Source organism: Pristiophorus japonicus, chromosome 15, assembly GCF_044704955.1.
Source record: "Pristiophorus japonicus isolate sPriJap1 chromosome 15, sPriJap1.hap1, whole genome shotgun sequence".
NCBI classification, from domain to species: Eukaryota; Metazoa; Chordata; class Chondrichthyes; family Pristiophoridae; genus Pristiophorus; species Pristiophorus japonicus.
Genome location: NC_091991.1, coordinates 84,264,704 through 84,408,882, shown reverse-complemented (window position 1 = coordinate 84,408,882; position 144,179 = coordinate 84,264,704). Strand labels below are relative to the sequence as shown.

At 47.0% G+C, this 144,179-nt stretch overlaps 1 protein-coding gene across 1 annotated transcript; it reads left to right on the top strand.

The window, feature by feature from the left end:
- Positions 1-34,620: 34,620 nt before the first annotated feature.
- Positions 34,621-124,657, top strand: LOC139280885 (platelet binding protein GspB-like). Its single transcript, XM_070900671.1, has 3 exons — positions 34,621-34,699; positions 110,003-116,256; positions 124,138-124,657. The coding sequence occupies exon 2, from the start codon at positions 110,077-110,079 to the stop codon at positions 116,215-116,217; it is 6,141 nt and encodes a 2,046-aa protein (XP_070756772.1). The 5' UTR covers positions 34,621-34,699; positions 110,003-110,076; the 3' UTR covers positions 116,218-116,256; positions 124,138-124,657.
- Positions 124,658-144,179: the final 19,522 nt, after the last annotated feature.

The window sequence follows — 144,179 nt, the reverse complement described above, 5'->3', positions numbered from 1 at the left end:
GTGGTGTCAGGCAAGTCGAGGTAAGAATGTTTCTCCTTGTACTTGCGGGGGATGTAACGTCTGGTCCTCCTCATCTGTCTGTCACGTCTTACATTAGGCACATAATGCTGTGGAGCGTACCTTCGGCGATCTCGTGTCTGCTGCAAGTAATTGGTCAGCAAGAGAGGGTGAGAAAGGACAGGCCCCATTGCAGTAGCTCTCTGTTTTCCACCGACAAACAAACAAGGAATGTCCCGATGAACACACCTCTTCAGTTCCAATCGGTCACAGGACGGTCAAGCTGTTTTTACAGATGTTCGCATCAACTCCAACGACCTCCAGAGTACATCCGAACTCCACCGAGGTTGAAGCACAGCAGCCTTTTAAAGGACGCGACATGTGATCTAGACCATGGTGTCCATAATGCTGTGATTAGTTCCGGTTAGTTCCACTTTTTGTGGGCGGTTTTTTGGGCGAGCGACATTGTGGGCGATATGTGTGCAAGGTGGTGAAAGTGACGCTGGGCGATCTCATGGCCGCTAGTTTCGGTAAATATGCTCTTTATGATTAAAAAAAAGTGGCCGGGCGTTAATATTGAATCTCGGCGTTAAATCCGTGCGGAAAGTAACGCTGGGAGTTGATTTTGCCCATTCTGCTGATTCCGCCCAAAAAAAGTGGGCGGGCGGTAATATTTTTTCTCGGCGTTAAGCACACGGGGAAAGTAACGCTCGGTGATAAGTTTCCAAAAAATTCCTGCCAGTTTTCATTTTGTGCCAAAATGGGCGATATATGGGCGTTATATGTCATTTCAGCGGTAAAATGGACATTAAGTGGATGTTAAGCAGGCAAAAAAAGTGGAGGTTCTAGCCCCTTGTGTGTAAAACTGTGTCCTGACCTCACTCCTGAATGGCCTATCTCTGATTTTAAGGTTATGCCCCATTGTTCTGGAATCCCCCACCAGAGGAAATAGCTTTTTCATATCTCCCCTATCAAATTCTTCGATCACTTTAAACACCCCGATTACATCACTTCTCAATCAAGGAAATAGAAACCAAGGCGCCGATTATGTGGGCATTAGCAGGCGGGTCGGGTGGTGAAATGTTTTTTTTTGATAGTGGGTCAGGAACATGCTGTTGACCCGCCACAATGCGCCTTACCCAATGTCGTGTCTGTCAGCACTGAGCAGACCCAGTGACAGGCCACCCAATTAAAATCATTAGCATCTAGTTGACAGGTCATTAACAGGCTTTTTCTAACTTACCTTTTGACTTTAACTGCATGATCACGGGAACCACGCTGTTCGGGGACCACGGCTGTCAACCTGAGGCGGGAGTCCAGTGGCCATTGCTCCACCTTCAAATGTACAGTAAAAGCTCCCACCTGACAGATCATCAGGAAGAAAGCTCTCGACCGCAGGAAGATATCGATGAACTGGTCAGCTGGACAAAAAAGTGGCAAATGGAATTCAATCTGGAAAAGTGTGACGTAATGCATTTGGGGTGGGGCAACTAGGCAAGGGAATACACAATAAATGGGAGGATACTGAGAGGTGTGGAGGAACAGAGGGAACTTGGAGTACATGTCCATAGATCCTTAAAGGTAGCAGGACAGGTCAATAAGGTAGTTAAAAAGACACACGGAATGCTTTCCTTTATTAGCTGAGGCATAGAATACAAGAGTAGGGAAGTTATGCTAGAACTGTATAAAACACTATTTCGGTCACAGCTTGAGTACTGCGTGCAGTTCTGGTCACCACATTACAGGAAGGATGTGATTGCACTAGAAAGGGTGCAGAGGAGATTTATGAGGATGTTGCCAGGACTGGAAAACTTTAGCTATGAGGAAAGATTGGATAGGGTGGGTTTGTTTTCCTTGGAACAGAGGAGGCTGAGGGGAGATTTAATTGAGGTGTATAAAATGATGTGGCGCCTAGATAGAGTAGATAGGAATGACCTATTTCCTTTAGCAAAAAGGTCAATATTCAGAGGGCATAGATTTAAAGTAGTTGGTAGAAGGATTAGAGGGGAGATGAGGAAAAATGTCTTTATCCAGAGTATGCTGAGAGCCTGGAACTCACAGCCTGAAAGGGTGGTAGAAGCAGAAACTCTCATCACATTTAAAAAGTATTTGGTTGTGCATTTAAAGAGCTGTAATCTACAGGGCTACGGACCTAGTTCTGGAAGGTGGGATTTGTTTGGGTAGCTCTTTTTCAACCAGCATGGACATCTTCTGTGTTGTAATTTTTCTATGATTATATGATCACTTTCCTCAGGCACAAGCTGTTTCTCAGTCCATTTCCAGCACAGATTCTACAGGCTTTCCACTCTTCATCCACTCTCACCTCATTGGAAGAACTCTCTCACCATTGACAGATCGCTTCTGTCATCTCTACTTCACCTGCCATCTATTCCATCAACATGGATGCTCTTTATACTGTTTCACCGTGGTCCTTATACTCCCACCACGATCAGCCCCAACATCAGCAGCACCAGGCACACCGGCAGCACCAACAACAACACCAACCTTCTCCACAATCACCTGATGCTGCACTAGACACAGGGCATCAGCACCTGAACACATTGCTGACTGGGAGGCCAGGGATGGCCTCACCATGGCCACATTTACTTCTCATGACGCTGTACACTCTGGCTGCCACATGATGCGCCAGGTTGGCACCACTCCACACTAGCTCCATAAAGTATCCCTACAATGTCCAACCCATTCCTTTCACACTCATCGCCATTGGCCGGGGGGGGGGGGGGGGCAGGGGGGCAGGGGGTAACGTTATGTCTCACCATTCAGTGCAACTCATAAAGCCATTTCCAAAGGTGCACATAAATCTATCCAAGAAGGCAAAGTGTTGAAAATAAAGATTTCAATGTTTGACAGCACACTAACAGAAACTTTACATGAACATTGGATAGAACACCTAGGTAGCTAGCCTTGTGTGTTGTTAATTATTATGCTTGCAGTAGGATGAAGGTGAGTGTGAGGGGTGGACAGTGAGATGGGATGTGATCATGTAGATAGAGAGGGATGGGTGGAGGTGCAAGGTAAGTTGGTGTGAGTAAGAATGTGCAGGAGTAGGGTAGGGAAGGGAGAGCGATGGGGATGTGATGGGAGGCACAGGAGGATGAGGTTGAGTGTGTATTAACATTTCGGGATCTATTGAGATCATTGAAAGGTTTGTGGCACTGCAGCCTGGCCCTCCTGATGATATCCCTTGTCCTCCTGTGCAATGTGCAACCAGCCTGTGTTGTTCTTCTGGGAAGGGAAGAGGACTTCCCTGCATGCTGTGTCTCCCTCCATAAGCACATGGAGGGAGTCATGGGAGAGCCTGGGTGCAGCCCTGTGCCTCTGTGCAGTGTTTGTTAGTGTTTGCAGCACCTCAATGTTGTAGAACACTGACAGCACAACTGTCAAAAGTAAGGAAATCGTCTCAAGATGCGTCATGAATTATGTCACCAGATCTGCACCCCCTAATTGGGCTGGTAACAAGCTGGGCAGGCTTAACAAGCCCCATTAAGGTCAGTTAATTTTCCAGAGTGGATCGCTGGGCGCGACCCGCTCCAGGGACAGTGACAGATGGGGAGTTTGACTGGGGCGGTACACCTGTCACACTGTAACACAGGTGTCCTAAGGCGAGCTCAGGGAGGACAGAAACCTCCCGTGGAGCAGAAGGGCAGTGGGGCCGTGACCTTCCACCAGCATTGCTCACCCTGGACCTACCGAGGTGGGAAAAAGAAAGAATTGGATTTATATAGCGCTTTTTACAACCACTGGATGTGACTGGTGTAGTAATTATCAGCTGCCATTATAGACAAAGAGGGAAAAAAAATTGTCTCTAATGGCAGCTGGTCATTACTATGCCATTCACACCCTATCCAGATTAACCTTTTTCTAACCTCTATCATTACCATTTCAATTCAGCCCATCATCCCTTTTGTCTCTCTAATCTCTCCTGCCTTCCACCCTATCACAGACCTTCCCTTTTGTTCTTTCTTCCCTTCCCCCTTTCAGCCCTTAAGAATCTATTCTTTTCGAACTTTCGGCATTTCTGACAAAGGATCGTCGACCCACAACGTTAACTCTGTTTTTCTCTCCACAGCTGCTGCCTGACCCACTGAGATTTCCCAGCATTATCTGTTTTTATTATAGTATAAATCAGCCAAACGCCGCAAAAAACAAAAGACACACGATGACGCAACTTCACACACATTCAGCAACAATGAAGCCTTCAGAGTTAATACCTTCCTCACAATCATTGACAAACTGAAGAGTGCATTAGAATATTGAATCAAGGCCTATGCCAATATTGACAAGACCTTTAGTATCCTGGCAAATTGTTCACATAGTATGTCAAGCTCACAAGTCAGTGACAGTATCAGATGCTTATGTCAGAAATATACAGATGATCACCCAGTAGATTTTGCGAAAGAATTTCTCCAATTTGTTAATTTTTCAATCTTTTCAAATATAGAAAGAAAAGAGGATGAGAGTATGTCTATTTGGATGTATCGTGTAATCATTGAATCCAATGTGACGGAATGTTACCCAAATGTCGGAACTGCATTACGGCTGTATTTGTCATTAATGGTCACTAATTGTAGTGGAGAACCTTCCTTCTCTCTTCTCAAAAGGATAAAAAATGTCTTACGATCCATCATGAATCAGGAGCATCTTGCTGCTTTGTCTCTCTGGAGCATTGAGTGAAATTGTCAGGTCTTTAAATGTTGATATTATTCACGACTTTGTCACAGCGAAGGCTAGGAAGAAACCAGTCTTTGTTTGAAGAGACCTATTCAGATAATTTTATTGTTTGATTTCGAAGTTTAGGCAAGGAAGAAACCAGTCTCTGCTTGAACAGTATGCTGTTTTTGCTGGGTTTTTTAATGTACATAGATTTGATTGTTGTAATTTGTTTGCCACAGTCAAGGCCAGGAACTTACCCGTCTTTGTTTGAAATTATGTATTCAGAATTTTTTTTGTTTGATATCACAGTTTAAAGCCAGGAAGAAACCATTCTCTGTTTGAATTGTTTATTGTTTTTTAATGTACATAGCTTTGATTTTTATTAGTTGTTAAATTTGGATAAATATACAATTTGTTTGATGATTTTATGAATTGCATGCAATATATAGGCCCTTCCCTCCTATTAGTCTTAGGCCCCTCACAGCCTTAATCCAGCACTGCATGGGATCTTTTATGTCCAATTGAGAGAGTAGTGTTTAAGTCTCATCTGAAAGGCGGCACCTCCAACAGTGCAGCACTCCGCTGGACTGGAGTGTCACCTAGATTTATGTGCTCAAGTTCCTGGAGTGGGATTTGAACCCACAACCTTCTGACTCAGAAGCGAGTGTGCTACCAACTGAGCTACAGCTGATACTGTAAGGAAAATCTCGGCCCAAGTTTCTGCAACCTGTCTGCATAATTTAATCTTTAAGCTGTAGGTTTCAGGCCAATGAGATTCCTCTGAATGAATATGATGCGTCATGTCACTATACTTTTAGGGTGTTTCTCGTGAAGGAGAATTAACAGATGTTCGTGGTGGGTTAGTAAGTACCGGATGGTCAACGCTCCTCAGGATCAACTTGGCCAAATGAGATAAGGTCTGAATGCATGTCTTGAAAATAATAAAAGTCACTCTGTGTTGTCTCAATTTATCCTTGAAATAGAAGACCTTGCCAGCAAATGTCTGCGCAGTCTGATAGCAAGTGATTTTTGCCCCTCTTGATCCTTATCATACAAAAAAGATGTGTGCACGGTTATACAGTGTGTATGGTGTGCAGTTATACAATGTATACAGTGTGCAGTTATAGGCCCCCGTAGCTTGACAGATATGGGGAAATTAGTCATTATATCTAAAAGTTAAAAGGGATCAATTTGTTCCATGACCACACATGCGTGCAGCCCAATGGGCTCCAACAGTCACGCCACCTAATGGCTAGTGATTGCAAAAGTACATACATGACAAATATATCCTTAGATGCAGTGCCCAGAACTGAATGCAGTTACTCCAGATGGAATCTGTCGAAAGCACTGTACAACTGAAGCATAACCGCCTCCCCTTTGTATTCCAGCCCCTCGAGATATAGGCCAACATTCCATTAGCCTTTTGGATTACTTTTTGTAATTATCTTTTAGTGATTAATGTACAGCGCATCCAAATCCCTGTGCTCCCCCTCACTTCCTAGTCCCTCACCATTAGAAACATATTCCAATTTGTCCTTCTTGGATTCAGTTTAATTCCCCTGCACATTGTACAACTGGGGGAATAAGAACATGCACAGAGAATGACAAATGAGTCACGTTTGTTTTTTGTTTGGTAACGTGTCAGGAATCCCTTTATCAGGGTGATATGTGAGCTATTAACATTCCTAGGAAACAGACAGATGAGTAAGAGAATAGAAATTGACAATGATAGTTAAAACTGGTCTTAAAGTCAACAGAAGATGGCTGAAAAGCACCATGTAACTCAGGCCTACTCTTCGCTCTGTCTGACCAGGCAAGGAAGAATTTGGCAAATGTTTGAGAAACATCAAAAAGGAGTGATGTTATCACCTATGTGGGATCAAGTCCCACCAGAGATTTGAGTACATATTCTAGGCTGACACTCCCAGTGCAGTGCTGAGGGAGTGCTGCTCTGCTGGAGGTGCTCTCTTTCAGATGAGATGTTAAACCAAGACCCCGTCTGCCTTCTCAGGTGGACGTAAAAGATTCCATGGCACTATTTTGAAGAAGAGCAGGGGCGTTACCTCTGGTGTCCTGGCCAATATTTATACCTCAACCAACATAACTAAAACAGATTATCTGGTCATTATCACATTGCTGTTTGTGGGAGCTTGCTATGCACAAATTGGCTGCCGCATTTCCCACATTACAACAGTGACTAGACTCCAAAAGTACTTCATTGGCTGCAAAGCACTTTTGTGACATCCTGAGGTTGTGAAAGGTGCTATATAAATGCAAGTCCTTTCTTCTTTCTATTTATGTTTTATTCTTCAAGTGCTGAATTGGGTGAGGTTCTGTGGTGGGATCTGCAATTAATTCCATTTATATTGGTGGGGAGAGGAGTAAAACAACTACATGCATAGTGTGGTGCCGACTGGGGAGATTCCAGGTGCAAACCCCTAAGCTATAATCTAGTCACTCCTGGTGGAAAGTGCAAGCGTGCTTCTGTCAGGTAAGGACAGGCTCTGCCAGGACTGTAATGCTGTTGTAGTCAAATAGCACGCATGCACTCACTGTCTCGACTCGCAGACCTGCAGTATGGTGACTTGGGTGAGGCACTGGAGGCTATTTAGAATCGTACTCCCACGGGGTCAGTGGCTTCAGGAAAGGAAGGGAGTACATTGGAAAGGTGAAGATTTGGCACGTGATCAGATGCGGAGGATTGTCGTCTAACTGAAAGTGAGCAGTGAGCATTGAATTAGATGACACCAGATGAGTCAAGAAACTAAACAACAACAACAACTTGAATGTATATAGCGCCTTTAACATACTGACATGTCCCAAGGCGCTTCACAGGAGTATTATGCGATAAAAATTTGACACCGAGCCGCATAATTAGAAATTAGCGCAGGTGACCAAAAGCTTGGTCAAAGAGGTATGTTTTAAGGAGTGTCCTAAAGGAGGAAAGAGGTAGAGAGACGGCGAGGATTAGGGAGGGAGTTCCAGAGCTTGGGGCCCAGGCAACAGAAGGCACGGCCACCAATGGTTGAGCGATTATAATCAGGGATGCTCAAGAGGGCAGAATTAGAAGAGCGCAGACATCTCGGGGAGTTGTGGGGCTGGAGGAGATTACAGAGATAAGGAGGGGTGAGGCCATGGAGGGATTTGAAAATAAGGATGAGAATTTTGAAATCGAGGTGTTGCTTAACCAGGAGCCAATGTAGGTCAGAGAGCATGGGGGTGAAGGGTGAGCGGGACCTGGTGCGGGTTAGGACACGGGCAGCCGAGTTTTGGATCACCTCTAGTTTATGTAGGGTAGAATGTGGGAGGCCAGCCAGGAGTGCGTTGGAATAGTCAAGTGTAGAGGTAACAAAAAGAGTAGCAAACTAAACTGTTCCCACTGCAGGGAGGATCAGTAACCAGAAGACACAGATTTAAGATCATTGACAAATGAACCAGAGAGGAGATGAGGAGAAATCCTTTGTGCAGCGAGTTGTTGTGATCTGGAATGCGCTACCTGAAAAGGTGATAGAAGCAGATTCAATAGTAACTTTCATTGGATAAATACTTGAAGGGGAGAAAAGTACAGGGCTTTGGGGAAAGAGCAGGGCAGTGGGACTAATTGAAGAGCTTTAATTCTGACGGGACTGGACAGATTAGATGCAGGAAGAATGTTCCCGATGTTGGAGAAGTCCAGAACCAGGGGACACAGTCTAAGGATAAGGGGTAAGTCATTTAGGACTGAGATGAGAAGAAACCTCTTCACTCAGAGAGTTGTTAATCTGTGGAATTCCCTACCGCAGAGAATTGTTGAGGCCAGTTTGTTGGATATATTCAAGAGGGAGTTAGATGTGCCCCTTACGGCTAAGGGGATCAAGGGGTATGGAGAGAAAGCAGGAAAGGAGTACTGAGGTGAATGATCAGCCATGATCTTATTGAATGGTGGTGCAGGCTCGAAGGGCCGAATGGCCTACTCCTGCACCGATTTTCTATGTTTCTGTGTTTCAAAGAGCTGGCACAGGCACGATGGGATGAATGGCCTCCTTCTGTGCTGTACAATTCTGTGTAAAAGGAAATTTATTACTGGTCAGAAAGACATAATTTCTCAGGAGTTTTTTCACCGATTCCCCGAGTCTTGCTGGGGTCCAATTTCACCAGTGCCTGCAGGCCCTTGGTACCTCACCTCTCGGAGGCCATTCTTCGTGTGTGAACCGGGACAGTCATTCTTCAGGCTATTCAACTGTGAGGGCATTCCAGCCAAGTCTGATCGTGTTCGCGTCAACATCCATACATCTGTCTGTGCCTTCCAGCAGGGGATCACTTGATAGTGCTTAGGAGCTTGAAACCGGCCTGGAATATTTATTCCCCCAGGAATCTCAGTTGCTCTCTCTGTCAGCCCCACCCATCTGGCAATGAGTAAATCAGCGGAGAACAGTGATTCAGGAAGGGGTTGTGTTGGAAGTGTTCTGTCTCTATGGTCTGAGTACAGCTAGCCCAGCTGCAACAGTGTACATCTCAGGAAATTTCGTTTTCTTGACCTAAGCGAATCTTTCCAATAGAGTTCCCCATCCCCCCCGCCATCCTTCCCCTCCCCCGCAACTTCCGTTTAACATAGAAACATAGAAAATAGGTGCAGGAGTAGGCCATTCGGCCCTTCGAGCCTGCACCACCATTCAATATAATCATGGCTGATCATGCAACATCAGTATCCCGTTCCTGCTTTCTCTCCATACCCCTTGATCCCTTTAGCCATAAGGGCTACATCTAACTCCCTTTTGAATATATCTAACGAACTGGCCTCAACAACTTTCTGTGGTAGAGAATTCCACAGGTTCACAATTCTCTGAGTGAAGAAGTTTCTCCTCATCTCGGTCCTAAATGGCTTACCCCTTATCCTTAGACTGTGAGCCCTGGTTCTGGACTTCCCCAACATTGGGAACATTCTTAACCACTAAATTCCCGTTTTAGTTACAATTATTTAATTTTAAATGATCGGATAATGGTTTGAGTTATCAGCAATAAACCACCCTCGAGTTGGAAACTCGAGTTCAGCTGAAAGCAGACCAGCTGTCTTTAGCCCGAATTAACGACCACTAAAACAAAATGGTAAAGGTGTAGGTTACGCAACTTGTTCAAGCTGCAATCAATTCACTCTGCTCTCCACACTCTGGCCCTTTTTCTTGTATGACGCTAGCCAGCCAACTTAAAATAGGAAGACACACAATTCTTTCCCACTTCCAGGGGTAGCACTGGGAAAGACGTGTTAACTCCCAATTCCAGTGTCCCTTTTCTTTAAGGGGTTAAGACATTACCTCAAACACATTCTTTGCCTGGTCAGAGCATTCTGTACCATTGCATGCTCTACATTAAATTCCAAGTATTCATTTTCTTGCCTTGAATCCTTATTTTCCATTTGAATTACAACGGCTTTGTCACAAAACAAGCATCCAACTTCAGTGGTTTCAACAAATGATCAGTTAAAACACGCACAGAAGGATTATAAACATGTAAGATTAGTTTACATCCTGAGATATGTGCTGTCACAGCCGGCTTAGCTGTACCCAGATGATAAAGACAAAACACTTTCCAATTAAGTCCCCTGTTCAATACTGTTCCTTTATGTTTTACATTTTACTCGCGCAGGAATGAAGCATCATTTTTTTCTTCCAGCTTGATACCACAACCTTGAAACAGATAGAAGCCATCTGGACGGTTCTAATTATTTTTTTTTATCCCATTAAGGCTTTCCACACCAGTGAAAAACACCCTCCCCCACTCCTCCTATGTCCATTGAGCTTGCTTATCAGGCTAGTTAAGATTTGCTGATTACCAGAGAGGCCCAGAGAGGAATTTGACCTTTTTAGTGTCCCCCTTTTGTTTTACAACTGAAGCCTTTTCAAGGCCCAAGGAAGTGCGCGGCAAAACAACCCAGCTGCCCCATTGAAACAGCTGGATAGCGGAAGTAGAAACATAAATTGCTGGAAATTCACGGTAGGTCATGCGATTGTTCGCCTCAGTGCAGAGAAAATTAAGGGAAGATTTAATAGAGGTGTTCAAAATCAAGAAATGTTTTCATGCAGTGAATTGAGTGAAACTGTTTCCACTGGCAAGAGGGCCGGTAAGAAAGACTTGCATTTATATAGCGCCTTTCACAACCAACGAACGTCTCAAAGTGCTTTACAGCCAGTGAAGTACTTTTTAAAGTGCAGGTACTGTTGTAATGTAGGAAACACGGCAGCCAATTTGCGCACAGCAAGCTCCCATAAACAGCAATGTGATAATGACCAGATCATCAGTTTTTGTGATAATGACCAGATCATCTGTTTTTGGTAACCAGAGAACACAGATTTAAAATAATTGGCAAAAGAGCCAGAGGGTGGATGGGGAGACATTTTTTAAGCAGCGCGTTGTTATGATGTGGAGTGCACTGTTTGAAAGGGCAGTAGAAGCAGATTCAATAATAACTTTCAAAAAAGAATTGATTAAACACTTAAAGGGAAATAATTTACAGGGCTATGGCTTCTGTGCTGTAAGAATAACAAGGAGATGAGAAACATAGAAACATAGAAGGATGAGGTGGTGGGGATGGGTCTCCTACATTAGTGAATGGGAAACCAAGAAGTATGGGTTTCCCTGAGGTCCTGACCAATTTAACGGCAGGGCCTGATATACAAAAATATTCCGCATTCCCTGGCTGCAAGCCAGCCAGATTGAAGGCTGACTAGCTGTGGGGTGGGAAGGTTTCAGCTCCAGGCCACAGCTGAGGCTCTGACATTGGGAGGGGCTCGGTCAGATTGTGGGGGGGGGGCTCGGTCAAGTCGTGCGGGGAGGGGGGTCTCGGTCAGATGGTGGGGGGGGCTCGGTTTGATTGTGGGGGGGGATCTAGGTCAGATTGTGGTGGGGATGGAGGCTCGGTCAAGTCGTGCGGGGAGGGATTTCTCGGTCAGTTGGTGGGGGGGGATCTCGGTCAGATTGAGGGGGGTCTCGGTCAGATTGTGCGGGGAGGGGGGGGTCTTGGTCAGATGGTGGGGGAGTCTCGGTCAGATTGTGCAGGGAGGGGGGGGGGTCTTGGTCAGATGGTGGGGGAGTCTCGGTCAGATTGTGCAGGGAGGGGGGGGGTCTTGGTCAGATGGTGGGGGGGGTCTTGGTCAGATTGAGGGGGGAGGGGGGGTCTTGGTCAGATGGTGGGGGAGTCTCGGTCAGATTGTGCGGGGAGGGGGGGTCTTGGTCAGATGGTGGGGGAGTCTCGGTCAGATTGTGCGGGGAGGGGGGGGTCTTGGTCAGATGGTGGGGTGTCTCGGTCAGATTGTGCGGGGAGGGGGGGGTCTTGGTCAGATGGTGGGGTGTCTCGGTCAGATTGTGCGGGGAGGGGGGGTCTTGGTCAGATGGTGGGGGGGGGTCTTGGTCAGATTGTGCGGGGAGGGGGGGGTCTTGGTCAGATGGTGGGGTGTCTCGGTCAGATCCTGCGGGGGTTACAGGTAGTTTTTGGGCTGGTGGGAAGCGCTCTGCTCCTCCTGGCCCACAAGCAGTGCTGCAAAGGCACTTGCCTGTTCCATCCAGTCCTTCAATCCTCCCTTCAGCTTTCGGGTTTCCCGAGGCCCAGAAGCCCGACCTGTAGGTGTTAAAAATAAAAGTTACGTTAAAATGGATGCATGCAGCCTCCTTAAAATATGTTGACCATCTTAGGTCCTTAACGAAGTGGCTGTAGAAATAGTGGATACATTGGTTGTAATCTACGAAAATTCCCTGGATTCTGGAGAGGTCCCAGCGGATTGGAAAACCACAAATGTAAGGCCCTTGTTTAGAACATAAGAACATAAGAATTAGGAACAGGAGTAGGCCATCTAGACCCTCGAGCCTGCTCCGCCATTCAAAAAGATCTGGCCGTGGACTCAGCTCCACTTACCCACCCGCTCCCCATAACCCTTAATTCCCATATTGGTTAAAAATCTATCTATCTGTGATTTGAATACATTCAATGAACTAGCCTCAACTGCTTCCTTGGGCAGAGAATTCCACAGATTCACAACCCTCTGGGAGAAGAAATTCCTTCTCAACTCGGTTTTAAATTGTCTCCCCTGTATTTTGAGGCTGTGCCCCCTAGTTCTAGTCTCACCAACCAGTGGAAACAACCTCTCTGCCTCTATCTTGTCTATCCCTTTCATTATTTTAAATGTTTCTATAAGATCACCCCTCATCCTTCTGAACTCCAACGAGTAAAGACCCAGTCTACTCAATCTATCATCATAAGGTAACCCCCTCACCTCCGGAATCAGCCTAGTGAATCGTCTCTGTATCCCCTCCAAAGCTAGTATATCCTTCCTTAAGTAAGGTGACCAAAACTGCATGCAGTACTCCAGGTGCGGCCTCACCAATACCCTGTACAGTTGCAGCAGGACCTCCCTGCTTTTGTACTCCATCCCTCTCACAATGAAGGCCAACATTCCATTCGCCTTCCTGATTACCTGCTGCACCTGCAAACTAACTTTTTGGGATTCATGCACAAGGACCCCCAGGTCCCTCTGCACCGCAGCATGTTGTAATTTCTCCCCATTCAAATAATATTCTCTTTTACTGTTTTTTTCCCCCAAGGTGGATGACCTCACATTTTCCGACATTGTATTCCATCTGCCAAACCTTAGCCCATTCGCTTAACCTATCTAAATCTCTTTGCAGCCTCTCTGGGTCCTCTACACAACCCGCTTTCCCACTAATCCTTGTGTCATCTGCAAATTTTGTTACACTACACTCTGTCCCCTCTTCCAGGTCATTTATGTATATTGTTAACCGTTGTGGTCCCAGCACCGATCCCTGTGGCACACCACTAACCATCGATTTCCAACCCGAAAAGGACCCATTTATCCCGACTCTCTGCTTTCTGTTAGCCAGCCAATTCTTGATCCATGCTAATACATTTCCTCTGACTCTGTTTATCTTTATCTTCTGCAGTAACCTTTTGTGTCGCACCTTATCGAATACCTTTTGGAAATCTAAATACACCACATCCATCGGTACACCTCTATCCACCATGCTCGTTATATCCTCAAAGAATTCCAGTAAATTAGTTAAACATGATTTCCCCTTCATGAATCCATGTTGCGTCTGCTTGATTGCACTATTCCTATCTAGATGTCCTGCTATTTCTTCCTTAATGGCAGCTTCAAGCATTTTCCCCACTACAGATGTTAAACTAACCGGCCTATAGTTACCTGCCTTTTGTCTGCCCCCTTTTTTAAACAGAGGTGTTACATTAGCTGCTTTCCAATCCGTTGGTACCGCCCCAGAGTCCAGAGAATTTTGGTAGATTATAACGAATGCATCTGCTATAACTTCCGCCATCTCTTTTAATACCCTGGGATGCATTTCATCAGGACCAGGGGACTTGTCTACCTTGAGTCCCATTAGCCTGTCCAGCACTACTCCCCTAGTGATAATGATTGTCTCAAGGTCCTCCCTTCCCACATTCTTGTGACCAGCAATTTTTGGCATGGTTTTTGTGTCTTCCACTGTGAAGACTGAAGAAAAATAATTGTTTAAGGTCTCAGCCATTTCCACATTTCCCATTACTAAATCCCCCTTCTCATCTTCTAAGGGACCAACATTTACTTTAGTCACTCTCTTCCGTTTTATATATCGGTAAAAGCTTTTACTATCTGTTTTTATGTTTTGCGCAAGTTTACTTTCGTAATCTATCTTTCCTTTCTTTATTGCTTTCTTAGTCATTCTTTGCTGTCGTTTAAAATTTTCCCAATCTTCTAGTTTCCCACTAACCTTGGCCACCTTATACGCATTGGTTTTTAATTTGATACTCTCCTTTATTTCCTTGGTTATCCACGGCTGGTTATCCGTTCTCTTACCGCCCTTCTTTTTCACTGGAGGGAGACAGAAAGCAGGAAACTATAGACCAGTTAGCCTAGCGTCTGTCTTTGGGAAAATGCTGGAGTCCATTCATCATCATCATAGTCATTCCCTCGAAATCGAGGAAGACTTGCTTCCACTCTAAAAGTGAGTTCTCAGGTGACTGAACAGTCCAATATGGGAATTACAGTCTCTGTCACAGGTGGGACAGACAGTGGTTGAAGGAACGGGTGGGTGGGAAGTCTGGTTTGCCACACGCGCCTTCCGCTGGCTGCGCTTGTTTTCTGCATGCTCTCGGCGACGAGACTCGAGGTGCTCAGCGCCCTCCCGGATGCTCTTCCTCCACTAAGGGCGGTCTTTGGCCAGAGACTCCCAGGTGTCGGTGTGGATGTTGCACTTTATCAAGGAGACATTGAGGGTGCCCTTGAAATGTTTTCTCTGCCCACCTGGGGCTTGCTTGCCGTGTAGGAGTTCCGAGTAGAGAGCTTGCTTTGGGAGTCTTGTGTCCGGCATGCAGACAATGTGGCCCGCCCAACAGAGCTGATCGAATGTGGTCAGTGCTTCGATGCTGGGGATGTTGGCCTGATCAAGAACACTGACGTTGGTTTGTCTGCCCTCCCAGGGTATTGGCAGGATCTTGCGGAGGCATCGTTGGTGTTATTTCTCCAGCGATTTGAGGTGTCCACTGTATATGGTCCACGTCTCTGAGCCATACAGCCCTGTAGACCATGAGTTTGGTACCAGATTTGAGGGCTTAATCTTCGAACACTCTCTTCCTCAGGCGGCCGAAGGCTGCGCTGGCGCACTGGAGGCGGTGTTGAACCTCGTCGTCGATGTCTGCCCTTGCTGATAATAGGCTCCCGTGGTATGGAAAGTGGTCCACGTTGTCCAGGGCCACGCCGTGGATCTTGATAACTGGGGGGCTGTGCTGTGTGGTGGGATCAGGTTGGTGGAGGATCTTTGTCTTACGGATGTTTAGTGTAAGGCCCATGCTTTCGTACACCTCGGTGAAGATTATTAAGGAAGCAGCAGCGGGACATTTGGAAAAGTATAATTCAATCAAGAAGAGTCAGCATGGTTTTATGAAAGGGAAATAAGGTTTGACAAATTTGCTGGAGTTCTTCGAGGATGTAACGAGCAGGGTGGATAAGGGGGAACCAGTGGATGTGCTGTATTTGGATTTCCAAAAGGCATTCGATAAGGTGCCATATAAAAGGTTACTGTACAAGATAAAAGTTCACGGGATTGGGGGTAATATATTAGTATGGATTTAGGATTGGCTAACGAACAGAAAACAGAGAATCGGGATAAATGGGTCACTTGCCAGTTGGCAAACAGTGACTTGTGGGGTGCCGCAGGGATCGGTGCTGGGGCCTCAACTATTTACAATCTATATTCATGACTTGGATGAAGGGACCGAGTATAATGTAGCCAAGTTTGCTGATGACACAAAGATGGGTGGGAAAGCAAATTGTGAGGAGGACACAAAACACCTGAAAAGGGATATAGACAGGCTAAGTGAGTGGGCAAACATTTGGCAGATGGAGTATAATGTGGGAAAATGTGAGGTTATCCACTTTGGGAGAAAAAATAGAAAAGCAAATTATAATTTGAATGGAGAAAAATTGCAAAGTGCTGCAGTACAGAGGGACCTGGGGGTCCTTGTGCATGAAACACAAAATGTTAGTATGTAGGTACAGCAAGTTATCAGGAAGGTAAATGGAATGTTAGCCTTATTGCAAGGGGGATAGAGTGTAAAAGCAGAGAAGTCCTGCTACAACTGTAAAGCGTATTGGTGAGGCCACACCTGGAGTACTGCGTACAGTTTTGGTCTCTGTATTTAAGAAAGGATATACTTGCATTGGAGGCAGTTCAGAGACGGTTCACTAGGTTGATTCCGGAGATGAGGAGGTTGACTTATGAAGATAGGTCGAGTAGGTTGGGCCTATACTCACTGGAGTTCAGAAGAATGAGAGGTGATCTTATCGAAACATATAAGATAATGAGGGGGCTCGACAAGGTGGATGCAGAGAGGATATTTCTACTCACGGGGGAAATTAAAATTAGAGGACATAGTCCCAGAATAAATGGCCACCCATTTAAAACTGAGATGAGGAGGAATTTCTTCTCTCAGAGGGTTGTAAATCTATGTAATTTTCTGCCCCAGAGAGCTGTGGAGGCTGCGTGTTTGAATATATTGAAGGTGGAGATAGACAGATTTTTGAACGATAAGGGGATAAGGGGTTATGGGGAGCGGGTAGGGAAATGGAGCTGAGGCCAAGGTCAGATCAGCCATGATCTTATTAAATGGCGGAGCAGGCTCGAGGGGCCAAATGGTCTACTCCTGTTTCTATTTCTTATGTTCTTATGTTCTTGTGACCCGCCTCCTGAGAGCGGATTGGCCCACCACCCCCCCCGACCTGCCTCCATTAAAACAGGAAGTGGGCAGGTTGGAGGCAGGTTGGGGACAGGTTATCCATGATTTATTTTTAATTCCCTACACAACCTGGAGGGGTAAAATGGCACCCTATGATTCTATAGGTCTGACAGGATCTGTAAAGAGATAAACAGGTTTTGGGCGTTAGTTAGTAATCCAGCATCTGATGGAGCATTGATACATTAACCAGTCCTTCTCTTTACAGATGGCTTTGTGCCATTACTGTCTCATTTTTGCCCATCATCCCTCTTGTCTCTTAAATCACTCCCGCCTTTCACCCTATCACAGGCCTTCCCCTTTGTTCTTCCCTCCCCTCCCCCTTTCACTGCCTCTGCACTTACTTAACAATCTGTTACATCTCAAACGTTTCAAGTCACAGACCCGAAACATTAACTCTGTTTCTCTCCACAGATGCTGCCTGACCCGCTGAGATTTCAAGCATTTTCTGTTTTTATAAAGGTTACAGTTACCGCTCCGTCACTCCACCGTCCTCTCTCTCGAGTCTGTTCTAACAATGTAGTGGTGACGTTTACTTTATATAGGTGAATTGTGCACAAGAATCCAGAAGCTGTCCTTGCACAACAAGGCTGTCTGCGTCTCGACCGTATGCGTTATCGTGTTAAATATAGTTACTAATTTCCCTTTCTTTATCCGAGTCCACCCAGGGCTTCTTACTTGCACATCCTCTTTTCCATACACTAAGGTCGAACAGTAACAAGAACATCTGTTATCACAATTACACAAGCAGATATTGCTCAAGATATCTGTTATTATAAATACACATTGAGCACTGCCGGTGTGACATTTATATGACGCCATTCACAACCTCAGGGCACCCCAAAGCACTTCACAGCCGATGAAGTACTTTTGAAGTGTAGTCGCTGTAGGAAATGTGGTGTAATGTATGCACCTGTGAGGATGTTCACAGGTCTGTAATAAATTTTTAAGTCGGTTCACGGGCTCCCAGGCCGCCTGCAATTCCTGCGGTCTGGCAGAGTCTGTGTTTCACGTTTTTATCGAATGTGCGAGGTTGCAGCCCCTCTTCCGATATTTGAAGGGGCTGCTCCTCAAATTCTGGTTGCACTTCAGTCCCACACTCCTGATCTTTGGGCACCCTGTGCGGAGGGGAGTGGGAAGGTCGGAAGGCCTCTTTGTAGGACTTCTCCTGGGCATGGCCAAGTGGGCCATCAGCCGGTCCAGGCAGCGGGCAGTCGAGGGAATCGTTCAGCCTCTCTTCTGCGCTTACATCCGCGCCAGGGTATCCCTGGAGATGGAGCATGCGGTTTCCACCGGTACGCTTGCAGCCTTCCGCGAGAGGTGGGCACCGGAGGGACTGGAGTGCATCATCACCCCTGGCAACCACATTTTGATTTGACTTAATGTCAAAAATGTAATTTGTTTATCGTGTCGGTTTTAGTGCCCCCCCACCCTTACCCCCAGTCTACTCAATCTATCATCATAAGGTAACCCCCTCATCTTCGGAATCAGCCTAGTGAATCGTCTCTGTACCCCCTCCAAAGCTAGTATATCCTTCCTTAAGTAAGGTGACCAAAACTGCATGCAGTACTCCAGGTGCGGCCTCACCAATACCCTGTACAGTTGCAGCAGGACCTCCCTGCTTTTGTACTCCATCCCTCTCGCAATGAAGGCCAACATTCCACTCGCCTTCCTGATTACCTGCTGCACCTGCAAACTAACTTTTTGGGATTCATGCTGGAAAAATTGTGATTTTAGTGCCAAAAAAAAAAAAACACAAAAAAAAAACACAAAAAAAGGGAAAAAAGGGCCTTGTAAATGTCTGGTGTATCACCCAGGTCGGGTGGCACAGTTTAATGTTTATGTTTTGCAGGTAGACTCTAAAAGAGTTTCATGCACAAGGACCCCCAGGTCCCTCTGCACCGCAGCATGTTGTAATTTCTCCCCATTCAAATAATATTCCCTTTTACTGTTTTTTTTCCCAAGGTGGATGACCTCACACCTTCCGACATTGTATTCCATCTGCCAAACCTTAGCCCATTCGCTTAACCTATCTAAATCTCTTTGCAGCCTCTCTGTGTCCTCTACACAACCTGCTTTCCCACTAATCTTTGTGTCATCTGCAAATTTTGTTACACTACACTCTGTCCCCTCTTCCAGGTCATCTATGTATATTGTAAACAGTTGTGGTCCCAGCACCGATCCCTGTGACACACCACTAACCATCGATTTCCAACCCGAAAAGGACCCATTTATCCCGACTCTCTGCTTTCTGTTAGCCAGCCAATTCTCGATCCATGCTAATAAATTTCCTCTGACTCCGCGTACCTTTATCTTCTGCAGTAACCTTTTATGTGGCACCTTATCGAATGCCTTTTGGAAATCTAAATACACCACAACCATCGGTACACCTCTATCCACCATGCTCGTTATATCCTCAAAGAATTCCAGTAAATTAGTTAAACATGATTTCCCCTTCATGAATCCATGTTGCATCTGCTTGATTGTACTATTCCTATCTAGATGTCCTGCTATTTCTTCCTTAATGATAGTTTCAAGCATTTTCCCCACTACAGATGTTAAACTAACCGACCTATAGTTACCTGCCTTTTGTCTGCCCCCTTTTTTAAACAGAGGCGTTACATTAGCTACTTTCCAATCCGTTGGTACCTCCCCAGAGTCCAGAGAATTTTGGTAGATTATAACGAATGCATCTGCTATAACTTCCGCCATCTCTTTTAATACCCTGGGATGCATTTCATCAGGACCAGGGGACTTGTCTACCTTGAGTCCCATTAGCCTGTCCAGCACTACCCCCCTAGTGATAGTGATTGTCTCAAGGTTCTCACTTCCCACATTCCTGTGACCAGCAATTTTTGGCATGGTTTTTGTGTCTTCCACTGTGAAGACCGAAGAAAAATAATTGTTTAAGGTCTCAGCCATTTCCACATTTCCCATTATTAAATCCCCCTTCTCATCTTCTAAGGGACCAACATTTACTTTAGTCACTCTTTTCCATTTTATATATCTGTAAAAGCTTTTACTATCTGTTTTTATGTTTTGCGCAAGTTTACCTTCGTAATCTATCTTTCCTTTCTTTATTGCTTTCTTAGTCATTCTTTGCTGTTGTTTAAAATTTTCCGAATCTTCTTGTTTCCCACTAACCTTGGCCACCTTATACGCATTGGTTTTTAATTTGATACTCTCCTTTATTTCCTTGGTTATCCACAGCTGGTTATCCCTTCTCTTACCGCCCTTCTTTTTCACTGGAATATATTTTTGTTGAGCACTATGAAAGAGCTCCTTAAAAGTCCTCCACTGTTCCTCAATTGTGCCACCGTTTAGTCTGTGTTTCCAGTCTACTTTAGCCAACTCTGCCCTCATCCCACTGTCGTCCCCTTTGTTTAAGCATAGTACGCTCGTTTGAGACACTACTTCCTCACCCTCAATCTGTATTACAAAGTCAACCATACTATGATCACTCATTCCGAGAGGATCTTTTACTAGGAGATCGTTTATTATTCCTGTCTCATTACACAGGACCAGATCTAAGATAGCTTGCTCCCTTGTAGGTTCTGTAACATACTGTTCCAAGAAACAATCCCGTATGCATTCTATGAATTCCTCCTCCAGACTACCCCGTGCGATTTGATTTGACCAATCAATATGTAGGTTAAAATCCCCCATGATTAGTACCGTTCATTTTTCACATGCCTCCATTATTCCCTTGATTATTGCCCGCCCCACCATGAAGTTATTATTTGGGGGCCTATAAACTACGCCCATCAGAGACTTTTTCCCCTTACTATCTCTAATCTCCACCCACAATGATTCAACATTTTGTTCATTAGAGCCAATATTGTCTCTCACAACTGCCCTGATATCATCCTTTATTAACAGAGCTACCCCACCTCCTTTCCCTTCTTGTCTATCTATTATCCAGCGCACTCTGAGTATACCATCCACAGTCGCTCCGTGAACTCATTATTCTTTGCTCCTTTCTTCTATTTGACGCCAAGGATTTTGCCCCAGTTGTGTAGGGAGTTGTCCAGGGTGGTCTGTACTGCGATTATGAATAACTCGAGTTCCCTGACATGGTCCACAACTATTGCGTTCTCATTTGGGACCCATGTCCCGTTGCCGAATCTGTCCACCAGGGCTTGCCTTTTGTCCCTGGGACAGCTGGCCTGAACCAACTGCTGGACGTCCTTCTCATACATATCATGGGGGTCATATATCTCCCTCAGTCTCCCCCAGAATTCGGGCGTTGTCGTGTCTAGGCTTCAAAATAGGGAGATCCTTCAGTATTCATTGTTTCTCGCCTTGGCGAAAACGCTTTGTACCGAGGGTTCGCGTTTTGGCCCATTCCCTGGGTTAGGGGTATCATCGCGACCTCCTGATTGTCTGGGTCAAAGTCTGGTGCGGTTGACCCGACTTCCCCATACGGTGGTGCCCCCCAATCAATAACGGGCTTTTCCTATGAGATCTATGTTTCCATGAGATCCCCTCTCATCCTTCTAAATTCCAATGTATAAAGGCCCAGTTGATCCAGTCTCTCCTCATATGTCAGTCCAGCCATCCCCAGAATCAGCCTGGTGAACCTTCGCTGCACTCCCTCAATAGCAAGAATGTCCTTCCTCAGATTAGGAGACCAAAACTGAACACAATATTCCAGGTGAGGCCTCACCAAGGCCCTGTACAACTGCAGTAAGACCTCCCTGCTCCTATACTCAAATCCCCTAGCTATGAAGGCCAACATACCATTTGCCTTCTTCACCGCCTGCTGTACCTGTATGCCAACTTTCAATGACTGATGAACCATGACACCCAGGTCTTGTTGCATCTCCCCTTTTCCAAATCTGCCACCATACAGATAATATTCTGTCTTCGCGTTTTTGCCCCCAAAGTGGATAACCTCACATTTATCCACATTATACTGCATATGCCATGCATTTGCCCACTCACCTAGCCTGTCTAAGTCACCCTGCAGCCTCTTAACGTCCCCCTCACAGCTCACACCGCCACCCAGTTTGGTGTCATCTGCAAACTTGGAGATATTACACTCAATTCCTTCATCCAAATCATAGATGTATATTGTAAAGAGCTGGGGTCCCAGCACTGAGCCCTGCGGCACTCCACTAGTCACCGCCTGCCATTCTGAAAAGGACCCATTTATCCCAACTCTCTGTTTCCTGTCTGCCAACCAGTTCTCTATCCACGTCAGTATATTACCCCCAATACCATGTGCTTTGATTTTGCACACCAATCTCTTGTGTGGGACCTTGTCAAAAGTCCAAATACACCACATCCACTGGTTTTCCCTTGTCCACTACATCCTCAAGAAATTCCAGAAAATTTGTCAAGCATGATTTCTCCTTCATAAATCCATGCTGACTTGGACTGATCCTGTCACTGCTTTCCAAATGCGCTGCTATTTCATCCTTAATAATTGATTCCAACATTTTCCCCACCGCTGATGTCAGACTAACCGGTCTATAATTACCCGCTTTCTCTCTCCCTCCCTTTTTAAAAAGTGGTGTTACATTAGCTACCCTCCAGTCCATAGGAACTGAACCAGAGTCGATAGACTGTTGGAAAATGATCACCAATGCATCCACTATTTCTAGGGGCACTTCCTTAAGTACTCTGGGATGCAGACTATCAGGCCCCGGGGATTTATCGGCCTTCAACCCCATGAATTTCCCTAACACAATTTCCTGCCTAATAAGGATATCCTTCAGTTCCTTCTTCTCACGAGACCCTCAGTCCCCTAGTACTTCCGGAAGGTTATTTGTGTCTTCCTTTGTGAAGACAGAACCAAAGTACTTGTTCAATTGGTCTGCCATTTCTTTGTTCCCCATTATAAATTCACTTGAATCCGACTGCAAGGGACCTACATTTGTCTTCACTAATCTTTTTCTCTTCACATATCTGTAGAAGTTTTTATGTTCCCGGCAAGCTTCCTCTCGTACTCTATTTCCCCCTCTTAATTAAATCCTTTGTCCTCCTCTGCTGAATTCTAAATTTCACCCAGTCCTCAGGTTTGCTGCTTTTTCTGGCCAATTTATATGCCTCTTCCTTGGATTTAACACTACCCTTAATTTCCCTTGTTAGCCACGGTTGAGCCACCTTCCCCATTTTATTTTTACTCCAGACAGAGATGGTACAATTGCTGAAGTTCATCCATGTGATCTTTAAATGTTTGCCATTGCCTATCCACCGTCAACCCTTTAAGTATCACTTGCCAGTCTATTCTAGCCAATTCACGCCTCAAACCATTGAAGTTACCTTTCCTTAAGTTCAGGACCCTAGTTTCTAAATTAACTGTGTCACTCTCCATCCTAATAAAGAATTCTACCATGTTATGGTCACTCTTCCCCAAGCGGCCTCGCACAACAAGATTGCTAATTAGTCCTTTCTCGTTACACTTCACCCAGTCTTGGATGGCCATATTAGTCTAGAAACCCATCCCTAATACACTCCAGGAAATCCTCCTCCACCGCATTGCTACCAGTTAGATTAGCCCAATCAGTATGTAGATTGAAGTCACCCATTAGGGCCAGGGACTCCCAGGTGTCAGTGGGGATGTTGCACTTTATCAGGGAGGCTTTGAGGGTGTCCTTGTAACGTTTCCTCTGTCCACCTGGGGCTTGTTTGCCGTGAAGGAGTTCTGAGTAGAGTGCTTGCTTTGGGAATCTCATGTCTGGCATGCGAACAATTTGGCCTGCCTTGCAGAGCTGATCAAGTGTGGTCAGTGCTTCAATGCTGGGGATGTTGGCCTGGTCGAGGACGCTAATGTTGGTGTGTCTGTCCTCCCAGGGGATTTGTTACCTCTTCTACATAACCGTCATCATCGCGTCATCATACTAACAGACTTGACGTCCGTTCCTCTCGTCTCAGTCTCGTCAATTCCTCTAACTTTGGTTTGACCATCTCCCTGAAGCTCAGACACTGCCAGGTAATTAATAGGCCGATTTTATTATGTCTCCTTTCTTTATTTTTGCCACTGAATATTTTGTCTGGCGGGTTCTACTGATGGGTCCCACCCGTCTTCCTTCATCTTGACAATCAGTTTCTTATGCCTGTCCGCGAAAAACTTAGTTAATGATCCCTCAGGGCCCCAATCACCTTCCCCGGACTTAGACATAACACTCTATCTTACCTGATAACAACTTTTAATTTAACGACAGACTTTTATCTTGATCGAATCCCCTTCCCGATGGACACCTAGCGCGACAGATTACACCAGATTTTAGAGTGGTATTTCAAACGTACTCACTCGGTGATGTTATGTCACGATCGGTCGTTCATCTTCCGGCTAGATCCTGCTGACTTACGCCAATTTGAAGTGAAATGTCTATCCAACACTTGACACATCTTTGTTTCGGTTTAAAGTAAAGGCTGTTTATTATATACCTGTAGAAGAGAAGTAATTCATGCCTGAGCTCCCAATTTAGTCCAACATCCACTCTCCCCAAACAACATTCTGTCAGCACCTATTTCGGTCGGCAGTACGTCCGTTCAAAGTTTGCATGAAGTTTGTGGTTTGTACATTCGAAGCCGTTATCGCTTTGTGGAACTAACAAACTACGCATTACACAATAAGCCACATCCCCTGCTCGCGCTTCTGACATTATATGTGTTGACCTACTTTAGTTAAAGTGTGTCTGTGGTTTACATGTTAGTGTTGTCGCAGTAACTGCAATATGCAAGTTACATTGTTAACGCCTTAATTCCCGAAGGACGCGATGTCCCACTTCACTTTTTTTCCATGATTTGCTAAAACCAACCACTAAGTAAACCCATCTGTTGAAAATTGCCAGCTCAAGGATCTCTCTGCATCATATCATCATAGGCAGTCCCTCGAATCGAGCATGACTTGCTTCCACGTCAAAAAGTTCACAGGTGTTTCAATGAAGGACCTAATATTCCAGATCCCGAACTACATCTTGACGGGTGGAAGATGCCTGTGCGTGGATTTTTTTAACGTGTGGTGGCCGTTGCACACCAGCCACCACATGGGCTTGACAGAGCTAGGTCTTGGTCCATTGGCAAGGGTTATCCAAGACAACTGCAGCAAGTGTAAACACAGCTTAACACACGGAGAAATGCTTCTCATTGATCTGCATGAAAAGGTCTGGCCCTGCTCGAGTGGTATGCCTTTTAAGGAATACAACATAGACCCAAATCAAACCTTATTTGTAGTGGTCCTCTCGTTATTCCGTAAACCAATACATCCGAGGTTTCACCTCAACAAAAGGGTGAATGCTGGAAATCTCAGTGGGTCAGGCAGCATCTGTGGAGAGAAACAGAGTTAATGTTTCGGGTCTGCAACCCTTCGGCAGAACTGGAAAAGTTTGAGATGTAACAGATTGTTAAGGAAGTGCAGGGACAGTGAAAGGGGGAGGGAAGGGAAGAACAAAAGGGAAGGTCTGTGACAGGGTGGAAGGCAGGAGAGATTAGAGAGACAAAAGGGATGATGGGCAAAAATGAGATGGTAATGGAACAAGTTAAGAAACAAAAGATGAGTCTAGATAGGGTGTGAATGGCGAAATCATCACCAGTTGCCATGGAAAGAGAAAAAAAAGTGTGTGGTGGGGGGGGGTAGGGAGGGGGGAGGAAAGGGAACAAAATATGGGCAGAGGTTACGGTCTGAAATGGTTGAACTCGATGTTGAGTCCAGAAGGCTGTAAAGTGCCTAAATGAAAGATGAGGTGCTGGTCATTGCAAGTGTGGAGTTTTCAGCAGAACTGTCGACCTTATTTCACTTTTTGTTAAGTTTTTTTGTCTTTGTGAAGCCTCAGTCCTCATGTAGTTCCATATTCTGCTTAATTTTCCTTAAGATGCTGATACTAGCAGATCTTGGTGCTGTGATTTAAGATATATCCACCAGTGAGGCAACAGCACCAAAAGCAGCACCTAACAAGCATTCAGGACCACAACATTCAAACAAGACAAACTGGCAAATAAGTATATAACGGTAACTGAGATCTGGGGCATTGCTCGAGCTCAGGGCTGTATGTGGTCTGTGGGTCATATTTTGGAGACGCCTCCTTTAAGGCAGGCAGCACCATAACAACAGAACTTGAAAACATGTTAGATTGTAGAAGGAAGACTCGTATTTATATCTTTCACAACCTCAGGATGTCCCAGAGCACTTTACAGTCAATGAATTACTTTTGGAGTGGAGTCACTGCTGTAATTTAGGAAATGTGGCAGCCAATTTGAGCACAGCAAGCTCCCACAAACAGGAATTAAATAAATGACCAGGTCATGTTTTAGGTGCTGGTTGAATATTGGCCAGGACACCGGGGAGAACGCCCCTGCTCTCCTTCGAATAGTGACATGGGATCTTTTACGTCCATCTGAGAGGGCAATCGGGGCCTTGGTTTAACGTCTCATCCAAAAGACAGCACCCCCCCACTGTGCAGCACTAGATTACGTGCTCAAATCACAACCCTCGGACTCAGAGGTGAAAGAGCTACCACTGAGCCATGGCTGAAACCATGGTTTGGAGCTCATTGCTTTCCTTGGACTCGACCCCACCCATATACAATATGCAATCACTATAAAACAGCAAACGTTCACTGTCAAGCTCCACTATATTGGCACTGCTGATTTATAATAACCACATATTTAAAATTCGAAGAGACATTGTCCACTTTTTCCCAGCCAGTGCTGCAGCAACATTCTATCACAGCGCTGCTTTCTGTAACATAAGGTGGTATAAAGAGATGATTTGGAGAGAGATTTCTTGTTTGCGTCGAATTTATTAATTAAGCTTCCGTTTTGTTATCTAGTACGTTCTAAGGCTCACTTTTTTACTTGGTATGGAGGGTGAATTTACCTGATCACTGTGAGGAAATCTCTTAAACTCCCATTGTCCTGACTAATCTGTAATATTAGCATCATCATAGGCAGTCCCTCGGAATCGAGGAGGACCTGCTTCCACTCCCAAAGTGAGTTCTTTGATGGCTGAACAGCATATTTGATGGCTGAATATTAGCATATTCTAATCGGACAATGGCCTCGAGATATGATGGGGCCCCTGGCACTGAAGCACGTTCTAACAATCACTCTGTGCCAGTTGGGGAACTTGTTTAACAACTGCTATTGTGTGTATGGTAATAAAGGTTTCATCTGTTCACATTGAAGTGAGACTTGATTTATTAGAAAGAAAGATTTGCATTTATATAGCGCCTTTCACAACCACCGGATGTCTCAAAGCGCTTTACAGTCAATAAAGTACTTTTGGAGTATAGTCACTATTGTAATGTGGGAAATGCAGCAGCCAATTTGCGCACAGCAAGCTCCCACAAACAGCAATGTGGTAATGACCAGATAATCAATTTTTGTGATGTTGATTGAGGGATAAATATTGGTCAGGACACCGGGGATAACTCCCCTGCTCTTCTTTGAAATAGTCCCGTGGGATATTTTACGTCCACCCGATAGAGCACATGGGGCCTCGGTTTAATGTCTCATCCAAAAGACAGCACCTCTGACAGTGCAGCACTCCCTGAGCACTGCACTGGAGTGTCAGCCTAGATTTTTGTGCTCAAGTTCCTGGAGTGGGACTTGAACCCACAAACTTCTGACTCAGAGGCGAGTGCCACCCACTGAGCCACAGCTGACACTGGAGCTGATTTAGCTCGACAGAACCAGTGGGAAGCTGTTTAACCTACAGCCGCCTCCAGGCCAGGTCCAAGATCACCCCAACCTCTGTCGTTGAGCTACAGTATGCAGACGACGCCTGCGTCTGCGCTCATTCTGAGGCTGAACTCCAGGATATAGTCAATATATTCACCGAGGCATATGAAAGCATGGCCCTTATGCTTAACATCCGTAAGACAAAGGTCCTCCACCAGCCTGCCCTCACCGTACAGCACTGCCCCCCAGTCATCAAGATTCATGGCGCTGCCATCGACAACGTGGATCACTTCCCATACCTCGGGAGCCTTTTCTCAACAAAGGTAGACATTGATGCAAGGTGACCAGGACTGGGAATTAAATAGTCAAGGGTACTTGACTTTCCGTAAGGACAGACAGAAAAGAAAAGGAGGTGGGGTAGCTCTATTGATAAAGGATGGAATCACTGCAATAGTAAGAAATGATATTGGTCAAATGATAAGGGTGTTGAAACAGTTTGGGTGGAGATAAGTAACAATAAAGGGAAAAGTCACTGGTGGGCGTAGTCTATAGGCCCCCTAACAGTAGCAACTCTGTTGGTCGGAGCATAAACCAGGAAATAGTGAGGGCTTGTAAAAAGGGAACAGCAATAATCATGGGTGATTTTAACCTCCATATTGATTGGACAAATCAAATTGGTCAAGGTAGCCTTCAGGAGGAGTTCATAGAGTGCGTAAGGGATGGGTTCCTTGAGCAATATGTAATGGAACCAACCAGGGAGCAGGCTATCTTAGATCTGGTCCTGTGTAATGAGACAAGATTAATAAACAATCTCCTAGTAAAGGATCCCCTCGGAATGAGTGATCATAGCATGATTGAATTTCAAATTCAGATGGAGGGTGAGAAAGTTGGATCTCCAACCAGCGTATTAAGCTTAAATAAAGGAGACTATGAAGGTATGAGGGCAGAGTTGGGTAAAGTGGACTGGGAAAATAGATTAAAGTGTAGGGCGGTTGATGAACAGTGGTGTACATTTAAGGAGATATTTCACAACTCTCAAGAAAAATATATTCCAGTGGGGAGGAAAAGGTGTAAGAGAAAAGAGAGCCATCCGTGGCTAACTAAAGAAATAAAGGACGGCATCCAATTAAAAACAAGGGCATACAAAGTGGCCAAAACTAGTGGGAGGACAGAAGATTGGGAAGCTTTTAAAAGCCAGCAAAGAATGACTAAAAAAATGATTAAGAAAGGGAAGATAGACTATGAAAGTAAATCAGCACAAAATATAAAAACAGATAGCAAGAGTTTCTATAGGTATATAAAAAGAAAAAGGGTGGCTAAAGTAAATGTTGGTCCCTCAGAGGACATGACCGGGGAATTAGTAATGGGGAACATGGAGATGGCAGAAACTCTGAACAAATATTTTGTATCAGTCTTTACGGTAGAGGACACTAACAATATCCCAACAGTGGATAGTAAAGAGGCTATAGGGGGGGAGGAACTTAACACAATCACAATCACAAAGGAGGTGGTACTCAGTAAGATAATGGGACTAAAGGCAGATAAATCCCCTGGACCTGATGGCTTGCATCCTAGGGTCTTAAGAGAAGTAGTGGCAGGGATTGTGGATGCATTGGTTGTAATTTACCAAAATTCCCTGCATTCTGGGGAGGTCCCAGCAGATTGGAAAACTGCAAATGTAACACCCCTATTTCAAAAAGGGGGCAGACAAAAAGCAAGAAACTACAGACCAGTTAGCCTAACATCTGTGGTTGGGAAAATGTTGGAGTCCATTATTAAAGAAGCAGTAGCAGGACATTTGGAAAAGCAAAATTCGGTCAGGCAGAGTCAGCATGGATTTATGAAGGGGAAGTCATGTTTGACAAATTTGCTCGAATTCTTTGAGGATGTAATAAACAGGGTGGATAAAGGGGAACCAGTAGATGTGGTGTATTTGGACTTCCAGAATGCATTTGACAAGGTGCCACATAAAAGGTTACTGCACAGGATAAAAGTTCACGGGGTTGGGGGTAATATATTAGCATGGATAGAGGATTGGCTAACTAACTGAAAACAGAGAGTCGGGATAAATGGTTCATCCTCTGGTTGGCAACCAGTAACTAGTGGGGTGCTTAAGGGATCAGTGCTGGGACCCCAACTATTTACAATCTATATAAACGACTAGGAGGAAGGGACTGAGTGTAACGTAGTCAAGTTTGCTGATGATACAAAGATGGAAGGAAAAGCAATGTGTGAGGAGGACACAAAAAATCTGCAAAAGGACATAGACAGGCTAAGTGAGTGGGCAAAAATTTGGCAGATGGAGTATAATGTTGGAAAGTGTGAGGTCATGCACTTTGGCAGAAAAAATTCAAAGAGCAAGTTATTATTTAAATGGAGAAAGGTTGCAAAGTGCCGCAGTACAGCGGGACCTGGGGGTACTTGTGCATGAAACACAAAAGGATAGTATGCAGGTACAGAAAGTGATCAGGAAATGGTATCTTGGCCTTTATTGCAAAGGGGGTGGAGTATAAAAGCAGGGAAGTCTTGCTACAGCTATATAAGGTATTGGTGAGGCCACACCTGGAATACTGCGTGCAGTTTTGGTTTCCATATTTACAAAAGAATATACTTACTTTGGAGGTAGTTCAGAGAAGGTTCACTAGGTTGATTCCGGGGATGAGGCGGTTGACTTATGAGGAAAGGTTGAGTAGGTTGGGCCTCTACTCATTGAAATTCAGAAGAATGAGAGGTGATCTTATCGAAACGTATAAGATTATGAGGGAGCTTGACAAGGTGGATGCAGAGAGGATGTTTCCACTGATGGGGGAGACTAGAACTAGAGGGCATGATCTTAGAATAAGGGGCCACCCATTTAAAACTGAAGTGAGGAGAAATTTCTTCTCTCAGAGATTGTTAATCTGTGGAATTCGCTGCCTCAGAGAGCTGTGGAAGCTGGGACATTGAATAAATTTAAAACAGAAATGGACAGTTTCTTAAACGATAAGGGGATAAGGAGTTATGGGTAACTGGTGGTGAAGTGGAGCTGAGTTTGTGATAGATCAGCCATGATCTTATTAAATAGCGGAGCAGGCTCGAGGGGCCATATGGCCTACTCCTCCTTCTATTTTTTATGTTCTTATTCAACATCGCCTCCAGTGCGCCAGTGTAGCCTTTGGCCGCCTGAGGAAAAGAGTGTTCGAAGACCAGGCCCTCGAATCTACCACCAAGCTCATTACTACAGGGCTGTAGTAATACCCGCCCTCCTGTATGGATCAGAGGCATGGACGAGGTACAGAAGATACCTCAAGTCACTGGAGATATATCACCAACAATGTCTCCGCAAGATCCTGCAAATCCCCTGGGAGAACAGGCGCACCAACATTAGTGTCCTCGCCCAAGCTAACATCCCCAATATTGAAGCACTGACCACACTCGATCAGCTTCATTGGGCAGGCCACATAGTTTGCATGCCAGATACGAGACTCCCTAAGCAATTGCTCTATGCGGAGCTTCTTCACGGCAAACGAGCCAAAGATGGGCAGAGGAAACGTTACAAGGACACCCTCAAAGCCTTCCTGATAAAGTGCAACATCACCACTGGGAGTCCCTGGCCGAAGACCGCCCGAGGTGAAGAAAGTGCATCCGGGAGGGCGTTGAGCTCTTTGAGTCTTAACGCTGCGAGCGTGAAGAGGTCAAGCACAGGCAGCGGAAGGAGCGTGGGGTAAATCAGTCCCACCGCCCCCTTCCCCCGACGAATGTTTGTCCCCCCTGTGACAGAGTCTGTGGCTCCCGTATCGGACTGTTCAGCCACCAAAGAACTCAATTTGGGAGTGGAAGCAAATCTTCCTCGATTCCGAGGGACTGCCTATGATGATGATGACTGCTTTTCTACAGAGGAATCAATTTTCACAAAGCCAGGCCGGGTGAAGTGTCCTTCCAGGGCTAAGCTAAATAAAACAGCAGGTGCCAGGTTCGATTCCAAGATTGTGTGGAGTTGGTCAGCTTCAGGTGTCAGCTGTGGCACAGTGGGTAGTCAGTGCTCTCCGGTGACTGTTAAAGATCCCATGGTACTATTTCAAGGAAGAGCAGAGGAGCTCTCCCTGTTGTCCTGCTCAAAATTTATCCCTCCACACTTTAAAAACAGATTATCGTTTCAGATGTGTGTGGGAGCTTGCTGTGTGCGAATTGGCAGCCACATTCCCTAGATTACAACAGTGATTACATTTTTAACAAGTACTTAATGGGCTGTAAAGCACTTTGCTGCATCCTGTGGTTGTGAAATGCTAATTTTTCTTTCAGCTGGTGCTGCCCAGGCCTCGGGGGACGAGGAACAATTGGCCCAGGATTCCTTGCTTCTGACTGCTATCCCATGTCACCTGTTGGAAATAGCTGCAGCAGGGTGGGGGTGGGGCGAGGAGATGTGGGCAGACATCAGGCAAGGGCCGGATTAGGTTGCATCATGATGTCATCATCATCATCATAGGCAGTCCCTCGAAACGAGGATGACTTGCTTCCACGCCAAAAAGGGATGAGTTCACAGGTGTTTCAATGAAGGACTTAATAGTCCAGATCCTGAACTACATCTTGAAGGGTGGAAGATGCCTGTGTGTGGATTTTTTTAACGTGTGGTGGCTGTTGCACACCAGCCACCAGCTGGACAGAGCTAGGTCTTGGTCCAGTGGCAAGGGTTAACCAAGACTAACTGGAGATCAGCTCTGCTGCATGGACCTTGTGCGCACACATATCGCAGTGTGGGCTGGCCCGTGCTGCCCCTGGGCCCTCGACTCTTCTTGGCCCCAGATTCGCGCCTCTCCTGGGCCCTGGTCACTTCTCTCTACGGACTCTTGCCACTCCTTCACCCCTCCTGCTGTGCCTGCCCGCACTGCACTCTGCGACCTGGCTTCGTAGCCGTCGCCCCCCCTGCAGCAGCACGTGCTGCTCCCTGCAGTGGTACGCATGCATCATGATGTATCCCATGTTGGAATGAACTGCCTAGGTTCGTAGGTGTTATTCACTGCCCGTGCAAGTGGTCTACATTTATTTTCAGCTATTAAAAAGCTTCATTCTATTATATGGAACTTGATGCTAAATGTTAAGCAAAAACCACAACAATAATCTGTATTTATATAGCGCCTTTAATGTAGTGAAACATCCCAAGGCGCTTCACAGGAATATTGTTAGACAAAAAATTTGACACTGAGCCGCATAAAGAGAAATTACGGCAGGTGACCTAAAACTTGGTCAAAGAGGTAGGTTTTAAGGAGCATCTTAAATAAGGAAAGAGAGGCAGAGAGGTGGAACGGTTTAGGCAGGGAGTTCCAGAGGTTGGGGCCTCAGCAACAGAAGGCATGGCCATCAATGGTTGAGCGATTATAATCAGGGATGCTCAAGGGGGCAGAATTAGAGGAGCGCAGACATCTCGGGGGGTTGTGAGGCTGGAGGAGATTACAGAGATAGGGAGGGGCGAGGCCATGGAGGGATTTGGAAACAAGGATGAGAATTTTGAAATTGAGGCATTGCTTAACTGGGAGCCAATGTAGGTCAGCGAGCACAGGGGTGATGGGTGAGCGGGACATGGTGTGAGTTAGGACACGGGCAGCTGAGTTTTGGATCACCTCAATTTACGTTGGAAAGAATGTGGGAAGCCAGCCAGGAGTGCTTGGAATAAATTGCTACTAAATTTTCTTATTTGAATCTGGATGTTCAGTGATGCCTGAGGTATACAAGAGGTACAGGTTGGTACTTGAGTTATAATACTGCCTCTTGTCGTGAATAAGTATCCACAAAGGGGCCTCCTACTCAAAACTGGCTATTTCCTCTTGAAGCTGACAAACTTACATTGTTGAACTTCGAAGCAGCCATTTCCTATGAAAGGAAACAGAGTATAGTGTGTGCAATGGTCTCCATGCTACAAAAAAATAAAGACTTGCATTTATATAGCGTCTTTCACTACCACCGGACGTCTCAAAGCGCTTTACAGCCAATGAAGTACTTTTGGAGTGTAATCACTATTGTAATGTGGGAAACGCGGCAGCCAATTTGAACACAGGAAACTCCCACAAACAGCAATGTGATAATGATATTCTGTTTTTTTGTTATGTTGATTGAGGGATAAATATTGGCCAGGACACCGGGGATAACTCCCCTGCTCTTCTTCAAAATTGTGCCTTGGGATCTTTTACGTCCACCTGAGAGAATAGACGGGGCCTCTGTTTAGCATCTCATCCGAAAGATGGCACCTACGACAGTGCAGCACTCCCTCAGCACTGGAGTGTCAGCCTAGATTTATGTGCTTAGGTCCCTGGAGTTTCAAGGAAGTTACCAACATTGAGAGGATGCAACTGCCAGGAATGACTGAGTAGGCTGCAGCTCTTTACTCTGGATTAAGAGGAGACCTGATAGAGGTCTTCAGCATTATGAAGGGGTTTGGTAGGGCGGATGTTGAAAAACTGTTTTCTTTGTAGAACAAGGTGGCATAAATATAAGATAGCCACTAACAGATCAAATAAAGAATTTAGGAAGAATTTCTTTACCCAGAGAGTGGTGAGAATGTGGAACTCGCTGCCACATGGAGTGTTTGAAGAGATAGCATAAATGCATTTAAGGAAAGACTTGATGCATACATGAGGGAGAAGGCATATGGGACAGGGTGGGAAGAGGCTGGTGTGGAACATAAGCAGGTGAACGAATGGCCTGTTTCTGTGCTGCCGATTCGGTGTAACTCGATGCAAATTCTTTAAAGTAAAACGGATTGCTTTTTGCTCATATTAAAAATTAATTCTTGACACTTTTTTAAATTGGCTTTGCACTGAGTGCAGTTGTACTGGAGTGAGGTGAGGGCCAAATTCAATCTGACCGTCTTCACTCCAGTTGTGGCTGAAATGGTGCACTGTATCTGGTCTGTTAAACAAGCAGAACCGCCCACCCCATTCAAAAAAAACCAAATGAAATGTGACTACAAAGGGGTCTGTTCCTTTCACACAGAGCTCCATGCTGTTTCAAGAGACAAGCCACCGAACGAGTGGTTACACAGGATGCTGTTTAGGACCCAGGAGGCAGCGTGTGTGTGGGCGCAATCCTTATGCAGGGAATCCAAGACCGTGACATTACACAGTGTGGAGAGGAGCAGTAACAGGAAAGCATGTGGTAACGTTTGAGTTTCATACTTATATTGCTTAAAGTATTCTACCATTTATAAGTATATTTATAGATTAGAACATTTCTAAATTTATTGTGCTTTCTCTAAAGTAAACTGCGATAACATTTGTCAAATTAAACTTTAAAAAAACTTATACTTGAAAATAGAATTATCGACAGACTGACAGAGAGTTGGATGAATTGTGTAACTTGTGAATGAAGTGTTAATTTCTGGGTTGTTTGCGGTTGCATGTCGTTTGGAGGAGGCTGGGTTACAAGAATGGTGTACAGGAGTCTGGGGTAAACGAGTCTGGCGTACAGGGCTCTGGGGTAAACGAGTCTGGGGTACAGGGCTCTGGGGTAACGAGTCTTGGGTACAGGGCTCTGGGTACAGGGCTCTGGGGTAAACGAGTCTGGGGTACAGGGCTCTGGGGTAAACGAGTCTGGGGTACAGGACTCTGGGGTACAGGGCTCTGGGGTAAACGAGTCTGGGGTACAGGGCTCTGGGGTAACGAGTCTTGGGTACAGGGCTCTGGGTACAGGGCTCTGGGGTAAACGAGTCTGGGGTACAGGGCTCTGGGGTAAACGAGTCTGGGGTACAGGACTCTGGGGTACAGGGCTCTGGGGTAAACGAGTCTGGGGTACAGGGCTCTGGGGTAAACGAGTCTGGGGTACAGGGCTCTGGGGTAAACGAGTCTGGGTACAGGGCTCTGGGGTAAATGAGTCTGGTGTACAGGGCTCTGGGGTAAACGAGTCTGGGGTACAGGGCTCTGGGGTAAACGAGTCTGGGTACAGGGCTCTGGGGTAAACGAGTCTGGGGTACAGGGCTCTGGGGTACAGGGCTCTGGGGTAAACGAGTCTAGGGTACAGGGCTCTGGGGTAAACAAGTCTGGTGTACAGGGCTCTGGGGTAAATGAGTCTGGTGTACAGGGCTCTGGGGTAAACGAGTCTGGGGTACAGGGCTCTGGGGTAAACGAGTCTGGGTACAGGGCTCTGGGGTAAACAAGTCTGGTGTACAGGGCTCTGGGGTAAACGAGTCTGGTGTACAGGGCTCTGGGGTAAACGAGTCTGGTGTACAGGGCTCTGGGGTACAGGCTCTGAGGTATTACATCATCATCCTCATCATAGGCAGTCCCTCGAAGCGATGATGACTTGCTTCCACGCCAAAAAGGGATGAGTTCACAGGTGTTTGAATGAATTAATATTCATTTGTTTTACGTGTTTTAATATTCCGGATCCCGAACTACATCCTGAAGGGTGGAAGATGCCTGTGCATGGATTTTTTTAACATGTGGCGACCGTTGGACACCAGCCACCACATGGGTGTGATAGAGCTATGTCTTGGTCCAGTGGCAAGGGTTAACCAAGACGACTGGAGACCAACTCTGCTGCACGGATCTAGTGCGCACACATATCGCAGTGTGGGCTGGCCTGTGCTGCCCTGGGCCCTCACCTCTTCTGGGCCCCAAACTCACGCCTCTCCTGGGCTCCGATCACATCCCTCTACGAACTCTTGCCGCTCCTTCGCCCCGACCTTCTGTACCTGCCTGTACTGCAGTCAGTCGTCGCCCTCCTGCATCAGCACGCGCTGCTCCCTGCAGTGGTATGCTGCCGCACATTGCTCCCTCCAATGGCCCTGGCCTGCTGATGGTCTTGCAGGCCGGGACCGCTCTGATTTGCGGACCGGACCTGCTGTGTACTTAGAGGGAGCAGCGTGTGGCGACACAGCCCGGAAATTGGCGCGGTACCGGCCTGCAGGACCATCAGCAGGCCGGGGCCATTAGAGGGAGCAGCGTGCTCTGGTGTACAGGGGTCTGGTGTACAGAGGCTGGTGTACAAAAGCCTTTAGTTATTTGTGGTCTTACAGGAGAAGAGCCCACTTAGTGGCTTGATGTGAGGCTGTCCCTATACCCCGAGAGCCAAGACAGCTACAGTATTGTGGGTCCCTGACTGCTGTTGGGCATAGGCCGGCTGTTTGTGTAGACAGGGGTTTGCCCTCTGGATCTCTGTACTGCACCGTGGAGTGTAGCAGGCCTCTGCTGACTGGCTTCCAATGTAAATAAAAGGGTTCAAGCAGATCCAAAGTCAGCAGTGTTGAAGCATCTTTGCCTTTCAAATGTTTTAGGCGTGAGAGATGATTGTACTTCTTATGTTTGCCGGCCTGTGATGGAAGCAAGTACCTTTTTAAAAAGGTGTGTTTACAAAAAATATTCACGCACGTTGTCTGTGTCACTGCAAAGCGATTTCAAATGTTTACCGAATGCAAACCCTGAACTCGGGGCGTGGTTGGGGATGTGACCTAATAGCCGCTTTTAAGCCGGAGCTGTTTTGGCTCGGATGCTCGGAGAAGCAGTGTTTATATATGAACTGAGGCAGCTGCCTTATCCCGCACTCTCTGGCTCAGTTTCTTTCGTGGGCCGATGAGTCTGCCGCTGAGATCAAGGAGCAGCATTTAGCAGAGTGTACGTTGAGTTGGTTTATGTACCCTGGTCTCCAGCAGGGTGAATACTGAGAGCTCCCCGCTGGAGTGGAACTAAACTGTAGAACCAGTGGGAACCTGTTCAACCTTCGTTGCCTCCAGGCTAGATCCAAGACCGCCCCAACCTCTGTCGTCGAGCTACAGTACGCGGACGGCGCTTGCATCTGCGCACATTCAGAGGCTGAACTCCCAACACCTTCACCGAGACGTACGAAAGCATGGGCCTTACACTAAAAATCCGTAAGACAAAGGTCCTCCACCAACATCATCCCATCATAGGCAGTCCCTTGTATCAAGGATGACTTGCCTCCACGCCAAAAAGGATGAGTTCAATGTGTTTCAATGAAGGATCTAATATTCCAGGTCCCGAACTACATCCTGAAGGGTGGAAGATGCCTGTGTGTGGTGGCCGTTGCACACCAGCCACCACACAGGCTTGACAGAGCTAGGTCTTGGTCCAGTGGCAGGAATTAACCAAGACGACTGGAGACCAGCTCTGCTGCATGGACCTAGTGTGCGCACATATCGCAGTGTGGGCTGGCCCCTGGGCCCTCGCCTCTTCTGGGCCCCAAACTCGCGCCTCTCCTGGGCCCCGATCACTTCGCTCCACGATCACTCACTGCTCCTGCCCCCTAACCTCCTCGCTCCTGCTGTACCTGCCCACGCTCCAATCACCAACCTGGATTATGGTGACGTCCAATCTAGTCGCCCTCTTCACTGCCATCACTCTCCAGCACGCACTGGACCTTGAAGTGGTATGCTTCTTTGAAGGCCCCGACCTGCCGATGGTCCCTGTAGGTTGGGGCCGCCACGCTGCTCCCCCGAAGGCATTCACCTCCACCAACCTGACCCAGCCACACAGCACTGCCCCCCCCCCCCCCTCCCCGGTCATCAAAATCCACGGCTCAGCCTTGGGCAACGTGGACCATTTTCCATACCTCGGGAGCTTACTATCACCAAGAACAGACATCGACGACGAGGTCCAACACCGCCTCCAGTGTGCCAGCACAGCCTTCGGTCACCTGAGGAAGAGAGTGTTTGAAGACCAGGACCTCAAACTGGCACCAAGCTCATGGTCTACAGAGCAGTTGTGATACCCATCCTCCTATATGGCTCAGAGATTTGGACTATATACAGCAGACACCTCAAAGTGCTGGAGATGTATCATCAGCGCTTCCTCCGCAAGATCCTGCAAATCCACTGGGAGGATAGATGCACCAACATCAGTGTTCTCGCTCAGGCCAACATTCCCAGCATCAAAGCACTGACCACATTCGACCAGCTCCATTGGGCGAGCCACATCGTCCGCATGCCCGACACAAGACTCCCTAAGGAAGTGCTCTACTCGGAACTCCAACACGGCAGGCGGGGCTTCAAGAACACCCTCAAAGCCTCCTTGATAAAGTGTAACATCCCCACTGACACCTGGGAATCCCTGGCTAAAGACCGCCCTAAGTAGAGGAAGAGCATCCGGGAGGGCGCTGAGCACCTCGAGTCTCTTGCCAAGAGCATGCAGAAAACAAGCGCAGGCAGCGGAAGGAGCGTGCGGCAAACCAGTCCAACCAAACCACCCCTTCCCTCAACGACTATCTGTCCCACCTGTGACAGAGACTGTAATTCCCGTATTGGACTATACAGCCACCCGAGAACTCACTCTTAAAGTGGAAGCAAGTCTTCCTCGATTTCGAGGGACTGTCTATGATGATGATGATGTCAGCCAATGAAGTACTTTTGAAATGTAGTCACTGTTGTAATGTGGGAAACACGGCAGCTAATTTGCGCATAAATAAACTCCCACAAACAGCAATGTGATGATGACCAGGTAATCTTTTTTTTTGTTATGTTGATTGAGGGATAAATATTGACCAGGACAAGCAGGGTGAATACTGAGAGCTGGTTTAGATACCCTGGTTCACCAGACTGATTCCTGGGATGGGGGGATTGTCCTATGAGGAGAGATTGAGTAGACTAGGCCTATATTCTCTAGAGTTTAGAAGAATGAGAGGTGATCTCATTGAAACATACAAAATTCTTACAGGGCTTGACAAGGTAGATGCAGGGAGGATGTTTCCTCTGGCTGAGGTGTCTAGAACCAGGGGTCACAATCTCAGAATAAGGGGTCGGCCATTTAGGACTGAGATGAGGAGAAACTCCTTCACTCAGAGGGTGGTGAATCTTTGGAATTCTCTACCCCAGAGGGCTGTGAAGGCTCAGTCTTTGAGTATATTCAAGACAGAGGTTGATAGATTTTTGAATATTAAGGGATCAAGGTGTTATGTCTTGAATAAAGAATCTGACCAGATACTGTAAGCTCAAAGTAATGTGTGATCGTAGTCCTTTATTACAGGTCTCCAGAGTGCCTCTCTAGCCTGTGCGGCCTCCTTATGTACAGGCGCTCCCAAGGGATTGTGGGATCCCTTAGGACTCCAGGGGATGAGCCCTCTGGTGGTTAAACAAGGTATTTACAGGTTTATATACATAACACAAGGGATCTGAGGATAGTGCAGGAAAGTGGAGTTGAGGTAGAAGATCAGCCATGATCTTATTGAATGGCGGGGCAGGCTCGAGGGGCCAAATGGCCTGCTCCGGCTCCTAATCCCTGTGCTCCTATCTCTCCAGCAGCGTGATGATGAGCTGGTTTATAAATCCTGGTCTCCTGCAGAGTGAATGCTGAGTTGGTTTATATAGCCTGTAAGAAATGGACTGACACGTGGACTGAGGCTGAGGCTGGACAGAAAAGGCAAGGCAAGCGATGCCAATCACCAACCACACAGCGTGAGTCAGCACCAGACGTTTCCCGACCACAACTGCCACTGTCCATACCGAGTGAGTTAGCGTCATGTGTTCACCGAAAGACAGGCGCTATTGGACTCAGAGTTGTAGCTGGAGACCTTCTGCTGATCGGATAAAGGGGAAAAGGCGGCAACAGGACTGACTCAGCAAGGAAATAGTGCTCAACCCTTGGCACTGCAGTCAGAGGAGAAGGGACCCGATCTGGTCAACCGGACACAGAGGACCCACACTCAACACGGCCTGACTGCTCGTGGGCCATTGTATGTACAAGTTAACGATTATCGTGCAAAGTCACAGGTTTTTTTATTTGAGTATAATACGTGCAAGAGGTACCGATCAATTGCTAAATAAAGTTAGAGTTGGATCAGATTTGATCTTGTCGGAGTGTTCTTCAGTAATTCTCCAGGTCTGAACTCCCTTGCGAGATGGCAAACTCATACAACCCTGGAGTGAATGCTGAGAGTTGCGTTATATACCCTGGTCTAAGTTCCCGGGCAACTATGGCGGTGCGGCGTTCCGGCCTGTCACTGTTGGGGTTGTCCATGAGGGTCCTGATGTTCCATGTCCCGAACTTCATGTTAACGGAGTGGAAGACGCCTGTGTGTGAGTCTACTGAAGAGTGAATACTGAACTGGTTTATATACCCTGGTCTCCTGGAACACGAACTGAAATGATATCCCACATAAAATCAATGCAAGAGTTCTTGAGGTGATCTCCAGGGCTTCACACACGCTGAATTCTAACTCCAGCCTGATGAAATGAGATACTGCATGCATGAGGGAGAGGGAATAGAGGGACTCGGGGATGGGATGAAGAGGTATTGGAGTGGGAGGAGGCTTGTGTGGAGTCTAAACGCTGGTGTCGATCTGATGGAACACATGGCCTGTTTCTGTGCTGTAGATACTGTGTAAGTTGATCAGTCCGCTGTGATGTTGCTTGACTATGTGTTTTACTGGCGAATTCTTGAACTGTTGGAGCAGTGTCAGCACTTTTGAGATGAGGAATGCCTGGGGGAATGTCTTATAATTACCTCTTATCTGTTGATATTGTGCAGAAGGAGGGATGTACAGCAGACCGACTTGGTCCACCTGCTGTGGTTGCTATGTGAGTGATAAAAGAACATTCTCGTGTCATAGTCCAGTTAAGGCCAGAACTGAGTGAGCGAGCTATGTATAAATACAGCTAGGGTAGCCATGGCTTGTTGGAACAGACCGAGGAGCGAGGGAGTGCTAAAACCAATGTATTCTTTTTTGCCTGAACTGACTGGGTAGTTATAACTTTGTTTTTCAGTGCTGTTAATACAGTTAGTAAACTAACTTCTTGTGAGCTTGACTATCTGGGGTCTGAAACTATTAGACCCCTCTCTCTGGCTGCTCTCAGGATTCTCCCCCTCCCTCCCTCTCCCTCCCTCCCTCTCCCTCCCTCCCCTCCCTCCCTCTTTCCCCCCTTCTCTCCCTCTCTCTCCCCCCCTCTCCCTCTCTCTCTCTCCCTCTCCTCTCCCTCCCTCTCTTCCATAAGAACATAAGAATTAGGAACAGGAGTAGGCCATCTAGCCCCTCGAGCCTGCTCCGCCATTCAACAAGATCATGGCTGATCTGGCCGTGGACTCAGCTCCACTTACCTGCCCGCTCCCCATAACCCTTAATTTCCTTATTGGTTAAAAATCTATCTATCTGTGACTTGAATACCTTCAATGAGCTAGCCTCAACAACTTCCTTGGGCAGAGAATTCCACAGATTCACAACCCTCTGGGAGAAGAAATTCCTTCTCAACTCGGTTTTAAATCGCTCTCTCTCTCTCCCTCTCTCTCTCCTCCTCTCTCTCCCTCTCTCGCTCTCCCTCCCTCCCTTTCTCCCTCCCTCCCTTTCTCCCTCCCTCTCTCCCCTACCTCCCTCCATTTCTCCCTCCCTCCCTTTCTCCCTCCCTCTCTCCCCTACCTCCCTCTCTTCCCCTCTCTCTCTCCCTCCCTCCCTCTCTCTCTCCCTCCCTCTCTCCCTCCCTCTCTCCCTCCCCTACCTCCCTCTCCTCCTCTCTCTCCATCTCCCTCTCTCGCTCCCCCTCTCTCCCCTCTCCCTCCCTCCCTCCTTTTCTCTCTCCCTCTCTCCCCTCCTCCCTCTCTCTGGCTGCTCTTAGGATTCTCTCCCTCCCTCTCTCTCCCTCTCTCTTTCTCCCTCTCTCTCTCTCTCTCTCTCTCTCTCTCTCCCCCTCTCCTTCCCCTCCCTCCCTCCCTCTCTCGCGCTCTCTCTCTCCCCTCTCTCGCTCTCTCTCTCTCCCCTCCCTCTCTCTCTCCCCCTCTCTCCCTCCCTCCCTTTCTCCCTCCCTCTCTCCCCTCCTCTCCCTCCTTCTCTCCTTCTCTCTGGCTGCTCTCAGGATTCTCTCCCTCCCCCCTCCCCACCCCCCTCTCTGGCTCTTTACAGGTCTCCCTCTCACTCCCGGACTGTTGTCAGGACCCTCTCCCTCTCTCTCCCAATCCCTCACCGTCCCTCTCTTTCACTCTCCCTCTCTCTCGGGCTGTTAGCAGGATGCTCTCCCTCCTCTCTCTCCCTCCCTCTCTCTTTCTCGCCCTCCCTCTCTCTCACCCACTCTGTGTCTGTTCTGGGACTCTCCTTCCGCCCACCCCCCCTCCATTTTCTGCCTCCAATCAGGCCTCCCACCCATTGTCTCCCTGCCCCGCAGGCCAGCCAAGGGGAGTATGCTCATCGCCCTACGACACGACTGGGCCTCCCTCTCAGTCAAACCAATAGGGCTTCACACACGTTGAATTATAACACCAGCCTGAAGAAATTAGATACTGCATACGTGAGCATAGAACCATAGAATGATACAACACAGAAGGAGGCCAGAGGGAGAAGGGACATGGGAGCAGGGTAGGAAGAGATAATTAGAGTTAGAGGAGGCTCCTGTAGACTATAATCGCCACTGCAATAATCACGGAGCTGGTATTCTGCTCCCTGTGCAGTTTCCTGGCACTCAGCTAAGAACCATCTGTTAACTAATTAAGGCACTTAGTAGATCTTTATTTCTGACATGGTCGCTTCTTGCCATACAGACCCTACCCCAACAATACTCTCAAACCCCAAGGGTCCACTCTCCAATCATCCCAGACCATCACAGCCCCTGCACAATACGCTCACACCCCAATCCCACATTCTGTCAGTCCTTCCCCGTACACCCAGATCCTGCCACCCACCTCTGAGCACTCACAGTTCATGGAGACCCTCTGGAAGGACTCCCAGATCAGACATCTGGGCACACCACTCCCAGACACCCGGACACACCACTCCCAGACATCTGGGCACATCACTCCCAGACACCCGGACACACCACTCCCAGACACCCGGACACACCACTCCCAGACACCCGGACACACCACTCCCAGACACCCGGACACACCACTCCCAGACACCCGGGCACACCACTCCCAGACACCCGGACACACCACTCCCAGACACCCGGACACATCACTCCCAGGCAACCGGACACATCACTCCCAGACACCCGGACACACCGCTCCCAGACACCTGGACACACCGCTCCCAGACACCCGGACACACCACTCTCAGACATCTGGGCACACCACTCCTAGACATCTGGGCACACCACTCCCAGATACCCGGACACACCAATCCCAGACACCCAGACACACCACTCCCAGACACCCGTTCATCACTCCCAGACACCCGGACACACCACTCCCAGATACCCGGACACACCACTCCTCGACACCCGGACACACCACTCCCAGATACTCCAATCCCAGACACCCAGACACACCACTCCCAGACACCTGTTCATCACTCCCAGACACCCGAGCACATCACTCCCAGATCAAGGCACCATCATTCCAACATGTGGTTCTGGGATTTGGACAACTCTGACATGGTAGTAATTACTGCTCGTCCCTAATCTGAGAAGGTGGTGTAGGAAAGGGTTAAACAGACTGAATTGAACCGTGCTAATGTACTACCGCTATTGATTTGTCTTTATACTGTAGCAGTGTTCCCCTTTAGCCTCTGTTGGTTAGATAGGGAAGTACGATCCTTGAATTGCAACATCTTACAATAACTCCAAGTGTACTAAGATGGTGACCATTGAACCTTTGACCTGAGACTGACCCTGACAGCACCGGCAGAATTAATGTGAAGTAACTACCTGCTTAATGAGAGGCTAATTGGGGACATGCCGATGAGTATTGGCTCACCAGTTTCAGGGTGATTGTAACCACTGATCTGGGTGCAAGGACCACAGTTCTTCCAGCAAAAGAAAACCATCGGGGAAAACCATTGGCCTTCATATTCGGCCCCACCCCCATGATGAGCAGGAGAAGGTCGGGGTGCCTAAGTGTCCCCCGTGGAGAGGTGGGGACACTTTATTAACATAGTTAAATCGGGCTCTCAGTGCAATTGGGAGCCTGATTTAAAATTCACTCTTCTTCTTAGACAGTCCCCCGGAGTAGAGGATGACTTGCTTCCACACGAATATGATAAATGGCTTGAGGAGTGGTGCAGAAGGGAGGGATTCAAATTCCTGGGACATTGGAACCGGTTCTGGGGGAGGTGGGACCAGTACAAACCGGACGGTCTGCACCTGGGCAGGACCGGAACCAATGTGTTTGCTAGTGCTGTTGGGGAGGGGTTAAACTAATATGGCAGGAGGATGGGAACCTATGTAGGGAGACAGAGGGAAGTAGAATGGGGGCAGAAGCAAAAGATAGAAAGAAGAAAAGTAAAAGTGGAGGGCAGAGAAACCCAAGGCAAAAAGCAAAAAGGACCACATTACAGCAAAATCTTAAAGGGGCAAAGGGTGTTAAAAAGACAAGCCTGAAGGCTCTGTGCCTCAATGCGAGGAGTATTCGGAATAAGGTGGACGAATTAACTGCGCAGACAACAGTTAACGGATATGATGTAATTGGCATCACGGAGACATGGCTCCAGCGTGACCAAGGCTGGAAACTCAACATCCAGGGGTATTCAACATTTAGGAAGGATAGACAGAAAGGAAAAGGAGTTGGGGTGGCGTTGCTGGTTAAAGAGGAAATTAATGCAATAATAAGGAAGGACATTAGCTTGGATGATGTGGAATCTGTATAGGTGGAGCTACGGAATGCCAAAGGGCAGAAAACGCTAGTGGGAGTTGTGTACAGACCACCAAACAGTATTAATGAGGCTGGGGACAGCATCAAACAAGAAATTAGGGATGCGTGCAATAAAGGTACAACAGTTATGAGCGACTTTAATCTACATATTGACTGGGCTAACCAAACTGATAGCAATGCGGTGGAGGAGGATTTCCTGGAGTGTATTAGGGATGGTTTTCTAGACCAATATGTCGAGGAATCAACTGGAGGGCTGGCCATCCTTGACTGGGTGATGTGTAATGAGAAAGGACTAATTAGCAATCTTGTTGATTGAGGCCCCTTGGGGAAGAGTGACCATAATATGATAGAATTCTTTATTAAGATGGAGAGTGACACAGTTAATTCAGAGACTAGGGTCCTGAACTTGGGGAAAGGTAACTTCGATGGTATGAGACATGAATTGGCTAGAATAGACTGGCGAGTGATACTTAAAGGGTTGATGGTGGATAGGCAATGGCAAACATTTAAAGATCACATGGATGAACTTCAACAATTGTACATCCCTGTCTGGAGTAAAAATAAAACAGGGAAGGTGGCTCAACCGTGGCTAACAAGTGAAATTAAGGATAGTGTTAAATCCAAGGAAGAGGCATATAAATTGGCCAAAAAAAGCAGCAAACCTGAGGACTGGGAGAATTTTGTAATTCAGCAGAGGAGGACAAAGGGTTTAATTAGGAGGGGTAAAATAGCATATGAGAGGAAGCTTGCTGGCAACATAAAAACTAACTGCAAAAGCTTCTATAGATATGTGTAGAGAAAAAGATTAGTGAAAACAAACGTAGGTCCCTTGCAGTCAGATTCAGGTGAATTTATAATGGGGAACAAAGAAATGGCGGACCAGTTAAACAAATACGTTGATTCTGTTTTCACGAAGGAAGACACAAATAATTTTCCAGAAATATTAGGGGACCGAGAGTCTAGTGAGAAGGAGGAACTGAAGGATATCCTTATAAAGCGTGAAATTGTGTTCGGGAAATTGATGGGATTGAAGGCCGGTAAATCCCCGCGGCCTGATAGTCTGCATCCCAGAGTACTTAAGGAAGTGGCCCTAGAAATAATGGATGCATTGGTGATCATTTTCCAACAGTCTATCGACTCTAGATCAGTTCCTATGGACTGAAGGGTAGCTAATGTAACACCATTGTTTAAAAAAGGAGGGAGAGAGAAAACGGGTAATTATAGACCGGTTAGCCTGACGTCAGTAGTAGGGAAAATGTTGGAATCAATTATTAAAGATGAAATAGCAGCGCATTTGGAAAGCAGTGACAGGATCGGTCCAAGTCAGCATGGACTTATGAAAGGGAAATTATGCTTGGCAAATGTTCTGGAATTTTTTGAGGATGTAACTAGTAGAGTGGACAAGGGAGAACCAATGGATGTGGTGTATTTGGACTTTCAAAAGGCTTTTGACAAGGTCCCACACAAGAGATTGGTGTGCAAAATAAAAGCACATGGTATTGGGGGTAATGTACTGACGTGGAAGAGAACTGGTTGGCAGACAGGAAGCAGAGAGTCGGGATAAACAGGTCCTTTTCAGAATGGCAGGCAGTGACTAGTGGAGTACCGCAGGGCTCAGTGCTGGGATCCCAGCTATTTACAATATACATCAATGATTTAGATGAAGGAATTGAGTAATAGCTCCAAGTTTGTAGATGACACTAAACTGGGTGGCGGTGTGAGCTGTGAGGAGGACGCTAAGAGGCTGCAGGGTGACTTGGACAGGTTAGGTGAGTGGGCAAATGCATGGCAGATGCAGTATAAAGTGGATAAATATGAGGTTATCCACTTTGGGGGCAAAAACACGAAGGCAGGATATTATCTGAATGGCGGCAGATTAGGAAAAGGGGAGGTGCAATGAGACCTGGGTGTCATGGTTCATCAGTCATTGAAAGTTGGCATGCAGGTACAGCAGGCGGTGAAGAAGGCAAATGGTATGTTGGCCTTCATAGCTAGGGGATTTGAGTACAAGAGTAGGGAGGTCTTACTGTAGTTGTACAGGGCCTTGGTGAGGCCTCACCTGGAATATTGTGTTCAGTTTTGGTCTCCTAATCTGAGGAAGGACGTTCTTGCTATTGAGGGTGTGCAGCGAAGGTTCACCAGACTGATTCCCAGGATGGCGGGACTGACATATGAGGAGAGACTGGATCAACTGGGCCTTTATACATTGGAGTTTAGAAGGATGAGAGGGAATCTCATCGAAACTTACATGATTCTGATGGGACTGGACAGGTTAGATGCAGAAAGAATGTTCCCGATGTTGGGAAAGTCCAGAAACAGGGGACACAGTCTTAAAATAAGGGGTAGGCCATTTAGGACTGAGATGAGGAGAAACTTCTTCACTCAGAGAGTTGTTAACCTGTGGAATTCCCTACCGCAGAGAGTTGTTGATGCCAGCTCATTGGATATATTCAAGAGGGAGTTAAATATGGCCCTTACAGCTAAAGGGATCAAGGGGTATGGAGAGAGAGCAGGAAAGGGGTACTGAGGTGAATGTTCAGCCATGATCTCATTGAATGGTGGTGCAGGCTCGAAGGGCCGAATGGCCAACTCCTGCACCTAGTTTCTATGTTTCTATGAGCTCTCGGGTGTCTAATGCGTCCAATGCGAGACCGACAGTCTCTGTCACAGGTTGGGCAGATGGTGTTTGGAGGGATGCGTGGGTGGGGTGCTTGGTTTTTCGTACATTGCTTCCGCTGTCTGCGCTTGGCTTTAGTGTGTCTCCCGGCAAAGAGACTCGAAGTGTTCGGCGCCTTGTCGGATGCTTCTCCTACACTTTGAGTGGTCTTGGGCCAGGGTTTCCCAAGAGTCACTGGGAATGTTACATTTTTTCAAGGAGGTTTTGAGGGTGTCCTTGAAGCGTTATCTCTGCCATCCTGGGACTCGCTTGCCGTGATGAAGCTCTGAGTAGAGTGCATGTTTCGGGATTCTAGCATCAGGCATGCGGACGATGTGGCCCGTCCATTGGAGCTGATCGAGCGTGGTCAATGCCTCGATGCTGGGGATGTTGGACTGAGAGAGAACTCTGACATTGCCTATCGTGCCAATGAATTTGCAGGATTTTGCGGAGGCAGCGTTGGTGGTACTTCTCCAGTGCTTTGAAGTGCCTGCTGTATGTTGTCCATGTCTCTGAAGCATATCGGAGGGCACATAGCATAAAATTCACTACTGTTGCCTGGGATTCCCAGGGGTTGGGAAACCCAGCAGTGATAAGGAATATAGGAACTTAGGAGCAGGAGTAGGCCATTGAACCCCTCGAGTCTGTTCCGCCATTCAGTGAGATTATGGCTGATCTGCGACCGAACTCAATATACCTGCCTTTGGCCCATATCCCTTAATATCTTTAGTTAACAAAAATCTATCATTTTCCGATTTAAAATTAACAATTGATCTAGCATCAGTTGCCGTTTGCGGAAGAGAGTTCCAAACTTCTACCACCCTTTGGCCCCAAGTTTCCACATGATTTGCGCCTGATTTTTAGGAGCAACTGGTGGAGAACGGACTATCTTAGAAATTGCAATTCTCCACATTTTTTTTTCTGCAGTTCTAGTCAGTTAGAACAGTTTCACTTTGGAACAGAATTTTTTCTTCAAAAGGGGGCGTGTCCGGCCACTGACGCCTGATTTGAAAGTTTCCACAGTGAAAACGTACTCCAAACTAACTTAGAATGGAGCAAGTGAAGATTTTTATCGAACTGAAAAAACCTTGTCTACACATTAAAAAATCAGGCGCAGGTTACAAATTAGGCGTCCAGAACGAGGTGGTGGGGGGGGGAGGGGGGGAAGGGAAGTCATTAAATTCTATAATAAATCCTTATTTATACTTATACAAATATTATACAAATAAATCCAACCTGAATAAAAATTTACAAGCAAAGAAAAGATTAAATAAACCATCTTCCTACCTGTGTGAAAGTGCTTCAGCCAGGGAGAATGCTGCAGGAAGCCTCACAAGTTGAGGCAGCCGTTCGTTCCCGACGGCAGCGGGGGAGGAGGAAGCTGTTCCCGGCGGCGGGTGGGGGGGGAGGGAGTGCGGGACTGACCGAACGCAGCGGGGGGGGGGAAAGCCGTTCCAGACGGCGGGCGGGGGGGGGGGGGGGGGAAGGAGACAGTGAGAAGGCTGCAGGAAGCCTCACAAGTTCAGCAGCCATTCCCGCGGGGGGTGGAGGGGGAGGCCGTCGGGAATGGCTGCTCAACTTTCTGAGGCTTCCTGCAGCCTTCTCACTGCTGCAAGAAGCCTCAGTGCTGATGTGCTGATGGCAATGTGCTTTTATTAAAAAATGTTCAAAAATTAAACAGCTACAAAGAACTACAAAAATGGCCGAGTGCCAATGTTTCCTTCACACTGCGCGTGCGCGAACGCTCCAACGTGCACGCGCAGGGTTGCCGGCAGGAAAAAAACTAATTTAAATGGTACCCGCCCCCTCCCACTTACAAAATCGGCGCGAGTTGTAGGCTCCGCCCCCTGGGCGCCGCACCAAGCAGATATGGAGCTGCAGGGCGCTCCAGAATTGCGCGTTTTTTTTCCGGTGCCGTTTCCGGCGCGAAAAACGGGCGCCCAGCTCGGAGGGGCGCCCGTTTTGTAGCGTGTGGAAACTTGGGGCCTTTGTATGTAGAAGTGTTTCCTAATTTCATTGCTGAAAGGTCTGGCTCTAATTTATATACTATGCTCCCTAGTCCTAGAATCCCCAACCTGCGGAAAAAGCTTCTCTCTATCTACCCTATCTGTTCCCCTGAATATCCTGAAATCTTCGATCAGATCACCCCTTAATTTTCTAAATTCCAGGGAATACAACCCTTAAGGAAACAGGAGCTTCCGGCTCCACACTCCTTGTGGGCCAGGAGAAGCAGGAGTCCTCCCCCAGTCCCTCACGGAAACCTTCAGCCTCCCCACCCCAGATCACCGACCTCCCCCACTCCGGCCTTGAAGCCCTCTCTCTCCCCCAGGCCTGATGGCCTCTCTCCCACCTCCTATCACCCACCCCCCCTACCTTCCTGGAATGCTGCGTGGAGTTTTGGCTACCATATTTACAAAAGGATATACTTACTTTGAAGGCAGCTCAGAGAAGGTTCACTAGGTTGATTCCGGAGATGAGGGAGTTGACTTATGAGGAAAGGTTGAGTAGGTTGGGCCTCTACTCATTGGAGTTCAGAAGAATGAGAGGTGATCTTATCGAAAGGTTTAAGATTATGAGGGGGCTTGACAAGGTGGATGCAGAGAGGATGTTCCCACTGATGGGGGAGACTAGAACTCGAGGGCATGATCTTAGAATAAGGGACCGCCCATTTAAAACAGAGATGAGGAGGAATTTCTTCTCTCAGAGGGTTGTTAATCTGTGGAATTTGCTGCCTCGGAGAGCTGTGGAAGCTGGGACATTGAATAAATTTAAGGCAGAAAGAGACAGTTTCTTAAACGGTAAGGGGACAAAGGGTTCTGGGGAGCGGGCGGGAAGTGGAGCTGAGTCCATGATCAGATCAGCCATGATCGTATTCAATGGCGGAGTAGGCTCGAGGGGCCATATGACCTACTCCCGTTCCTATTTCTTACATTCTTATAAGAACATAAAGAGTAGGCCATTTGGCCCCTCGAGCCTGCTCCACCATTCCAGAAGATCATGACAGATCTGATCTTCGCATCAACTCCACTTCCCCGCCCACTCCCCATAACCTTTGACTCCCTTATCATTCAAAAATCTGTCTTTCTCTCCTTTAAATATATTCAATGACCCAGCCTCCACAGCTCTCTGAGGTAGAGAATTCCAAAGATTCACGATTCTCTGAGAGAAGAAATTCCTCCTCATCGCCGTCTTAAATAGGCGACGCCTTATTCTGAAACTAAGCCCCCTAATTGTGGATTCCCACACGAGGGATGCCTAGTGCATGTAAAGCTAAATAATTCCTTCGTCCTGCTCATGTTTCAACAGCATACTCTGTTCTTTTAACTATTGCCTTTACTTTCCTTTTGTTCTTGCGTTTCGAGGAAGCAGCACAGGTCATTATAAGCCAACATAACATCATAGGTGGTCCCTCGGACGAGGATGACTTGCTTCCACAAGAGTTCACAGATGTTTCAATGAAGGACCCGATGTTCCAGTCCTGAACTCCAATTGAGGGGGTAGAAGATGTCTGTGCGTGGATTTTTTTAACATGTGGTGACCGATGCACATCAGCCACCACACGGGCTCGACAGAGCTAGGTCTTTATCCAGTGGCAAGGGTTAACCAGGACAGCTGGAGACCTGCTCTGCTGCACAGACCTCGTGCATACACATATCGCAGTATGGGCTGGCCCGTGCTGCCCCTGGGCCCTCGCCTCTTCTGGGCCTCATACTCTCATTCGCCGCACCTCCGCCACGATCTCTCGCCGCTCCTCCGCCACAAACATTCGCCGCACCTCCGCCACGATCCCTCGCCGCTCCTCCGCCACAAACACTCGCCGCACCTCCGCCACGATCCCTCACCGCTCCTCCGCCACAAACACTTGCCGCACCTCCGCCACGATCCCTCACCGCTCCTCCGCCACAAACACTCGCCGCACCTCTGCCACGATTTCCTGCCGCACTTCCGCACCAAACATTCGGTGGGCTACCCCGACCGGCGCGAGAACACCTCAAACTGATATCTCCCACTCTCTCCCACTGATATCTCTCACTCTCTCCCACTGATATCTCCCACTCTCTCTCACTGATATCTCTCAGTCTCTCCCATTGATATCTCCCATTCTCAAACTGATATCTCTCAGTCTCTTTCACTGATATCTCTCTCTCCTCCCACTGAAAGCCAGGTTAATGCCAATACTAATTGTAGCGCGACCCCCAGTATGTGAGGGATGATGCGAATCCAAGGGTTCCAGGCTTGCAAAGGTCGTGCTCGATCTCCTTTCCTAGTTCCCGTAACTCCTGTTTTAGGAGGTGGTATCGTTTACTGTTTTCCCTCAGGGGATCCTTTATCTCCTTTAGGTCCTCTGGGAGATGGGGTATGGATCCTGCTGGGTGTTCCTCGGACAGCCCCAGATCTGCCATTAGTTCGTCTGTTAGATTCAGAGTGATAGTTCTCTGTGCATGAATGTAGGTCATTCGTGCTTGTCCTGTGGTTACAGGTAGGCTGGGGGTGAAGCAGAAGTTGGGGATTGTAATGTTACATTCTAGCTTGCCATAATCGTAGGTCCGCTGGTTTGTGACCACACAGTATTCGCCCTTGCCGCAGTAGATTCGGGCTCTGCTGGGCTTATTTCCAGTACACATCCAACTGTCTGGTTGAACCCGCACCCACCTTTACTACCCTGTCCTACTGGATGTGGGCAAATGGTCAGCCTTCCTACCCTGCGGCAACCCGTCAATGAGATCCTTCTCATGGTTCCATTTCTTTTGATCGCGTATTGATCCATTGGGTAATACCACAAGTAGTTCTTCCCCCGATCAACCCTATTTCTCCACCTCGTACTGTGGATATGGCCCGGTTCGCCCCCCCTTCCCCCCGCCATGAGGTAGGTGCTGTTGATCCAGTCTGGGACTCTCCCTTCCTGGATTTGTTCCAGATTATGGCGGATCTGCCCTACCACCCAATTACCATAGGCGTAACATGTATCCCGCTTCACCCCATTGTTTGCGTCCTCATACTCTCTGATGAGTATGTCAAAGACACGCAACACAGGTCTGTTATGGAGAAAAGAATTGTTTAATTGCTTGATCATGGGAGACATGGTCTATATCAGTTCCTTAACTGGATGCCTTCCCAACCGTTCTCGTCGAACACATTAGGAGCTGGTTCTTTTATACAGAATTCTTTGCAACGTCATCATTTACATTATCATTGGTCAGTCTTTCTACCGTGTGACAATTGTTTTCGCTTTGTTACAGATTGTTCAATTTTAACATTGTTAATTGTTTCACATCCTCCTTGGGTATGAACATAAGTATCCTGTATCCTGCCTCTTGCCATTAACAGGAATCTATTTCTAAGTTCTGAATACAACAGGAAGCCACTTCCTCGGCCTACGACCTTAGCTCTGAATAACAGGAACTGTACCATTGTCCTACAGTTGCACCTGTTAATTCCGCCACATCAGCAAATTGTGTTTTTGCCTTCCTAATCTAAAACGTGTTTAACTCCTTAATTCCTGCTTCACTCTCGGTCAATCAGGCGAATGATGGTGGCCGCATGACCTTCCATCACTGTGATCCCTTTGAGTAACTGTTCGCACAGCCCAGCTGCTGCCTGGGCAGATTGGGTGTGTCTATGTAACAGGATTCGTATGGTTTTCTTAAGATTTTCAGACCTTTCGTTCACACAGTTTGTATGTCTAGGGCGTTTACTAACGAGGTTCCTGGGTTTACCCCGGTTAATACATCCTTAATCAATCCCCGCTTCTGGTGGTGGAGATCTGCGTGTCCCCTGAAGCGGGAGGCCCCTGAGGCGTCTGTGGCAGCTTTGAGCACGATCTTCAACATTCGGATATACAGTGCTCTTACCTTGGTGCCGCTTCTCTCTGGTAGGCCTAGATTGGTTAGGTTGGCAATCACAGGGAGTACCTCATGGTTTACATTATCATACAGTTGGACTTCCTCCGTTCGCAGGGCTATCCCACTGGGGGTCCTGCTGTAAGGATCGGGCATAAGTTCTCGGTGGGGTAAGCAAGGCGGGTGGTGCCATTGTTGGTGGCCATAGTGCAATTACATGAGCATTTTCCTTATGCAAGAGGGAGTTAGTACCTTTTCGTCCTTCCTCCACACAGATTCCGAACCAGGCACTTCCCCCTTTCTCTTCCATTCCGCTTTTTCCTTATTATTCACATCCGCATGTAATTTCACTGTTTATATCCTCTCCTGTGGTGAGGCTACATATGGGTTCTGTTTCAGGTTCGAAGGGGGTGGCCGCCTCTCGAGCAGCCTTATCGACAACCTCGTTCCCTTTCTGAATGTCGTCCACCACACGTTGGTGGGCTATCACTTTACACACCGCCGCCTTGACAGGTTTATTAGCAACATCTAATAGCAGCCTAATTCGCCCTTCATGTTTTACGGCCTCGCCACCCGAGATGACAAATCCCCTCCTTCCCCAGGCGACCATGTAGTCGTGTACTACCCCGAAAGCGTATCTGCTATCGGTACATATGTTCACAGTTTTCCCTTCTGCTAACTTGAAGGCTTCAGTCAGTGCGGTCAGTTCAGCCACCTGTGCTGATAGTCCCCCATCCAATGCCCCGTGCACTAATACTTGTAGGTCTTGACCCACTACTGCCCACCCTGTCTTGGGGTAGCCATCTACGCACAGAGTCAAGACTGGGTTTCCCGGAGAGCCCTCGTACTCGAGTGCGTCGGGGCTAGAATTCCACCAGCTGGGTTTTCCCCGGTGTCCCTAATTATTTTTACCGATTACTCACGGAGAAGCAGGATGGCTTCCCATTTTGCTCTTCGGATGTTTGAGGCAGCCCAGAGTTTTCCCGTATTCAGCATTTCTACCGATGCATGTTTGGTGTGCAGTATGGTTTTGCTCGTCATTACGACCGGTTCGTTAACTTTAACCGCCCACGTTGCACAATCCAGTGCGGCTACGCAACGGGATAGACCAGCGGCCACCGGTGACTGTTGGGTCGAATAGTAGGCTACGGGTCGCACCACGGGTCACATTCTATCGCCGTGAACCTGGGTAACTACGGCTCCATAGAATCGCTCCTGGTCTCACAATAAATGTGACCGAGGAGTTCCTTGTTTGGTAATCCCAATCCAGGCATGGACATCAGTGCTTCTTTCAAATTACCTTATGCCATTTCCTGTTCGGGACCCCATTCTATTGTCTCTGGGGAACCTTTCTCGCCCTTAACCAATCGTTGCATGGGTTGCGCGATTGTGGAGCAACTGGGTATTAAGGGCCCAAGTTTCGGGCCGCGCCTAGAACGGCGCAGCCCCGACCTGGACGCCCGTTTTTCGCGCCACAAAGTGCGCCTAAATAAAACTTACAGATTCTCCGGATTCCTGCTGGTCCTCTGGAGCTGGGCGCGGCGCAGCACGAGCTGTGGGGGGCGGAGCTAGGTCCCTGCGCTGAAAACAGTGCCGGGACCTCTGCACATGTTCGCTACAGTGGGCATGTGCAGAGGTCTGTGTTGGAGCCACCCGAAGCATGCAGCCCCTAGCCCTGGCCGAATGGCCTCACTGGGACTGCGTGCATAAGGCTGCCCCCCACGCCCAGTTCCTGCTTCCCGACCCGACTCCCGCTTCCCCCCGCCCCCGCCCCCCCCAGACCGGACCGGACACGAACCCCCGGACTGGACCCTACCCGCGTTTCCCCCCCCCCACCAGACCCGCGCTCCCGACCACCCCCCCCCACCCCACTCCGACCCGACCCAACCCACCCTGACCTCCCTCCCCCCCCAACCCGACCCGACCCGCGCTCCCCTGACCGCCCACCCCCCCCCCCCAGACCGGACCCGACCCGACCCGTGCTCCCGACCCTGACCCGCACTCCCCCCGACCCGACCCACGCTTCCGACCCCGGGCCCAACCCAACCCAACGCCACCTACCTGTAAATCTGGTGCTGGGGACGGGCCCTGCCCGAAGCCTTGGGCCCGGCCCGTTCAGCCTCCCCCCACCCCTTCTCCTTTCCCCCCCCTCCCTTCTCCTTTCCCCCCCCTCCCTTCTCCTTTCCTCCCCCTTCTCCTTTTCCTACCCCTTCTCCTATCCCCCCCTTCTCCTTTTCCTCCCCCTTCTCCTTTTCCTCCCCCTTCTCCTTTTCCCCCCCCTCCCCGGAAGGGGGATAATAGTCAGAGAGACCGACGCTCCGATGTCCACTAACATATCACACTGCCGGCCCCCTCACACTGCGGTGTGGATACGGAGATCATCGCTAGTCTGTATGGGGGGCCGCTGACCTTCACTCTCTTGCCAGGTCGTTGAAGGCCTTCAGCAATTGTTCCTTAGTCATGTCTTATGCCCTGTTGGTATCCATCCTGGACTTGAGCCATTGCCCAGTCCTCTGTCTGGCTTGCCCCCCCCCCTCCCGCCCCCATTGTCCTTTGGTATGCCCCATTTAGTCGCAATTGTTATAATGTTTCGTGGCGTTATCTTTCTTTGGACACTGGTGGTCTTTGGACATGTGTCTGTTCTGTCCACAGTTAAAACATTTCACGGGCTGCCTTTTTGCTTGGCCCCCACTTGTGCTGGCTGCGGCTACCTCTGTTTTGATTGGTTTTGGTTTCACTCCCAAATCATTGTCTACTTGGCACGACCACTGAACCAGTCCGTCATGTCTGGAACCCGATCACCCCCATTTTGAGGACCTTTTGGTGTTCGGCTGACCGTCCATCTTTAAACATTCTAGTGAATGATGGATCGTTGAGGTCAAGGTTCGCCTGACCAGAATATTCTCGGTCAGCGGTCCACAATCGCTCACCACATTCACTGCTGTTCTCATTTTTCTTTTGTCGAATTGTCATTATGAGTCCCCAGTTTGGTACGGGGTTTCCGAGGGCATTTTGGACCAGTGCTCTGAATCTGTCCAGTTCCACCTGTCGGGCCGCTGGGGCTGCATTGTAATTGGAGATCCAATGGGCATCTTTGGTGTTGGCGGGCAGTCTGTCCCACTTGGGATGTGGACATTTGGCTCGCACCAGTTGGAATACATCTCTTTCGTGCATATTTTGCATTTCATAGATCTCTCATAATGTCCTCCAAAAGTCCGAGTTGGCATGTCGTACTTTGAGAGGAGGTAAACCTTTTAGGATCCCCTGTTTCTCTAACGGGGCAAAGGGCTTAAATCTGGTTGAGGGATTTGCCCCAGCCATGTGGCTCAGGGCTGCCAGTGACGCCTCTTCGTCCCCAGGCGGTTGAGTCGGGTGCTGTTGTCCCGACTTCCTGGTATAGTGGCAGGTTGTCCCATTTTGATGGACACTGCTTTGGTGCCTCAGTTACTTCTTCTAGTGGGTCATCTCTATCTCGACTACTTCCAAACAGCCCCGCGTTATTTCCTTTACATCTTCATTCTTTTACTTCTTCTCGTAATTTAATTAATTCTTCCAATCTGGGTTTGGTTAATTCAGTATATTTGAGAAACTGTCTGGTTATAATAACTGCGGCCTTTTTCGCCTTCGTCTTTTCTGCCTGCCACCAGGTCTTCTGTTTAGCGGGATCCGCTAACGGATCCCATCCATCCTTCATCATACTATCTATCAGTTTTTGGCGGTCAGCTGCGAAAAACGTTGTGAGTGACCCTTCTGGTCCCCACTTCAATTCCTCGTGATCGGTCATGGTTTCTCTATGCCGATTTACACGACAGTCTAGTATCTAGTGTGTCACCCCCTTGGGTCCCACTGTACTTCTCCAATCCTCGCCCTGAAATCTGATCCGACTTAACTACTTAATGAATCAATATACTATCTTACCCGTAACAAGTCTTTTATCGTCTGCAACAGACCTTTACTTTGCTCGAATCCCCCGGTTGTCCGACAGGTATCATTACAGATTACATCGGATTTTAGAGTGGTATATTAAATGTACTCACTCCGCGATGGCCAGTCAACGATCGTCTGTCTGTCTGTCTGTCTCCCGGGTGGATCCTGCCGACTACGCCACTTGATGTAGAGTATTTTACAACACTCGACACAAGTCTGTTTCAGAGTAATAAAGAGTTGTTTATTTATACTTGCAAGAGAGAGGTGGCTCTTTGTGAGTCCGTGCTCAGCTCCGACATCCACTCTCTCTCAACAACATTTTGTCATCACCTTTATACAGTTACTCAACCTATTTCGGTCGGCAGTACCACTGTTCAAAGTTCATATGAAGTTTGTGGTTTGTACATTCGAAGCCGTTATCGCTTCTTGGAACTAGCAAACTACACCCTTCACAATAAGCCACATCCCGTGCTTGTGCTTCAGATGTTATTTCAGGGGATTTACTTTTGCTGAAGCATGTCTGCGGTTTATGCGTACGTGTGTCCCAGCCGCTGCTGCTAATGTACAGGTTGCATTGTTAACCCCTTAATTCCTGAAGGATGCAATGTCCCACTTCAACACTAGAGGCAGTAATATGTCTGACAATTATCTACAATTATTATTGTTTCAAAACATTCACCTTAAGGCTACATACAGAGCAGTACACGCCAGTCCTGCCTCTAGAAAACTCACCTGTAAAGGACTCCCAGGGAATCGCGAGCCATTTCCTGCCTAGGCCACTCTCGGTACCTCTCCTTGAAGGTAGCGAACGTTCCGAACTGGGTTTTGCTTTGTAATCCTCATTTATACTGTTTTAGCAAACAGACATCCTCATTGTTAACTCGCACATTGTCTAATTCTTGCTGAGTTTTAATATTATCGTCCTGTTCCAATGTTATCTCCTGATTCCAATGTTATCTCATCAACCTTTGCTTCTTATCTCTGCTCTCCCGAACTATTTTACTCAGGCGTGTAATTGTGACCAAAGATAGGATCTGCAAGGAGAAATGTTTAAAGTAAATCTGATGCACTGATGTTGTTTAACCATAATTCCTACAGCAGCTGTTCTGCCTTCGTTCTGTATTTAAAAAACCACGTAAAACATATCGCAGCCTGTGTCCCAACTCGCACCAAGTCCCACTCACCCATCACCCCTGTGCTCACTGACCTACATTGGCTCCCGGTTAAGCAATGCCTCGATTTCAAAATTCTCATTCTTATTTTCAAATCTCTCCATGGCCTCGCCCCCTCCCTATCTCTGTAATCTCCTGTAGCCCCACAACCCCTTGAGATGTCTGCTCTCCTCTAATTCTGCCCTATTGAGCATCCCTGATTATAATCGTTCCACCATCGGTGGCCGTGCCTTCTGTTGCCTTGGCCCTAAACTCTGGAACTCCCTGCCTAAACCTCTCTGCCTCGCTACCTCTCTTTCCTCCTTCAAGACACTCTTCTTTGACCAAGCTTTTGGTCACCTGCGCTAATATTTACTTATGCAGCTCGGTGTCAAATTTTTATTTCATAACACTCCTGTGAAGCGCCTTGGGACGTTTCACTACATTAAGAGTGCTATAGAAAGAGAAGTTGTTGTTATATCCTTACAGAGGGAAGGGAAAGGAGAAACTGAAATTTACTTCTACCAGTAATAAATATTAACTCACTGAAAATGCACCAATAACTAATTGTAATACTGGTAACACTCAGAGACTCCTCATAACCAACAATAATACAATAACTCACAAAGTCTATATGTAACTGGTAGTAATACGTGCAACATCTCAAAATCCTACCTTTAACTAGTAGTCATGCGACAACCCGCTGATATTCGCCCTGTAACTAAAGCCAGAGTTCTCCTGCACTGCACAAGGTGTGGTTAGGCTCCCCTGTCGATGCCACTTTTAACAGGCCCGATCTCTCCCTTTCTCCTTGCACGATAGTCTGGCTTCAGGTTCCGTATGAAGGTGGTGCCTCTGAACTGGGAACCGCAGTCAGAACTGATCTGTACTTGGGCTTCACAGGCTGAAGGAGAGGATAACCAAATCCAGCCGGCATAGACTGACCTGAACCGAAAGGCGAGATGGCACAGAGGGAAGCGTGCTCGGAGTTTGGGGCACTTCTCACAGGGCGCAGCCTCCTAAACTCAGCACCAATGTTTCAAAACCACTCCCTGGGCTCGGACTTGATCATTTGAATTTTCAATGATAGAAATTACAGCATGGGAGAAGGCCATTCGGCCCCAAGTGCCTGTGCTGGTGTTGGTGCTTGCTCCTTTAACCCCACTGTTACATGTGGTTAGTACATTCTGCAGCCACATTGCATCTGTGGTTGTGGTTGGGGTGGACATTGAGTCCAGCGGCAGAGGTGCTGATCAAGCCCGCTGCATTGACCAAGGGCGGTGTTAAGCTTCCTGAGTGTTGCTGAGGCTGCACCCATCCAGGCGAGCGATGAGTATTCCATCACCTTCCTGGCTGCAGTCTTGTGTGATGGAGAGACTTTGAAAGGTCAGGAGGTGAGCTTGTTCCCCTCTAAATAGATGCACACCCACCACCCATCCTCCCAATGGGCCAAATTTTGGCCAGGAGTTGCTCCATTTTTTTTGGAGCAACTTGATTTTTCTGGAGTATCTTAAAAATCCCTATTCTGCACATTTAATTTGCGCCAGTGTAAGTGAGTTAGTTAGGATCTTTTTTAGTTTCGTTTTTTTCCAAAAGGGGCCGTTACCAGCCACCTACGCCTGTTTTGGTCATTTAAGCCAGTTTCGACAGCTAATAGTTGTTCCAAACTAACTTAGGCCAGCGTATGTGGTGCACTGAAAACCCTTGCGGAGAGTTAAGAAATCAGCGCAGGCAAATACATTGTAAAGCACCAAGCACTAAACAAAGCACAAAAATAAGCATTCGATAACAAATAAAAAATACAAGGAAGCTGAGAGGTCCTGCACCTAGCACCAAGACTTACAAAGCACTAAACAAAGCACAAAAAGTAATAAGCAGTTAATTAACAAATAAAAAATAGAAGGAACCCTGCACCTAAAGCACCAAGACCAAAGTAATAAGCAAATAATGAATCAATCAATAACAAATAAAAAAATAGAAATCCTACCAAAACACGGCGCGGGAAGGCAGCGGATGCCGATGAGGGAGCCCATTCGGCCAGGGATATGAGCGGCACACTTCGGCCCCTCCCAAAAAGCCTGCAGCACACTCACACAGATTCTGGGGGAGGAGCTATTGCGCATGCGCGCGCACTCTAGCACGCATGTGCAGAGGCCCCGGCACTGTTTTCAGTGCCGGGACCTGCCACGCTATGCCACCTTGGAGAAGAGACTGGGGAGCGGCCAAACTTGGCCCCAAGATTTTTGGTGCCCTTGGAGTGCTATAAAAGCGGCACACCTCTGGTGAGTGCGCCAGAAATCTGTACTGGCCAAATTTGGGCCCAATGCTTCCCGGCCCAAGGACCACGCTGCCAGACCCCAGCACATAATTCCAACAAGTACCACACATCACACCCGGTGCTCTGACACTCCACCATCCCCCTCCGTTATTCCCACACCCAGGGACACCCTCCTCAATATTCTCAGTCTCTGTGATAGAGAGACTGACTGTGCGTCCCAGAGCACTGCTCCCAATCGGCTGATGAGATTCTGTTGCGTTAGCCAGTCTGCTGTTGTAGTGTTGTGCTGTGTGTTAACAATGGAGAACTAATGAACATCTGTACCAGTTTGACTTTTTTGAAGTTTTAGAGTCATAATATCAACATTGTTAAGGTGAGTAAAGTCTGTTCGAGTATCTGATGTGATGCCCAAGATCCTTGTTACTACCTGTATTGTATAGACGGGAGTGGGGAGTATAAACAGATGATTTTTGGATGGAGAAATGGAACAAAGAAGTGGGATTTCAATCTGATAACAAAGTAGCCTTGGGATCATAATCAGGGCAAGGTGCAGATATCGTGTGGTCAGTGTTGATCAAGGACAAATCACTATCTCGTGCATAACTAGTCCTAGTATAGCCAGAGCTTGTCAGAACAGACTGAGGCCACTGTACTTTAGTGTACATTACAGCAGGGACTACACGCTGATAAAAGTACTCCATTGGCTGTAAAGCGCTTTGAGACGCCCGGTGGTCGTGAAAGGCGCTACATAAATGCAAGTCTTTCTTTACTGTTCCTGGAATAGGTGAACATATATGCGCTTGCTTTATTTTGCAGTGCTGTTAATAGAGTAATTAAAGACAATTAATTACCCGATGTCCGAAACCATAATACTCAATCCGTGAGAGTCAGCACCCCTTTAGACAGTGAGTTCAGGTCTCTGCTCACTGAGGGCTTTAGACAGGAGTGTGCCTAAAAAACTTGCATTTATATAACACATTTCACGACCACAGAACGTCTTAAAACATTTTACAGCCAATGAAGTACTTTTGAAGTGATGGTTATGAAACTAAATTGTTGCGTGCTTCATTATCTGGTGTCTGAAATCAGCATACTCCATCTTTCAAGCCAACATTCAATTAACTGGAATGGCTCCATTCATTGACATGCATTGTAGGCCATCAGCAGAGATTGTGTCCAAAACACAGCAGCCAATTTGCGCACAGCAAGATCCCACATTTGGCAATATGATAACGACAAGATAATCTGTTGTTAGGTGTTGGTTGAGGGATAAATATTTTCCCAGGACACCAGGGAGAAGTCCACTGCTGTTCTTTGAAATAGTGCTGTAGGATCTTTTATGTCCACCTGAGAGGGCAGACAACTCTCTCAGTACTGCACTGGAATGTCAGCCTAGGATGTGGGTAGATGCGTAATATTTCAAAATACTCTACACAAGTCTGACATTGAGAGTTCAAACTGTTTTTAATCGCACACGTGAGGAGATAACCTGCTTTCTGTCCTGAGCCAAGCCTCTCCAAATTGATACGGAAATTTACAGATATTTATACTCATAAATGACACATTGCACAATGTCCCTGCCTACTTTCTAGATTACATCATTAGTCTTAATTCCTGTTTACTATCAGATGTTCACCGTAGTTTTGGCAACAGTTAGACAGTAGGCGGTTGCAGTCAGCATTATATAACACTTAAACAGTCACTTTATAAACAGTTGTGGTCAGCAGTCAGTCTGACCGATGACACACTTTGTTGCAACTGGTTTACTACTGGCAGTTGGGGTCAGCAGATTTAGCTTATTCACATTTCGCTTTATCTTGTTTAGCCTTGTCTATTGTTTTACCACTTGAGCTGTTGTCCAAGATGTCCTTGGTTTTCCTGCCACAGAAGCTGTTCCTAGGCTCCCTTTCAGTAGACAATATGCCTTACATGATTTAATTAAACCAGAATGGCTAAGCACCCGTATTGAATGGACACAATCTCTGCTGATGGCCTACAATTCATGTCAATGAATGGAACCATTCCAGTTATCTGAATGTTGGCTCGAAAGATGGAGTATGCTGATTTCAGACACCAGATAATCAAGCACACAACAATTTAGTTTAATAACCTTATGAAACAGCGCTGCGTAGATCCAGAGTATAGTTACACAATCTGGAGAACAGAAGTACAGTGGCTTGAGCACTTTCTTCCCAGGCCTGTTCTAACAGACAACAGCTATGTATATACTCAGGAACTGTTGTCAAGGGGCTACCAGCCATGATCTGTTAAACAGGGCTGCATAATGTGTCTGATTGATGTAGTATAAACTGTACAGTTCTGGTCGCCATATTATAAAAAGGATATAGAGGCACTGGAAAGGGTGCAGAGAAGATTTGCAAGGAAGATACCAGACCTGCGAGTTTATACCTTGTTGGGAAAGGATGAACAGGCTGGGTCTCTTTTCTCATGAAAAGTGAAGGCTAAGTGGTGACCTAATAGAGGTCTTTAAAATTATGACAGGTTTTGATAGAGTGGATACAGAGAGAATGTTTCCACTTGTGGGGAAGAGCAAAACTGAAGGCCATCAATATAAGATAGTCACCAAGAAATTCAGTAGGAAATTCAGAAGAAATCTCTTTACCAAGAGAGTGGTGAGAATGTGGAACTCACTGCCACAGGGATTGGTTGAGGTGAGTAGTATAGATGCGTATAAGGGGAAGCTAGATAAGCGCATGAGGGAGAAGGGAATAGAGAATAATTCTGATGGTGTTAGATGAGGAAAGATGGGAGGAGGCTCGAGTGGAGCATAAAGTCCGGCATGGACTGGTTGGGCCGAATGGCCTGTTGCTGTGCTGTATATTCTATTTAATTCTATGCAACCTCAAAGGTTTTTTCTTCATCCTCCACATTATTTGCATGGATACTGTTGTGTATCTGTAAAGCATGCATTCCCATGTTCCGCCACCAGGGAGCACATCCCCTGAAGTCCCAAGCGATCCCAGCATCCCTTGGGAGCACTGTATATAAGCCGGCTCCTAAGGCCTGTTCCTCACTCTGGCGTGTCTTAATAAAGACTGAGGTCACTGTTACTTTAACCTCCCTGTGTGCAGTCTCATCTATGTTAGAAACACATTAACTGGCGACGAGTATACGAATCCAACGCGGAAGATGCAGCAAACTGTGAGCATCCTAGAGAAGTTCTCGGAGGGTGAGGACTGCGAAGCCTATGTCGAACGGCTAGACCAGTACTTTGTAGCCAACGAGCTGGATGGAGAAGGAAGCGCTGCAAAAAGGAAGCGGTCCTCCTCACAGTCTGCGGGGCACCGACCTACAGCCCCATGAAGAATCTTCTGGCTCCGGTGAAACCCATAGATAAGTCGTATGAGGAGCTGTGTACAATGGTTCGGGAGCATCTTAACCCGAGGGAGAGCGTGCTGATGGCGAGGTATCAGTTCTACACGTATTCTACATTAGGATGGAGAATGAAACAGTTAATTCAGAGACCATGGTTCAGAACTTAAAGAAGGGTAACTTTGAAGATATGAGGCGTGAATTGGCTAGGATAGATTGGCGAATGATGCTTAAGGGGCTGACAGTGGATGGGCAATGGCAGACATTTAGAGACCGCATAGATGAACTACAACAATTGTACATCCCTATCGGGCGTAAAAATAAAAAAGGGAAGGTGGCTCAACCGTGGCTATCAAGGGAAATCAGGGATAGTATTAAAGCCAAGGAAGTGGCATACAAATTGGCCAGAAATAGCAGCGAACCCGGGAACTTGGAGAAATTTAGAACTCAGCAAAGGAGGACGAAGGGTTTGATTAGGGCAGGGAAAGTAGAGTACGAGAGGAAGCTTGCAGGGAACATTAAAATGGACTGCAAAAGCTTCTATACATATGTAAAGAGAAAAAAGTTAGTAAAGACAAACGTAGGTCCCCTGCAGTCAGAATCAGGGGAAGTCATAACTGGGAACAAAGAAATGGCAGACCAATTGAACAAGTACTTTGGTTTGGTATTCACTAAGGAGGACACAAACAACTTTCCGGATATAAAAGGGGTCAGAGGGTCTAGTAAGAAGGAAGAACTGAGGGAAATCCTTATTAGTCGGGAAATTGTGTTGGGGAAATTGATGGGACTGAAAGCCGATAAATCCCCAGGGCCTGATGGTCTGCATCCCAGAGTACTTAAGGAGGTGGCCTCGGAAATAGAGGATGCATTGACAGTCATTTTCCAACATTCCATAGACTCTGGATCAGTTCCTATCGAGTGGAGGGTAGCCAATGTAACCCCACTTTTTAAAAAAAAAGAGGGAGAGAGAAAACAGGGAATTAAAGACTGGTCAGCCTGACATCGGTAGTGGGTAAAATGATGGAATCAATTATTAAGGATGTCATAGCAGCGCATTTGGAAAGAGGTGACATGATAGGTCCAAATCAGCATGGATTTGTGAAAGGGAAATCATGCTTGACAAATCTTCTGGAATTTTTTGAGGATGTTTCCAGTAGAGTGGACAAGGGAGAACCAGTTGATGTGGTGTATTTGGACTTTCAGAAGGCTTTCGACATGATCCCACACAAGAGATTAATTTGCAAAGTTAAAGCACATGGGATTGGGAGTAGTGTGCTGACGTGGATTGAGAACTGGTTGGCAGACAGGAAGCAAAGAGTAGGAGTAACTGGGTACTTTTCAGAATGGCAGGCAGTGACTAGTGGGGTACCGCAAGGTTCTGTGCTGGGGCCCCAGCTGTTTACATTGTACATTAATGATTTAGACGAGGGGATTAAATGTAGTATGTCCAAATTTGCGGATGACACTAAGTTAGGTGGCAGTGTGAGCTGCGAGGAGGATGCTATGAGGCTGCAGAGTGACTTGGATAGGTTCGGTGAGTGAGCAAATGCATGGCAGATGAAGTATAATGTGGATAAATGTGAGGTTATCCACTTTGATGGTTAAAAACAGAGAGACAGACTATTATCTGAATGGTGACAGATTAGGAAAAGGGGAGGTGAAACGAGACCTGGGTGTCATGGTACATCAGTCATTGAAGGTTGACATAAAGGTACAGCAGGCGGTTAAGAAAGCAAATGGCATGTTGGCCTTCATAGTGAGGGGATTTGAGTACAGGGGCAGGGAGGTGTTGCTACAGTTGTACAGGGCCTTGGTGAGGCCACACCTGGAGTATTGTGTACAGTTTTGGTCTCCTAACTTGAGGAAGGATGTTCTTGCTATTGAGGGAGTGCAGCGAAGGTTCACCAGACTGATTCCCGGGATGGTGGGACTGACATATCAAGAAGGACTGGATCAACTGGGCTTGTATTCACTGGAGTTCAGACAAATGAGAGGGGATCTCATAGAAACGTTTAAAATTCTGACGGGTTTAGACAGGGTAGATGCAGGAAGAATGTTCCCAATGTTGGGGAAGTCCAGAACCAGGGGTCACAGCCTAAGGATAAAGGGTAAACCATTTAGGACCGAGATGAGGAGAAACTTCTTCACCCAGAGAGTGGTGAACCTGTGGAATTCTCTACCACAGAAAGTTGTTGAGGCCAATTCACTAAATATATTCAAGAAGGAGTTAGATGCAGTCTTTACTACTAAGGGGATCAAGGGGTATGGTGAGAAAGCAGGAATGGGGTACTGAAGTTGCATGTTCAGCCATGAACTCATTGAATGGCGGTGCAGGCTCGAAGGGCCAAATGGCCTACTCCTGCACCTATTTTCTATGTTTCTATGTACCAGCGATCTGAAGGTCAGGAAGTGGCGAGCTATGTTGCCGAGCTAAGGCGACTTGCAGGACAATGTGAGTTTGATGGCTACCTGGAACAAATGCTCAGAGACTTTGTTGTACTGGCATTGGCCACGAGACCATCCTACGAAAACTTTTGACTGTAGAAACACCGACCCTCAGTAAGGCCATTGCGATAGCACAGGCGTTATGTCCACCAGTAATAACACCAAACAAATCTCTCAGCACACAAGTGCTAGCAATGTTCATAAATTAACTGGAACTGTGTTTGCGAGCAGAAATGTACAGGGCAGAAACCACGAGTCTGCAACTGCCAGTAAGCCTCAGGTGACCCAGATGACTCAGCGTCCACAACAAAGGATGAATGCAAGGCAATTCACACCTTATTGTGGAGGCTTCCATTCAGCCTATTCATGCCGCTTCAAAGGGTATGTTTGCAAGAGCTGTGGAACAATAGGGCGCCTCCAACGAGCTTGCAGACGAGCTGCAAGCTCTGCAAAACCTGCTAACCACCACATGGCAGAGGAAGATCGGTCCATGGTGGATCAAAGCAATTTCGAGCCTCAGATAGAGGCGGCAGATGCTGAAGTACACGGGGTGCACACATTTTTGACAAAATGTCCACCTATAATGCTAAGTGTAAAATTGAATGTTTTACCCGTAGCCATGGAACTGGACACTGGCGCTATCCAATCCATCATGAGTAAAAAGATGTTTGAGAGACTGTGGTGCAACAAGACACTCAGACCAGCCCTGAGCCCCATCCACACGAAATTGAGAACGTGCACCAAAGAGCTTATCACTGTCCTGGGCAGCGCCATGGTCAGGGTCACCTACGAGGGTACGGTGCACGAACTGCCACTCTGGATTGTCCCGGGCTTGGAATTCCACACTGCTTGGAAGGAGCTGGCTGGGGAAAATCTGCTGGAATTGGGATGACATCCGAGTGCTATCACATGTCGATGAGGCCTCATGTACCCAGGTTCTTAACAAATTTCCTTCCCTTTTTGAGCCAGGCATTGGAAACTTTTCTGGGGCGAAGGTGCGGATCCACTTGGTCCTAGAGGCATGACCCATTCACCACAAGCCGCGAGCAGTACCTCACATGATGAGGGAGAGAGTGGAAATCGAGCTGGACAGGCTGCAACGCGAGGGCATCATCTCCCCAGTGGAATTCGGCGAGTGGGCCAGCCCGATTGTTCCAGTACTCAAAAGTGATGGCACAGTCAAGATTTGCGACGATTATAAAGTAACTATTAATCGTTTCTCGCTACAGGACCAATATCCGCTACCTCAGGCAGACGACCTATTTGCGACGCTGGCAGGAGGCAAGACGTTCACCAAGCTCGACCTGACTTCGGCCTACATGACGCAGGAGCTGGAGGAGTCTTCGAAGGGCCTCACCTGCATCAACACGCACAAGGGATTGTTCATCTACAACAGATGCCCGTTTGGAATTTGGTCGGCTGCAGCGATCTTCCAGAGAATCGTGGAGAGCCTACTCAAGTCGGTACCACACACGCTGGTCTTTCAGGACGACATATTGGTCACGGGTCGGGACACCGCCGAGCACCTACAAAACCTGGAGGAGGTCCTCCAGCGACTGGATCGCGTAAGGCTGCGGCTGAAGAGGTCGAAATGCGTCTTCATGGCAAGAGAAGTGGAGTTTTTGGCGAGAAAGATCGCGGCGGATGGCATTCAGCCCACAGACGCCAAGACAGAGGCTATCAGGAACGCGCCCAGGCCACAGAACGTCACGGAGCTGCGGTCGTTCCTGGGACTCCTCAACTATTGTGGTAACTTCCTACCGGGGTTAAGCACCCTCTTAGATCTCCTACATGTGTTATTGCGTAAAGGTGAGAACTAGGTATGGGGAAAAAACTAAGTAATTGCTTTTGAGAAAGCCAGAAACATTTTTTGCTCCAACAAGCTGCTTGTATTGTATAACCCGTGTAAAAGACTTGTGCTAGCATGTGATGCGTCGTCGTACGGAGTCGAGTGTGTATTACACGAAGCTAACGTTGCGGGGAAGTTGCAACCTGTCACCTATGCCTCAAGGAGCTTGTCTAAGGCCGAGAGGGCCTACAGCATGATTGAGAAAGAGGCATTAGCGTGTGTGTTCGGGGTAAAGAAAATGCATCAGTACCTGTTTGGCCTCAAATTTTGAGTTGGAAACCGATCACAAGCCTCTCATATCCCTGTTCGCTGAAAACAAGGGAATAAATACTAATGCCTCAGCCCACATACAAAGGTGGGCACTCGCGCTATCAGCGTATAACTATATCATCCGCTACAGGCCAGGCACCGAGAACTGTGCGGATGCTCTCAGTTGGCTACCATTGCCCACCACGGGGGTGGAAATGGCGCAGCCTGCAAACTTGTTGATGGTGGCGCAGCCCGCAGACTTGTTGATGGTCATGGAAGCGTTTGAAAATGATAAATCACCTGTCACGGACCGCCAGATTAGGACTTGGACCAGCCAAGATCCTCTGCTGTCCCTAGTAAAAACTGTGTACTGCATGGGAGCTGGGCCAGCATCCCCGCTAAAATGCAAGAGCTAATCAAGCCATTCCAGTGGCGAAAGGATGAGCTGTCCATTCTGGCAGACTGCCTGTCGTGGGGTAACCGCCTAGTGCTACCCACAAAGGGCAGGGAGACGTTCATCTCGGATCTCCACAGCACACACCCGGGTATAGTAATGATGAAAGCGATAGCCAGATCCCACGTGTGGTGGCCCGGTATCGATTCTGACTTAGAGTCCTTTGTAAGGCAATGCAGCGTGTGTGCTCAGTTGAGCAACGCGCCCAGAGAGGCACCACTAAGTTTGTGGTCCTGGCCCTCCAGACCATGGTCGAGGATCCATGTCGACTATGTGGGCCCGTTTCTCAGTAAAATGTTCCTGGTGATGGTGGATGCTTTTTCAAAATGGATTGAATGTGAGTTAATGTCGAGAAGCACTGCCACCGCCACCATTGAAAACCTGAGGGCCATGTTTGCCACCCACGGCCTGCCTGACATACTGGTCAGTGAAAACGGGCCATGTTTCACCAGTGCCGAATTTAAAGAATTCATGACCCGCAATGGAATCAAACATGTCACCTCGGCCCCGTTTAAACCAGCCTCCAATGGACAGGCAGAGCGGGCAGTACAAACAATCAAACAGAGCCTTAAACGAGTCACAGAAGGCTCATTCTATACCCGCCTGTCCCGAGTGCTGCTCAGCTACCGCACAAGACCCCACTCGCTCACAGGGGTGCCCCCGGCTGAGCTACTTATGAAAAGGACACTTAAAACCAGACTCTCGCTGGTTCACCCCAACCTGCATGATCAGGTAGAGAGCAGGCGGCAGCAACAAAATGTAAACGATGGTCACATCACTGTGTCACGGGAAATTGATCTGAATGACCCTGTGTATGTGCTAAACTATGGACATGGTCCCAAGTGGATTGCAGGCACGGTGATAGCTAAAGAAGGGAGTAGGGTGTTTGTAGTCAAACTAGACAATGGACAAATTTGCAGAAAGCACCTGGACCAAACGAGGCTTCGGTTCACAGACTGCCTTGAACAACCCACAGCAGACAGCACCTTTTTCGAGCCCACAACACACACCCAAAGGATCCACCCCGGACCAGGAAATCAACCCATCACTCCCGACACCTCAGCCAGGCTCACCCAGCAGCCCTGCAGGGCCAACAACACACCAGAACGGACATTTGTACCAAGGCGGTTCACCAGGAAAAGAAAGGCTCCCGACCGCCTCACCTTGTAAATAGTTTTCACTTTGACTTTGGGGGGGGGGAGTGATGTGTATTTGTAAAGCATGCACTCCCATGTTCTGCCACCAGGGAGCACATCCCCTGAAGTCCCAAGGGATCCCAGCATCCCTTGAGAGCACTGTATATAAGCCGGCCCCTGAGGCCTGTTCCTCACTCTGGAGTGTCTTGATAAAGACTGAGGTCACTGTTACTTTAACCTCCCTGTGTACAGTCTCATCTGTGTTAGGAACACAATAGATACCACATATTTTCTATTCTTGATGGAATGCATCGTCATTAGAAGTTGATATTCAGACCCGAGTGATTGCATAAGATCATGTCCAGTTAGGAACCATCTTCCCGGTCTACCACAATGTTTTACATGGTTATGTCCCTAGAAATCTCCCATCATTATAACAGTAGATACTTTTGTTTTCATATTTTCCTTAGTATTGCTTGGGAGCACGAATAATGTTCACACGGCTGTTTCTGGTGTAAGGAGTGATAACAAATTCTTTTGAACCCTGTGATCAGTGTAAAGTGATGGACTGCCCAGGTTGTGGCTGAAAAGTGAAGCTCAAATGTGTCAAGACATGGCTGGCATCTGCAACAGGCCTCCATAGGTGTTAATAGTGGCTCAGTGCCTCTGAGTCTGAAGGTCATTGGTTCAAGGCCCACTCCAGAGACCTGGCCACAAAATGTAGGTTGACACTCCAGTGCAGTGCTGAGGGAGCACTGCTCTGTTGGAGATGTTGTTTTCGAGATGAGATGTTAAACCCTTTCAAGAGGATATAAAAGATCCCATGGCACTCTTTCAAAGAAGAGCAGGGATATTATTCCCAGTGTCCTGGCCTACATTTATCCCTCAATCAACATAACAAAAACAGATTATCTGGTCATAAAAACATAAGAAATAGGAGGAGGAGTAGGCCATTTGACCCCTCGAGCCTGCTCCGCCATTCAATAAGATCATATCTGATCATGGGCTCAGCTCCACTTCCCTGCCCACTCCCCATAACCCTGTACTCCCTTATCTTTCAAAAATCTGTCTATCTCCACCTTAAATATATTCAATGACCCAGCCTCCACAGCTCTCTGGGGCAGAGAATTCCACAGATACACGACTCTGAGGGAAGCAATTCCTCCTTATATTTCTGTTTTAAATGGACGACCCCTTATGCTGAAACTATGCCCCCTAGTTCTAGGTTCCCCCATGAGGGGAAACATCCTCTCTGCATGCAACTTGTCGAGCCCTCTCATTATCTTATATGTTTCAATAAGATCATCTCTCATTCTTCTAAACTCCAAGGAGTATAGGCCCAACCTGCTCAACCTTTTTTCATATGACAACCCTTTCATCTCAGAAATCAACCTAGTGAACCTTCTCTGAACTGCCTCCAATGCAAATATATCCTTCCTTAAATAAGGAGACCAAAACTGTACGCAGTACTCCAGGTGTGGTCTTACCAACGCCCTGTACAGTTGGAGCAAGACTTCCCTACTTTAATACTCCATCCCCCTTGCAATAAAGGCCAGCATTTCATTTGCCTTTCTGATTACTTGCATGCTAACTTTTTTGTGTTTCATGCACGAGAACCCCCAGATCCCTCTGTACCGCAGCACTTTGTAATCTCTCCCCATTTAAATAATAATTTGCTTTTTTATTTTTTCTACCAAAGTGGATAACCTCACATTTTTCCACATTATAGTCCATCTGCCAAATTTCTGCCCACTCACTGAGCCTGTCTATATCCCTTTGTAGGTTAATTGCGTAATCCTCACATCTTGCTTTCCCACCTATCTTTGTATCATCGGCAAATTTGGCAACATTACACTTAGTCCCTTCATCCAAGTCATTAATAGAGATTGTAAATAGTTGAGGCCCCAGCACTGATCCCTGTGGCACCTCAATAGTTAGTTTGCCAGCCTGAAAATTACCCATTTATCTTGACTTTCTGTTAGTTAGCCAATCCTCTATCCATGCTAATATATTACCCCCAACCCCGTGAGCTCTTGCCTTATGCATAACTTTTGTGTGGCACCTTATCGAATGATTTCTGGAAATCCAAATACACTACATCCACTGGTTCCCCCTTATCCACCTTGCTTGTTACATCTCAAAGAACTCCAGCAAATTTGTCAAACATGATTTCCCTTTAATAAAACCATGCTGTCTCTGCTTGACTGTATTATGATTTTCTAACTGTCCTGCTACTACTTCCTAAATGATGGACTCCAGCATTTTCCCAATGACAGATGTTAAGCTAACTGGTCTATAGTTTCCTGCTTTCTATCTCCTTCCTTTCTTAAATAGGTGTACATTTGCGGTTTTCCAGTCTGCTGGGACCTCTCCAGAATTCAGGGAATTTTGGAAGATTACAAAAGGCCATTATCACATCGCTGTCTGTTGGACCTTACTGTGCGCAAATTGGCTGCCACATCTCCTACATTACAAGAGCGATTATATTTCAAAAGTACTTCATTAGCTGAAAAGCGTTTTGGGATGTCATGTGGTCATGAAAGGCGCTATATAAATTCAAGTCTTTCTTGGGATAGAGCAGCAGACATTTCAGTAGAGGAACAGGAGATCTCCCAAGTGCAATAGGTGCGGGGATCTGGGGGAGTGAGGCAAGGGGCCTGAGTTAAGTCCTTCTTCAGTGACATTAAGGCATCCTGACAGGTTGTAGTCCGGTGCGATGGTTGACTCTTTTGGAGTGTATACAGCGGTATATACATCAAATTCAGCAATGAACTGCCAAGGAGCCGTTAAAAATGCTCGTGAGTGTTTCAGATAACGGAGTGGGAGCCATTTCAAAACTATGTCCACTCGATCAGGAAGTGAGTTTTAACCTAATAAAAAGCGAAAAGATACAGAGTGGGTTAAAAAATGGGCCTTAATGAGGTTCAGTTTAACCTGAGTCTCTAGTCATTATCATCATAGGCAGTCCCTCGGAATCGAGGAAGACTTGCTTCCACTCCTGAAGTGGTGGCTGAACTGTCCAATACGAGAGCCACAGACTCTGTCACAGGTGGGACAGATGAGGGTAAGGGAGGGTGGGACTGGACTGGTTTGCCGCACGCTCTTTCCGCTGCCTGCGCTTGTTTTCTGCATGCTCTCGGTGATGAGACTCGAGGTGCTCAGTGCCCTCCCGGGTGCACTTCCTCCACTTAGGGCGGTCTTGGGCAAGGGACTCCCAGGTGTCAGTGGGGAGGTCACACTTTATCAGGGAGGCTTTGAGGGTGTCCTTGCAATGTTTCCGCTGTCCACCTTTGGCTTGTTTGCCGTGAAGGAGCTCCGAGTAGAGTGCTTGCTTTGGGAGTCTCGTGTCTGGCATGCGAACAATGTGGCCTGCCCAGCGGAGCTGATCAAGTGTGGTCAGTGCTTCAATGCTGGGGATGTTAGCCTGGACGAGGACGCTGATGTTGGTGCGTCTGTCCTCCCAGGGGATTTGTAGGATCTTGCGGAGACATTGTTGGTATTTTTCCAGTGACTTGAGGTGTCTACTGTACATGGTCCATGTCTCTGAGCCATACAGAAAGGCGGGTATTACTACAGCCGTATAGACCATGAGCTTGGTGCCGGTTTTCAAACACTCTTTTCCTCAGGCGGCCAAAGGCTGCACTGGCGTACTGGAGGCGGTGTTGAATCTCGTCGTCGATGCCTGCTCTTGTTGATAGGAGGCTTCCGAGGTATGGGAAATGGTCCATGGTGTTCAGGGCCGCGCCGTGGATCTTGATGACTGGAGTAAAGCTGTGAACAAGATATGGGGACAATGCAGGAAAGTGGAGTTGAGGTAGATCATCAGCCATGATCTCATTGAATGGCGGAGCAGGCTCGAGGGGCCCAATGGCCTACTCCAGCTCTGAATTCTTATGTTCTTATGAACAACGATTATAATATCTGTAAATGCTCCTTGACCATTTCTGTAACAGAACTTTATCGGCCTACACTGACCTCTGGGATTGCCCGATTAATCATAACTTCACCACTTCACATAAGAAAGTAATATTGATGCTGACATGTCTAGAATTTAACTGCTGTGGCCACCCCCTTGCACAAACACTGGGTCACATGAATTTGACCCGTTACATGCTAATATTAGTAGTGCAGAAATGTTATGTTTAAAAAATTCAACTCAGGCAAAAATCCATTTTTTCCCCACTTGTGTTGTGTCTACATTTAATGTCAGCCTGGGCTCAGTGGGCAGCACACTCGCCTCTTGAGTCAGAATGTTGTGGCTTCGAGTCCCACTCCAGGAACTTGAGCGCAGAAATCTAGGCTGACACTCCAGCGCAATGCTGAGGGAGTGCTGCAGTGTCGGAGGTGCCATCTTTCGAATGAGACGTTAATCTGAGGCCCCGTCTGCCACCTCAGGTGGATGTAAAATATCCCATGACACTATTTACCAAGAAGAACAGGGACGTTTTCCCTGGTGTTCTGGCCAAGAATTATCCCTCAATCACATCACTAAAATACAGATTTATCTGGTCATTATCACACTGCTGTTTGTGGGAGCTTGCTGTGCGCAAATTGGCTGCCATTTTTCCTACATTACAACAGTGACTACACTTCAAATACTTAATTGGGTGTAAAGCACTTTGGAACGCCCTGAGATCATGAAAGGCGCTATATAAATGCAAGTCTTTCTTTATATTTATACTGTAATCACATAAACTTTCTCCCAATTAGTAGCATGTGTTTAACCAAGTTTGGACATTATGGGGTTGAAGTTTGGTGTTGCCCTGTTTGGGGGCGGTAACTGAGGCCGCGAAATTGGGGTTACCGCCCCTGAGAGGAATTGGAGCGCAATGTTGGGCATCCACTTCCTCTCTAAGGCGGTAAGAACGCAAATTTTCCAACGCTGCGCAGCCTCTCTGCGTAGCGCTGGGGCACGAATACAGGGCCCTCCCCTTCCGTTAAAGGTGAGGGCATGTAGCGAGCTCTGCAGTGGGGCGAGGGGCCTCCACTACCCCACCGGGGATGCCGGGTACCGTGGCCGCAGCCCAGCACAGAAACGGAACGGGCGAGCTGCACCATCGCGGCACGGGTCCTGCGGAATAGACAATGCAAGGCCGGACCCATAAGCCGCCCGGGGAAATAAATCGCCCCGCGCACCGTCCGTCCCGGTTCATGACCCGCGAGGCTGGTGCTGACATCGCCCGCGGTGGCCTCACGGGGCGTTGCCCAATTTCCGCTGTGTGGCGAAAAGTAAAGGGGAGGTGTGCGGCGTCATTTAGTTCCCCCGGCGACTTACTGGTCTGGCCTTCCATTGTCTATTCTACGGGGTCTGTGTCGCGATGGTGCAGCCACGGCACTCCGCTTCTGTGTCGGGCTGTGGCTACGGTACCCCGCTCCCCAGTGGAGTAGTGAAGCCCCTTGCAGTTCTGGGGGGATATTTTGGTGAAAGGGTGAAAACAGGCATTAAATAGGCGCGTGCTAATAAGACACGCCTGTTTGAAAGTGGGGATTTGGCACGCAGTTTTGGTTCTAATTGCTGATTACCGTAATTTGAACTTGCCTGGAGATGCTAAAGCAGGCGCCAGCTGGTTTAGGGCTCAAGCGCTAATTAGATACAATTTTGGTGGAGCGGTATATATGTGGGCTTCTCGCACCCACTTCCACTGAAGATGTGGAGTGTGCTGGCTGACACACAATGACACATTGCAGGATGGCTCGGGGACCGAGGGAGAGGGCGCAGAGGTTCTCGGACACAGCACAGGTTGTTCCAGTGGGGGAGGTCCAGAGGAGGAGGGAGGTCCTGTACCCGCAGGGGGGTAGGTGCTGCTCTGCCTGGCCCCATGACCTCCTCCCATTCTCATCCTGACCAAGGGGGACCCCGAGCAAGGTGCTGATGACCAAGCACTCCCTTTCTCCTGGTGACTCCTATAAGGTGGAGTAGCACAACACTTACTCTTTTAAGGTGAGGTCCTCAGAGAATTTCTGGAATAAATGTTGATAAGAGTGTTGATAAAGTTTTGACAAACTAGCCCAGAATGTCTCCCAATGTGTTTCAAAAGTCCTCTTCAAACCTCCAGCAGCAAGTGAACAGTAAAAGGTGATATGCCTTTAAGTAGCACTCAAAATCCTCTGCAACAACTTGTTTACTTCCAATCAACTGGTCGCTGTTAGGAGAGGGTGTTACGTCAAGCGCTATCCACCAGAATGCCGTGCAGCCTTGTTAATGCTAGCAGGCCATTTAAGTGGCAATGAGCCGCTTAATGATCTGAATGGCAGTTCCTAGCACAAGCTTCAACTCCTTTACCAAGATGGCATCTTGTGCCAAACATGGGCTAAACCAGCATTTCAGCTTAAGACCCCATCTTGGTCACCTCTGAGGCTCTTTAGCGCCTAAAGTATCTGGGGAAAACTTCCCTCCTGGTCTCCATATTATAAAAAGGATATAGAGGTACTGGAGAATGTGTAAAAAATATTTACTAGTATGATACCAGGACTGAGAGGTTCATCATCATCATAGGCAGTCCCTCGGAATTGAGGAAGACTTGCTTCCACTCTTAGCATGAGTTCTTAGGTGGCTGAACAGTCCACTACGAGAACCACAGTCTCTGTCACAGGTGGGACAGACAGTGGTTATAACCAGCAGAAAAGATTGAATAGGCTTGGGCTCAGAAAAGACTGAGGGTGGCCTGATAGAGGTCTTTAAGATTATGGAAGAGTTTGATCGAGTAGACGTAGGAACATGTTTCCACTTGCAGACGTGACCAGAACCAAGGGCAATAAATATAAGATAGTCACTACTAAATTTAATAGAGAATTCAGGAAAACCACTTTACCCAGAGAGTGGTGAGAATGTGGAACTAACTACCAGAGGGAGTGGTTGAGGCGAGTAGCATAGATGCATTTAAGGGGAAGCTGGATAAACAGCTGAGGGAGAAAAGAATAGAAGGATATGATGATGAGGTTAGATGAAGACGGGGGGGAGGAGGCTCGTATGGAGCATAAACACCGGCATGGACCTGTTTCTGCTGTAAATACTATGTAATAGATGTTTTTTTATTTATTAATTCCGGGATGTGGGCGTCGCTGGTAAGGCCAGCATTTATTACCCATTCCTAATTGCCGCCAAGAAGGTGGTGGTGAGCCGCCTTCTTGAACCGCGGCAGTCCGTGTGGTGAAGGTACTCCCACAGTGTTGTTCGGGAGAGAGTTCCCGGATTTTGATCCAGCGACGATGCAGGAACGGCGATATACTTCCAAGTCAGGATGGTGTGTGACTTGGAGGGGAACTTGGAGGTGGTGGTGTTCCCATGTGCCTGCTGTCCTTGTCCGTCTAGGTGGTAGAGGTTGTGGGTTTGGGAGGTGCTGCTGAAGAAGCCGTGGCGAGTTGCAGCAGTGCATCTTGTAGATAGAAACATAGAAAATAGGTGCAGGAGTGGGCCAATCGGCCCTTCGAGCCTGCACCGCCATTCAATGAGTTCATGGATGGTACACACTGCAGCCACAGTGCGCCGGTGGTGGAGGGAGTGAATTTTAAGGTAATGGATGGGGTGCCAATCAAGCGGGCTGCTTTGTCCTGGATGGTGTCGAGCTTCCTGAGTGTTTTTGGCGCTGCACTCATCCAGCCAAGTGCAGAGTGTTGTGGAAAAATATTTCCGAGACTGTATAATATATAAAGAGAGGTTTATTAAATCGGAGACAAAGCTTTGAGAGAAGTGTTAAAGACCCCTGTCTTTGAACCAATTCTCAAATTGGTATCTTCAGTGAAGTTCTTTTATCTTACAAATTACGTCACTTTACAACACATGCTTTAGCACTACAAAGCTTTTACTATCGAAGGCTAAGCTTTTGATATAAACCATCCTGCATTGTGACAGGGCAGTATAAACAAATGCAGGCTTTTGGCACCGGTATAAACAAACATACCTAGCACTTAACTCTCCAGTGTTCATTATCTCACTTTCCTATCTCCATAACTCAAGGCCAGCATACCTTGAAGTCTAACTGTTTTTTTTTTATAAAGCATAATGCATCAGTATTGTCCCTTACAAAATTCATTAAAGGGGAAAATAAAACAAATGTTTGGTCCCGTATACTAGTCCAGTATATGTCCAAAAATCCGCTCCAACAATATTCCCCCTTTTGGTCCTGGATGATGTTCACGAAATCCAGATGACTACAATGATAGTAGCATGATGTCATATATTCGTCCTTTGGGGTATGTTACTTCCCTGATGTTCCGTGTGTCCACCTTGCCTGTAGCTCTAGGCTACCCTTCAAAGATAGTGGTCGGTGTCATCGTCGCCTGTTTCTTCATCCTTGGTGTCTTCAGGTATTTCCATCAGGTGTGCTTCTTCTTTGGCGATTACACTGGCTACTGGCATCAGTCGAGCCATCATAACTTTACAGCAGATATTAAAACACCCGATAATCAGACAACAAGTAATTATTATTACAACCAGAATAATTACTCCATGCATAAGATAGGACCCCCAGGATCCCCCTAATAGCCAGTCAAACCAGCCAGATCCTCCTGCTGTTATGGATAACTTCTTTACCTCCCTTCTTATGTGATCAGCGAGGTTGGTTATGTTTTCTGAATTATCGGGAATGTAAGTGCAACATTTAGCTCCAATTAAGGCACATGTGCCCCCACTTTGTGCTAGTATATAATCTAGGGCCATTCGGTTCTGGAGTACCATTGTGCGTATGGCTACCATTTCAGCCGTTATGCCCTCCATTGCTTCAGCAGTGTCGTTAACTATCTGTTCCAGTACCCTCTCTAGGTTACGTAATTCATCCATGGTGCGTCCTATCCCGAATGGGAGCATCATGACCCCAAATAGCCTCTCTACCGGGGTAAGATCTCGTCTTAGTCGACCTGGTGTCTGTACTTCTGCTAAAGTATGTACCCGTCTGACAAAAGGGACCACATATCCCAAATAACAGGACCCCCTCCAGTTCTGAGGCAACCAGGGGTAGGCCTTATGCCCGCACACAAAATAAGTGCCATTGTATGCTGTTAGATTCGATCCCAATCTCTCTCTCAGCCTCTGTCGCCACCTAATCTTAGGGTCCCAGTCCTGGCTACTTGTCTGATTCTTCAAATCCTCTATTTCAAAGAACCCCTGGTTTGTTGTTTCGCTGGCTATTATGTTCCACCTGGCGAGGTTAAAGTATCCTGCTACAAAACCTGTTTCCTCACCGGTCAGGTTTCGAGTGAAACAAATGTCAGCGGTGGGCCTTCCAACTCCTGAGGTGTTGGTCAAAACCAGGAACGGGGGTCGTACCGACCTATTGTATTCCGGCTGGTACCATCCGTCAATGCATCCAAAAGGTAACCACCCCGATCTCCACGTTTCTTTATCCCCACTCTGGTTCCAAGTATCATTTACTTACCCTGTACCGTTTTGTCGCATTACCCACTCTGCTACTTCCGAGATGTTAAGGGAGATTGACCTCAAAGGGATGTCTCCTTTGCTATGTATGGGGATGTGCGAACATACCCAGCAACTGGAAAAGTTCTCATTTTGCGCATAAACATAAGACATGTACAAAAAAGTATTTACATGTAACTCTCGTTTCGGTCTAGCTAGCAGGCCGGACCTAACACGAACTATGATAATCGCACCGATCGCAATATATAGTTTCATCTTATTACTCTATAATTAACAAATAGTCAAAGGCAAAATGGCCGTATGGTTTGCTTGAAGAATCTCTCGCTGTCAATCTGTAAATAGACAAACAACAACAACTAATTATTGTGCTAAACGGCTGGTTCAAAAACCTTAAGCTGGGTCCGATGCTTCCATTGTCCGTTCCCTTTAACATCGATGCAGGCACAAGTGTCCCTGCTGATTATAACCTCATACGGTCCTATCCATTTTTGGGCCAAACCCCGGTTTTCCCGGGAGGACCCTTACCATAACGCGACTTCCTGCCAACGGGACTTCAGGGAGCTTTGTAAGCTCTGCTTCCGCGTCTCTTTCTTCTTGATTGTCCCTAACTAATTTATGCATCCCTTTTAATTGAGTACTTAGTTCCAAAACATACCGTTTTATTTTATCTTTTAATGGGCCTACATCGGCCCCCCCTGTTATGATGTTCTCTGGTAATTGCATCGCCCTTCCTGTCATTAGTTCATAAGGAGTTAATCCGGTTGTCCGGTTTGTCGTGGCTCTTAACTTCATCAATATAATGGGTAATACTTCTGTCCACGTTTTTCCTGACGTTTGCATGGCCTTTGCCAGGGCGTTCTTAAGGGTATGGTTCATGCGTTCTACCATCCCAGAACTCTGCGGGTGGTAGGGGATGTGGAATTTTTGTTTTATGCCCATCAGCTGGCATATTGTTTTTACAATTTTCCCGGTGAAGTGGGTGCCTTGGTCGGAATATCCTTGCCACTGTTGAGGCAGTGCAATCACGTGTGGGGAAAGCTTCCACCCACCGGGTAAATTGATCTATAATCACTCGGCAATATCTTTTTCCATGGGATGGGGGCAAAGGACCTGTGAAATCAATTTGTACGTGTTCCCATGGCCCCCGTGGACGGGGCTGGTGTCCCATTTTAATTTTAATGGGCTTGCCTGGATTATATTGTGCGCACGTAACACATCGATGGCAATATTTGGCAATATCTCTCCCCATCCCTTTCCACCACCAATCTCTCCCAAGACTCCCGGTCATGGCCTCTCATCCTGAATGAGACAGGCCATGATGCAACTCCAATAAGGTATTCTGTATGCATTCAGGCGCCATTACCTTGTCGTTTCGTCTCCAAACGTTATCCTTCCCTTGCGTTGCGCCCTGCTTTGTCCACATACCTATTTCCTCCTCAGAAGTGTCCTGGTGTAGTTTCTCAATACTTATCTGTTTGTCTCGGGCCCCAGTGGCACTGACTTAATTTTAATAATTTAAAATCATTATCAATGGAGAGTGTTTTTTTTACCTCTTCAAATTCTTTTTTTTTCAATTAAACCAATATCTTTTTCACAGTTGATATCAACTGGTATTTAGTAAGTTATGTCTTTATCCATCGCAAACACCCCTTCTCCCCCATGCTGTCATATAATCGTGTACTACCCCGAATGCATATCTACTGTCCGTATAGATATTAACAATCTTATTTTCCGATAATTCCAGTGCCTGGGTAAGGGCTACCAGTTCTGCCACTTGAGCTGACGACCCCCCATTAATTCGCCCTGATTCAACTGTCTCTAGATCCTGGTTAACTACGGCCCATCCGGTACGAGGTAGTCCCTCTACGTATTTTCGTGAGCCGTCCACAAACAAGGTTTGTTCTGCGGTTTGAAGGGGGGCGTCTTTTATTCTATCCTCTTCCATATCCTCACATACCTCTTCGCAAAAGTGAGGTTCCCCTTCACCCATCATACCTTCTGCGGGGTTGTTTCCTACATCCCTAATTATGGTTACCGCTTTGTTGGGTGTTAAGAGGACTGATTCCCACTTTGCCCGTCTCATATTAGATACGGTTCTCAGTTTTCCTGTGTTTAACATTTCTACCAATGTGTGTTTAGTGTGGAGAATGATGTTTCCAGTCATCACCACAGGCTCGCTTAATTTTTTTTTTACCGCTCAAGCTGCGCAATCTAGCGCGGCTATATATCTGGATAACCCAGTCACCACCGAGCTTTCGGTGGTAGAGTAATAGGCTATAGGTCTCCTTTTATCCTCGTGATCTTGGGTGACCACGGCCATATAGAACCCACCTTCATTGTTACAGTGGATGTGGAAATCCTTACCCATGTCAGGCAGTCCCAATCCAGGTGCGGAGACTAGTTCTGACTTGAGTTTACTATACGTCTGTTCTTGTTCAGGGCCCCACTCTTATGAGGTCTAGGGCCGGTTTCCCCTTGCCGCAATCAATCAGGGCCTTAAATTCCCTCATTACATCATTCCCCAATATTGTTCCTTCACGATTCTTGCATACGTAAAATCTCATGGGTATATATAAGTTATCAATTTCCACCAATTGGGTGGTACTCAGGTAGGCCAGTGTGGGCCGTCCATCTATTCCGTTTATCAGAGCCTTCTTGTCGGTGACGGGAAGGGGCATATTGCTAATGGATATTGAGGCTCCCGTGTCCATTAGCATCTCACACTGTCGGCCCCCTACTAGTGCAGACACATATATCCTTCCCTCCTTTTTACTTTGTGCAGGGGCCACCGGACATCACCGGGTGGCTTTGTACGCCTGCCACTGCTGGTATTCCTGTTCTGACAGGGTCCTTGCCTTATTAGGATAGCCATTTTTACCATAGCATGTCGCTTCTAGATGCCCTTTCTTACCACAATACGTACATTGCTTTTCACTGCCTTTCCCTTTGCTTTCCCTGGCAAAGTGGCCCGGTTTTCCATAATTATGGCAAGTCCCCCTTTTCTGCCCTCCTCCTGTTCCCGTGGCAGAGACCTTTTCCTGCTTTATCTTTTTCTTTTCTAAATTGCTAAAGCTTACTGTTTTAGCCTTTTTCAAAAGTCCCTTTTACACCTTCACAAACAGCTCATCACTCGCCCAGGAGTTTGACCTGATCCCTGAAGGTATTTCTAAATTTAAAACTCTTTTTTTTCACTGAGCTAGCAGCTTTCATGTCAAGGTTTTACACAAAGGAAAATGGGAGCGTTTTAAAAGGCATTCTTTATCTCATTTCTGGACTAAATTTATGTCTTTCAACCCAATTGCATGTTTTCTTTCGAAAAGTAAGTGAGCGTGTCAAATTATTTTTTTTTTTACTACCGGGACCATGTATTTTTATCTTTTACTCAACAAACCTATCCTTTGTGCATTTCCTAGCTCCGTAACTTATCATCCGAATATATCCACACCTTCGTTTCTAACTTAAAATGTAATACCATAAGGTTCACAGTTTCTTAAACTTCCCACATACAGGACAACACTACGAAGGGTTAAAAAAAAACATTTCACTCTTTTTGAAAAGAGTGGGTAGAGCTAAAACAGGCAGGCAACTCCACACCTTCCCAAGCAGGCTTTCATTCATTCCACAGTCAAAATCACTCGAGTACGCTTTTCATTCAAAATAGACACTCACAAAAGTCTCTCTTCATTCAACAAAGCTTATGTCTGGATCCATATGTCACTTAAGATAGTCACTATCAGCTTTTTTATGGCATTACGTAATTACACAAGTTACAATTAATGATAGGAATTAATTGATGACCCGGGCAGCCCGCGTTTTACATTCCCTTCCTTACCTTCCATATTCGCCAGTCTCGGACGTTTCCCTTTGTTTCTGTAATACTCACGGCCACGACTACTCTGTGGAGACCCTTTGTCTTCGCAACAAAGCTAGCGTGTTTCCTTACCACCGGAGTTTTCGGCTCTAGGTTGGATCGATCAGTTCCCTTCCGCACCGACCTTATTTACTAAAGGGACAACTCAAACTGGTTAGTCAGCCTCTTCCCGCTATCTGTTTACTCGTATCTTATACACTATCCCGTCGTGCCCGTACACCTCTCTTTTCAGTCTCCAACACCAGATTCCAGATACTGTCTTAAGTGATCACGTCTGATCGGACAGTATCCTGTTCCCGTGACGCCATTTTGTTGTGGAAAAATATTTCCGAGACTGTATAATATATAAAGAGAGGTTTATTAAATCGGAGACAAAGCTTTGGGAGAAGTGTTAAAGACCCCTGTCTTTGAACCAATTCTCAAATTGGTATCTTCAGTGAGGTTCTTTTATCTTACAAATTACGTCACTTTACAACACATGCTTTAGCACTACAAAGCTTTTACTATCGAAGGCTAAGCTTTTGATAGAAACCATCCTGCATTGTGACAGGGCAGTATAAACAAGTGCAGGCTTTTGGCACCGGTATAAACAAACATACCCAGCACTTAACTCTCCAGTGTTCATTATCTCACTTTCCTATCTCCATAACTCAAGGCCAGCATACCTTGAAGTCTAACTGTTTTTTTATATAAAGCATAATGCATCAGTATTGTCCCTTACAAAATTCATTAAAGGGGAAAATAAAACAAATGTTTGGTCCCGTATACTAGTCCAGTATATGTCCAAAAATCCGCTCCAACACAGAGTATTCCATCACACTGCTGACTTGTGCCTTGTAGATGGTGGAATGACTTTGGGGAGCCAGGTGAGACACTCGCCGCAGAATACCCAGCCTCTGACCTGCTCTTATTGCCACAGTATTTATGTTTCTGGTCAATAGTGACCCCCAGCATGTTGATGGTGGGGTATTCGGCGATGGTAATGCCATTGAATGACAAGGGGCAGTGGTTAGACTCTCGCTTATTGAAGATAGTCATTGCTTGGCACTTGTATGGCGTGAATGTTGCTTGCCACTTATCAGCCCAAGCCTGAATGTTGTCCAGGTCTTGCTGCATGTGGGCATGGACTGTTTCATTAGCTGAGGAGTTGCGAATGGAACTGAACACTGTGCAATCATCAGCGAACATCCCCACTTCTGACCTTATGATGGAAAGAAGGTCATCGATGAAGTAGCTGAAGATGGTTGGGCTGAGAACACTGCCCTGAGGAACCCCTGCAGCGATGTCCTGGGGTTGAGATGATTGACCTCCAACAACCACAACCATTTTTCTTTGTGCTAGGTATGACTCCAGCCAGTGGAGAGTTTTCCCCCTGATTCCCATTGACTTCAGTTTTACTAAGGCTCCTTGATGCCATACTCAGTCAAATGTTGCCTTGATGTCAAGGGCAGTCACTCTCACTTCACCTCTGGAATTCAGCTCTTTTGTCCATGTTTGGACCAAGGCTGTAATGAAGTCTGGAGCCTAGTGGTCCTGGCGAAACCCAAACTAAGCATCAGTGAGCAGCTTATTGGTGAGTAAGTGCTGCTTGATAGCACTGTCGACAACACTTTCCATCACTTTGCTGATGATTGAGTAAACTGATGGGGCGGTAATTGGCTGGATTGGATTTGTTCTGCTTTTTGTGGATAGGACATACCTGGGCAGTTTTCCACATTGTCAGATAGGTGCCAGTGTTGTAGCTGTACTGGAACAGCTTGGCTAGAGGCGCGGCTAGTTCTGGAGCACAAGTCTTCAGCAGGACAGCCGGGATGTTGTCAGGTCCCATAGCCTTTGTTGTATCCAGTGCGCTCAGCCGTTTCTTGATATCATGTGGAATGAATCGATTGGCTGAAGACTGACTTCTGTGATGGTGGGGACCTCAGGAGGAGGCAAATATGGATCATCCACTCAGCACTGCTGGATGGTTGCAAACCCTTCAGCCTTGTTTGTCTTTTGTGCTGGGCTCCGCCATCTTTGAGCATGGGGATATTCATGGATCCTCCTGCTCCCGATAGTTGTTTAATTGTCCACCACCATTCACGACTGGATGTGGCAGGACTGCAGAGCTTTGATTTGATTCATTATTCATTGATTGTGGGATCGCTTAGCTCAGTCTATAGCATGCTGCTTCCGCTGCTTAGCATGCATGTAGTCCTGTGTTGTAGCTTCCCCAGGTTGGCACCTCATTTTTAGGTTCGCCTGGTGCTGCTCCTGGCATGCTCTTCTGCACTCCTCATTGAACCAGGGTTGGTCCCCTGGCTTGATGGTAATGGTGGAGTGAGGGATATGACACGCCATGAGGTTACAAATTGTAATGAAATACAATTCTGTTGCTGCTGACGGCCCACAGTGTCTCATGGATGCCCAGTTTTGAGCTGCTAGATCTGTTCTGAATCTATCCCATTTAGCACGGTGGTAGCGCCACACAATACAATGGAGGGTGTCCTCCGTGTGAAACATAGAAACATAGAAACATAGAAAACAGGTGCAGGAGTAGGCCATTCAGCCATTCGAGCCTGCACCACCATTCGATAAGATCATGGCTGATCATTCCCTCAGCACCCCTTTCCTGCTTTCTCTCCATACCCCTTGATCCCTTTAGCCGTAAGGGCTATATCTAACTCCCTCTTGAATATATCCAATCAACAACTCTCTGCGGCAGGGAATTCCACAGGTTAACAACTCTGAGTGAAGAAGTTCCTCCTCATCTCAGTCCTAAATGGCCTACCCCTTATCCTAAGATTGTGTCCCCTGGTTCTGGACTTCCCCAACATCGGGAACAATCTACCTGCATCTATCCTGTCCCGTCCCGTCAGAATCTTGTATGTTTCTATGAGATCCCCTCTCATCCTTCTAAACTCCAATGTATAAAGGCCCAGTTGATCCAGTCTCTCCTCATATGTCAGTCCGGCCATACCGGGAATCCATCTGGTGAACTTTTGCTGCACTCCCTCAATAGCAAGAACGTCCTTCCTCAGATTAGGAGACCAAAATTGAACACAATATTCCAGGTGTGGCCTCACCAAGGCCCTGTACAACTGCAGTAAGACCTCCCTGCTCCTATACTCAAATCCCCTAGCTATGAAGGCCAACATACCATTTGCCTTCTTTACCGCCTGCTGTACCTGACTGATGAACCATGACACCCAGGTCTCGTTGCACCTCCCCTTTTCCTAATCTGCCACCATTCAGATAATATTCTGTCTTCGCGTTTTTGCCCCCGAAGTGGATAACCTCACATTTATCCACATTATACTGCATCTGCCATGCATTTGCCCACTCACCTAATCTGTCTAAGTCACCCTGCAGCCTCTTAGCGTCCCCCTCACAGCTCACACCGCCACCCAGTTTAGTATCATCTACAAACTTGGAGATATTACACTCAATTCCTTCATCCAAATTATTGATGTATATTGTAAAGAGCTGGGGTCCCAGCACTGAGCCCTGCAGCACTCCACTAGTCTCTGCCGGCCATTCTGAAAAGGACCCGTTTTTTCCGACTCTTTGCTTCCTGTCTGCGAACCAGTTCTCTATCCATGTCAGTACATTACCCCCCAATACCATGTGCTTTGATTTTGCACACCAATCTCTTGTGTGGAAAGCTTTTTGAAAGTCTAAATACACCACATGCACTGGTTCTCCCATGTCCACTCTACTAGTTACATCCTCCAAAAAATTCCAGAAGATTTGTCAAGCATGATTTCCCCTTCATAAATACATACTGACTTGGACCGATCCTGTCACTGCTTTCCAAATGTGCTGCTATTTCATCCTTAATAATTGATTTCAACATTGTCCCCACCACCGATGTCAGGCTAACCGGTCCACAATTACCCGATTTCTCTCTCCCTCCCTTTTTAAAAAGTGGTGTTACATTAGCTACCCTTCAGTCCATAGGAACTGATCCCGAGTCGATAGACTGTTGGAAAATGATCACCAAGGCATCCACTATTTCTAGGGTCACTTCCTTAATTACTCTGGGATGCAGACTATCAGACCCAGGGGATTTATCAGCCTTCAATCCCATCAATTTCCCTAACACAATTTCCCGTCTAATAAGGATATCCTTCAGTTCCTCCTTCTCACTAGACCCTTGGTCCCCTAGTACTTTCGGAAGGTTATTTGTGTCTTCCTTCGTGAAGACAGAACCAAAGTATTTGTTCAATTGGTCTGCCATTTCTTTGTTCCCCATTATAAATTCACCTGAATTCGACTGCCAGGGACCTACGTTTGTCTTCACTAATCTTTTTCTCTTCACATATCTATAGAAGCTTTTGCAGTCAGTTTTTATGTTCCCGGCAAGCTTCTTCTCGTACTCTATTTCCCTGCTCTTAATTAAACCCTTTGTCCCCCTCTGTTGAATTCTAAATTTCTCCCAGTCCTCAGGTTTGTTGCTTTTTCTGTAGCTCTTCCTTGGATTTAACACTATCCTTAATTTCCCTTGTTAGCCACGGTTGAACCACCTTCCCTGTTTTATTTTTACTCCAGACAGGGATGTATAGTTGCTGAAGTTCATCCATGTGATCTTTAAATGTTTGCCATTGCCTATCCACCGTCAACCCTTTAAGTATCATTTGCCAGTCTATTCTAGCCAATTCATGCCTCATACCATCGAAGTTTCCTTTCCTTAAGTTCAGGACCCTAGATTCTGAATTAACTGTGTTACTCTCCATCCTAATAAAGAATTCTACCATATTATGGTCACTTTTCCCCAAGGGGTCTCATACAATAAGATTGCTAATTAGTCCTTTCTCATTACACATCACCCAGTCTAGGATGGCCAGTTCCCTGGTTGATTCATCGACATATTGGTCTAGAAAACCATCCCTAATACAATCCAGGAAATCCTCCTCCATCGCATTGCTACCAGATTGGTTAGCCCAATCAATATGTAGATTAAAGTCACCCATGATAACTGCTGTACCTTTATTGCATGCATCCCTTATTTCTTGTTTGATGCTGTCCCGAACCTTACTACTACTGTGAAGGTGGGACTTCGTCTTCACAATGACTATGCGGTGATCACTACTACCAATACTGTTATGGACAGATGCATCTGTGACAGGTAGATTGTTTGTCCTCTCACCACCAGCAAAGAATGACTAAAAAAGCAATAAAGAAAGGAAAGATAGATTACGAAGGTAAACTTGTGCAAAACATAAAAACAGATCGTAAAAGCTTTTACAGATATATAAAATGGAAAAGAGTGACTAAAGTAAATGTTGGTCCCTTAGAAGATGAGAAGGTGGATTTAATAATGGGAAATGTGGAAATGGCTGAGACCTTAAACAATTATTTCGCTTCAGTCTTCACAGTGGAAGACACAAAAACCATGCCAAAAATTGCTGGTCACGGGAATGTGGGAAGGAAGGACCTTGAAACAATCACTATCACTAGGGGGGTAGTGCTGGACAGGCTAATGGGACTCAAGGTAGACAAGTCCCCTGGTCCTGATGAAATGCATCCCAGGGTATTAAAAGAGATGGCGGAAGTTATAGCAGATGCATTCGTTATAATCTACCAACATTTTCTGGACTCTGGGGAGGTACCAGCGGATTGGAAAGCAGCTAATGTAATGCCTCTGTTTAAAAAAGGGGCAGACAAAAGGCAGGTAACTATAGGCCGGTTAGTTTAACATCTGTAGTGGGGAAAATGCTTGAAACTATCATTAAGGAAGAAATAGCGGGACATCTAGATAGGAATAGTGCAATCAAGCAGACGCAGCATGGATTCATGAAGGGGAAAACATGTTTAACTAATTTACTAGAATTCTTTGAGGATATAACGAGCATGGTGGATAGAGGTGTACCGATGGATGTGGTGTATTTAGATTTCCAAAAGGCATTCGATAAGGTGCCACACAAAAAGTTACTGCAGAAGATAGAGGTACGCGAAGTCAGAGGAAATGTATTCGCATGGATAGAGAATTGGCTGGCGAACAGAAAGCAGAGAGTCGGGATAAATGGGTCTTTTTCGGGTTGGAAATCGGTGGCTAGTGGTGTGCCACAGGGATCAGTGCTGGGACCACAACTGTTTACAATATACATAGATGACCTGGAAGAGGGGACAGAGTGTAGTGTAACAAAATTTGCAGATGACACAAAGATTAGTGGGAAAGCGGGTTGTGTAGAGGACACAGAGAGGCTGCAAAGAGATTTGGATCGGTTAAGCGAATGGGCTAAAGTTTGGCAGATGGAATACAATGTCGGAAAGTGTGAGGTCATCCACCTTGGGAAAAAAAACAGTAAAAGGGAATATTATTTGAATTGGGAGAAATGACAACATGCTGCGGTGCAGAGGGACCTGGGGGTCCTTGTGCATGAATCCCAAAAAGTTAGTTTGCAGGTGCAGCAGGTAATCAGGAAGGCGAATGGAATGTTGGCCTTCATTGTGAGAGGGATGGAGTACAAAAGCAGGGAGATCCTGCTGCAACTGTATAGGGTATTGGTAAGGCCGCACATGGAGTACTGCGTGCAGTTTTGGTCACCTTACTTAAGGAAGGATATACTGGCTTTGGAGGGGGTACAGAGACGATTCACTAGGCTGATTCCGGAGATGAGGGGGTTACCTTATGATGATAGATTGAGTAGACTGGGTCTTTACTCCTTGGAGTTCAGAAGGATGAGGGGTGATCTTATAGGAACATTTAAAATCATGAAAGGGATAGACAAGATAGAGGCAGAGAGGTTGTTTCCACTGGTCGGGGAGACTAGAACTAGGGGGCACAGCCTCAAAATACGGGGGAGCCAATTTAAAACCGAGTTGAGAAGGAATTTCTTCTCCCAGAGGGTTGTGAATCTGTGGAATTCTCTGCCCAAGGAAGCAGCTGAGGCTAGCTCATTGAATGTATTCAAATCACAGATAGATAGATTTTTAACCAATAAGGGAATTAAGGGTTACGGGGAGCGGGCGGGTAAGTGGAGCTGAGTCCACGGCCAGATCAGCCATGATCTTATTGAATGGCGGAGCAGGCTTGAGGGGCTAGATGGCCTACTCCTGTTCCTAATTCTTATGTTCTTATGTTCTTGTGCTGCAGGCCCAGTCTGGCAGCTATGTCCTTCTGGTCTCGGCCAGCTCGGTCAGTCATGATGCTACTGAGCCACTCTTGGTGATGAACATTGAAGTCCCCCACCCAGAGTACATTCTGTGCCCTTGTTACCCTCAGTGCTTCTTCCAAGTGCTGTTCAACATGGAGGATACTGATTCATCAGCTGAGGGAAGGCGGTAGGTGGTAATCAGCAGGATGTTTTCTTGCCCACGATTGACCTGAAGCCATGAGACTTAATGGGGTCCGGGGTCAATGTTAAGGACTTCCAGGGCCACTCCCTCCCGACTGTATACCACTGAGCCACCACCCCTGGTGGGTCTGTCCTGCCGGTGGGACAGGACATACCCAGGGAATGGTGATGGAGGAGTCTGGGACATTGGCTGAAAGGTTTGATTCTGTAAGTATGACGATATTATTTGACTAGTCTGTGGGACAGCTCTCCCAACTTTGGCACAAGTCCCCAGATGTTGGTGAGGAAGACTTTGCAGGGTCAAGTGGGCTGGGTGTGCTGTCCTTGTGTCGATAGCTGGTGGTCCGTCCGGTTTTATTCTTATTGTTTTCTGCAGCAGTTTGTTGCAACTGAGTGACTTGCCGGACTATTTCAGAGGGCATTTAAGAGCCAACCGCATTGCTGTGGGTCTGGAGTCACATATAGGCCATGATCGATTTGCTTCCCTAAAGGACATTACTGAACCAGATGGGCCTCTACATCTCTTGCCACTCCTTCGCCCCTCTCGCTGCTCCTGCTGTGTCTGCCCACACTTAGTTGAATAGCCTAACACTCATTGTCGAAGTTCATGTTAAGAATGGGTACTCAGAGTGCACGTTGAATCAAATCGCAGTAAAGAGTCTGCACCAGTTTGAATTCTTGGATGCTGCAGATGAGGCCTGGAGAGTGTGTTTGTATAGCGAGCCGTCGTCCCAACACGCCCTACTTCATCTGCAGAATTCAAACTGGTGCTGACTCTTACTGCGATTTGATTCACTCCGAGTGCCCATTCTTCACATGAACTTCGACAGTGGGTATTAGACTGTTCAGTTAAGTGTGGGCAGATACAGCAGGAGCAGCGAGAGGGGTGAAGGAGCGGCAAGAGACTGTAGAGGGACGTGATCGGGGCCCAGGGGAGGCGTAAGTTCGGGGCAGGGGCCCAGGGGCAGCACGGGCCAGCCCACACTGCAATATGTGCGCGCACTAGGTCCGTGCAGCAGAGCTGGTCTCCAGTCGTCCTAGTTAATCCTTGCCACTGGACCAAGACCTAGCTCTGTCAGGCCCGTGTGGTGGCTGGTGTGCAGCAGCCACCCCACGTTAAAAAAATCCACACACTGGCATCTTCCACCCTTCAGAATGTAGTTCTGGTCCTTCATTGAAACACCTGTGAACTCGTCTTTTTTTTGGACGTGGAAGCAAGTCATCCTCATTTCAAGGGATGGCCTATGATAATAATTACAATCCGGTAGTTTCATGGTCACCATTACTGACACTAGCTTTTATCCCAGAGTTTATTTTATTTTTTAATTTAACTGAATTGAAATTCTACAGCTGCCGATGTGGGATTTGAACTCATGTCCCGGATAAGGGAATAAGGGGTTATGGGGAATGGGCAGGGAAGTGGACCCGAGTCCATGATCAGATCAGCCATGATCGTATTAAATGGCGGAGCAGGCTCGAGGGGCCGGATGGCCTACTCCTGCTCCTATTTCTTATGTTATTATTAGTCCAGGCCTCTGGATTACTAGTCCCATAACTTAACCACTATGCTACCGATAATCTGTAGAAAGAATTAAGGATAATCTATAGAAAACTGCAAGTAATGATCTGTTTGCCGCCCCTGGTTTTGGGAGTGGAGAATGAGCCAAGGCTTGCTCCCAGCTATCCAGTGATGGTAACTGGAAAGTGTCTACGTGTCATTGTACGGGATACTCTGCTTTGATACCCCGATGTTTAAATGGCCTGTCCATGCTCACCTGTAAATAATGGTCACTTCGTTCAGGCCCCACACTCTGAATCCCCCCATTAAACCCCCCCATTTCACCACTTCCTTCTCATCCTTAAAACCCACCACTTTGACCAAGCTTTTGGTCACTCCTCCGAATATCTCTCTACTTGGCTCAGTGTCTATTTCATTCCTTAAGCTTATGTGAAGCACCTTTTGGGACATTTAACTACATTAAAGAACCTAAGAAATAGGAGAAGGTCACATGGCCCCTCGAGCCTGCTCCGCCATTCAATAAGATCAGGGCTGAATTTCTACATCAACTCCACTTTCCTGCACTGTCCCCATATCCCTCAATTCCCTTCGAGTCCAAAAATCTATCGATCTCAGTCTTGAATATACTCAAAGACTGAGCATCCACAACCCTCTGGGGTAGAGAATTCCAAAGCTTCACAACCCTCTGAGTGAAGAAATTTCTCCTCATCTCAGCCCTAAATGGCTGACCCCTTATCCTGAGACTATGACCCCAGGTTTTAGACTCCCCAGCCCGGGGAAACAGGTCCTCAACATCTACCCGGTCAAGCCCTCTTAGAATCTTACATGTTTCAACAAAATCACCTCTCATTCTTCCAGAGAGTGTAGGCCCATTCTACTCAATCCCTCCTCATCGGACAATCCTCTCATCCATCACAGGAATCCGTCTAGAGGTGCTACACAAATGCTACATAACTTGTTGGTGTTGTAATGGAGGTAGCCCAGCAAGGATCTGGCTCCTTCATAAGGCAGAGGAGACTAAGAATAAATACATTCTTGGGAGCCCAGCCTGGTCCTGGGAGTTTCTTAGTCCGAACCGTAAACATGCCGAGGATCCTCATGACGCTAAGTTCATGGTACAGTTTGTTACACAACACAAAGAGCAGGTTGTAAGTTAAGGTGCTGTGCAACAGGATTCTCCTGGTGAGTAGCTGAAAATCATGTGGAAAGCCGCAAGGAATGGTGGGGGAAAGGTGCAGTCAGTGGGCACATGGCATTGGCTCTCCCCCAAGTGGAGCGAGCGCGTGTTACAAAGTTCTGTCAGACCTTGTTTTATCACCCGTCAAAATGATGGATAAGAAACCAAAGACTACAGCCAAATTGCTGTTGACAAAGATGTGCTCAAGGGAATCAGAGGGAAAGAGTACTTGTGCTTAATAATAATAGCAGCATCAGCTGTGGCTCAGTGGGTAGCACTATTGCCTCTGAGTCAGAAGATTGTGGGTTCAAGTCCCACTCCAGGGACCTGAGCACAAAAAATCTAGGCTGACACTCCCAGTGCACTGTTGAGGGAGTGCTGTGCTGTCTTTCGAATGAGATGATAAACCGAGGTCCCATTTGCCCTCTCAGGTAAAAGATCCCATGGCACTGTTTCGAAGAAAAACAATGGAGTTAACCCTGGTTTCCTGGCCAATATTTATCCCTCAATCAACATAACAAAAAAGCAGTTTATCTGGTCATTATCACATTGCAGTCTGTGGGAGCTTGCTTGTGCGTAAATTGGCTGCTGCATTTCCCACATTACAACAGTGACTACACTCCAAAAGTACTTCATTGGCTGTAAAGCGCTTTGAGACGTCCGGTGGAAATGAAAGGCGCTATATAAATCCAAGTCTTTCTTTCCCCAAAACATCTACCCAGCAGGTGAATATCCACACCAGCAATGCACAAGTGGGATCTGCTCATTTAATGAGTGCTAGTGGCTTTTGTTGGTGAAATCACTAATATCGTGACATCCTTTCTCAGCCATGTGGAGCAAGCCTTTGGCCCTTCCAACCTTTGAGTCAGAAGGTGCAGGGTTCAAGCCTCTCTCCAGACAGGATCTGAATTCTGGGTTGAGATCCAGTGGGATCATCATAGGCAGTCCCTTGTATCGACGACTTGCTTCCACACCAAAAAGAGATGAGTTCACAGGTGTTTCAATGAAGGACCTAATATTCCAGGTCCCGACCTACATGTTGAAGGGTAGAAGATGCCTGTGTGTGGATTTTTTTAACGTGTGGTGGTCGTTGCACACCAGCCACCACACGGGCTTAACAGATAGGTCTTGGTCCAGTGGCAAGGATTAACCAAGATGACTTAGAGACCAGCTCTGCTGCACGGACCTAGTGCGTACACATATCGCAGTGTGGGCTAGCCCGTGCTGCCCCTGGGCCCACGCCCTGGGCCCCGAACTCGTGCCTCTCCCGGTCCCCGATCACGTCACTCTGCAATCTCTCGCCGCTCCTGTGCCCTGACCTCGCTGCTCCTGCTGTACCTGCCTACGCTCCAATCACCGACCTGGACCATGGTGTTGTGGAGTATGACTAAGACACTCAACACAGGTCAGTTGTGGAGAAAAGAAATGTTTAATTTGCTTGATCAAGGGAGACACGGTTTACACCAGTTCCGCAACTGGGTGCTTTCCCCAACCGTTCTCTTCGAACATATTCGGAGTTGCTTCTTTATACAGAATTCTTTGCAAAGCCATCATTTACATTATCATTGCTCATTCTCTCTACCGCGGGGTGACAATCTTCGCCTAATTACGGCTTGTTAATTTTAACTTGCTGAGTGTTCCAGTATCTTCCTTGGGTAAGAACAGATGCATCCTGCATCCTGCCAATAACAGGAACTCACACCCTAGAATTAGGACCTTCGTTCTGAATAACAGGAACCGACATCATAACTTTGACCATTGTTCTGCAGTTGCATCTGATAATTTGCCACATAAGCAGATTCGTGTTTTTGCCATGCATGTTTAACTCTTTAATTGCCCCTGGTGACGTCCAATCCAGTCGCCCTCTTCACAGCTGTCGCTCTCCTGCACCAGCTCGCGCTGTACCTTGAAGTAATATGCCTCCACATGCCGCTCCTTTGAAGGCCCCGCCCTGCTGATGGTCCTTGGGTCCTGTGGGTGTGGGTGGTCCCTGCAGTGTATGGAGAAAGAGTCAGGCTGAACACTGTGAACTCGAAGTAAAGTGTGACCGTAGTCTTTTATTGCAGGTCTCCAGAGTGCCTCTCCAACCTGTGAAGCCTCCTTAAATACCTGTGCTCCCAAGGGATTATGGGATCCCTTGGGACTCCAGGGGATGAGCCCTCTGGTGGCTGTACAGAGTAAATACAAGTTTACATATATAACAACACAACCCTCCACACAATGTGAGTTGATCTGGGGTCCTTCTTGCCCTGGTTGATCGTCTCGGTGTGAAAGCTGGTGTTGTTGAATCATTTGTTGGGCCCTCGCTGGGCTGCTGTGTAGCTGGCCTTGCTGGGCTGCCTGGTGTGTTGGGCCCTGCAGGGTTGCTGTGGATGACGGGTTCTGCTTCGTGGTTAACCGTGGTGTCGGTTGCCACTGGTGTGTACATTGGGGGGGGTCAAAAAAGGTAGGGTCCAAGGTGGGTTGCTCAGGATAGTCCGTGAATCTGAGTTTAATTTGGTCCAAGTGTTTCCGGTGAATGAGTCCATTTGAAAGTTTGACCCGAAACACCCTGCTCCCCTCTTTGGCCATGACAGTGCCAGGAAGCCACTTGGGACCTTGTCCATAATTTAATACAAATACAGGATCATTGATTTCAATCGCGCGTGACATATTTGCGCTATCATGGTATGCACTTTGTTGAAGCCACCTGCTCTCTACCTGTTCATGTAGATCAGGGTGAACTAACGAGAGTCTTGTCTTAAATGCTCTTTTCATGAGCAGTTCAGCAGGTGGGATCCCAGTGAGTGAGTGGGGTCTCGTGCGGTAGCTAAGCAGGACTCGGGATAGGCGAGTCTGCAGTGAGCCTTCAGTTACCCTCTTCAAGCCTTGCCTGATGGTTTGCACTGCTCTCTCTGCCTGACCATTGGACGCTGGTTTAAACGGGGCAGATGTGACATGTTTGATCCCGTTACAAGTCATGAATTCTTTGAACTCAGCACTGGTAATACATGGCCCGTTGTCGCTCACCAGGACATCGGGTAGGCCGTGTGTGGCAAACATGGCCCGCAGACTTTCAGTAGTGGCAGCGGATGTGCTAGCCGACATTATCTCACATTCAATCCACTTGGAGTATGCGTCTGCAACCACAAGGAACATTTTACCCAAGAACGGGCCTGCATAGTCGACGTGTACTCTAGACCACAGTTTGGAGGGTCAAGACCATAAACTTAGCGGCGCCTCCCTGGGTGCATTGCTTAACTGCGAGCATGCATTACATCTGTGAACGCAGGACTCTAAGTCTGCATCGATACCGGGCCACCACACGTGGGATCTTTCATCATTATGATGCCTAGGTGGGTACTGTGGAGGTCATTGATGAAGGTGTCTCTGCCCTTCTTGGGGACCACTACTCGATTGCCCCACAGAAGGCAGCCTGCCTGTATAGACATTTCACCTTTGCGCCGCTGGAACGGCTTTATCTCTTCCTGCATTTCCACTGGGACACTGGACCAGCTCCCGTGAAGCACACAGCTTAATTTCTGCATGCTCTCGGCGATGAGACGCGAGGTGCTCAGCGTCCTCCTAGAAGCACTTCCTCCACATAGGGCAGTCTTTGGCTTTGAGGCCTCCCACCTAACGCCTCTATCGACTGCTAGAAAGATGTTTACGGCCGCAGAAGGAGCGATGATGTCGCGGCCTGTCAGCCTATGAATCCTTCCACTACTTCACCGACACCTGGGAGTCCCTGGCCAAAGACTGCCCTAAGTGGAGGAAGTGCATCCGGGAGGGCGCTGAGCACCTTGAGTCTCATTGCCGAGAACATGCAGAAATCAAGCGCAGGCAGCGGAAAGAGCGTGCGGCAAACCTGTCCCACCCACCCCCTTCCCTCAACGACTATCTGTCCCACCTGTGGCAGGGACTGTGGCTGTCGTATTGGACTGTTCAGCCACCTAATCTAAGAGTGGAAGCAAGTCTTCCGAGGGACTGCCTATGATGATGATGTGCAGCTACAAAAACTAGCAAACTGGAAGGTTTTACAATGAATTTCAAGAATATGAAAAGAAATCTTCTATTTACAATGAACTTAGTGGCCATCCCCTGTCCCTTCGATTGAATACTCGCTGTCGATTGAATACTCGCTGTCGATTGAATACTCGCTGTCGATTGAATACTCGCTGTCGATTGAATACTCGCTGTCGATTGAATACTCGCTGTCGATTGAATATTTGCTGTCGATTGAATATAAGCTGATCCCAGTCATTTAGCTGCAATGCTAGGACAATAGTCTTTGTAATGCTGGGAGCTGGCTGAAGCTGACCAGACCAGTGAGCACAGTTAACAGTGTCATGCAAACTCTGTAAACTGGGGGATAAGACCAGATGTAACATTGTAAAGTAGCAACGGTGTAATTATGCTTGTGGCAAATTACTTTATGCTGGTTGTGAGTTTTGTATTACATGGTCCTGTATCATAATAGGGGCCATAAAAGGAGCGGAGTTGTGGCGTCTTGGAGCAGTGTGGAGGCAACCACCTCGGGGAGCAGCACGAAGAGTGATGTCATCAAGGTCCAGGTCGGTGATTGGAGCGTGGGCAGATACAGCAGGAGCAGCGAGGTCGGGGCGAAGGAGCGGCCAGAGACTGTGGAGGGACGTGATCGGGGCCCAGGAGAGGCGTGAGTTCGGGGCAATGAACCAAGACCTAGCTCTGTCAAGCCCGTGTGGTGGCTGGTGTGCAACGGCCACCACACGTTTAAAAAAATCCACACACAGGCATCTTCCACCCCTCAGGATGTAGTTCAGGATCCGGAATTTTAGGTCCTTCATTGGAACACCTGTGAACTCATCCTTTTTTGGCGTGGAAGCAAGTCATCCTCGTTTCAAGGGACTGCCTATGATGATGATCATAAACAGGATGCAGTGCTGTGTTTAAAAGGTGCTTTGTCAGGCTGGCCCCTAATAACTCAGTAAGTCTCAATCGTTCAATGCAGTGATTTGCGTGCCGCTGGTTTGAAGTGGGTTGCAGCAGCCCAGACCCGTAATCTGCTCCTTAAACTATCTAACTGAGGTCTCCCGTTAAGAAGGAATGTGCAGATGCAGACTTCCGCCCCCCCCCCCGCCCCACCTCAGCCTCCACCCCCACCCCCACCCCCCAAATTGGCCATCCATGTTCACGGAACACTTGCCTTGAGTTTGTCTGAGGATGCTGCAGTCTCTCAGTGTGACTGTGTACTGCCTACAGTCGATGACAATGTATTTTTAAAAATATTAATTCTCTGGATGTGGGCGTCACTGGTATGTAAGACCTGTGCCAACAAAGACCTGCCTGTTGCCATCTCAGTCCAGGCAGAACAGGGGTACGGTGCCTGGATTTAAAGTGAGTTCAACAGCACAGTGTGTATTCGTATAAATTTTTGCAAGACCACATTCCTTGGATGCCTCCCCCTATACCTGCAGGTCTAATGCTGGGATGATACCCACTTAACTTATCAATCTACTCTTCAAAAGTACTTCATTGGCTATAAAGTGCTTTGGCCGTTCTGAGGTCATGAAAGGCGCTGTGGAATTGCGAGTTCTCTCCATTCATTGACCAGTGGAGATAATTGTGGCAGATTGTGCCAGATGGGCCAAATGGCCTCCTGTGCCATGTGATTCTATGACTGTTTGCAGGACAATGCTGCCTATCAGTTTATTTTACAATCGCACTGTGTCCACTGTATGTTCGAGGTCAGCTCCAGCATCAGCTGTAAACAGTTTATTCGTATTTGGCTAAAACATTGACGACAACAACAACAACTTGTATTTATGTAGCGCCTTTAACGTAGTGAAACGTCCCAAGGCGCCTCACAGGAGTATCTCAAACCGGTGTCCTACGCTTAAACAAAGGAGACTACAAAGGTATGAAGGCAGAGTTGGCTATAGTGGACTGGGAAAATAGATTAAAGTATGGGATGGTTGATGAGCGGTGGCAGACATTTAAGGAGATATTTCATAACTTTCAACAAAAATATACCCCAATGAGAAGTATAGTGGAGTACTTAAAATAAACACTCAACTTCAGGTCTGGGTTTGAAGATTCAAGTTGTCTTTATTTTGCACCGGTGGGGATCCTGGCTGCTGGTTGTCTGTAGCCAGGCCTCTCCAATGATACAAAGTTCCAAGCAACCTTTTATACACTTAATGATGCATGTCAGCCTCGGGCATGCGCCCCCCTCCCTCCATGTCGTTTAATTGGCCTAATAGTGTTGATTAACTAATTCCCTTTCGCGTGACACAACCATTCGCCTAAGTCTCATACCAAATGGAGTTTTTCCAATGTGTTACCTCTGACCCCTTGCCCTGTTTAGCTGCCCCTCTGGGCCTCCTGTGGTTCAACAGTTTGGCTATTTGTAATTATCCTCAGGTTATACAGCTTGTCACAATTAATCATTCCCACGTGTTATTTCCCTTTAAACACCTTTAGAAAGTTGACCACCACAAAAGCCTATGTCAGCTCGTTTTGGTTCCGAGATCTATTCTCAACCCTTTAATTATAACACAGCTCGGAAGCCCCATTTCAATAAGGGATAACCATCCGTGGCTAACTAAGGAAATAAGGGATGGTATCAAATTGAAAACAAGGGCATACAATGTGGTCAAGACGAGTGGGAGGCCAGAGGATTGCGAAACTTTTAAAAGCCAGCAAAAAAACAACTAAAAAAAATAATAAAGAGAGGGAAGATAGATTATGAAAGCAAACTAGCACAAAATATAAAAACAGATAGTAAGAGTTTCTACAGGTACATAAAAAGGAAAAGAGTGGCTAAAGTAAATGTTGGTCCCCTGGAGGATGAGACTGGGGAATTAATAATGGGGAACAGGGAATGGCAGAGACTTTGACAAATATTTTGTATCGGTCTTCATGGTAAAAGACTCTAAAAACATCCCAACAGTGGATAATCAAAGGGCTATAGGGAGGGAGGAACTTAATACAATCACTATCACTACTGAAGTAGTACTCGGTAAAATAATGGGACTAAAGGTGAACAAGTACCCTGGACCTGATGGTTTACATCCTCGGGTTTTAAAAGAAGCGGCTACAGAGATAGTGGATGTATTGGTTGTAATCTACCAAAAATCCCTGGATTCTGGGGTGATTCCAGCAGATTGGAAAACTGCAAATGTAACGCCCCTTTTTAAAAAATGAGTCAGACAGAAAGCAGGAAACTAGAGACCAGTTAGCCGAACATCTGTCATTGGGAAAATACTGGAGTCCATTATTAAGGAAGCAGGAGCAGGACATTTGGAAAAGCATGGTTCAATCAAGCAGAGTCAGCATGGTTTTATGAAAGGGAAATCATGTTTGACAAATTTGCTGGAGTTCTTTGAGGGTGTAACGAGCTGGGTGGATAAGGGGGAACCAATGGATGTAGTGTATTTGGATTTCCAGAAGGCATTCGATAAGGTGCCACATAAAAGGTTACCGCACAAGATAAGGTTCACTATGATACGTTCAAAATAAGGGATGAAACTGAGTACTGTGTACAATGAGCAAGTGTGGCCTTAGCTCCTTTAATAAGACTCCAGAGTGCAGGTACCGCCTGGGTGGTCTGCTTATATACCGTGCTCCCAAGGGATGCTGGGGTCCCTTGGGACTCCAACAGGTAGACCCTCTGGTGATAGTGCAATACAGGTAACAAGGGGTTAAATACATAACATCACTCCTCCGTGAAATCAATAGTACACTTATTTACAGGGTGAGACAATCTGGGGCTTTTCGCTCCCTTGTCGATCGTCTCGGTACAAATGCGGGTGTGGGTGAGTTGGTTAGTTCTTCACTGGCTGCTGGGCAGCTGGCCTTGCAGGGCTGCTGGGGATGGTGAGTTCGGCTTCGTGGTCAACCATGATGACAGTTGCCACTTGTGTGTGTGTTGGAGGGTCAAAGTTGGTGGTGTCTTCTTCAGGTTGTTCATAGCTGTTGGTGAAGCACAATTTGATTTGGTCCAAATGTTTTCTGCACCTTAGTCCATTGGCCAATTTGACCTGAAACACCCTACTCCCCTCTTTGGCTATGACCGTGCCAGTGAGCCATTTGGGACCATGTCCATAATTGAGGACAAACACAGGGTCCTTGACCTCAATATCCAGTGACAAATTTGCGCGGTCATGGTACAAACTTTGTTGATGCCGTCTGCCTTCCACGTGATCATGGAGATCAGGGTGGACAAGAGAGAGCCTTGTTTTGAGCGCCCTTTTCATGAGCAGCTCGGCTGGGGGAACGCCGGTGAATGAGTGGGGTCTGGTGCGGTAGCTGAGCACCACTTGGGATAGTCGAGTCTGCAGGGAGCCTTCCGACACATGTTTCAGGCTTTACTTGACGGCCTGAACTGCCCGTTCTGCCTGGCTGTTGGATGCGGGCTTGAACGGGGCAGATGTGACGTGCTTGTTCCCATTGCGGGTCATGAATTCCTTGGATTCAGCACTGGTGAAACACGGCCCATTGTCGCTAACTCGGACATCAGGCAGGCCGTGCGTAGCAAACATGGATCGTAGGCTTTCAATAGTGGCCATGGATGTGCTTACAGACTTTATTGCACATTCAATCCATTTTGAGTAAGCGTCCATGACAACCAAAAACATTTTGCCTAGAAATGGACCCGCATAGTCCACGTGGATCCTTAACCACGGTTTGGAGGGCGACGACCACAAACTTAGCGGTGCCTCTCTAGGTGCATTGCTCAGCTGAGAGCAAGTGTTGCACTGGCGCACACATGACTCTAAATCTGAGTCGATGCCGGGCCACCACACGTGGGATCTGGCTATGGCTTTCATCATTACAATGCCTGGGTGGGTGCTGTGCAGTTCACAAATGAATATATCTCTGCCTTTCTTGGGCAAAACCACGCGCTTACCCCACAACAGACAGTCCGCCTGCAGGGACATTTTGTCTTTGCGCCCGTGGAACGGCTTAATTGCTTCCTGCATCTCTGCTGGGATGCTGGACCAGCTCCCATGGAAGACACAGTTTTTTTACCAAGGACAGTAAAGGATCCTGGCTGGTCCAGGTCCTGATCTGGCGGGCCGTAACTGGTGACTTTTCATTTTTGAATGCATCCATCACCATGAACAAGTCCGCAGGCTGTGCCTTTTCCACCAAGGTGGTGGGCAATGGCAGCTGACTGAGAGCATCAGCGCAGTTCTCTGTGCCCGGTCTGTGGCGGATTACATAGTTGTATGCCGACAGCGTGAGTGCCCATCTTTGGATGCAGGCAGAGGCATTGGTGTTAAGCCCTGCTCTCAGAGAACAGCGATATGAGCAGCTTGTGGTCAGTTTCAAGCTCAAATTTGAGGCCAAATAAGCACTGGTGTATTTTCTTTACCCCATAAACGCACGCCAGGGCCTCTTTTTCAGTCATGCTGTAGGCCCTTTCGGCCTTGGACAAACTCCTGGATGCATAAGTGCCCGGTTGCAAAATCCTCGATTCGTTAGCCTGTTGTAACACACACCCGACCCCGTATGATGACGCATCGCAAGCTAGCACTAATTTTTTACAAGGGTCATACATGACCAGCAGATTGTTTGAACACAACAGATTTCTGGCTTTCTTAAAGGCAGCCTCTTGTGAATTCCCCCATACCCAGTTGTCTCCCTTGCGCAGTAGTGCATGTAGGGGTTCTAGCAGGGTGCTTAACCCAGGTAGAAAATTACCGAAATAGTTAAGGAGTCCCAGGAACGACCGCAGCTCCGTCACATCCTGTGATCTCGGTGTGTTCTTGATGGCCTCCGTCTTGGCGTTGGTGGGTCTGATGCTGTCTGTTGCGATTCTTCTTCCCAAGAACTCGACCTCCAGCGCCAGAAAAACACACTTTGAGCATTTCAACCTGAGCCCCACGTGATCCAACCAACTAAGAATCTCCTCCAGATTCTTAAAGTGCTCAATGGTGTCCCGACCTGTAACCAGTATATCGTCCTGGAAAACAACGGTGCGAGGAACCGACTTTAGCAGGCTCTCCATGTTCCGTTGGTAGATTGCCGCAGCTGACCGAATCCCGAACGGGCATCTGTTATAGATGAACAGAACTTTGTGCGTGTTGATGCAGGTGAGGCCTTTTGAAGACTCCTTCAGTTCCTGCGTCATGTAACTGAGGTCAGGTCCCGCTTGGTGAACGTCTTCCCTCCAGCCAGGGTCACAAATAGGTCGTCTGTCTTGGGTAGTGGGTACTGGTCCTGTAGCGAAAAATGGTTAATCGTTACTTTATAGTCCCCACAAATTCTGACCATGCCGTCCTCTTTAAGTACCGGGACAATCGGACTAGCCCAGTCGTTGAATTCCATTGGCCTGATGATGCCTTCTCACTGCAGCCTGTCCAGCTCAATTTCCACTTTCTCACGCATCATGTACGGTACTGCCCGAACCTTGTGGTGAATGGGTCGCGGACCGGGAACCAAATGGATCTGCACTTTCGCCCCTGAGAAGCTTCCAATGCCTGGCTCGAACAATGATGAAAACCTGCTCAGAACCTGGGCACATGAGGCGTTGTCGACGGACGAAAGCGCTCGGATGTCATCCCAGTTCTTGCGGATTTTTCCCAGCCAGCTTCTGCCAAACAACGTGGGGCCATCCCCTGGCACAATCCACAGCGGGAGTTTGTGTACTGCTCCATCATAGGAGACTTTGACTTCTGCACTGCCAATTACAGGGATTAGTTCCTTGGTGTAAGTTCTTAGTTTGGTGTGAATGGGGCTGAGCTTGGGCCTGTGTGCCTTGTTGCACCACAGCCCGTCGAAGGTCTTTTTACTCATTATGGACTGACTCGCACCCGTGTCCAGTTCCATAGATACTGGAATTCCGTTCAGTTCAACTTTCAACATTATTGGTGGACATTTCGTGGTGAATGTGTGTACCCCGTACACTTCTGCCTCCTCGGTACAAGTCTCCAATTCAGCCTGATCCACAGTGGATCGATCTTCCTCTGCAACGTGGTGGTTTGCAGGGTATGCAGCTCGCTTACACATTCACTGGAGGTGTCCTATTTTTCTGCAACCGTTACATGCATAGTGCTTGACGCGGCTTCGATGGGGCCTCCACAACGCCAACAAAGTGTTAACTGCCTCGCATTAACAATTGATGGTGGACTCTGGGTTATCTGAGGTCGGGCAGCAGTAGCCGGAGTGTACGTTCTGCCATGTATATTCCTGCTCGAGAACGACGTTACTTTGTGCACAGTACTGGACGAAACTTCTTTACTCTGCGAAATCTGTTTGGTGTTGTCGCCGGTGGACATAAATGCCTGGGCTATTGTTATGGCTTTGCTTAGATTCGGAGTTTCAACAGTCAACAGTTTGCGTAGGATTACCTCATGGCCAATACCCAGTACAAAAAAGTCTCTAAGCATTTGTTCTAGAAATCCCTCAAATTCGCAATGTCCTGCGAGGCGCCTTAGTTCGGCGACATAGCTCGCCACTTCCTGGCCCTCCGACCGTTGACATGTGTAGAATCGATATCTCGCCATCAAAACACTTTCCTTAGGATCTAGGTGCTCCCGGACCAGCGTTCACAATTCTTCATAGGATTTAGTTGTTGGTTTTGCCAGAGCTACGAGATTCTTCATGAGGCCATAGGTTGTTGCCCCACAGACAGTTAGGAGGATCACCCTTCGTTTGGCAGTGTTCTCATCTCCTTCCAGCTCATTGGCCACAAATTATAGGTCGAGTCTCTCCACGAAGGCCTCCCAATCATCCCCTTCTGAGAACTTCTCCAGTATACCAACTGTTCTTTGCATTTTTGCGTGGTTGTTCGTTACCTCGTCGCCAATTGATACGTTCAAAATAAGGGATGAAACTGAGTACTGTGTACAATGAGCAAGTGTGACCTTAGCTCCTTTAATAAGACTCCAGAGGGCAAGTACCTCGTGGGTGGGCCCACTGGTAGGCCCTCTGGTGGTAGTGTAATACAGGTTACAAGGGGTTAAATACTGGATTGGGAGTAATACTAGCGTCGATAGAGGATTGGCTAACTCACAGAAAACAGAGAGTCGGGATAAATGGGTCATTTTCCGGTTGGCAAACAGTGACTAGTGGGATGCCGCAGGGATTGGTGCTGGGGCCTTAACTATTTACAATCTATATTAATGACTTGGATGAAGGGACCGAGTGTAATGTAGCCAAGTTTGCTGATGACACAAAGATGGGTGGGAAAGCAATTTGTGAGGAGGACACGAAAAATCTGCAACGGGATATGGACAGGCTAAGTGAGTGGGCAAAAATTTGGCAGATGGAGTATAATGTGGGAAAATGTGAGGTTATCCACCGGCAGAAAAAATAGAAAAGCAAATTATAATTTAAATGGAGAAAAATTGCAAGGTGCTGCAGTACAGAGGGACCTGGGAGTCCTTGTGCATGAAACACAAAAAGTTAGTATGCAGGTACAGCAAGTAATCAGGAAGGCGAATGGAATGTTGGCCTTTATTGCAAGGGGGTTAGAGTATAAAAACAGAGAAGTCCTGCTACAACTGTACAGGGTATTGGTGAGGCCACACCTGGAATACTGCGTACAGTTTTGGTCTCCATATTTAAGGAAGGATATACTTGCATTGGAGGCTGTTCAGAGAAGGTTCACTAGATTGATTCCGGAGATGAGGAGGTTGACTTAGGAAGAAAGATGGAGTAGGTTGGGCCTCTACTCATTGGAGTTCATAAGAATGAGAGTTGATCTTATCGAAACATACAAGATAATGAGTGGGCTCGACAAGGTGGATGCAGAGAGGATATTTCCACTCAGGGGAAACTAAAACTAGGGGGCATAGTCTCAGAATAAGGGGCCGCCCATTTAAAACTAAGATGAGAAAGAATTTCTTCTCTCAGAGGGTTGTAAATCTAGGGAATTCTCTGCCCCAGAGAGCTGTGAAGGCTGGGTCATTGAATATATTTAAGGCGGAGATACAGACTTTTGAGCGATAAGGGGATAAAGGGTTATGGGGAGCGGGCAGGGAAGTGGAGCTGAGTCCATGAACAGATCAGCTATGATATTAAATGGCAGAGCAGGCTCGAGGGGCCAAATGGCCTACTGCTGCTATTTCTTATGTTCTTATCATGCGATAAAAATTTGACACCGAAAGAACCGCATAAGTAGAAATTAGCGCAGTTGACCAAAAGCTTGATCAAAGAGGTATGTTTTAAGGAGCATCTTGAAGGAGGAAAGAGATGTAGAGATGCAGAGAGAATTAAGTAGGGAGTTCCAGAGCTTGCGGCCCAGGCAACAGAAGGCGCAGCCACCGATGGTTGAGCAATTATATTCAGGGATGCTCAGGAGGGCAGAATTAGAGGAGCGCAGACATCTCGGGGGGGGGGGGGGGGCTGGAGAGATTACAGAGATAGGGAGGGGCGAGTCCATGGAGGGATTTGAAAATAAGGATGAGAATTTCGAAATCAAGGCATTGCTTAACCGCCTCGACAATTCAGTTGAGACAACTCAGGCCGTAATGTGTGAAACATATTAAATTGCATCCTCTGGAGTCATATTCCATTCCACTTCACCCTGTCCTCGGAGTACAGTATTCACAGGCACGTCACAGGCTCGGCTTAACTGTTTGCTCAGTTATTGCATTCCGGCCTAACTGTGTGCTCATGCCACAAAATGGAGCTGTGTCACACAAGGGAATATCATCAACAAAGGCAGTCCCTCGAAATCAAGGAAGACTTGCTTCCACTCTAAAAGTGAGTTCTCAGGTGACTGAATAGTCCAATACGGGAATTACAGTCTCTGTCACAGGTGGGGCAGACAGTGGTTGAAGGAAGGGGTGGGTGGGACTGGTTTGCCGCATGCTCCTTCCGCTGCCTATGCTTGCTTTCTGCATGCTCTCGGCGATGAGACTCGAGGTGCTCAGCACCCTCCCGGATGCTCTTCCTCCATTTAGGGTGGTCTTTGGCCAGGGACTCCCAGGTGTCAGTGGGGATGTTGCATTTTATCAAGGAGGTTTTGAGAGTGTCCTTGAAACGTTTCCTCTACCAACCTGGGGCTTGCTTGCCATGTAGGAGTTCCGAGTAGAGCGATTGCTTTGGGAGTCTTGTGTCAGGCATCCGAACAATGTGACCTGCCCAGCGAAGCTGGTCGACTGGTCAGTGCTTCGATGCTGGGGATGTTGGCCTGATCGAGGACGCTAACATTGGTGCGTCTGTGCTCCCAGGGAATTTGCAGGATCTTGCGGAGACATCGTTGGTGGTATTGCTCCAGCGATTTGAGGTGTCTACTGTATATGGTCCACGTCTCTGAGCCATACAGGAGGGCGGGTATCACTACAGCCCTGTAGACCATGAGTTTGGTGCCAGATTTGAGGGCCTGATCTTCGAACACTCTCTTCCTCAGGCGGCTGATGGCTGTGCTGGCACACTGGAGGTGGTGTTGAACCTCGTCGCCAATGTCTGCCCTTGCTGAAACAGAACAAGTATTTCTGAGAGAAAAGTTAGATGCACAAAGAGCAGACTAACAATGACGAGAGGAAAAGTTTTAGACACTGCAATTCTGTCAAGTTTTCTCAATAAAATGTCACCCAACAGAAATTTTAAAATGAATTAAAATATGGATGGTGGACATTTCTTGGATTGAGGTGTTCAATAATTTTACATTTCATCCTGTTTTCTCTCCATACCCCTTGATCCTCCTACAAGCACAGTGCAATCAAAATTTACAGTGGCTTCGTAATATATATGTACACTTTTACAAAATGTGTGAATTCACATCTATATGTACAATATTCTCATAAAATGCGTGTTTGTCCTTGACAATCCAATATATATTTTAAAAAGCCACTTAAGGCAGCACTACGGGGAGGTCCAAAATGGAGGACACAGCAGGACCTACCATAAGTTGGCGAAAGAGCTGCAGCCACTGCTCTTTCCCCATTTTATGACAAACAGGTGGCATAAAGCCACTGAATTTTTCGCCCAAAGTTTATTTAAATAGAGATAAGCTTCAGGAATTTACTCCACAGCGCCACCTTATGGCCAAAGCCTGCAACTTCATCGGCAAAAGAGGTGGTGAGGAGAATTTATTTTCACAGAGTTGTCGGGATCTGGACACTCTTCCTGAAAAGGTGCTGGAAGCTGGTTCCATAAATAATTTTAAAAGGTAGTTGGACTGGTACTTGAGGATAAAAGGAAAGAAAGACTTGCATTTATATAGCGCCTTTCAAGATCTCAGGACGTCTCAAGGCGCTTTACAGCCAATAAAGTACTTTTGGAGTGTAGTCACTGGTGTAATGTGGGAAATGCAGCAGCTAATTTGCGCACAGCAAGCTCCCACAAACAGCAAAGTGATAATGACCAGATAATCTGTTTTTTTTTGTTATGTTGATTGAGGGATAAATATTGATCAGGACACCGGGGATAACTCCCCTGCTCTTCTTCAAAATAGCGTCATGGGATCTTTTACGTCCACTTGAGAGAGCAGACGAGGCCGCGATTTAACGTCTCATCCGAAAGGCGGCATCTTCGACAGTGCAGCACTCCCTCAGTACTGTCCCTCCAACAGTGCGGCACTCCCTCAGCACTGCCCCTCCGACAGTGCGGCGCTCCCTCAGTACTGTCCCTCCAACAGTGCAGCACTCCCTCAGCACTGCCCCTCCGACAGTGCAGCACTCCCTCAGCACTGTCCCTCCGACAGTGCGGCGCTCCCTCAGTACTGTCCCTCCGACAGTGCGGCGCTCCCTCAGTACTGTCCCTCCGACAGTGCGGCGCTCCCTCAGTACTGTCCTCCGACAGTGCGGCGCTCCCTCTGTACTGCCCCTCCGACAGTGCGGCGCTCCCTCAGTACTGCCCCTCCGACAGTGCGGCACTCGCTCAGTACTGCCCCTCCGACAGTGCGGCATTCCCTCTGTACTGCCCCTCCGACAGTGCGGCGCTCCCTCAGTACTGCCCCTCCGACAGTGTGGCGCTCCCTCAGTACTGCCCCTCCGACAGTGCAATGCTCCCTCAGCACTGCCCCTCCGACAGTGCGGCGCTCCCTCTGTACTGCCCCTCCGACAGTGCGGCATTCCCTCAGTACTGCACCTCCGACAGTGCGGCGCTCCCTCAGTACTGCACCTCCGACAGTGCAGCGCTCCCTCAGTACTGTGAACTTACTGAGTTGTGGACAGAAAGCAGGGGTGTAGGACTATGTACGACTGCTCTTTCAAAAGAGCCGGCACAGGCACGACGGGCCGAATGGCCTCCTTCTGTGCTGTAAGTTTCTAGGATTCTTTGAACTACATTGTGACAGTTTATGGTGCAAATGAATGGGAAGTGTTGACATACCAATTTACAATGGGAAAAATTGACACAAACCTGTGACCAGAAATTGTGACAACAGGAAGTGAGGTTTGTGGGCAGGATTTTTTATATATATATATAGAGAGAGATAATACATTATTTTTTGCTGTATTTCTAAAAGTTTTGACTTTTTCTTATTCACAGGTCACAGGAATTATTTAACAAGAGAACAAAAAGAACAAAGCTGATTGAGTGCAACCTAATTAACGCGACCAAAGATGCAACGTGGCGTTGCAAATAACTATGTTCACCAAGCTTTCGACAATCAGAATGGGCTGATGGCATCATATCCACTGTCCCAGCAGACTCTGAGGGGATCTGAATATGCTTATAATGGGTTACCTTCGTCAAATCACCAGCCTTGGAAGGTCACGTGTGGATCGACCTATTCTGCCAATGAATCAGCACCCATCTATCCAGCTGAAGATGCCAATCAACCTGCCCATTCTTCAAATGAATTACCATCTTCCTGCGGTGATACCACTTTTTATCCGTCATACCTGCTGTCTACCCTAACTGGAGGTTCCCAAACTAAAACGCGATTCCCCCCTGCGTATTCAAGGTCTTTGTCAACTGGAAGCCAACCTACCTGTTTTCAGAATAGACCAATCCGATCAGACCCACCGTGCTTTAGAACGCCGTGTGAGTGTGTGACATCTCAAAATAGATCAACATGGTGGAACCGAAAGGCCCATCCAACCATCAGGAATTTCTCACCGTATCAGAGTCCCACTTCTACTGGTATACAGCCCAGAGGTCAGAGTTCTCTTGCTGCTCATGTCCGATCACCTCTGCTCAACCACAAGATGCGCCTCACTTCAGAGCAACCTCCAAGTTGGTCTGGTCGTAAGACGGCTTTTGCCGCTAGAGCTGGTGAACATTGTTGGAATAGCCGTGTATGTACCAATTACCAACAAGTTCCTGCTCATGGACCTTACAACCCCACTGCTAATCAGCAGTGTTCCAATGCAGGCTATCCTAATTTGATCCCATTTCAAAGCGTAAATACTGGAGTTCACAAAGATTCCATCGACTACAACATGCTTGAGGCTGGCCAGCAGGGAGAGGCAATGCCGATTCTGCAAAGGGTCAGCATCTCGGCTCCACAAGTATTAACTGGAAACCATTTTATGAAACACAGCCATGAAGACACACTTGAGAGTGTACATGGAACGATGGCAAGTGGAAATACATTTTGCGCTCGGGTTCCTGGTTCAATGCCTGCTTCCTTTTTGCCAACCGATGCTCAGAGGGATAGTGGCCTAGCTTTTCAAAATCACCTTGCGGATTCTGACTACACTTACACAGAACAAATCATTTCAGATATATACTCGCAAAAGAATGCTCAGTCTTCAAGGAAGAGAAAGTCTCCAGATGTGCTGAGGTTTCTTGCAGAACTGACGAGCAGAGAGTTGAAGTCCTTGATTTTTGCATTTGAGATTATGGAAAAAAACAAACGAAGAGCAGAGCAGGTCGATCTACTGTCACGTGAAGTGAACGTACCACAGCAAAGTCCTGCAGCGGTGCAATCTTGTCAATTTACAACACACAATACATTGTGTAAGGACATCGGTATAATACCTCAAAGTTCAATCGATTTGGTGAATGAATGCATAGACATCCTCGAGTCATGCCCTCCATCGGTACCTCAGAGGCTACAGAAGGGTAATGGGGCTGAATGGAAAGGAGACAACTTGGAGATTTCTCATGTTAACCATGTGTCCCTGAACACAAGCCCAACTACTTATTCAAACTTTAAAGATCTGAGCGAGGTTTCTTCACTGAGCGATCACTGCGCGCAAAGCAGAAATATGAACAGCAATCCTGTGTTTCCAAGGCAAGGCGCGCAAGCTTCAACTCCTCATGTGGTAAATCACCAACATTGCCATTCACTGAACGAACAAACTGGCCCATCTCTCCAAGCTCATGAGGACAATTCTGCTTGTCAAGATGATGCAGCAACTTCTTATTTCCGTGCCCACTGTGGGGCCAAGGCCAACCTGCAAAATGATTCATTTAACGGTTTAAAGTCCAGCTCAAAGAGTCTGAAAACTTTAGCCTCTGTATCTGTTAACCCCAATTATCTTGGCTCAAGCCAACAAAATGGAAGATCTAATCATTACGTGCAGTCACTGGATGCCGGAAATGCATCTGACATTAATCAGACAGATACTCCAGTCCTAAAGACAAGTGCATCTCAGCAAGATGAACAAAGTTTAAAAGAAATCGAAGCATTATATGATATGTTGCGGACTTCGTATATCAATAAAATGAGTGGTCATTCAAAACGTCAGAAAGTGGAAGTCTCGTCAACAACCGTTCAACCATCTCGGTCTGAATTGGGCAAAATAAATACCCCATCTGTCAGTTCTGTACAGTCACCTTGTGACATCCATGCTTCCCAGATGATTGACTGTCCAGATAATTGGAGTCCGACTGCTGGTTCACAGAACACTACAGTAGTGCAACAAGTTGCGGAATTTGTGAATAATGAATATTTGCCACATGTATCAAACTCTCATTCAAGAGCTCAAGAGAGGCTGAATGCAGAGGGGGCTCCTTCATTTGAGATTATTTGCAATGATAAAAATGCAACTCCCTTGAAGCAATCAAAAGGCAAAACTGAACAGTCATTGATAAGACAGCAACTTACAGGCTCAACAGGTCAAGTCAACCGTGCAATCTCTACAAGTGCCCCTGGATCACATCCCACAGAACCAGCTGAAATACAGAAGGCAGGTTCAAGTGAAGTATCAGGGAACCTGCAAATTCCAGACAAAATGGACATTACATCTTCTCCTCCGAGTGTACCAGGACGGCAAACTGCAGAGGTCAGTGAATGCTCTGCCACTTCACGAGGCTTCCAGAAGAACTCGACTTCACCATTCAGGTCTGAAGAATTGAGTAGAGCGCAAACATCCCCCGCTAATGTGGGTGTTCCCTCGTCAAGTGCAGAATCAAATGGTCAAAAGAATGAGGTTTCAGTTCCATCTTCAGAGGCTGTTCCAGAACAACCCCTCGTCTCCCCTGCTCCATCTTCCAAAGTGTCTGGTGCTCAAACAGACTCCATTTCCACATCAGTTCACAACCAACGCCACACAGGATCGCATTGTGGGCTTTCTGCAGGAATCCATACAAAAAATAAGTTTCCAACAACTGACGCCTGCACAACAAATGACAGCAAAATAAGTAAATCGTCCCCAGATACAGTTGTTGAGAAGCTAAACTCAGTATCGGATCCCGAGATCCTTTTAACAAATGATTCGGACACCTTAGAATTCATTTTACGCTCTTTGGGTATTATTCCAGAAGACAATGAGGGACAAAATGCAACAATTGTGACCTCACTGTCTCCTGGTGTAACCGATGTGGAACAGAGCATGGCTGTCTGTTTTGGGGGTATCGAACTGAAGCAGAAAGCGGGCATTACACTACCTTCATCGAATACGGTGACCTCGATAGACAGGCACTTAGTGGCGGCTTCGCTTGGACCTTCTATTGCTGCAGGGTGCAAGGCAACCCGACACTGTTCAGATGTTGCTTCACTTGGTGCTGGAGAAGGCCAACAGGTTGGGACGGCCAACGCAGCAGTTACTGCGATAAGTGCTGACCCAACGACCCCTGCGGCTGGTAAACTGAACACCGACGGAGTTAACCCATCGAGCTCGCTTCACCGGCCTAGTAGTCGAGCGGAGAGCGATGAGCATCCAGCGGTCAGTGTGGCACGGAGCAGTGCCGGGGATGGCTGGCCCTCGCAGGCAGGGGGACCTCCCAATGTGATGGCCGACTTGGTCAGTGCTTCAGTCCCAGTGGGTGTAGGAGGCTGCCTGAAGCTGGAGGGAAACCTAGCCGATCGCCCACCTTGTGCGGAAATAAACAGGCGACACGGCACTGTTGCAGCCGACACTGTTCCATTGGAAGGTGAAGAGTTGCGCGATGAGAGCAAGCCAGCAGATGGGGCGAGTTATAAAGAGAACAGTTTTTCTATTTGTCTCAACCCATCAACATTAATTGGGCTGGTCTCCACTGCTTCCACGGAACCTGCGATGATCGAACAGGTTCAAGAAGCGCAGGGAAGCCTGTCTCTGTCTTCTGCGGGCAGTGGGAATCAACTGAGCAATCTGCTTTCTTTACCCAGCAGCTCTTCCTGTGTGCATTTGACACATTTAACCCGTTTACTAAGTACCGTTGCCAGTCAAAGTTCCGTGGGTTCGGGTGGAAGCTACAACAGGCGTGCTTTGGTGACTAGCTCAGGCACTGCATCTCCTTGTGATGTGCCAGATATCACCGTGTGCTCAGTTATTAACACGTCCAATCTCAGTGTAGTCAGGTACGAGAAGCATGTAGGTAATGGGCTTTTTGATTCACATAAAGGATCAAGCAAGCAGCCGAACGCAGTTCCCCAACAAGAGACTAGGAGCGGGACCTTCAAGAAGATGGGGATGCCTATTTCAGTGTCCCAAGACAGCCAAGGAAGGCTAATGTTGAACAGCGAGGGGTTTGAAAAGTCAGTGTACTCTGCTCAGGCAGTGATTACCAGCAGCACAGTGGGAGTTGAGAATTCACCAGCCTCTGATGCATCAGCATCAAGCAGCGGTGATAGTATTACCTCAGACACTCTGCATGCAATGCAAGATGTGCTGCCCTCCAGAGCAGGGAGATATACAGGACCAGCTTTGGGAATTCATTCCTTCCCTCCCAGCAGCAATGGGGAGGTGAGCCCTGGTGGTCTGCCAGTGGAACAGACACAGCTTGCAGTGGCGGTCCCGAAAAATGCTGACACGGATTTGCCGTCAGGGATTCGGATCACATTCGTGTTTTCACTTTCGGAATATTGGGAACATTGGAAAGTTGCAAGCAGCAAGAACCTTGATTCAAATTTTTTGGTAACCACCGGTCAAGAGCTTCAGAGATCCTTGGGAAAAGCCAGCCAATGGGAACAACCACCAAATGGGATCAGTGGACAGGGACCTCTTGGTGCTGCTTCAAATTTGGAAGAGAATGCACGGGGAGACCTCATTGCTGAGATGCCTCCCAGCCTGAGCCTTGTGCCTTTCCCTTTCGAGACTTCCATCCAGTTTGCCGATGCGAGTATGTTCAGCATGGTGGCTAATCATTCTGAGAGGGTTTTCTGCCCAGAGGTAGATTTGACTGAAACTCCTGTGGGCGCTAAGCGGGTGAGTGAAATAAATGCACTTGTTTCTACAAACATCTCCAAGTTACTGCCTGGAAATGTATGTTACAGTGAGACCCTAACCGAGGCAAATGACACCACAGGTACACACACGGAAGTGTCTCTCCTCCATTGCTTGAATTCCAAAGAGGTGATCAGTCAGAATTTTTTCAGCAAAAATGAATTCCACAGTGCAACCGAGTTGGAACTGACTACAGGTACCGAGTCCATTTTACGTTTCTGGTCTCCTTCTGAAGAAGACACAGCATCGCACCATCCAAATCAGGAGACAGAGAAAGGATTAGATTTTGAGCATGGCCTAGAATGGACACACGGCGGACTTGAACTGTATAATGCAGCGGGTGCAGCAGAATTGAATAAGAGCATTCACAAGTTGAGTGCAATGCATCATCTCCATTTTGGGTTCACTGCAACTGTTGATGGAAGGCAACTTCATAAAGAGAATTATCATCCCAAAGCATTGTGTTACAGGGGAGCAGAGACCATTATATGTGAAGAACAGGAACCTGAGTTGATGGTGAGCACACCTAGGCCCCATCTGCTGACTGATGAAAACAGCATGGGTAATTGGACTGATCCTGCTTTGAGCAACGCCTTGCTGGGACTCTGCACACCAAGAGCTTATCTCCAAAACGGCAGTAACCAAATCACCAATGAGTTGGAGACACAAGTGTATGAGGGCAACCAGGCCGAGGCTGGTGAAACGGAGATAGCTGTATCTGCTCTGAGGCTGAATAGCAGTGAGAACAACCCCATTAACAGCCATGACGGGCATGAACTCATAAACCAAGACGATCAATATCCTGAAGGTTCAATACAACCTTTCAGTGGTCAAGAAAGTTTCAATGAGTATGAGCCCAACATGGATGTCAGCAGCGAAATAAAAATTAAAGTGCTGGAGCATCAAGAGCTCGACAATGTTCTTTCTGAGTTGTCTAATATAATACCAAATGCTTTAATACTCAGTGCAGAATCTAAAGTGGCAGATGAAACGTCAGGAGAAGAAAGTCCAGGAGCCAATTGGGAGACCTCTAGGGACTGTGACAATGGTCATTTGGGTGTTGGACATGAACAAATGGAAACCTCAGAAATAGAACATTCTTCAGATACATCAGACTTGGCACCTCAATCTCTCAGCAGTGTTGGAAGCAGCCTGCAGCCCTGATGCAGGCCTCGGTCATGTCTATGTCAGCTGTGTAAAAAGGTTTGTGCAAATCCAAACTGTCGATGTTTCAGGGAGTCTCTTAGAAGAGAACCTTCATTGCTGCATCGCAGACAGCAGGAATGGTAGTTCATTTTACACTGTGTTTTTACACCAAGGGATTTGCAGTTCAGGGGTGTGTTCTTGAACACTTTGAGCAAGGGCATCGTAAATGGTGGTAAGGGAACCAAATGTAATGTGACTACCGGGGCAAACAAAATACAATGGGGCGTGCATAATAAGAAATGAGGGAGGAGACACTCGAACCAGACCTGCATATTATGAAGTAAAAAGTGAAGAAAATCAGTCAACTCTTGTTTTATTGACAGTAATAAACAGTTTAAAATTGCCTCAGACCTCATTAAGCAGAGATCCGTGTGAATATACAAGCCAGCCTGTGTTATTTAACTGTGCTGGTAGCATATATCAGTTTTATTGTCAAGGTACTCCAAGGAAAAGGCATTTTGAGGAGATTTTTTTTGACCCAAAGTGTTGCCACATCAAAATACAATACTGAGAAAGACTTCTTTTTAATTATGGTAGAATTATGGTAGTCCAGTCACTGTTGGAGGTGCTGTCTTTCGGATGAGATGTTACACTGAGGTCCTGTCTACGCTCTCAGGTGGATGTAAAAGATCCCATGGCACTATTTTGAAGAAGAGCAGGTGAGTTATCCCTGGTGTCTTGGCCAATTTTTATCCCTCAATCAACATAACAAAAACAGATTATCTGGTCATTATCACATTGCTGTTTATGGGAGTTTGCTGTGTGCAAGTTGGCTGCTGAGTTTCCTACATTACAACAGTGACTACACTCCAAAAGTACTTTAATGGCTGTAAAGCACTTTGAGACGTCCGGTGGATGTGAAAGGTGCTATATAAATGTAAGTCTTTCTTTCTTTAATGTTTGGAGTGCTAGGTGATAGTTTGGCTTATAAATTTTCTACACAAAAGCGCTGACGATACTTTGATTTGATTCCAGTGATAGATGCAAATCCACTTTCATACAGGTAAGTTGTAGCAAATGGTATCAAAACCTGACAGCCTTGTTTGACAATTCGGGGAACTCTGCTTCCATTTGGACCCAAAACTCAGCCAACTGCTCTTGTTGGAACTCAATTTTGACTCCGCCATCAGTTGACATTCCCAGGAGGTCCTCTTGTTCTTTTATTGAGAAGTCTTGCAGTACGGGAACTGCGGGAACGTTTTTGAAAGGGTTTGCGTTTCCCATTGAGGCAATGTACTCACACAATTGCCTCGCCAGTTCAGTTAGCTGTTGCCTGATGTCACCTTTAAAACTGTCCTGCAACTGTATTCATTCGTTGTCAGGAATTCGTGCATGTTTGGGAAAATTTCAGTGTCGTTTTCCTCCACAAAGCGAGCCTAGAATTCCAGCTTCTTTTTATCACTGACTCAATTTTGTCCTGGACATTGAAGACGGTTGCACTCAGCCCTTGAAGTCCTAGCTTTAGTTCATTCAGGCAAGAAAGAGAAAAAAGGCGAGGGAATATATCTCATAAGACGTCATAATCGGCAGTCCCTCGGAATCGAGGAAGACTTGCTTCCACTCTGAAAATGAGTCCTTAGGTGGCTGAACACTCCAATACGAGAACCACAGTCCCTGTCACAGGTGGGACAGATAGACATTGAGGGAAAGGGTGGGTGGGACTGGTTTGCCGCACACTCTTTCCGCTGCCTGCGCTTGATTTCTGCATGCTCTTAGTGACGAGACTCGAGGTGCTCATCGCCCTCTCGGATGCACTTCCTCCACTTAGGGCGGTCTTTGGCCAGGGACTCCCAGGTGTCAGTGGGGATGTTGCACTTTTATCAGGGAGGCATGCCACGAGAGCCAGGCCGTGTCATGCAGGCAGTGAGAGAGCGGGAATGGGTAGTCTGTAAAGAACTTGATCTCGGAGTGAAGTTCAAAGAAACTTGCCCAGACCTTGCCATGTGAGAGCCATCGAACCTCCGTGTGGAGCAATAGGTTGATGTGCTCGCTTCCCATCTCATTACATAGAGCGGCGAATATTCTGGAATTCAAGAGTTGAGCTTTTATGAAGTTTACCATCACACCATTGTCTAGCACCTCCTTCGAGTGGGTAGGCATGTTTTCGGCAGCGAGTGCTTCCCTGTGTATCCTGCAATGCATCCACATCACATTGGGAGTGACTGCTTTGATACGCGTCACTACTTCACTATGCCTACCAGTCATTGACTTTGCTCCATTGGTGCCAATGCCAATACATTGTGACCAGACGATATGTTCATTTATGAAGCTGTCAAGCAACTGGAAAATCTCCTCAGCTGTTGTTTTGGTAGGCAGCAACAGACAATGTCCTCCGGTATTGCACCTTCATAAAGGTACCGCACGTACACCGCAAGGTGAGCCAAGCCTTCCACATCGGTGGATTCATCCAACGGCAGAGCAAAGTCAGCGGATTTGTCCAGCTGCTCACCGATGCCCAGTTTGGGTTCCGCCAGGACCACTCGGCTCCAGACCTCATTACAGCCTTGGTCCAAACATGGACAAAAGAGCTGAATTCCAGAGGTGAGGTGAGAGTGACTGCCCTTGACATCAAGGCAGCATTTGGCCGAGTGTGGCATCAGGGAGCCCTAGTAAAACTGAAGTCAATGGGGATCAGGGGGAAAACTCTCCACTGGCTGGAGTCATACCTAGCACAAAGGAAGATGGTTGTGGTTGGAGGTCAATCATCACAGCCCCAGGGCATCGCTGCAGGAGTTCCTCAGGGCAGTGATCTTGGCCGAACCATCTTCAGCTGCTTCATCAATGACCTTCCTTTCATCATAAGGTCAGAAGTGGGGATGTTCGCTGATGAATGCACAGTATTCAGTTCCATTCACAACTCCTCAGAAATGGAGCAGTCCATGCCCACATGCAGCAAGACTTGGACGACATTGAGGCTTGGGCTAATGGGTGGCAAATAACATTCGTGCCGCACAAGTGCCAGGCAATGACTATCTCCAACAAGCGAGAGTATAGCCACCTCCCATTGACATTCAATGGCATTTCCATTGCCGAATTCCCCACCATTAACATCCTGGGGGTCACCATTGACCAGAAACTTAACTGGACTAGCCACATAAATACTGTGGCAACAAGAGTAGGTCAGAGGCTGGGTATTCTGCAGTGAGTGTCTCACTTCCTGACTCCCCAAAGCCTTTCCACCATCTACAAGGCACAAGTCAGAAGTGTGATGGAATATTCTCCACTTGCCTGGATGAGTGCAGCTCCAACAACACTCAAGAAGCTCGACACTATCCAGGACAAAGCAGCCCGCTTGATTGGCACTCCATCCACCACCTTAAACATTCACTCTCCATCATCGACGTACCATGGCTGCAGTGTGTACCATCTACAAGATGCTCTGCAGCAACTCGCCAAGGCTTCTTTGGCAACACTTCCCAAACCCATAATCCCTACCACCTAGAAGGACAAGGGCAGCAGGCGCATGGGAGCACCACCACCTCCATGATCCCCTCCAAGTCGCACATCATCCTGACTTGGAAATATAGCCCCATTCCTTCATCGTCGCTCAGTCAAAATCCTGGAACTCCCTCCCTAACAGCACTGTGGGAGCACTTTCACCATATGGACTGTCGCGGTTCAATAAGGTGGCTCACCACCACCTTCTCGGGCAATTAGGGATGGGCAATAAATGCTGGCCTTGCCAGTGACGCCTACATCCCATGAAGGAATTTTTTAAAAGTATTGTCTGCTAATTACATGGTTCACTAATTGAGTAGGACATCATTGGCCATGTCATTCGACGTGACATTGTTGTTTAGTATATTTTGGCATATTCGGACGCCAAACTCCAAGTCATTGTCAACATCTTCACCGAGGTGTACAAAAGCATAGGCCTTTCACTAAACATCCGTAAGACAAAGGTCCTCCACCAACCTGACCCCGCCACACAGCATTGCCCCCCGGTCATCAAAATCCACCGCGCGGCTTTGGACAACGTGGACCATTTTCCATACCTCGGGAGCCTACTATTGATAACGAGGTCCAACACCGCCTCCAGTGTGCCAGCGCAGCCTTTGGTCGCCCGAGGAAGAGAGTGTTCGAAGACCAGGACCTCAAATCTGACACCAAGCTTATGGTCTACAGGGCAGTAGTGATACCCGCCCTCCTATATGGCTCAGAGACGTGGACCATATAAAGTAGACACTGCAAAGCGCTGGAGAAGTACCACCAGCGATGTCTCCGCAAGATCCTGTAAATCCTCTTGGAGGATAGAAGCACCAACGTCAGTGTCCTCTATCAGGCCAATATCCGCAGCATCGAAGCACTGACCAGACTCGACCAGCTCCATTGGGCAGGCCACGTCACCCTCATGCCCGACACAAGACTCCCAAAGCTCTACTCAGAACTCCTACATGGCAAACGAGCCCCAGGTGGGCAGAGGAAATGTTTCAAGGACACCCTCAAAGCTTCCTTGATAAAGTACAACATCCCCACCGACACTGGGAGTCACTGGCCAAAGACCGCCCTAAGTGGAGGAAGAGCATCCGGGAGGGCACTGAGCACCTCGAGTCTCGTCGCCGAGAGCATGCAGAAAACAAGCGCAGGCAGCGGAAAGAGCGTGCGGCAAACCAGACTCCCCACCCACCCTTTCCTTCAACCACTGTCTGTCCCACCTGTGACAGAGACTGTAATTCCCGTATTGGACTGGACAATCACCTGAGAACTCACTTTTAGAGTGGAAGCAAGTCTTCCTCGATTTCGAGGGACTGTCTATGATGATGTGTTGTTTGATAATGGCACTAACTGAATTAATTTTTGGACCTTTTCTGCAAGCATAGTGCCTACCATGTCTGCAGCTGCAGGTAATATTAGTTTCTGTGCTATTAAGCATCTCTGTAACTCACTAAGTGTGGGCTTTAAGGGCCTTAATATTGTCACACTGCGGCTGAGGGTATTCGCCGGTTACAGTCCAAGTAAATCCCATTTCGATATACTTTTCATCATATTTCATCTCTTTGATATAGATCTTGTTTTGTCCCTGGTGTTAACGTTTTGATCACAAGCTGAGATTTGTGTGTTGAGTCAGTGCACTGATACTGGCACGGCAAATGTCATTACTTCACTTCTCATTTCTGATACTTTTTGTGTTCTTCGTAATACTAACTGTCTTTAACCATCTGTCCATTTTAAACTGTTATAGTGCAACGTACACAACCGGAAATAAACCTGCCTTTATTCTGAGCTCAGTTAGACTGGACAGTTGCTGGGCAACTGAAACCATGTGGATTAATTGGAGGTGAGGGCTCTGTACGTCACCGTCTCTCTCTATCTGTGTTCTCATTGGTACATCTTGAAGTAAATAAACTACTTTATGTAACAAATTCCTACAGAGTTTCAAAGCTTTGTCTGAGTAGTCTTTATAAAAATGCAATAAATAAAATAATTAGTAAATAAAATCCTCCATTAGACAATTGCTCCTGCATACCCCTCAGAGATGTCTGTCTGCGTGCCACAGTTGGAAACTCCATCTAGCAGTAGAATTGTGCTTCTGCAGGCATGACCGTGTCAGAGAATGGTGATGACAAAATCAGTAAATGTATTGCAGACTGCAAATGTGCCAATGTTTTCAGCTGAATAGATTTCTCACAATGTTGCTCAGCTGACTTTGAATACAAGTGTACCATCCTTTTTGGTCTTGTGTGTCAATCAGGAAACATTGATACCTGGAAAATGTTTTCCTGCTCCCTAATCTAAGGGTCAGAGGCTAACTATTATGACCACAACTACCAGTAGTACAACTAAAAGAAAGAACTTACATTTATAAAGCGCCTTTCACGACCTCAGGATGTCCCAAAGTGCCTTACAGCCAATTATGCAGTCACTGTTGTGATATAGGAAATGCAGCAGGCAATCTGTGCACAGCAAGGTCCCACAAACAGCAATGAGGTAATGACCATAAACTCTGTTTTTAATGATGTTGGTTGAGTGATAAATATTGGCCAGGACACTGGGGAGAACTTCCCTCCTCTTCTTCCAATCGTGCCATGGGATATTTTACATCCACCTGAGGGAGCAGGCCTCCGAAAGACGGCACCTCCGACAGTGCAGCACTCCCCAAGTACTGCACTGGAGAGTCAGCCTAGATTTTGTGCTCAAGTCTTGTGTACAATTCCTACTAATACTATGGCCTGAAACTTGCTACTTAAACACAAACCGAGGATCGAACCAGGCATTCCTGGTCTCAATTCACTTTGAGGGGAGTTATTTAACTGCCTTTTGTTTTGATAACCAGACTGAGGGAGTGCTTAACATTGAAAATATTACCACCACACTTACTGACTTGGATCCTAACAGCAGCTCCTTGTAAAACGGGTCCCATTGCAGAAAGCCTTTTAGCTCAACCCTGTTAAAGCATTTATTTTGTCTTCAGCAATGTCTCAGGATGAGTACCACAGTGGGCATGAACAACAACTTGCATTTATATAGCATCCTTAATGTAGTAAAAACATTCCAAGGTGCTTCACAGGAGCACAATCAGATAAAATTTGTCACCGATCCACATAAAATAGTTCATAGGACGTGTTACCAAAGGCTTGGTCAAAGAGGTCGGTTTTAAGGAGCAACTTAAAGATGTATGTTAAATAGTATTACATAGTACTTACAGCACAGAAACAGGCCATTTGGCCAAACAGGTCCATGCCGGGTTTATGCTCCACACACACCATCTCACCCCAATCAACATATCCTTCTATTCCTTTCTCCCTCATGTGTTTATCTAGCTTTCCCTTAAATGCGTCTATGTTAGTCGCCTCACTACTCTTTGTGGTAGGGAGTTCCATATTCTAACCACTCTCTGGTAAAGAAGTTACTCCTGAATTCCCTATTGGTGACTATCTTATATTTATGGCTCTTAGTTCTGGTCTCCCCTACATCTTCTCTTCAGCTACCCTATCAAACCCCTTCATAATTTTAAAGACCCCTATTAGGTCATTACTGAGTCTTCTCTTTTCTAGAGAAAAAAGCCCGGCCTGTTCAATCCTTCCTTTAGGTATAACCTCTCTGGTCTGGAATCATTCTAGTAAATCTTTGTTGCACCTTCTCCAGTACCTCTATATCCTCTTTATAATATGGAAACCACAACTGTTCATAGTACTCCTTCAAGTGTGGTCTAACCAAGGTTAACATAACCTCTTTGCTTTTTAATTCTATCCCTCTAGAAATGAACTACAATGCTTTGCCTTTTTTATGCCCTTATTAACCTGCATCGCTACTTTTAGTGATTTCTGTTTCTGTCCCCTAAGATCCATCTACTCCTCTACCCCATTTAGACACTTATTTTCCAAGAAGTATGCGGCCTACTTATTCATCCTACCAACATGCACAACCTCACACTTTACTAAAAAGAAGTTCAGTTGCTTTATATAGAGCATAGAGAGGAGAAGAGGTTGGGAAGGGAATGCCAGAGCTTAGGACACAGACAGCTGAAGGCATGGCCGCCAATGCTGGAGCGATTAACATTGGGAATGCGCATTGCTATGGGTCTGGAGTCACATATAGGCCAGACCGGGTAAGGATGGCAGATTTCCTTCCCTAAAGGACATTTGTGAACCCGATGGGTTTTTACGACAATCCGGTAGATTCATGGTCACCATTACTGACACGAGCTTTTTTGATTCCAGATTTATTTAATTGAACTTAAATTCCACAACTGCCGTTGGGGGATTTGAACTCATGTTTCTGGATCAGTGGATTATTAGTCCAGTAACATAACCACTATGTTACCATTCGCACAGATAGTGATGCGTGATTATGGAAAAGGATTTGGCTTTGCAAAATGTGCACGCATCCTGCTATCGCATGTAAGAATCTTATTCTGTTTGCTCTTGATGGCTATAGGGTCGGCGAGAAAACGGCAAGAAAGTCCCGTCTCTAAAACCACAAATCCAACTGGATATGGCTCAGCACGTGCCTGAGAAATCTCCAGCATAGGCCAACAGAAGGGACCGTTGCCTCGGAGGTTTAGCATGCGTTTACCGTCACCTCTTCTGCTCCTCTAATCACTGCACGACATCCTCAATGTGCTGCTTACTTTAAAAGAAAAGTCTTAATACCATGAATGTGAAACTTGAAGACAAATAAGAATTTTGCCTGTGATGTGCAAGTGAGTGCAAACTGTGCATTGTCTGGGAAAACTACCCATTTTTACACTTGACGACATTAGAATTGATGTTAAGATGTGAGACTTTGGTCTTACAGGACTTGCATTGTGATCTCTGACCATTACATTTTTCATTGTTGTATGTGGAAAAAAGGGGTCATTTGTAAATATTACAGGTAGGTGAATAAAATTGCTTGTGTAAATGTAAAGGCTATTATTGATCAATGATTGTGCAGATTAAACAATATTCATGTCGTACTTCTGTTGTGGAATGTAATGGTTTGCATGTTAGCAAATACCCTCCCAGCGTTTGACGTGCAGCAACAGGTGCACAGTACTGAGTGCAGATGGAGCAGGCTAAAATGATAGGACCAATGTTTGGGAAATATTGACATGAAATTCTGCCATTGCGGATCTTTTGAGTGGTTCTGGGTTGGACAAGGGTTGTGGGAGGGGAAGAGGGCAGTGCGGGATTGGGGGGAGGGAAGGGGGGGAGGTATGGGATTGGGGGGGGAGGGGGAGGTGTGGGATTGGGGGGGGAGGGGGAGGTGTGGGATTGGGGGGAGGGGGAGGTGTGGGATTAAGGGGAGGGGGAGGTACGGGATTGGGGGGGGAGGTGGAGGTGCGGGATTGGGGAGGAGGGGGAGGTGCGGGATTGGGGAGGAGGAGGAGGTGCGGGATTGGGGAGGAAGGGGAGGTGCGGGATTGGGGGGAGGAGGAGGTGCGTGATTGTGGGCGGAGGGGGAGGTGCGGGATTGTGGGGGAGGGGGAGGTGCGGGATTGGGGGGAGGGGGAGGTGCGGGATTGGGTGGGAGGGGGAGGTGCGGGATTGTGGGGGAGGGGGAGGTGCGGGATTGGGGGGAGGGGGAGGGGGAGGTGCGGGATTGGGGGGAGGGAGGGGAGGTGGGATGGGGGAAGAAAATGTTGACAATTCCCGTTCCAACTGGAGAGAATTACAATTGCAAATGTAAAATAAAAATAAAGGTGTGACTAATCAATAGGAAGAAGTCACCCATATAAAAAAGATAAAAACAAATTCCAAAAGGGAATGGGATAAATACTTGGAGGGAAAAATGTGCAGTGCTCTGGGGAAAGAGCGCAGGAGCGGGACGAGTTAGATAGCTCTTTTAAAGAATCAGCAGAGACACGATGGATCGAATGGCCTCCTGTGCCATATCATTCTATGATCTCAGCCAACACAAACCTTTCTGCTATTTCTTCAGTCACCCAAGTCACTGATGTCCTATCTGGTCTGGCCTACATGTGACACTAGTCTGACACTTGATGCTCAGTTGTAAACAATCACTATAAAGGTCAGTCATAATAATAAAATCAGAAAGACTTATAGGTAACAACCCAGACAATATCCATCTCAACCTAGTCGACCTTGGAAAGTCTTCCTCACAAACATCAAGGGGGAGGGGAGGGGGTCCCAAGTTGGGTGAGCTATCGTACAGACTAGTTAGGCAACAGCCTGGAATAGTTGTCTTCATTCTACAGTATTAGCCAATGCCCCTGATTCCTTCGTCACCAGCCTTTGGGTATATCCTGTTCCATCAGCAGGGCAGACCAACTAGAGGTGAAGGCGCAGTGATGTGCAGTTGGATGGGAGCAGCCCTAGATGTCCTCAGCCTCATGCTACAGATCAATCAAGGGTAAGGAAACTCCTGCTGATCAACTACCAACTCCCTCACTAACTGCTGAACTAATCAATCAAGTACTCCTTCATGTTGGAGGAAGGTCTAAGGGAATCAGAGACATAGGGGCCCAAATTCAGCCTCTTGAAAAGGTCTGTTACCGCTGGAAAGTGGTGGAGTCAAGTGGCCGCCGACATATGGTCCAATGGCCGCTGCCAGCGAAATTGTCCTCTGAGGGTAGGGGGAGGTTTGTAGCACTCCCGTCCCGCTCCCCCTACTCCCGCCCCGCTCCCCCCACTCCTGCCCCGTTCTCCCCACTCCAGCCCCGCTCTCCCCATTCCCCCCCCACTCCTACCTCGCCCGACCCGCTCCCCCCACTCCCGCCCCGCTCCCCCCACTCCCGCCTCGCTCCCACCCCGATCCCCCCACTCCCGCCCCGCTCCCCCCACTCCCGCCTCGCTCCCACCCCGATCCCCCCACTCCCGCCCCGCTCCCCCCATTCCCACCCCGCTCCCCCATCTCGCTCCCCCCACTCCCGACCCGCTCCCCCCACTCCCGCCTCGCTCCCACCCCCGATCCCCCCACTCCCGCAACCCTCCCCCCACTCCCGCCCCGCTCCCCCCACTCCCGCCTTGCTCCCCCCACTCCCGCCCCGCTCCCCCCACTCCTGTCCCGCTCCCACTACTCCCGCCCCGCTCCCCCCACTCCAGCCCCGCTCCCTCCATTCCCCCCCCCACTCCCACCTCGCTCCCCCCACTCCCGACCTGCTCCCCCCACTCCCGCCCCGCTCCCCCCACTCCCGCCTCGCTCCACCCCAATTCCCCCACTCCCGACCTGCTCCCCCCACTCCCGCCCCACTCCCCCCACCTCCGCCCCGCTCCCCCCCACCTCCGCCGTGGTATTGTGGGTGCGGCCGTAATGACGCAATCAAAGCGCCTCTCCATCCCGGAAGCTATATTCGGTATAAGACGGTGCTCCCAACAGCTTTTTGTGTCGGAGCACTGTACCGGGCTGCTCGAGACCGCCAACGAAGGAGGAAGGAGTTTTGTTGAAATTGCGGGGTTTTTTTGATGAAAACTTTTTGCATTTGTGAGAGGCGTTGCAAACACTTTTGCGGACTGGTGTAAAGTTTTGCCAACTTTTGAAAAGTTTATCACTCGCCCTATTGACATCTGCAGTGATTACTACTGGCCTGGGGGCCTCAATCTGTACTCCACAGAGGTCTCGTAGTGAGGGTTGAGCGTGCACACGCAACGGGCTCAATGCTAGCAGGGGAACGCCTTGTGCACATTGTGTGTGGCAGCAAGGCACGCAGGAGAAGGCGGCGCCGTCAGCAACGGGTCCAGAGGCAGCGGGCAAGGAGGCAACAGACATGGCTGCCCAACATAGAGAAGGGCCTGGAGATGGGCATAGACCTCAAGGCAGGAAGGAGCTGGCGCGAGGAGGAGGATGATCCCCCGCACCAGATAGTGGGCGAGGAGCCAGATGCTTGCCAGCAGCAGCCTGCAGAGACTGAGGAGCATCAGGAGGATGCGGCAGAAGGCAATCAGCCAGCGGCCATAGGAGGGGCCCAGCATAGACCTGGGGGAAGAAGGCCCTATTGTTCAAGGCTGTACCACCAGCAGTTTTCCTTCATGGAGCTAACCGATGAGCAATGTCTGTGAAGGCTCCGATTTAGGAAGGACATCCTCAGGGAGCTGTGCAATCTCCTGCACCCAGATCTGCAGCCTCAGACAAGGCTGAGGACAGCTCTGAGTGTTGAAACCGAACTGACCATCGCACTCAACTTTTACGCAACTGGCTCTTTCCAGTCTCATGCAGACTCCGCCCCACGCTCCCCACCCACGCCGCTGCAAAGTGCCGATTCCCACCGGCCAATACCGCTGGGCGCCATTTTTTTTTAAATTGGTGAATTTCGATCGATTGGCCACCACAACCATTGCGGCGGTAACAGCAGCCAAAAAGCGGTAGGTGTGCCCCGTTTTGGGCGGACCTGAATTTCATCCCCATAATATCCACCACAAAGCATGGTCTGGTAGTACCACTGTTGGCCAGGTCCTAAAGGATACAGCTGCTAGATTGTGCCTGCATTAGGTGGTGAGGGATCTAACGGTTCAAAATTGGGCAGCCGTGAGGCACTGTGGGCCATCAGCAGAACTGTATAGTGCCACAACCTGTCATGTCATGGCCAGGCCAATTCCCTTACTCCTCGATTACCAACAAGCCAGAAGACCAACTCTGGTTCAATGGGGGAGTGTAGAAGGTCTTGCTGGTGAAGCTACTACACAGGGCTATCTGCATGCTAAATATCAAAAGCAGCAGGCTATAGACAGCGCTAAGCAGTCTCACTACCAACAGATCTGGGCAAAGTTCTGTAACCCAGCCACATCCAGCCGAGAATGGTAGTAGACAACCGGGTAACTGACGGAGATCCAGACTCCATGAGCATCCCCGTCCTCGACCAGTTTGGAGCAAAGGGGCATGAATGCAAAAGACAAAGCTGAATTGATTGCAAGTTTTCAATCAAAAGTACCGAGTGGGCGAAGCTACTTGGCCTCTTCTTAAGGTCTCCACCATCATAGATATCAGTGTGCAACCAATTTGGTTCACCAGCTGTCATTAAGAAGTGTGAGTGCACCTGACACAGCAAAGGACAACATCCTGGCTGTAGTGCGGAAGATATTTACACTAACATCTACCCAACAATGTGGGAGATTGCCACAAAAACAAGATCTAAGCCGGCTAATTACCACCCAATCAGCATCCTCCTGGACTGCAGCGGTTCAAGAAGGCGGCTCACCACCACTTTCTCGAGTGATTAGGCATGGGCAATAAATGCTGGCCTTGCAAGCAACTCCCACATCCCATGAATTAATTTTAAAAATCCTCCCAATCATCATTAAAGCGATGGAAGGAGTCACCAATATTGCCATCAACTCATCAATAACCTACTCATCGAGGCTCATTTCAGATTCTGCCAGAATCACCTGGCTCCAGACCTAATCATAATATTGATCCAAACATGGACGTAAGGGCTGAATGAAAAAGGAGAGGTGAGTAGCTGCCCTTAATATCAAGGTGGCTTGGTTTACAATGGGTAACAGAGAGTGTAACTGTTGTGTGATTGAAATCAATGCACCGCAAATCTTCCATCAATAGGAATCAGAACAGAGGCCATGGATCAATTGGTTTCAGCAGTACAACCTCACACGCCACTTTATTAACTGCTAGAAACCATGTGACACTAGCTGAAGCTACTCGCTAAATCCTACTTCTTTGAGCTTTGAAATGAACTCAGCAAGGCCAGAGTGTGTTTCACTGCAGTAACGGATTCAGACACACACTGAATTCCTGCTGACAACAGCCACCGGTTGCTTTGTGTGCGCCTAAGTTGCATCATAAGCATCATGTCTATGTGACCTTGCACCTGCCAAACTCTGATTTATAGAACATATACTCATATCCTGTATCCAGCAGCATTGTACACTCAGTTCCCACACCAGACAAAGCCTTTTCCATCAACTGCACATAAATTCAGTGATAACTGGGCAGTTTCATGTTCAGATGGTAGTGTACTCCCATCTCCTAGCTCGTATAGGCCTGTCCCTCCTTCTTGTAGGAGTGAAATGTGAGGGATTTTATTGTAGAGGGCCCAAAGAGTAGTTAGAATTCCAGAGCGTAGGGCACAGACGGCTGAAGGCCAAAGGGAGGGGGCTGCACAAGAGGCCACAATCGGAGGAACGTAGAGTTCTAGCGGGGGCGGGGGGGGGGAGGGGAGAGAGTTGTAAGGTTGAAGGACATTGTAGGTAGGGGCGAGACCATGAAGGTGTTTAAGCACAAGTACGAAAACTTTTAATTGGAGGTGTTTGGGGACCAGGAGCCAATGTAGGTCAGCGAGCATATGGGTGATAGGTGAGTGGGTTAGTGCAGGATAGAATATAGGCAACACAGATTGGAATGAGCTGGAGTTTATCGACGGTACAGGATGGCAGGATGGCCGGGAGAGCATTGGAATAGTCGAGTCTGCAGCTGACAAAGGCATGAATGAGAGATGGGCTGACGAGGACTAGAGATAGAATCATAGAAAAATTACAATATCGAAGGAGGCCATTCGGCCCATCGTGTCCGTGCCAGTCGAAAAAGAGCTACCCAGCCGAATCTCACCTTCCAGCATAGGTCCATGCACATCCAAGAACCTTTGAAATGTGATGAGGGTTTCTGCCTCTACTACCCCTTCAGGCGGTGAGTCCCAGATTCCCACCATCCTCTGGGTGAAGAAATTCTTCCTCATCTTCCCTCTAATCCTTCTACCAACTACTTTAAATCTATGCCCCCTGGTTATTGACCCCTCTGTTAAGGGAAATAGGTCCTTCCTATCCACTCTATCTAGGCCCCTCATAATTTTATATACCTCAATAAGGTCACCCCTCAGCCTCCTCTGTTCCAAGGAAAACAACCGCAGCCTATCCAATCTTTCTTAATAGCGAAAGTTTTTCGGTCCTGGCAACATCCTCATAAATCTCCTCTGCACCCTTTCTAGTGCAATCACATCCTTCCTGTAATGTAGTGACCAGAACTGCACACAGTACTCAAGCTGTGGCCGAACTAGTGTTTTATACAGTTCTAGCACAACTTCCCTGCTCCTGTACTCCAATCCTCGGCTAATAAAGGTAAGTATTCCGTATGCCTTTTTAGCTACCTTATCGACCTGTCCTGCTACCTTTAAGGATCTGTGGACATATACTCCAAGCTCCCTCTGTTCCTCCACACCTCTCAGTATCCTCCCATTTATTGTGTATTCCCTTGCCTTGTTGCCCCTCCCCAAATGCTTTACCTCACATTTTTCTGATGGGCAATGTTACAGAGGTGGAAGTAGACAGTCTTGGTGATGGAGGATATGTGATCATAAGCTCAGTTCGGGCTTGAAAGAGATGCCATGGTCTGGTTCAAACTGAGACAGTGGTCGGGGAGGGAGTGGAATCATTGGCATGGGTACGGAGTTTGTGGCAAGGGTTGAAGACGATGGCCTTGGTCTTCCTAATGTTTAATTGGAGAAAATTGTGATTCAATCAAGACTGGATGTTGGACAAGCAGGATGATGATACAGGGGAAGTGGAGGATCGAGAGAGGCGGTAGTGGTGAGGTAGAGCTGGATGTCATAAGTATACATGTGGAACCTGACGTCATGTCTTTGGATGATATCCCCAAGGGGCAGCATGATGAGAACATAAGAAATAGGAGCAGGAGTAGGTCATATGGCCTATCGAGCCTGCTCTGCCATTCAATATCATGGCTGAACTTCCACATCAACTCCACTTTCCTGCCCCAGCTCTTGATTCCCTTAGTGCCCAAACATCTATCAATCTCAGCCTTGAATATGCTCATCAACTGAGCATCCACAGCCCTCTGGGATAGGGAATTCCAAAGATTCATGTAATACAGAGCTCCAACTAGTGAACTATTGCTCCACCTAGTAGACTACTGTGGTAATGCAACGACTCATGTAAATACAATAAAAGCATTATGTGACAAGGTCACCTGATAAGTTCCTGTAGAGCTATCTTGTGTGCAGTGTGTTTGTGATGTCGTAAAGAATGTATCACATTGGCGATGTACGACGGGATAATCGGATTCCCCAGCTGAAATTTGTGTTGGTGGATGATTCCTGCCAAATAACGGAGAGACTTTGAGAGGTTCTTTGATTTGCAGCATGGCTAAAAATCCAAGGTGAATGTCAAGCACATTGTTGACATTGCCAGAGTCTAGATGGCCACGCCTATGGGGATAATAGGACACTTGGGTACATTCCATCATGACTGAGAGACTTTCGGAGCATATTGTGGAGCGGCTAGAAATGTTTTTCACCGCAAATAGTATTGTCGACGTCGCCGATAATGAAAACCGGTGGTGTTAAAAAGAAAAGGGGCTATTTTCCTGACTGAAGCAGGCCCCGAGGTATATGAAGCCCTGAAAAATATGCTTGTTCTCGTCAAGCCAAAGGACAAACCACTGACAGATTTTCTAACCAAGTTAGAACAGCACTACAGTCCTGTGCCCCTGGAAATTGCTGAAAGTTATTGTTTTGGAATACGAGATCAATCAATAGACGAGGGTATCGGGAGTACATTGTAGCTTTAAAAAAGCTATCTATTCACTGTAATTTCAGAAACTTTCAGGACCGAGCATTGCGTGACCGCTTTGTTTGTGGGATGAAAAATGAAGCAATCAGAATAAAGTTGTTGACAACCCCTAACTTGGCTTTTGATTTAGCTTGTCAGACAGCTCTGTCGATTGATATGGTCGACCAATAGTCCCCAGAATTTCCTGCCATCTCCAGTCATCAGCCAACTGAGGTGAATCGCCTGCAGGTTAAAAGTAAAAGGCAGTTGTGCCCCAAGGCCTCACCAACTGGCCACGGTAACAATGCACTGAAGTTATGCTATCAATGCCTGGGACAACACTTTGCTCAAAGCTGTTCATATGTGAAAGCAGAGTGTTTCTTCTGCAAGAAAACAGGACATCTTGCGAAGGCATGCCGACTGAAGAGTAAATAAACTTTCAAGGCTATAAGTAGAAATTGCCAGAGACTACATAACATTGATGAGAGGCAACAGGATGAGGAGGTTCCAGAGATACATGTCATCAGGAGCACAAGGGTATCTAACAGTGATTTGCGAAGTAACATCATCCAAGTAGTCATTGCAGGAACCAGGATACCCATGGAAATCGACACGAGTGCATCTGTTAGTGTAGTACCGGAATTGCTATATCTTGACAAATTGAGTGATTTTCCACTGGAAAAGTCAAAGATAGAGCTGCGAGGCTACTCAGGAGAGCAAATCCCTGTGGTAGGACGTATCACCATACTGGTGAGATGCAAGGATCAGTTTCAGAGCTTGCCTCTCTTAGTAGTGGCAGGCGACAAGCCTGCCTTAATAGGTAGAAATTGGCTGGGATCACTGAAACTGGATTGGAAGGAGATTTTTCGTGTAGCAACGAAATTTGCATTGAAAGATGGCATCATCAAACAATATCCGAAAGTGTTCTGTGAAACAGGCAGTCTGATCCAAGGTTTCAAGATGAGTGTCAGAGTACAGAATGACGCTAGACCAGTTTACTGCAAGCCATGTCCTATACCATACTCACTCAAGGAGAAAGTTGATCAAGAACTCAAAAGACTAGAAACTGAGAACATTATCTCTGAGGTAGATCTAAGTAATTGGGCTACACCCATTGTTGTTGTACCTGAGTCAGATGGTAATGCTGATGCAATGTCTAGGTTGCCATCCCCATCACAAGTTACACCCATTAGGGAAGAAGTGTTCTATTTTTCATACACTGATGAACTGCCAGTCACAGCTGAAGAGATTGGTAGAGCAACCAAACGTGACCCAGTTATGTCAAAGGTGTATGATTACATAGCAAATGGCTGGCCAAACCAGGTATCAGAGAAAGATATGCATCCATACTTCGTTCATAGGAATGAATTGTCAGTGGACAAAGATTGTATCATGTGGGGTGCAAGAGTCGTTATTCCAAATAAATTCAGGTCCAAATTATTAGGAGATCTTCCTGACTAGCACCTGGGAATGTGCTTGACCAAGAGTTTTGCATGCAGTTACTTATGGTGGCCAGGTCTAGATAAAGATATAGAGTACATCGTAAGTCAGTGTACAACATTTCAATCGGTAAACAAGAAACCACATCAGTACCACTACAGTCATGGAAGTGGCCTCCCAGGGTGTGGCAAAGGTTACATATAGATTTTGCTGAGCTAGAAGAACAATTGTTCATTGTGATTGATAGCCGTTCGAAGTGTTTCTGATGCGAAAAATAACAATAAGTAAAACTCTCGACAATTTGAGAAGATTGTTTTCTTCATATGGCCTCCCAGAACAAACTGTGTCTGATAATGGGCTGCTATTTTGTTCAGAAGAATTTGCACAGTTCACAAGTAGAAACGGTGTGAAACATATAAAAGCTCCATCGTACCACCCTGCTTCAAATGGTACAGCAGAACGCACAGTACAAATTGTAAAACGTGCCTTCATCAAGAAAATGTTGGATTCAAATCCAAAGAAAAGGCAGTTTTCATTGGACCACAAATTGGCAAGTGTTCTAATTACTTATCGTAATACTTCTCATATAACTACTGGTAGAACACCAGCAGAGTTGTTTCTCAAATGACAGCCACGAACCAGGTTCTCGTTGTTAAAGTCAAACTTGGCACAGTCAGTAGAAGAGAAACAATTAAGAGAATCATGATAGAGGTAGAGTAAGAGAGAGGTGTGAAATTAAATCAGAAGGTGAGAGTGAAGAACCATCACCATAAATGGTTAAATATTACCAGGAAAATAGTGAAGATATGTGGCCCTCGCACATATTTGGTCAAGATGTTTGATCATGGAAAGGTTAGGTTTGTTCACGTTGATCATATTTTACCTACAGATGTAGAAGGAGTTGAAAGTTGGAATGATTCGATTATTTCTGATGAGTCAGATAGTCTTGTTACAAGTAGAGTACCAGTAGCAAATCCTACATCAAATGTACTATAAACAAGTCCAAGAGAAAGTCAGAATTTAAGTCTGAGTCCGAGTCAGGCAGACAAACAGTCTGAAGTTATAGAGAGTTGAAATGTAGATCGAGGGCATCCCTTGGAGAAAAACTCTCCTCAGGCTCAGCCTAGAAAGAGTCTAAGTTCGACACTATGTTTGGAAGGTTCTGTTCGAGAGAGAAGGTATCCTCTTCCCATGGAATCCTGACCTTTAGTGCAAAGGAGATGGAGTATAGGAGCAGGGAAGTCTTGCTACAGTTATACAGGGTATTGGTGAGGCCACACCTGGAATACTGTGTGCAGTTTTGGTTTCCATATTTACGAAAGGATATACTTGCTTTGGAAGCAGTTCAGAGAAGGTTCACCAGGTTGATTCCGAGGATGAGGGGGTTGACTTATGAGGAAAGGTTGAGTAGGTTGGGCCTCTACTCATTGGAATTCAGAAGAATGAGAGGTGATCCTATCGAAACGTGTAAGATTATGAGGGGGTTTGATGCAGAGAGAATGCAGAGAGGATGTTTCCACTGATAGGGGAGACTAGAACTAGAGGGCATGATAGAATTAGGGAACGCCCATTTAAAACAGAGATGAGGAGAAATTTCTTCTCTCAGAGGGTTGTTAATCTGTGGAATTCGCTGCCTCAGAGTTGGGACATTAAATACATTTAAGACAGAAATAGACAGTTTCTTAAACGATAAGGGGATAAGGGGTTATGGGGAGCGGGCGGGGAAGTGCTCAACCATGATCTTATTGAATGGTGGAGCAGGCTCGAGGGACCGTATGGTCTACTCCTGTTCCTATTTCTTATGTTCTTATGTTCTTCGAAGCAGAAAACCAGTGGTTAAGTTTGATTTGTAAATATGGAAAAATAAGTCGATTATCTTTTTTATGTATAACCATGCAAGTTATGTATGATGATTATTTGTTTTGATTACTTCATTAAGGAGGGAGAAGTGTAAAATCGAGCTCCAGCTAGTTGACCACTGTTCCATCTAGTGGACGACTGTGGTAAGGCGACTACGCATGTAAATACCATTAAAGCGTCATGTGACAAGGTCACATGATAAGTTCCTGTCTAGCCATCTTGTATGCAGTCTGTTTGTGATGTCATAAAGAATATATCACAATTCAGAACCATCTGAGTGAAGACATTTCTCCTCATGTCAGTCCTAAATGGCCGACTCCTTATCCTGAGACTATGGACATGCATACCGCCCACTTAACGTCCATTTTAATGCTGAAATGAGGTATAATGCCCAGATATTGCCCATTTAGCCATAAAATGGAAACTAATGCCCATTTCTCGGTCACCTATCGGCCAGCGTTACTTTCGGCATGTACTTTACGCCGAGATTAAATAATACCAACCGCCCATTTTTTTTTGTCGTAAAGATCACATTTGCCGAAACTAACGCCCAAAATATCACCCATCGTGTCTTTCAGCACCTCACACACATCTTGCCCACAATCTCGGTCGCCGAAAAAACCGCTGTGAAAACGTTGAACTGACCTGCACTAATCACAGCCATTTTGTAAATCGCAGGTTGCTTCATTTAAAAGGCTGCTTCAACTTCTGGGGAGTTTGGATGTACTCTGGAGTTCTTTTAAGGTGATGTGACCATCTGAACAAACATGTTATCATACTGTGGACGATTGGAATTTAATTTAGGAGTTTTAGTGGGGACATTTATTGCTTGTGAACAATAGGTATTATACTGATAGTTTTGGAATGCGGTGATAGAGTATTCAAACAGGCTCATTTAGACAGGCTGTGAAAATTCACAGACCCCCAAGTCAAGGCTGCTACATGCAGTTCGGCATGTTGCATTAACTGATCAATCAACTTGACATTTTCGGACCTTGGGTAGCGAGCCAATTAAAACGTTAAAAGACTTTCAATTGAGCCAATAAGGTCAAAGAAGGCAAGTTCTTTTCTGTAAATTGATCCAGGTATAAATACAGCCATTTTGACCATGTGGTTTCAGTAAGACAAAGAAACTGGCAATCAGCCAGCAGCTTGTTACTCTCTGCCAAGATTAAAAAGTTAAAACTACCATCGGAGTTCGTATTTCATTGGAAATTAAGAGATCTAACAATTTTGGCACTGCAAACAGGGTCGCTGAGGAGAGAAACTGAATTTTGGACATCGGACCTATATATTGAGGTAAGGACTCCTCTTTTTAAAAAAAGTCCTCGGTCAAAAGTCTAAATTCGCCTCTCCTTCTACGCGATTCCGAAAGTCTCCAGTTTGCGAACCCTCCGGTTGGTAGTCGGCTCGAGGTCCCATAGACGTCTAAACTTCGGCGGTGTGTTAGTTAATTAATCACCGACCTATTGATCGGCTAGCAGGCCTACGACTCGAGACCCCAGTAAAGAACTCAGTAAAGAAATGGCAGCAGGAGATAAGGGCAAAGAATTGCCTACAACTGTTAAAGGTGGGCAGGCACCACCTGAAGTTTCGCTAGATTTAATTCTCGAACAGTTGAAAGAATACATAGAGCAACAATTCAACTTATCTAAAACCTGTATTAAGATCGAACAAAAGTACGGAACCTCCAAAGGACAATGGTCCTTGGATGAGATTAAAAGGGTCTGGGGAAAAACGACCCGTATGAAAAATAAAGAGCGAACTAGATGGTCCCTAGCGGTTATGGGCCAGATTCGAAACCGGAATGAAATTATAATGCGTTACCAACATGATCGAGAACTGACCAGTACAAAGGATCAATTGCAAGCAGTTTGTGCACAGCTGCGACAGAAAAAGCTTGAACTTGAAAAGCTGGAAGCGGAAGTTAAAGATCTTAAAGGTGAAATTAAAGAATGGAAAAGATCATTAGGTCAAGAGACAGTAATAGGAAAAGGAAAGTGTATTGATCAATTCCCAGGGTACCCATGTTTGGATAAATTAAAAGTGCAAACCCTAAGACACGACCGAGGAATAGATACGGTTTCTGAATCCTCCGACAATACAGTGTCGGAGGATGATGAAGAATTAGGGGTGCGCTTTGCCCCATTTAAAAAAAGACGAGTTGTAGTCAAATCAGAAGAGACTGCGGATGAGGGCAGAACCAAAAAAACAAAGAGAAGGGTGTGCGAAGAATATGTAGTGCATGATCCGGCAGACCCAGAGAAAATTGATAAATGGTCCAAGGAATTGCCCAATCCAAAGAAAGGGGGAGTAAAAACGTGGGACCAATTGGATCGCTTAAGAAATATATATCAACTTCATCCCTGGGACGGAGTGCAAATTTTGACCATAATGGTGCCAAAAACACAGGGAAGAAAATTGCATGACAAGGTAGATGAAGCTTTGGGGCAGAATGAGCAAGAATTAGACGCAGGATGGGAGGCGATTAAACACTGGCTGCAAGCCTTCAGTCCAGCTAAGACAGATTGGGGAAAAATTGCAGCCTGCCAACAGAAAGGAACAGAGGAGGTCCTGGAGTATGACAAGCGGTTTAGATGCACGTGGCTAGAACATTCGGGTATGAATAATACGGATGAGGAAATGGATGAACACGCGTTTGGACCCCTGAAAGCAGCTTTCGTGGCAGGTCTAAAGCCAGATCTGTCCAAAATGCTTAAGGTAGTGTTACCGGACTGGGAAGGTAGAGGAACTACCTTTGCAGCATTGGTGGATCGATGTAACCAATTAGATCGGGATATGGGAGCTAAAGTCCGAGCTGTACAGGCTATGGGATGGAAATCCTAGGATTCCGATAAACAGTCATCAGGAAAATTACCCGGAAAATGTCATTATTGTGGGAAAGAAGGTCACTGGACCAAGACGTGCAGGGCAAAACAGCAAGGTCGTGGCTGGGGAAGAGGACGTAGCCAGGGATACAATTCAGCCAACAAACCAGGCTTGTCACAAGATACCGACCTCATAGAAGCATTTAAGCGACTGACAATACAACAACAGAAGGAGTTACTTGGGATAGCAAAAAACGATTAGAGCCCACCCTGGCCCCGCTCCTCGCACTAATACAACAAAGGGGAGATGGGCTATATATAACTGTGAGGGTGGGCGATAAGGATGTGGACTGTCTTTTAGGCACAGGGGCGGAATTAACATGCTTACCCCTACAATATGGAGACTTTTTGCCGTTGGATGGTAGGGCAGGTACGGCCTATGGAGTTGGGGGCCATAAAATGGAAATTAAAAGGACAACACCCGTACTTATAGGGCTGGGTCCACATGAACTAACCACGCCGGTCTGGATAGGCCCAGTAGATCAACCCTTTTTGGGAATGGACGTTCTAATCCAAATAGATTCATCGTTGCATTTCGAGGATGGTCGGGTGACATGGTCAATTAGAACTTTGAAGAAAGAAGAATTGAAGGAATACCCGATATGGGCTAAAGATAAGAATGATTGTGGCCTACTCCAGATGGAGCCTGCGTCATTTACAGGGACCAAGCCTCCATGCACTAAACAGTATCCCATCAGTCCAACTGCCATCGCGGGAATCTTACCGGTTATTCAGCAATTGGAGAAACAAGGGGTGCTTATTAAAACGCATAGCTCCTCCAATAGCTCAGTGTGGCCGGTACAGAAATCTAATGAGACTTGGCGTTTGACTGTCGATTATAGGAAAGCTAACCAGTGTATTGATCAAAAAGCTCCTTTGGTTGCAGATCCCTCCACCATTTTTAATGCCCTCAAACTGGAACATAAATATTTCTCGGTTATAGATATGGCCAACGGATTTTGGTCGGTGCCTCTGGCACCGGAGGTTCGACAGTGGTTTGCTTTCATGGTCCAAGGACAACAGTATACTTGGACCCAGTTACCGCAGGGTTTCCACAACAGCCCTACGATATTCCACATGGCTTTACAAAGCCATTTGCGAGAATTACCTCCCCTGTCATCCACAGTCATCCAATATGTAGATGATATCCTGCTAGCTTCAAACACGGAAGAATAGCATAAACAAGATTTACGAGCTTTGCTGGATCACCTTCAGCTGAAAGGACATAAAGCCAGCATCGATAAAGCACAAATATCCCAAGAAGAGGTTGTATACCCGGGACAAAAGATTTCACAAGGAAAGAGAGAACTTACCCAGGATAGAATTGCAGCCATTCGCTAAAAAACCCACCACTATTCAGGAACTAAGATCTTTTTTGGGACTGACTCCTTCACACAGCTTGCTCAGCCACTGAATGATAGTTTAAAGGGGAAACGTGCCTCTAAAGAAGCCATTACCCTCACTGTGGAAGAAAACAATCTATGTCCTATTTTAAAGGAAAGGTTCAAGTTCACTTTTTGCTGATTTTGTGGAATTAGTGGAGCTAGAAAAAACACCCAAACTTCTCAGCCTTGAAACAAAGAATGTTGTAAATACATGACTATCTGGTGTTTGTATGAGTTTCCAGATACCCTGCTTATCAGCATACGGACAGGGAGAAACTATGCAAGGACAGATAAAGTGTGCCTCCCGGAATGACCTTTGTATTCACAGAATGTATGATTAATGTTCATGTGTGGTGTGTTTTAGATAAAGTTCCTGTTTTGACTGTATAAAGATAGAGCGGGTTTGCTTGTGAAACTCAGAGTTTTTGCCTCGGTACGGACTGAGCAAGCTCTCTGAGATATCTCGTTTGTAAAATAAAATTCTCTCGAAGCATGACTCTGAAAGCCTCCGCCTGAGTTAATTTAACTTAGAAATTTCCTCGACAGATTCTGGCGTAGTCGGCAGGATCTCTAAAAACGAGATCCAAAAGAACTAAAATTAACTTCTAAGAGAAAAAGAGGAATTTTAAGGACCTTCCTAGCTGAAAGGAGGAAGGTGTCCAGGCTGTCCTAACTAATAGAAGGGGGACGAGATGCCGAGATCCCCTGGAGGGTGAGGCATAATTTAAGGTAGCTACCGCAAAGAAGCTAAAATAACAAAAAGGCAAAAGGAGACCTCGAGCTGAGCGGAAAAGAGAACACTGGTGAGCGCTTTGTAAATTATTGTATATTTTGTAGGATTGTCCTAACTCTCATTTCAGAAAAGATCGTGAGACGTTGCACCCGGAAGAATGGGAAACGGCTCTAGTCGAGCAGGGCGCTCGCGCCCAGCTCCTAGAAAAGGAAAGAAAAACGACTCTCAACTGAAAGAATGAAAGTATATCCTAAAACCGAGAAAAGAATGCATAAGGTAGCAAAGCAACGAGAGAAGGTAGGAGATCCTATTGTGCCGCCCGGCTCGCTGGCGGACACTGTAATTAAAGAAACAGGAGACGACAGATACGTGGTAACGTTTAGTAGCGATTTGTACGGTTGGTCTGATGGGGATTGGCCATATGGAGGAAGTTTTAAGTTATCTTTGATTGAGGAATGGAGAAAAATAACCAAGGGAGGAGGGGGAGACCCTACTTGGGATAGGGACTATATGGAAAACTGTTTTTAAAAATGGACAGAGGTTGCTAAGAGGCATCAACCCCCTAAAAATCAAAAACCTCCCTCTTATAGTCCTCCGGGCCTTCCTATCCCCTCAGCACCAGCAGTAGGACTCTATCCCAGTGTAGAACCCCCAAAACAAGATAGTTGGCAGGAAATTATAGAAATAATCGCTGCCCATAGAAATCAAGTTCCGAGGGAACTAGCAGCCCCTCCGGATCAGCCACCTAATGGAGGGGCCGGTGGAGGAGATCCGGGAGCATCAGGATCAGGGGAAGCCGAAGCAGTAGAGGGAGGGGTAGCAAACCAGGACACAGGGAGGAGAGGTCCTCACCAAACAAGGCAACAAACGGCAAAAGAAGCAGCCGACTCTACCGTCCACCAAAATCCTAGGGTAATGATAGGAACTACGGCAGTTCTGAAACCCTGGTCCCCTGGAGAAGCCAGAGATATGATCTCAGCCGCCCCAAATCCGGTAAAGAAACCGGTAGCATTTCACAACTGGCTTGAGCAAACGTGTACAATTTACAATCCGCTCCCAGGAGATGTTAAATTATTATTGCAAGCGGCCTATGGATCTTCCTGGCAGGGAGTAAACGATATGTTCCCCATCCCACCAGGGGAAAATGGAGACTGGAGAGTTAATGATGATTTGCTGAATGACGGCAATGAGTCATTAACCCATTGGCTGAAAGACCAAGGAAAGAACGCAATTCTGCAAGGGGCTAAAAAGCATGGGGATATAGGGGAAGTCACCCGCTGCTTGCAGAAAGCAGAAGAATCAATGATAGATTTTGCAGGCAGATGGAAAAATAGTTGGGACGAACATGCAGAAATACCGATGGATCAAAATGAACCTTTGGCAGTACAAACCTTGTTAAATTGTATGTTGCCACAACAAGCAAGAACATACAAAATAAAGGTTTTGGACTGGCAAGGAAAAAGTTGGAAAGAGACAATTACAGTACTGGCCAATATGGATAGGGAGAGATTATTCACCTATAAAGACAACAAGGCTAAAATAACAGGTCAATACTATCAGCAAAAGGGAAGAGGACAAGCACAGAATAATAGAGGAGGGTTTGGAGGACGAGGACGAGGAAGAGGAAGAGGACAGTGGCCCCAACGAGATCGCTCCCAAGATGAGTGTAGAAATTGCGGAAGGAAAGGGCATTGGCTCAAGATTGCAGATGCCCACTGAAACAGCTTGGAGGGTTACAAGGGGATTTCCCCGAACCTCCACCTTCATTGGCCCCTCAGTTTTCGTTCTCTAACCCCAACCCGCACCAATCAGCATAGGGATGCCCCGGAGGCTTAGTGGTAGAGGCGGCAGCCCTCCGCTTATCAGCAGACATCGAAGAAAACCCTTTCGCAATAGTGAAAGTGGGAAACACTGATGTGAAGTTCCTGGTGGATACCGGTGCTACTATGTCTTCTGTACCACCCTCTGTGGGACTACCTGTAAGCAACACCACCGTCTTGAGTTTTGGTGTGGCTGGTATCCCCGTGAAAGAATTTTTATCTGAACCTACCAAATTGATAATTGAAGGACAACAAGTTAATAATGAGACTTTGATAGTCTCTAAAACAACACCTCTCCCTTTATTAGAAAGACAGACTTTGTGCAAACTAGGAGCCACAATTTATTGCACAAAGGAAGGGATGTTCATGGAGCTCCCTCCAAATAAAATCCATCAGTTCTTTAATGGGATTGAAGAAGAGAAAAGTGAGGATAACAAAGAAAAGGCTGCCCTCTATTGTTGGCAATTGAATGGCAACTTCTATTCCCCCTTGATACATGAAGTTATACAAAATTTAAATGCTAAAATTGACTCTAATACTGAAGAATTGATGTATATAATTTTGACAAGCTTTGAGGCAGTTCAGCTTCACTGTACAGCCTGGTACACTCGACAAAAAGCTGAAACTTACCAGTGTCTGGTACAATCCTTTTTAAATAAAGAAGAAATAGTAGAAGCTACGCCCCGCATTTATTTTGGACCAGAAGGATTGGGGGTAGCCATGGATTTGACACCCTTACAGCAGTAGCGGTTTAGAGAAGAGAACTCGACACCCCATCTGACATTGGCTGTAAAACCGCCAGCGAAACCCAAAGATATGGGTCCGATGATTGTAGAAATAGAAAAGGAAAAACAGCAACAAGGCTATCAACCTTGGGCAGTAATAGAATTGCAGAATGTTCAGATACAATTTGTCACCCGCACCAGGGGGATTCTCCAGTGGAAAGGTAAAAGTCATGCCTCCACTTTTGAAAAACAGCAACCCCCTGGACAACCAAGCCCTAAGCTGCCAATGGCATTGAATCAAGTATCTTCGGAACTTTGGGCAAAACATAAGAATCATGTTGGGCAAGTACATTCTGCAGTACCCCATCGGGTACAATTGATAAAGAACGCCGTGTTACCAAGCATCAGGCAGTACAGACTGCCTCCAGAGGCAGAAAATGGGATAGAGCCAGTCATTTCTGCATTGTTGGAACAAGGAGTTCTAGAAAAGACACAGAGCCCGTGTAACACTCCGATACTGCCCATACCAAAGGTTAATAGGCCGGATGAGTGGAGATTTGTGCAAGATCTGAGAGCTATTAATAAGATAGTAGTCCCTATCACCCCTGTGGTACCGGACACCAACATTATACTATCTGCTATCCCATCAACAGCAACTGTCTTTACTGTGGTAGATCTGTGTTCAGCCTTTTTCTCCATCCCATTAAATCAAGAGAGTCAGTATCTGTTTGCTTTCACCTACAAGAAACAGCAGTAAACATGGACCAGGTTGCCCCAAGGATACACCGAAAGCCCCGCAGTATATGCAGCAGCAGTAAAAAGAGACCTCGAAGACTGCTCATTATCGGACCAGTCTGTGCTGTTGCAGTATGCGGGCGATTTGCTTGTGGCTTCTAGCCACGGATACAGGTGCATGCAAGATTCCCTGAAACTGTTACAGCACCTATGTGAAAGAGGGTACCGAGTGTCGTTACAAAAGTTACAATTTTGTCAGACTCAAGTTCAGTACCTGGGTTTTCACATATCTCAAGGGCAGAGGCAGCTAGGACCAGAAAGAATTCAGACAATTCAAAGTGCCACCATACCAAAGACAAAGAAGGATATCTTGTCATTTTTGGGGATGGTTGAGTACTGTAGACAATGGATCCCTGATTATCGAGAATGGGATGCGGT

What these genes read in the sequence shown, in the direction of transcription:
- LOC139280885 (XM_070900671.1), top strand. Translation starts at nt 110,077, where the DNA reads ATGCAACGTGGCGTTGCAAATAACTATGTTCACCAAGCTTTCGACAAT.